General features: G+C 37.3%; 4 protein-coding genes, 1 long non-coding RNA gene and 1 other non-coding gene across 7 annotated transcripts; 3 read left to right on the top strand and 3 right to left on the bottom strand.

The window, feature by feature from the left end:
- Positions 1–77,925: 77,925 nt before the first annotated feature.
- Positions 77,926–82,207, top strand: LOC104227669 (autophagy-related protein 18a). The gene is made up of 4 exons (XM_009779969.2): positions 77,926–79,011; positions 79,971–80,178; positions 81,600–81,726; positions 81,872–82,207. Exons 1-4 carry the CDS (start codon positions 78,085–78,087, stop codon positions 81,960–81,962), a joined length of 1,353 nt encoding a protein of 450 aa, XP_009778271.1. The 5' UTR covers positions 77,926–78,084; the 3' UTR covers positions 81,963–82,207.
- A 1,940-nt stretch (positions 82,208–84,147) lies between these two features.
- LOC138886551 (uncharacterized) lies at positions 84,148–92,554 on the bottom strand. Its single transcript, XR_011405568.1, has 3 exons — positions 92,276–92,554; positions 85,489–86,070; positions 84,148–84,364 (listed from the first exon to the last, which is right to left on the bottom strand). It is a non-coding gene; the product is annotated as an uncharacterized lncRNA (long non-coding RNA).
- A 341-nt stretch (positions 92,555–92,895) lies between these two features.
- Positions 92,896–93,690, bottom strand: LOC104227668 (histone H2A.1). Its single transcript, XM_009779968.2, has 2 exons — positions 93,389–93,690; positions 92,896–93,289 (listed from the first exon to the last, which is right to left on the bottom strand). The coding sequence occupies exons 1-2, from the start codon at positions 93,596–93,598 to the stop codon at positions 93,053–93,055; spliced, it is 447 nt and encodes a 148-aa protein (XP_009778270.1). The 5' UTR covers positions 93,599–93,690; the 3' UTR covers positions 92,896–93,052.
- A 15,617-nt stretch (positions 93,691–109,307) lies between these two features.
- Positions 109,308–124,944, top strand: LOC104227667 (ATP-dependent DNA helicase Q-like SIM). 2 transcript variants are annotated; one of them, XM_009779965.2, is made up of 16 exons: positions 109,309–109,432; positions 109,984–110,571; positions 110,666–110,885; positions 110,969–111,079; positions 112,881–113,070; positions 113,623–113,971; positions 115,041–115,267; positions 115,700–115,756; positions 119,757–119,837; positions 120,104–120,167; positions 121,066–121,165; positions 121,243–121,326; positions 121,826–121,913; positions 122,009–122,101; positions 122,916–123,008; positions 124,527–124,944. In XM_009779965.2, the coding sequence occupies exons 2-16, from the start codon at positions 109,995–109,997 to the stop codon at positions 124,827–124,829; spliced, it is 2,637 nt and encodes an 878-aa protein (XP_009778267.1). In that variant the 5' UTR covers positions 109,309–109,432; positions 109,984–109,994; the 3' UTR covers positions 124,830–124,944. The 2 variants fall into 2 exon arrangements, 1 of the variants encoding a protein (XP_009778267.1); XR_711167.2 differs by lacking the exon at positions 124,527–124,944 and having other exon boundaries at positions 109,308–109,432; positions 121,826–121,917.
- A 1,322-nt stretch (positions 124,945–126,266) lies between these two features.
- Positions 126,267–126,337, top strand: TRNAG-CCC (transfer RNA glycine (anticodon CCC)). The gene has a single exon. It is a non-coding gene; the product is annotated as a tRNA-Gly (tRNA).
- Positions 126,338–140,101: 13,764 nt separating this feature from the next.
- Positions 140,102–140,864, bottom strand: LOC104227665 (rapid alkalinization factor). The gene has a single exon (XM_009779962.2). The coding sequence runs from the start codon at positions 140,708–140,710 to the stop codon at positions 140,363–140,365; it is 348 nt and encodes a 115-aa protein (XP_009778264.1). The 5' UTR covers positions 140,711–140,864; the 3' UTR covers positions 140,102–140,362.
- Positions 140,865–144,179: the final 3,315 nt, after the last annotated feature.

Genomic DNA, 144,179 nt, shown 5'->3' with positions numbered 1-144,179 from the left:
CTTCCACGGCCATTCTTATCCAATGGTACTTTCTACTTATATGTTTGGTCTTAGAATGAAAAGTAGAGTGCTTGGTGAGACAGATAGTACTTTGATTATCACAAAATAAGATGTACTTTGGCTGCTCAAAGCCAAGATCATTAATAAACTCCTTCATCCATAATAGTTCTTTGGAACCTTCTGTGATAGCAATATATTCGGCTTCTGTGGTAGATAGAGCTATGCACTTCTGTAGTCTAGATTGCCAAGAAACAGCTCCCCCTACAAAAGTGATCAAATAACCAGAAGTAGATCTTGAATTATCAAGATTGTCTCCTAAATCAGAGTATGTGTAACAAACAAGTTCAGGCTTGCCATTGCCAAAGCACAACTTCAAATCTGCAGTACCTTTCAAATACCTTAATATCCATTTTACTGCATCCCAATGTTCTTTTCCAGGATTAGAAAGGAATCTACTAACAGTACCAAGGGCATGTGCAATATCTGTTCTAGTGCAAACCATAACACACATCAAGCTACCAACGGTAGAAGAGTAAGGAATACAAGACATATCCTTTTTTTCCATCAGTAGATGGACTCTGACTAATACTTAATTTGAAGTGTTTAGCTAGAGGAGTACTAACCACTTTTGCATCTGTCATATTGAACCTCTTGAGTACCTTCTCAATGTATTGCTTTTGGGACAAAAGTAACTCCTTTCTATCTCTGTGTCAGTGGATTTGAATGCCCAATATTTTCTTTGTTGGCCCCAAGTCCTTCATCGCAAATGATTTGTTCAACTGCTTCTTAAGGACTGCAATTCTGGATTTATTCTTGCCAACAATAAGCATGTCATCCACATAAAGCAATAAAATAATAAAATCATCATCAGAGAACTTCTGGAAGAATACACAGTGGTCTGAAGAAGTTTTTTTGTACCCTTATTCTTGTATGACAGATTCAAACTTCAAATACCATTGCCTTGGAGATTGTTTCAATCCATATAGGCTCTTTTTTAATTTGCAGACATAATTTTCTTTTCCCTTAGTTAAAAAACTCTCAGGTTGCTCCATATAAACCTCCTCATCTAAATCACCATGAAGAAAAGCAGTCTTGACATCCATCTGCTCAACCTCTAAATCTAGACTTGCGGCTAAGCCTGGAACCACACGAATAGAAGACATCTTCACAATAGGGGAGAAAATTTCATCAAAGTCAACTCCCTTTTTCTGGCCAAAACCTTTAACAACTAACCTCGCCTTCTATCTAAGCACAGAGATATGGTTATCTTGCTTTATTCTGAATATCCATTTGTTAGATAAAGCTCTCTTAACTTTCGGCAATTTCACTAACTCATATGTGTCATTCTCATGGAGTGACTTCATCTCATCTTCCATGGCTTCGATCCACTGATCTTTGTGAGTATCTTGCATAGCTTCATCATAATTGTTAGATGTTTGTCCAGATTTTCTTACCATATTTGGTTTTCCTATCTCATGAAGGAAATGACAATATATATAACATAATTGGGATTTTCTTTTCCTAGAAGGAAAATATAATTCTTTCATATTTGGCTAGCCCTTTTCTTGTAGGAAAAGATTTGGAGTTCTATAAATTGAGGACTCTTCTTTCTCATTTAGTAGCATCCACAATGTAGCCATATGGGTTTGAGAGTCATGTTTAGTGGGGGAACTTTATGGGACAAGTGTTAGTGTGTCACTTGTGTTTGCCTCTTTGTGAGGTTGTTCTCTCGATATTTTGTACTCTCGTTTTATATAGTAGATTGCTCATCTCCGCCATGGACGTAGGTCAGTTGACCTAACCACGTTATATATTTGTGTCTCTTTTGGTATATTTCTCTTTTTTTGTCGGACTTATCGTCGTTCAACGTTTGCTTTGCTAGCTTCCGCATGACACCTTGTCATACCTCCTTTTTCTATCCCAAACGGGGTACAAGGGAGTTTTTTCCAATTTAAGTGACAATCGAAATGGGATAATTTATTTAAAATCAGAGTCGCCACTTGGGATAATTTATGGTGTCCCAAGTCACCGGTTTAATATCCTGAATCGAGTAAGTTGACTCTTATTTATGGTTTGCGAACACAGAAATCCGGGTAAGGAATTCTGTTAACCCAGGAGAATGTGTTAGGAATTTTCGGGTTTCGTGGTTTTAGCACGGTCGCTTTGATCATACTTGGATTAATCAAATTGTTTAACTACACATTTTTGGAACCTATGTGCTTTCACCTCTTTTAATTAAGAAATTATCTTAAAACGGGTCAGGCGTAATTGTACCCATTTGTTTGGTGCGTCAAAAATCATGTCACGCGTACGTGTCCATAAGTAATAATGCTTTATTATATTACGAAAATTTGGCCAAAGTTGCGCGAACGTATACTTCGATTTTATTTTTTAAATCGTAATTATGTCACGCGAACGTGTACACAATCACGATGGTAGATTAAAAATGCGCCTAAAGCATTGCTACGAATATTCATTTTAGAAATCGTGGCTATGTCATGCGAACGTGTACATAATCACGATAATAAATTCAAAACGTGCCTAAAGCAAGCTAAGTCAATTGCAGATGAAATGTAAAATTTAATAAGCAAGATCATGATACATCTAAGTTTTTGGAAGCATTTTACACATAAAGAAAATAAAAGAGTGATCCAATTTAAGAGAGAAATATCAAAAGAACCACTAACATCTTTAAACTCACGTTATTATACTCGTGCAAAACAAAAACAAAGCAAAATTAACAAAAAATTATTTATACAACTAAAAATGATTCCAAACAAGTCCTATTTTCCATCCAATTTCATGTATTGAAGGCAACGAATATTTATTACTCTAGACACTTTGTCTTCCCATACTCAATATGGATCTCTTACATTTACTTATAATGGACAGTGCAGTATCATTTTTTTCTATAAGACAGACTCAATTTACAGCAACAATCACATACAGCTAGTCATGCATATGTGTCATGCTTTTCATTTATAAATGAATTCAATAGTCATCACTAACATGCAGCACTACAAAGGCAGACATAGGAAATTAATTCAAAAAGCAATGACAAACTCATTAGAAATGCAGACTCATTCAACCAAAAGCACTAAACAGAGAACCGAAATATCATGCATTATTAAAGAAAGTGGTGATGAAATTGACCTCAATGGGTTTCCACCTAAAATAAAGTTTTGAATATGATTTTTTGAACCACGATCGAAAAATCTTGACTGAAATCACACAAGGCCGGAACCGTCGAGCCAAGAATGAAAGCCTCGTTGTAAAGCTGGAACGGCAATCTCGAATCTCGCCGGAGAAACTCAAACTAGATCAGGAAGACGAAACCAAAATGACTCCATGACAGGGATTGGTGATTCAGAGTTATTTTGGGTTGTCTCCCGTTGTTTTGAGGATGGATTTGAGCAGATTTTCAGCTGCTATTTCGGGTATTTTGGAGTTGTTTTAGCAGTATTTGCAGCTGATTTTTGCTGCCTTTCTTGGTGTTGTCGCGGCTATTTTTCTGGAGATTTTTGTTCTCCGTTATTTGCTCTGTTTTTGTGCCTATTTTGTTGCATTTTTCAGCTATAAATGGTGGGAGTCTTGGATAGTTTTGAGTTGGGATTTCATGGCTGGACTTTCATGGAGGAAAAAGGAAGTTTCAGATTTGGTTTTGCAGTATAAAAATGGTGATGAACTAATGAGGAAGAAGAGGAGTGAGCTCGTATTTTTGCTCTCCTTTTTTTCCTCGGTTTTCTCATTTTTTTTGCTTTCCTTCGTTTTCCCCAGGTTTTCGTTCCCCAAATCCCTTTCCAGTTTTTGTGCCCTCTCTCCCTCTCCTTATTCTGTTTTCTGTCAGCCCTCCCCCCCCCATGTGCTAAAAAACGTGAGTGGCAAATTAAAATAGGGTGCATGTGAGGTTTGTTATGGAGAGATAAGGTGGTAGGGTCCACATTTTTCACTTTTCACGTTCTTCTCTTCTTTGCCTCTTTTCCTTTTGTTTGTTTGCTTTTCATTTTTCATTTCATCATTTCATTCTTTTTATTTTATTTTATATTTTTTTATTATTTTTTTCTATTCTAAAGATGAACCTAAATACTAGTTTTATCTAAAATAATAGGGAATAATTAAATGAAAGACAAGATAATCATATTAAAGAAATTTAAATACTATTTAATATTTACTAAATATGTACAACTTAAAATCATACTAAGTCAAGTAAAATATTTTTTTAACTTCTCTTTTTATCCTTTGTAAATAAAATAAAATAAAACTAACTAAACAAAATATCAATAATCTAACATAAAGAAAAATATTTTTTGTAGTTTTTAGTTTTTGAAATAAAATAAACCGAAGAAGTTTAAAAATAGCGAAAATAGCGATATTAGACCTAAACTAAATATTTAAACGCTAAAATGTATAAAATTTCGAGGAGGATCAAAAATTACATGTCTACAACTGCCCCTCTTTGACTGAAAATACGAAGAATTTTCAGACAAAGAACAACGAGACGGGTTTTTTTTACCCGACCCTTTTTTGGGAGAGACTAAAAACTAAGAGAAAGGAGAATGTGACTGAGCCCTGGTATTTGAGCTGCATACATATCCTTGGCTATAAAGGAATCAGGCCACGTGTAGTTCAGAAGTGAATGAGGTGATGGAGTGTACCGAGGTGGAGAGCCGAGTGAGGTTCCATTCCGTCGAGGTTCCGGTCCGCTGTCCTATCATTACATCAAAAATCAAAATTGAAAAGACTAACTAAGCCTATCAGCTACGAGTTACAAGATTCCTATGTATGAGTCTTCTGAAGCTTGATCTTGAGTCTTGAATGGTTCTTCATGCAGACTTTAGATTTGAACCTTGGCGCTTGCTAGCTGCAAGTGCCAGTTCATTCTTCTTCAACTTTTGGATCAAGACCGGACATGTAGCGCTCATGACTTCAACCACGTCTTGATCAGTTCACATCTTTTTCATGCTTCTGCATTTTGGATTCACTTCTTTTTTCTCTTTTTTTGGATTGAGACTACTTCTGTTGGTCATCTCGGGTTATTGACTCGCATTCTTGTCGCGAGCTTCTGCTACTTCTAACTTGAGTTGAATCCTGAAATAACTTCCCTTGTTCTCCAGGTGGGAGCCTGCTAGTGAGTTGAAACTTCGCACGACTCTGAAATGAGTTCCCTTGTTCTCCAGGTGGGCGCCTGCTACTATAACAAAACAGACAAAACAAAAGAAACTTTTCTGCCCCAGTTTGCACTTGGAAGATTTGTAAGTTGTTAGCAAAACTATAAATCACCTACGTTGCTGATGAAGAATGTAATGATGAGAGTAAAATTAATGACTAGACTAGGATGTGCGTCTCCTAAAAGTGATTGAGCTTGCGAAAAACTATAAACTAAGTTTGACTAAAGTAAATACTGACCCTATTCTCCAGGCGGGACCCCTGATTTCAAGAAAACTAAACATTGATAACTTAAGAAAACTAAAAATTGGCCCCTTTTTTCAATTATCCTAGGAGAAAGTTCATCAGACTAGGTCTTCTATCTTAGGAGAAAGATTCATCAAACTAAATTTTGATCCTAGGAGAAAATTCATCAGACTAGGTCCCTTTTTTATTATCTTAGGAGAAAGATTCATCACACTAGGTTTCGATCCTAGGTAAAGTTCATCAGACTAGGTCTTCTATCTGAGAAAAAAAAATTCATCGACTAAGATTTTGATCCTAGAAGAAAATTCATCAGACTAGGTTTCCTATCTTAGGAGAAAATTCATCAGACTAGGTTTACTATCTTAGGAGAAAAATTCATCAGGCTAAGATTTCTATCCTAGGAGAAAGATTCATCAGACTATGTTTTCTTATCTTAGGAGAAAAATTCATCAGACTAAGATTTTTATTGGGAGGAAAATCTATCAGACTAGGACTTTTTATCCTAGGAGGAAAAATGTGAAGATCAATGGCAAGATTTTATGCACAATAGCAAAGAGTTGAGAAACTTCCCTTTGTTGGCTCTTCTCTTCTTTTCTTTTCTTTCTCTTTTTTGTTTTTTTTATTTTTTTTGAACCACATTCCTTGCACTGCTTTGTTCCTGTTTCACACAAAGAAAAATTTGTCAGTTTTGAAAATGGTGGTCGGTTTGTGGCCTTAAGTCTTGGGCAGCTTGGCTTCTGCTCAATCAGCTAGAGTCGGTCTCAAAAGACTTTTGTTCTGCACCAATTCTGATTGTTTCACACTCAGTACCATTTGTATTTGCGGTTCAATCAACCTTATCCCAAATCTTTGTTTAAGTTACCTTTTCCAATATCTTGAACGACTTTCTGTTTTTTAACAATTTGTCTGTCAGAGAGAATCACCAGTTATCTCTGCTTGCACCAAGTAGGTTGACAAGAGTCTTTTGGGGGAGCCTTTGCATGAATCCTCAAGGTATATTGACTGTAACAACTGAGTGTGCTGGCCAAATTTACTTTGTGCAACTGAAAAGCTGGTAGCAAATTTTGAAATCTTTTCTTGCTTGTTTTGACAAGGACTGACTTAGAGTGAAAGACACAATGATGCAAAGAAACAATATTAACAAGAAATGCCCCTGTCGGAAAGGATAAAAGGAAGGGTTTTTTTTCAATAACTAGTCTTAATGATCATGACATGCATTTTGGACTTAAGGGCCTGATCTATTAAACTGATCCAATCTTCCCTTTTACCATTCTTATGACATTTGAAGTCGGGCTTGTTCGTGCCAATCCTTTGCATCAGCTTCACAACTCACTTTCGACTAGTGGTACCCCGAGGGATTTTCACCAGCAAGTCTCTCTCATTTATTCATCTCTGTTTACCATCGCCTTACAGTGCCCGCGAGGGTTTGCACTAGTAAGACTCTCATTTTTCTTTTTCTTTTTTCTTTTTTCTTTCCCCTTCTTTTCTTTCTGTGAGCAACATGACAGTGTTCTATGTCGCGTGACAACCGTTGCTCATTGCATGCTTCTCTTGGCATTCTTGAAGGCATATCGGGAGGTCTTTTTTTTGAAGTATTTGGATAGGGTTGGAAAGAAAGGAAGGCATAAGGCTCAAAGTGGACTCAAACTAAGGGAGTTGTTGACTTACAACTTTTGGAATCGACTCTTTCAAACTTGAAATATAATCTTTGCCCCAGTTTCAGCTAATGGGGATTTTTTAGATTTTTTTTTTGAATTCTTATTTGGTTGGACCAAACTGTGAAGCTGCCTACGTATCCTTTTTTAAGGGTCGAACGTAGTTCAAACATCTGACTTAACTATTTTTCCATCTTTCTTTCTTTTTCTTTGTCTTTTTTTTCCTTTTGTCTTTTATTTTTCAAAACAAGTTGTCACATCTTCTATTTTTGGGGGGCATGGACCTTTGCTAGTTCTTTTCTTCTTCATTGTTTTTTTCACTTGAACTTTCTAAGAATTGCCCCGGTTTGTACTCTTGAAACATGGACTTTTCTTTTTCTTTTTTTAAGTTTTTTTTATTTTTGACTCTTGACTCTAAACTTGATTCCAAAAGAGGGTGGTCAAAGAAAATAACACAGACTCAAAAGGGGTAGCGAAGGATATAAAGTATTTGGATATCGGAAAAAGGGCCTCCCAGCCTCGAGAATGCCAAATATATTATCTTTTCGCGATCATAGCATTGACGAACATGTCTGTCTTCTTGGTGTGTCGTGGTCACAAGACACCATCCCTTAATGTCAAACTTTTCAACAAACTTCAATTGATTCTTCCTCAACCCGATCTTAATAGTGATTTTGAAGGTAAATATCCTTAACCTCCACGGGTATAACTATTCTAGCTCCACTTGAATTTTACTCGGGCTTAATTCCAAGGTATTTCAACTCTTTTTCATCCTCAAAAGTATCTTGTTCTCACTTATCCAATTCAAGCTTAAATCATTTCTAAGATCTGGCCAAAAATTCCGCATGCATGTCATGTCACTAAAACTAGTGTGAAAAGAACTATGCACAAAATGGAAACAAAATACTGACTGCTTTTTATTGAATAAAGGATAGCAGAGTCTGATAACACAAAAAGAAAAAGAAAAGACGACAAAATAAGCTACCATGACTAAAGGAGGAGTGACTTTCCAGTTACTAAGCGACATCTTAGCCACACATTCGCACATCAACATTACCACGACATTTGACCATTTTAATTGCTTTGGATTCAACACTAAAATTTTGACAATCATCCTGTGCAGCCCATGTCCTATTGCTCAAATCTAGTAAAGTCAACCCCACATTTGCCTCCATTTTTTTTATTTTTCACCGCCAACTTGTCTACTTACCTTTTCGTGACCTTGGATCAACAACAATGGTGCTTGTTCCATCGGTTGAGAAGATGCTTTTATTTCCGAGAAATCTTGGATGGTTTTTGTGACTCGCCATTGCAAACCAACAAACCGACCACCTTTGACTAGCTTTTATTTCAAAACAACAAACATGTTAGAATAAGCACTTTCTTTCTTTTTTTTTCCTTTTCTCTCTTTTTTCTTTCTTTCCTTTCTCTCTTTTTTTGTTTTTGTTTTTCTTTAACTCATTCGATTGAACCTGATGTGAGTTGCCTACGTATCATATGGGAACATGAATCAGATCTTGCGTAGTTCGGCAAGATTAGGAATAAAAGAAATAAACTAAATCTTTTTTTTTGGATTTTGATTTTTTTCTCTTTTTTAATTTTCAAAAGAAAGACTTATAAAGAAAAAAGAAAATATTTTTTGATTTCAATTTTTGTTTTTGGAATTTCGAAAGAAAATATCTTTGGATTTTTAGACTTTCATGTTAAAATTGTGAAAGAAAGACTTCTAAATAAAATATTTTTGAATATTGAATTTTTTTTTAATTTTCGAAAGAAAAACTTCTAAAGAAAAATGAAAATATTTTTGAATTTTTAGAAGAAATTAAAAAAATATTTTGGATTTTTTTTAAAATTGGGGTCTTAAAGAAAGACTATTCTAAAGAAGGAAGTAAAGGAAAATATTTTTAGATTTTTTAAAAATTGGGGTTCGAAACCGATGAGGTTTGCCTACGTATCTCACATAATTGGAAAAACATGATATTGACTCATTTTCATTTTATTTTTGAAATACATTTTCTTTTCTTCTTTTTTTTTTTCAAAAATTTTGGCAGAGTTTCGAGGCATTTTCAAATACCGGGTTTTCAGAACCTGGTGAATTCTCTATTCTACCTCACTCTTGGTTTTACTTTTTCTGTTGTTTTTCTTTCCTTAGCCGATCAACATACAAACCGAAGCAAATAAATGTACAAATAGCACGTATGATGCATTAGGATGATCTTTCATTTTGGATACACCTGTCCTAGATGGACCCAACCCCTATGTTAAGTCCCCAAAGTCAAATGCACGTGATACAAACAAATGTTCCTACTAGGGATCCGACATGAGGTTATATTTTCTAGGTTTGAAACCCTAGGGGTGTGCTCTAGACATGGTTTACCCAAACGGGCAGCTCGAGCCGAGGTGAGGGCAACGTACCTGGAGCACGAAAGTCTACCCGGCCTTGTTGTTGACCCAAGCCCCGTTCTATTTGGTACCACCTTTAACAGAAAAGCGGGCCACGCGAACGTGTGCACCATTTTTTAGAAAACGCATATGGGAGGCGTAAGAAGACAGTTTAATACAATTCAAATAATATCAAAGCAGTAAATAAGCGACAGTTAGCACATTATGTCCACAAATACAGTAATATCAACAAACAATAAAGCCAAGTAAAATCACATTAACAAGCTCGAATTCTTGAACCCTAAACTAAAAGTTCTGGGTTCTTATCCCCAGCAGAGTTGTCACACTTCCTTTTTCTACCCCGAAAGAGGTACAAGAGAGTTTTTTTCTAATTTAAGTGACAATCGAAACAAGATTATTATTTAAAAATCAGAGTCGCCACTTGGGATAATTTATGGTGTCCCAAGTCACCGGTTTAAAATCCCGAATCGAGGAAGTTGACTCTTATTTATGGTCTGCGAATACAGAAATTCGGGTAAGGAATTCTGTTAACCCGGGAGAAGGTGTTAGGCATTTCCAAGTTCCGTGGTTTTAGCACGGTCGCTTTGATCATACTTGACTTAATCAAATTGTTTAACTACTCATTTTTGGAACCTATGTGCTTTCACCTCTTTTAATTAAGAAATTATCTTAAAACAGGTCACGCGTACATGTACCCATTTGTTTGGTGCATCAAAAATCATGTCACGCGTACGTGTCCATAATTAATATTACGCGGCACCTTCCTAAGATTCCTTGGAAGGGCGAAGTAAGGCTAAGCAACTGATGTCAGTGCAGTTATTGTCCGCCAACTAAGGTCCCCTCCGTACGCTAGACTAGATTGTCAGTACCGTACGGGAAAACCAATGTCAAGAGCAATTGAGAGAACAGAAATGAGAATTGAGAATGAAAGAAAGCTTGATTGCATTAATTAAAGCTATTACAGAAAGGCAACGCGGTGTCGAGGGGGAGAGACACCAGTACAGAGAATTGTTTGCTTGCTAGAAAGTTTGATTGCTTGATCTTCCCAAATAATACTTAAAAAAAAATAAACCAAAGCTACAAGACTAGACTTGATTAATCTAGAGAAACATAATGGAAGTACATGGAATAAAACTACTCTATATTTACAATAAAAAGGACTTAGTTTTCTACAAGGCAGAAACAGGTTCGTTGTCAGCAGCATAGTCTTTGGCATTAGGGTCTGCGCGCACGGCACTGTCTACGCGCGCGGTGCTGTTGGCATCCGCCTGCGGTTGGGCGCAAGCGAGGGATATCGGTGGGGCGACAGAGGCACATGCGCACTTGTCACTTGGCGGCCAAGACCACGGGGCCGTCCGTGGCGCTAGGCATTGGGAGGCTTGCTAGGACGCCACGGGGCGCGCCCAAGGGGTCATGGGGCATTGCTGGAAAGCCGCCCATGACATTCTCTCCCACCTGAGTTGACGACGTCCTCGGCGCCTTACTTGCAAGATAATATTCAATTAGGCTCTTGTAGGATTTGAGGTTTGTTCCCCTCTCCCAAGTGTTCTCCTCTGCATCACAGCCCTGTCATTTCACCAAGAACTCTTGGTGATCTTTCCTTGAGGCATGAATCACTCTATCATCAAGGATAGCTTCAACACGCCTTTTTCCGGTTGAATTGGGCCCTCGAATACTGGGTATTGTGAGTTGGCTCCGTGAAGGATCCTCCGTGTCTTCCCGAAAAGGTTTCAGGAGACTGACATGGAAGACAGGATGAATTTTCCACCAAGCTAGGGTATCCACCCGGTATGCAACTTTCCCAATGTGCCTTTCAATGGACAAGGGTCCAATGTATTTTTGCAATAGGCGAGGGTCATGGACCCCTGCAAATACCGGTTTGGAATTTTGACCATCACTTTGTCTCATACTTGGTATTCAACAAAGTGACGATTCTGATCAGCATGCCTCTTCATCCGCTTTTGAGCCTTGACAAGATAGCTCCACACTATCTCCAAATTTTTCTTCCACTCTTTTGAGAAGCTAGCAACTCGAGGAGATTTAGACATATTTGGTGCATTGACTGTGTGTGGGAGTAGCGGTTGTTGTCCGATAACAATTTCAAAAGCATTTTTGTTTGTATTAGAGCTCTTTTGTGAATTAAAACACAGTTGAGCAACATCCAGAAGTTTCACCCAATTCTTCTGCGATCCGGTTACAAAGTGACAGAGATATTCCTCCAATATACCATTGAACCACTCCATCTGACCATCAGATTGCGGATGAAAACTTGAGCTGTGACTCAGCTTTGACCTAAGGCACTTACAGAGTTGGGTCCAAAAGTTACTAGTGAATCATGAGTTGCGATCACTAACAATGTCTTTGGGCAGGCCCCAATATTTGATGACATGAGAGAAGAAGAGTCGAGCTATATCTTCTGCTGATATATATTGTGGGGGCAACAATAAAGGTAGCATACTTGGAAAACCGATCTACCATAACCAAGATAGTTATGAGATCTCCGACCTTGGGCAATCCGGTGATGAAATCCAGGGAAACGCTTTCCCAAGGTCTTTTTGGGACACTAGTGGTTCCAAGAGTCCCGCTTGTGTTAAGTAGTCTGACTTGCCCTTCTGGCATACTAGACAAGTCTTCACATACTGAGCAACGTCATCGGCCATTTGAGGCCAATAATATGCACAGCGAAGTAACGCCATGGTGTGTTCCTCACCGGGATGGTCGGCCCATAGAGTATCATGACATTCAGCCAGAAGAGTCCTTCGCAGATCTCCTTCTTTAGGAACATAAAGTCGGTTCCTTTTCACTTTCAGGAAACCATCTTCCATGTAGAACTGGTGAGTCTTGCCCTGTCCTACCAAATCAACCAAATACTGTGCAGCAGGATCCTTGATGAGTAAATCCTGTATCTGGTACGCTCTGCATCTTTTAGTTTCCGACTCTCGTACGCTACAGAATGCCTTTCTTGTAGCAAGACTCCACCGAGGGCATAGTCAGATGCATCTGTTTGTACTTCGAATGGCTTGGCCAGATCAGGAAGGGCCAAGACGAGGCTACTAGACATAGCCACTTTCAATGCGTTGAAGGCCTCCGCTCGCTTGTGTCTCCATTCCCAAGGTGTGACCTTCTTGAGGAGTTCTGTCAATGGTATTGCAATGAGGGAGTAGTTTTTCACAAATCGCCGATAGAAATTGCATAGACCAAGGAACGCCCTCAAGGCGTGGATATCCTTAGGCGGTGGCCAATCTATGATTGCTTGAATCTTTTGTTGGTCCATCTTGATCCGCACTTCCTCGATGACATGTCCGAGGAAGTCAATTTGCTTTTGAGCAAAGGAGAACTTAGATAGCTTCGCATATAGTTCATGCTCCCGCAATCGATCTAGGACCTTCCGCAAGTGCATCAAGTGTTCCTCCAATGTTTGGATATATACCATAATGTCATCCAAGTAGACCACCATGAATTCATCAATGTACTCTCGGAAGACTTGGTTCATCAAAGTGCAAAACATAGATAGGGCGCTAGTCAAGCCGAATGGCATAACCAGGAAGTCATACGACCCATATCTTGTCACACAGGTTGTCTTATGTTCATCACCCTCTGCAATCCGAACTTGCCAATAACCTGTCTTCAGGTCTATTTTGGTGAACACCGTCACACCACCCAGTCTATTGAACAAGTCTGCCCTTAGCGGAATATGGTACTTGTTCTTCAAAGTAATTATGTATAGAGCCCGATAGTCCACACAGAGTCATAGGCTGCCATCATGTTTCTTTTGGAATAGCACAGGGGACCCGTATGGGGATTTGGAGGGCATGATGATCCCTGTGTCTAGCATTTCCATCAATTGTCTCTGAAGCTAGGTGAGTTCGGGTTGTGACATTCTGTAAGGCGCCCAGGCGGGTGGCTTCGCACCCGGCACCATCTCAATTTCATGGTCCACAGTGCGCCTAGGCGGTAGTCACTTTGGCATGTCTTGTGGCATGCCATCTTCAAACTCTAGTAGTAGCTCCTTCACGGGCTCAGGAATGGGACCCGAGGAGCGTTCTACATCTTCAATGTAGAGGGTTGCCAGGAACGTAGGTTCATGTCTTTTGACCCCCTTCTTCAACAGCAAGGCCGAGATGTTTTCAACGGCCATCTTCATGGGCATGCACGGGATAATGCAGGGCTTGGTCCTGTTGTAAGCACGTGATTTTTGCCCTACATGAGAATTACTCCCAGAAAATTCAAAATAAAATGATTTTTCTTGGTGTGCAATTTTGAGTACTTTTGTGATATTTTTGGATAATTATTTGTATTTGTCTGTGTTTGCTTATTTGTTAAATTAATAAAAAATACAAAAATATGTCGCATTTTGCATGTAGGATTTAATTCTACAATTGTTAGTAATTAAATTAGTGTTACAAAAATTAAAAATTACAAAAATAGGCATCTTTTGCATTTTTAGCATTTAATGCCCAAATGAACAATTTTATGCTTAATTATTACTTAATTGCGCGTTAATTGTTATTGGGAGTTAATTTGCGATTTTTATAACTTAATTTAGTTCTTAATAATAATTTAAGTATTCTTATAATTTAGTTTTAGAAAATGAAAGAAGAAAAGATAACAAAAATACAAATAAAAATCGGATTGGGCCACTTCTTCAACTTTCAACCCCAGGCCCAAACAATTGTCCACGACCCAGTCCACTTCACACGGGTCGACCCGGTCCGCCCCATTAACCCAACACCCCTCTTCATTCAAAAAAACAAAACAAAAGAAAAAACAAAAAGAACAAAAAACCCTAAAAACCTAAAACTAACTATCCGCCCCCCACACCCATTTTTGCTCCTTCTTCTCCAAAAGCTCAAAAGAACCCATCCATGGTTGATCCTTTTGTTTCCCCTTCACGTCACTACTTCCTCTGCTTCCCGTTCCACCTTCTTCTTCCTCGACCTCACCTTTTTCTTCTTCTCCGCCATTGTTGCATCGACCATTGTTGCTGCATCGACTGCCTCCCCGTCGTCGTCACCACTGTTACACCCGGTCGCTTCCATGGCCAAGCTCATCGTCGACCAGCTGCTCATGTTGTTGCGTCCTTCTCCTTCGACGCCCTTAAGCCGAACAGACCCATCGAGCTGCTGCTACTGCCCTCATCTTCTTCGCCGGCAAGTCGACGTTATTGTGTCACGCTGCTGCCCGCGTCCAGCTGCGACGAGCGTCCATGGCTACTCCAAGCAGTGCTGCTGCTTCTGTTTCCTTCCAGGATACAGCTTCTGCTCTTTCACGTCCATGGCATCCATAATTGTCCATGGTTGTCCGTGGCTGTCCGTGGCTGTCCGTCGTTGCTTCTACTCTCTCACATCCATGGTGTCCAAACAGTTGCTGCCTCACTTCGTCTTCTTCACTTCTGCCTCGCGCACATGGATGGGTTTTTGGAAAGAAAGCTGAATCCTCAGCGGACCAAACAAAAAGATTGAAACTTGCGTTTGGAAAGGCAAAGGTCCAGTGTCGCTCCCACCAATTTTGAAGGAATGAAAATCCTCCAGCAGTGTTATCCTCAACAGTGTTATCCCCAGCTTATAACACTTATCCCCCAGCAGGTAAGTAAACAATCCCCAGCAAGTGTTGAGGTAAGACATTTTCAAGTTTCAAGGATATTTTGGGTTCATCCGCCCTCGAATAGGATATTTTGGGTTCATCCGCCCTCGAATAGGATATTTCGGGTTCATCCTCCCTCGAATAGGATATTTCGGGTTCATCCGCCCTCGAATAGGATATTTTGGGTTCATCTGCCCTCGAATAGGATATTTTGGGTTCATCCGCACTCAAATAGGATATTATTTTCAAAATTATTAATGAAGACAGGCGCCCACCTGAATAACGAGAGGAATACATTTTCTGACTTTTCATTTCTGTTCTAGGTCACCCACCAGTATAATGCGGGCATATCATTTTTCATGTCTTTACCAGGCGCCCACCTGTATAACGAGAGGAATACATTTCAGTCTTTAAATTTCATACCAGGCGCCCACCTGAATAACGAGAGGAATACTTTTATGTCTTGGTTTAGACAGGCGCCCACCTGAATAACGAGAGGAATACTTTTGTCTGTGCATTTCATATTTTAGGCGCCCACCTGTATAACAAGGGAATACATTCCACGCCTTTACCAATAGGAGACGCATTTCCTAAGTCTAAGTTTTACCCATAGGAGACGCACATCCTAAGTTATTTCACCCATAGGAGAGGCATTTCCTCCTAAGTTTAGTTTTACCCATAGGAGATGCATTTCCTCCTAAGTTTGTTTTGTTTCACCCATAGGAGAGGCATTTCCTCCTAAGTTTAGTTTTACCCATAGGAGAGGCATTTCCTCCTAAGTTATTTCACCTATAGGAGAGGCATTTCCTCCTAAGTTTAGTTTTACCAATAGGAGACGCACTTCCTAAGTAAGTTTCACCAATACGAGACGCACTTCCTAAGATAAGATTCACCAAGAGGAGACGCACATCCTAAGTCAGTTTCACCAACAGGAGACGCACATCCTAAGAATAGTTTCACCAATAGGAGACGCACTTCCTAAGATAAGATTCGCCAAGAGGAGACGCACATCCTAAGTCAGTTTCACCAACAGGAGACGCACATCCTAAGATAAGTTTCACCAATAGGAGACGCACTTCCTAAGATAAGTTTCACCAATAGGAGACGCACTTCCTAAGATAAGTTTCACCAATAGGAGACGCACTTCCTAAGATTAAGTTTCACCAAGAGGAGACGCACATCCTAAGTTACTTTCACCAAGAGGAAACGCACATCCTAAGTTAGTTTCACCAATAGGAGACGCACATCCTAAGTCAGTTTCACCAACAGGAGACGCACATCCTAAGGAGACGCACTTCCTAAGATAATTTTCACCAATAGGAGACGCACTTCCTAAGAATAATTTCACCAATAGGAGACGCACTTCCTAAGGAGACGCACATCCTAAGAATAGTTTCACCAATAGGAGACGCACTTCCTAAGCAAGTTTTACCAGTAGGAGACGCACTTCCTAAGATAAGTTTCACCAATAGGAGACGCACATCCTAAGTTAGTTTCACCAAGAGGAGACGCACTTCCTAAGTAAGTTTCACCAATAGGAGACGCACATCCTAAGTCAGTTTCACCAACAGGAGACGCACATCCTAAGGAGACGCACTTCCTAAGATAAGTTTCACCAATAGGAGACGCACCTCCTAAGAATAATTTCACCAATAGGAGACGCACTTCCTAAGGAGACGCACATCCTAAGAATAGTTTCACCAATAGGAGACGCACTTCCTAAGCAAGTTTTACCAGTAGGAGACGCACTTCCTAAGATAAGTTTCACCAGTAGGAGACGCACTTCCTAAGTAAGTTTCACCAAGAGGAGACGCACTTCCTAAGATAAGTTTCACCTAGAGAAGACGCACTTCCTAAAAATAATTTCACCAATAGGAGACGCACTTCCTAAGGAGACGCACTTCCTAAGCAAGTTTCACCAATAGGAGATGCACTTCCTAAGCAAGTTTTACCAGTAGGAGATGCACTTCCTAAGATAAGTTTCACCAGTAGGAGACGCACTTCCTAAATAAGTTTTACCAGTAGGAGACGCACTTCCTAAGAATAGTTTCACCCAGTAGGAGACGCACTTCCTAAGAACAGTTTTCACCCAATAGGAGACGCACTTCCTAAGTTTATTGTACCCACAGGAGACGCACTTCCTAAATTAAGATTTCACGCATAGGAGACGCACTTCCTAAATTATTTTCATTCATAGGAGACACACTTCCTAGTTCAAAATCATTGAGGTTTCACCCATAGGAGACGCACTTCCTAAGACTATTTTACCCCTAGGAGACGCACTTCCTAAGTTTAATTTCGTGCACAGGAAACGCACTTCCTGAATTAAGTTTTCATTATTAGGAGATGCACTTCCTAGTCTGGCTCGCTCAGGTTATAATTTTGCTTTAGGAGACGCACTTCCTAGTTTGGCTTTTTCAGGTTATACTTTATTTCAGGAGACACTTCCGGAATGGAGATTTCACCCTTAGGAGATGCACTTCCTAGTTTGATTCATTTTAAGTTCGACCATAGGAGACACAATTCCTAGTCCAGTTCTTTGAAGTTTACCCGTAGGAGACGCACTTCCTAATCAAGGTCTTTCAAGTTTTTTTAGGAGACGCACTTCCTAAATCGAGATTTTATTCATAGGAGACGCACTTCCTAGTTCTAGTCACTGAAGTTTTCACCCTTAGGAGACGCACTTCCTAGTTTAGCTCATTCCGATTCAACCATAGAAGACGCACTTTCTAGTTTGAGTCATTGAGGTTTTTAGTTTAGCAGACACATTTGCTAGCAAGAGTTTTGGTTTTACTCGTAGGAGATGCACATCCTAGCCTAGTCTTTAGTTTACTCTCATCATTGCATCAGTAGGGTAAGTGAGTTACAATTTTGCTAACGACTCACAAATCTTCCCAGTGCAAACTGGGTTAGGAAATTCTCATTTGTTTTGTTTGTTTTGGTTGTAGGATCCCACCTGGAGAATAGAGGTTGTTAAATTCAAGATGATGAAGTCAGGCGCCCGCCTGCATAACGAGAGGAATACATTCAGTCTTTACATTTCAAGCGTTGAAGTTGGGAGCCCGCCCAGATAACAGAGGCATACATTTCAGCATTAATTTTCAAGTATTGAAGTTGGGAGCCCGCCCATACAACAGAGGCATACGTTTCAAGATCAAGTTAGAAGACAATAAAACAGAGGGTTACAACAAGAATCCCCAGCAGGAAATAAAATCCCCAGCACTGGGAAACAGAAGGTTGCAACAAGAGATCCCAGCACAAATTCAGGCACATGAGTCAAAAGGAAGAAAAGAGGCGTCTTGAAAGAAGCAGCTGGTGAACATTAAATCATGCCCAGCATAACAAGTCTGATGAAGAGAGTCGTACCCACCAGAGGAACCGCCAAAAAGCTTGATGAAGAAAGCCATGTCCCTAGCGGACCGAGCAAAATGATGAAAACTGGTATTCAGAAAAGCAAAAGGCCAGTATCATGCCCAAATTCAAGAAAGAAAAGCACCGGAGGAAACACAAGCCGACAAGAAAGCAAGGCAACAAGAACAAATTTTAGTCTAGCCTAGCTTCTTGTTTTCTTTTAAGCACGGTGTAACAAGGAGATCGGTAAGCAGTGATAACAGCATGCAACAGCAGTAACATTGCAGTCCCACGGTAGTCCCAGCTACCAAAACTTCCCGAACTACATTAACCTGATTCCCCTTTAGCCAGGGATATGTAGGAAACCTTTGAAGCAAAGGTTCGGTTAAATCTTTTTCAAAAAATGCTTCACACGGAGTACTCGGATGGGCAAAAATCGCTCGCTTTATCTTTGCGCGAAAACCCTTCGTGTCTTCGGGCAAAGAGGGGCAGCTGTAAGCACGTGATTTTTGCCCTACATGAGAATTACTCCCAGAAAATTCAAAATAAAATGATTTTTCTTGGTGTGCAATTTTGAGTACTTTTGTGATATTTTTGGATAATTATTTGTATTTGTCTGTGTTTGCTTATTTGTTAAATTAATAAAAAATACAAAAATATGTCGCATTTTGCATGTAGGATTTAATTCTACAATTGTTAGTAATTAAATTAGTGTTACAAAAATTAAAAATTACAAAAATAGGCATCTTTTGCATTTTTAGCATTTAATGCCCAAATGAACAATTTTATGCTTAATTATTACTTAATTGCGCGTTAATTGTTATTGGGAGTTAATTTGCGATTTTTATAACTTAATTTAGTTCTTAATAATAATTTAAGTATTCTTATAATTTAGTTTTAGAAAATGAAAGAAGAAAAGATAACAAAAATACAAATAAAAATCGGATTGGGCCACTTCTTCAACTTTCAACCCCAGGCCCAAACAATTGTCCACGACCCAGTCCACTTCACACGGGTCGACCCGGTCCGCCCCATTAACCCAACACCCCTCTTCATTCAAAAAAACAAAACAAAAGAAAAAACAAAAAGAACAAAAAACCCTAAAAACCTAAAACTAACTATCCGCCCCCCACACCCATTTTTGCTCCTTCTTCTCCAAAAGCTCAAAAGAACCCATCCATGGCTGATCCTTTTGTTTCCCCTTCACGTCACTACTTCCTCTGCTTCCCGTTCCACCTTCTTCTTCCTCGACCTCACCTTTTTCTTCTTCTCCGCCATTGTTGCGTCGACCATTGTTGCTGCGTCGACTGCCTCCCCGTCATCGTCACCACTGTTACACCCGGTCGCTTCCATGGCCAAGCTCATCGTCGACCAGCTGCTCATGTTGCTGCGTCCTTCTCCTTCGACGTCCTTAAGCCGAACAGACCCATCGAGCTGCTGCTACTGCCCTCATCTTCTTCGCCGGCAAGTCGACGCCATTGTGTCACGCTGCTGCCCGCGTCCAGCTGCGACGAGCGTCCATGGCTACTCCAAGCAGTGCTGCTGCTTCTGTTTCCTTCCAGGATACAGCTTCTGCTCTTTCACGTCCATGGCATCCATGGTTGTCCATGGTTGTCCGTGTCTGTCCAAGGCTGTCCGTCGTTGCTTCTGCTCTCTCACATCCATGGCGTCCAAACAATTGCTGCCTCACTTCGTCTTCTTCACTTCTGCCTCGCGCACATGGATGGGTTTTTGGACGAGGTCGTCGATCATTGTTCGAGTTCGTCGTTAGTTGTTCGTTGTTCGTCATTTCAATCCGGTTGGTAGATTTTGAATTTTATTTCGTCCGTATTTTGTTTTGATATTTTCGAATCTAAAATCGGCAAATGTTTGTTTTGTTCATGTCTATGTTTAGATATTTGATTTTTTGTTTTGTTCATGTTCATGTGTTTTTGTTGAATTAATTTTCAGATTTCAAATGGAAGTTAATTAGTTATTTTTCATGTTTATTTCATGTTTGTATTGTTGTTTAAGTGAATATTTGTTGGTTTAATGTTTGTTAGATTCAAATTGAAATTTAATTAATTATTTCTTCAATTTGTTTCATGTGTTATGTATTTTTCCAGAAAATATTAATGTTGTTTGAATCGTTAGAATCCGTCATGTTTGTTGCTAAAAATAGATTTAATCCATGTTCATCTTTGTTTGAAGTTCATGTGTAAATTCAGTGATTTAATGTGAGTTTATGTTTGTTTGTGATTCGCTTGATTTAATTTGAATCATGCATATTGTTGTTTGTATTGTTGTGTTCTTGCTCATACATTCATGGTCTAAATTAACCAGGATTGGTTCCCGATATGGTTAATTCATTCCATTAATTTTGAGTTGTGTTGTTCATCGTGTTCATATAATTGTTGTTGAAGATTGTTGAGAAATTGGTCATCTTGACTATATTTTGGTTGAGTTATGATTAATTGATTGTTTAGAGCAGAGGGGTAATTTGGTAAATTGCATTGCATTCGGGGGTAGATTTGTAAATTGCAATAAGGTCGGAAGGGTAGTTTGGTAATTGAACATTATTTTGATTCTTTATGTTAAGCATGGGGGACAAATATAATGGGGTGGGGTTTTTGATGTAGTTGTTTAATATAATGGGGGACAAAACAAAACATAATGGGGAGGAATCTTGTACTTGTTTAATATAGGCATGGGGAACATATTGTAATGGGTTGGGAATCTTGTATTTATTTAATGTAGGCATGAGGGACAAAATTTAAAATAAAGAAGACATTTAATAGTGGGCCAAAGCATGCCATTGGGGGAATAATTTTGGGGTTGAGAATTGAAGACTTGTCTTGCTATATATAGAGTCATTCTTGACTTGAAATAAGGGGATTTTTTGGAGAGAAAAAAAGATGAGAGTTTTTAGAACTTGAATATTATTAAGAGAGACTTGGAGAGTTGACATACTTGGATACTTGAGAGAGTTTGTGATAGTAAAAGAGAAAGACAATTTGAACTTTCACTCGAACAATTCTGTTTGTTTTTCTTCGAGTGTTATTCAAAAATCCGAAGCTACTGCATCTCGTATCTTTTCTCTTCTCTGCTTTGATTGTGATTGCACTTTGGCACTGCTGATTTTTCAATCCGTTGCTGGGTTATTCTACTGGTTGTTACTGGTTTTGCGGTGTTGCTGAACCTGCTGTTGCCGCGTTATTACTGTTGCTGACTCCTACTTCTTTTGTTCTTGTACTGCTGTTTCCAGGTACACATTTGTACACTCTTGGCTTGAAGCGAAAAATGAAATATTAATCAGGCTCCTGTTCCTGTTGAATTCTTTTGTTTGGATCTGTGTTTGAATATTAATTTTCCTCTCTTTGTATAAAAATGTAGTCGATTAATTAATGAGTAATGAGGCTGCATATGTATACTTTCTTCATCTAATAATGTTAGTTTAAATTAACCGAAGAATAGTTAATCTGTTTTGATATTATTGTGTATCTAATCTCATGTTCTAGCAAATAATAAAATGTAGAATGAAAGCAGTTTTTCCTTGTACAAAAGCGATCGCAATTTTCCGTTCACATTAGCCGTAACTTAATAACTAATAAGTTGCGTTTTTCAGCATGTAAATAATTAGGAGATTTTCTTTTATTTTAGAGACGAACTTAATAGAAAAATGTAGTCACTATAGGTTTATCCTTTAAAAAATAAAAATGAGACGAGCCTCGCCAAATAAATCACAAAATCGCCGGGGCCCTCAATAAAATACATAACCATTGACTAGACTTTGGATTTGGCCGTTTAATGAACCTTCACGGCCTCTTCCTAAAATAACAATACGTTAGACTCTTTAGGACGCGCCTTAATAAATCTTACCTTCTTAAACTCGGGTGCACATTTATGTGACCCAAATCCAATTCTCAACGGAGTCGAAATGTGTTTCTAATCACGGGTACATTGATTGTGACGTGGTTCGAGATGCGTGTCCATGATGTTGCAAATTCCCTTTTAAAAAAAATAAGAATGAGATGAGCCTCGCCAAATAAAAATACAAAATTGTGGGGCCCTCAGTAAATATTTGCTTTCAAATTGCTTAGATTTCAGGATGGACCGTTTAGCAAAATTCCACGGTCCTACCCAAAATAAATACGCTAGTCGCTTTAGGCGCGCCTTTAATAAGTTAATTTCCTTAAACTCGGGTGCACATTGATGTGACCCAAATCCAAATCTCAACGGAGTCAAAGTGTGTCGACGACCACGGGTACATTGATTGTAACGCGGTTCGAGATACATTTTCACAACGTTGCAATTCTTGATAAAAACAGTAAATGATAAAAGCGGTTAAAAGTTAAATTTTGCACATAAGTTCACACTTGTATAAAATCAGATAATCAAGCCGAATATAACAGTTGAGCGACCGTGCTAGAACCACGGAACTCGGGAATGCCTAACACCTTCTCCCGGGTTAACAGAATTCCTTATCCGGATTTCTGGTACGCAGACTGTAATATGGAGTCATTCTTTTCCTCGATTCGGGATTAAAATTGGTGACTTGGGACACCCTAAATCTCCCAAGTGGCGACTCTGAAATAAATAAACAAATCCCGTTTCGATTGTCCTTTAATTGGAAAAAACTCCCTTGTACCCTCTCGGGTGTGTAAAAAGGAGGTGTGACAGCTCTGGCGACTCTGCTGGGGATTAGACCCAGAACCACTGGTTCAGGGTTAAGAATTCGAGCTTAGAATAATTGTTATTATTTGGCTTTATTTATTATCTGATTTTATTACATGTTTTGAGCCTAATGTGCTAAATGCTGCTTTTACCGCTTTGATATTATTTGAACTGTACATATAAACTGTGCCGAAACCATTCACTTCTTACCTCCGGGGAGAAGCTCGCTGGCCGAGACTCCCTATTCTGTTAGTGTCAATACCTGAAAATAAGAAAGAGGTCGGACAAGTTACAAAGCCGGACGATCCCGCGGGTCCCCGGTACGTAGCCCCCTCCTCGACTCGAGTTGTCCGCTCGGGTACACAGTCTAGAACAAATACCCAGGTTATGAACCTAGAATAACTCAACTTCATGCCGGATCCCTAGTAGGAACGTTTGTTTGCATCACGTGCATTTGACTTTGGAGGCTCAACACAGGGGTTGGGTCTGTCTAGGACAGGTGTACCAAAAATGGAAATGACCATCCTGATGTATCTTACTTGCTACTACTTGCGCATTTATTTGATTTAGACTTGTGTGTTGACTGTCTTGTGAATATCAGGAATAATATTTTGAAATGCGAAAAAAAAGGAAATAGCGGTTAGAGAATTGATTGCTTATTTTTGAATAAAACCAAATGCCCGAATACTGTCAAAACTCTGCCGGAATTTTAAGAAAATGAGAAAAAAAATGTTTAGTTTGTTTTATTAAAAGGAAAAATATATAAAAAAAATATCATCATTGTTCTGTTTTGTTTTTCAAAAAGAAAATAGAAAAGAAATTGTTTTTTTTATTTGTTGAAAATGCAAAAATAAAAAATAATAAAAGAGTCTTTCTTTATTTGTCACAAATATATATGTATATATATAAATCCAAAAGTTTTTTTTAATTTCCAAAAAATATATATATGTCTTTATTTGTTGCAAAAATATTTGTCTTGCCAAAAAGTCTAGAAAAGTTTTTAGACCCCCAATTTTCAAAACAAAAAAAAATCCAAAAATATTTTCCCATTATGGACTTCTTTAGAAAGTCTTTCTAATTTTTTTTATTTTTTTTTTTTAAAAAATAATAATAATAAAAAATCCGAAAATATTTTGATTCTTCTTTCAAAATTGAAAAGAAAATTCAAAATTCAAAAAAAAAACATTTTTAGAAGCATTTCTTTTATTAAAAAGTAAAATTCCAAAAATATTTTCTTTTTCTTTAGAATAAGAAAAAAAAACGAAAATTCAGAAAAATATATCTTCCTTTCACTTTTGAAATTCTCAAAGTTTAAATCAAAAGAAAAGGAATTTTTACAAGTCTTTCTTTCAATAAGAAATCAATCAAAAAAAATACTTCCTTTCTTCTTTTAAAGTAGTTCTTTCGCAAATTAAAAAAAAAAGGTTAGTTCATCTACTTATTCTTGACTGCCCGAACTACGCGGGTTTGATTCTCACCGGATGTGAGATACGTAGGCAACCCTCATCGGGTCCAACCCCCATTTTGTTAGAATAGCCAAAAAATAAATAAATAATAATAATAATAATAATAATAATAAAATATATGTCAAAATTTTAATTCAGTCATGAATAAGTCAGGTGATGTTGTTTTGTCATAAATAGCCGAATGTTCCCGAAAGGGACGCCGGAAGGCTGACTTTGCATAAACAGCCACCTTTTGGGTCATGTTTAGGATTTTTGGTCCAGTTGACCCACACAGCCTCAAAAAATCTTCGTCCCCGAGGCGCTGAAGGGCCGTGTTTGCAACACTAGGTTTTTATTGTAATTTGAAAAAAAAACAAAGAGTCAACGGTCAGGTGAATACCGTTTGGATTTTTGGTCAAAATAATCCGAGCCAGTTTCGGCCGCGTTTTAAACTGTTCTTGCCGAAATAGCCTTAGAGTATCTTTCAGTTGTCGAAAGGCTATTTTCGTGAAAGAACGGACAAGTTTGTAAAGTTTCATAAAATAATCCTCCCCGGCCTCAAATTCACGTGAAATTTGGAGGGGGCCATGTTTGCAAAAATAGCCGTTTGGTTGCATTTGTCAAACGGGGAAAGGAAACTGGCCATTTGTTTTGGAGTTTGTAAATCTTTTAATTAGAATATGTGGGTTGTTTGATTTTCTGTTTGTAGGTCATCTTCAAACCTTTGAAACCCAGTTTGTTTTAATATGAAAAATTGAAAAAATGTTTAGTATTGCTTATCTTTTAGTGTTCCGAACTACGCAAGGTCTGATTCATGCGGGGTCATGATACGTAGGCAATCTCTATAAGATTCGACCACAACAAAAAAAATTGAAAAAAAAAAGAGAAAAGAAAAAAAAATGAAAAATCGAAAGAAAAAGAAAATATAAAATAGAATAAAATACAGGGGTTCCCAAAGTACTTCAAAGGGGCAAATAAGCAAGCCAGGATGACACATGTTGTTCGAAGCAAAGCATGTTAGAAACGGTTAACTGCCTAGGAGCATTGCATCCTCAATGTGTTGTTATCAAATCTGTTAAACTCTAAACGCTAACAAGTTTGTTGTTTTCCGAATCTCAAACAGTTAGTTGTTAAAGAATTCTGGCAACACACCCTTACCAAACTAGATCCAAAGGACCGATAACAACAAGCATGACTACTTTCAGAGAATAGTACCAAGGAAGAAAGGCCGGTGAGCCAGTTGTTAAAGGAAGCAATGGAAAAGATAGAAAGGATGGGACTAGAGATGAATGCAATGCAGCTAGCTCTAGCCAAAGCACAAAAGAGCCCTGAGCCACTGGGGCACATGCCGGAATACCCTCATTCCGGCCCTTCAACAAGCCTTCCGAATCCCCGTTATCATCAAGAAAGAAGCCCTCATGATTCCCAAGCTCCACCACCCCATCAACCTCTCCCAATACCCAATATTCCCACTTTTGTGGGACCCACATCAGTCACCTTGCAAAGAACGACCAGTGAGCCATTGTTTCAGGCTCACGATACGCAATACTATCCCCCTGAGCCTACATTCCATGCCCCCGAACCACAGGCCTACAATCCGCACTTGGAGGTACCGGCAGAGATTGAAAAGCCGGTTAAAGCCCCTGAACAGGATGAGGTATTGAGAAAGTTCAAAAGCCTGGAGCAGTCCTTCAGGAACCTGCACGGATTGGGCAATCAAGTCAGCGTAGCTTACAAAGATCTATGCCCTTTCCCGGACGTCCAACTCCCGGCTGGGTTCAAGATGCCTAAGTTTGATTTGTACGAAGGGCACGGTGATCCCATGGCACATCTGCGGGGATTTTGTAGCAAAATGAGTGGGGCAGGTGGCAAAGATGAGCTGCTGATAGCTTATTTAGGCCAAAGTCTGAGTGGATCTGCACTAGAATGGTATACCAGGCAGGATTCCAGTAGGTGGTATACTTGGGATGATCTGGCGCAGGCTTTCGCAGGTCATTTCCAGTACAATCTCGAGATAGTCCCTGACCGTCTCACATTGCTGAGGACTGGAAAGAAGCCTGGGGAAAGTTTTCGTGAGTTTGGTTTCCGCTGGAGAGAACAAGCGGCCAGAGTTGATCCTCCCATGAAAGAGGGAGAAATGGTGGACTACTTCTTGCAAACACTGGATCCAACTTACTTTGGTCACTTGGTGACAACGGTTGGGAAATCCTTCAATGAAGTGGTAAAGATAGGGGTCATGATAGAGGAGGGCCTAAGGTCTGACAAAATCCTAAATTACTCAGCGCTCAAGGCAACGACCCAGGCTATTCAGAGCGGCGCGGGAGGTGCGCTCGAGGTCGCATCAGTCGAAGCAGGTACTGTGTCCAAATTCAGAGGTCATTCCCCTCACTACCAGCCCAGGCCCAGTCATCCAAATTATCCACACACTCCATACAACCTTCCACAACCCTACTACCCACCATCAGAGCCACTCTTTTCAGACCATCATGCCCAAGCCTGCCCCCGAGCTCCATATAATCCGCCTCAGTATTATCCTCCGAACAAGGTCCGGTCGCGGGGTCAACCATCAGGTCACCCCCGCTGGCGAGAGCAAGCACCATGTAATGCATTCTTGCCTTCACAACGTTTTCAAGCACCCAAAGACCCTAGAAAACAGGGGCATGGGGAAAACAAAGGCAAGGAAACAATTTCACGCCAATTGGGGAGTCCTACGCAAGTTTGTTTGAAAAGCTAAAGCTTTCAGGACTGATTGAGCCGCTCCTTGGCTATACTCCAGACCCATATGCAAAAGGATTCGATCCTGCTGTACGATGCATGTATCACTCTAATGTCCAAGGACATAGCATTGAAGACTGTCGTTCTTTGAAAAAGGAAATAGAAAGAATGATTCAGGAAGGGGCAATTGTGATCGATGACAGTGACAGGGAGAACGCGAATCCTCTTGAGAACTTGTTGACCGATGTTGATGATATTGAAGCTGGTAATGGTCTTGACAGTATCGATGCAAAGCTCAGTGGCTAAGATGCCAGTCTTGATAAAGTGGAAGGACGCTCTGTTCCTTGGTTAACAAGAAAGAAGCATTTGGTGGCTTATTTTGTTGTCATTTCTGTTGTCCGGATTATTAAGGTTGTAATTTGGATTTTGTCCTGTGTCAAACCTTCTTATCTTTCCATTTTGTCATAGCAGTTTGTTTTAAATTTTGTCCAGTTTGTGTTAGGATTTTATTCTGGTTGTTTTGTTTGTTTTATTAATCAAACCATTTCGCTGGTAGTCTAATACAAAGCCGGTCTTTTGTTATTTCCAGTCGTCTTTTTGTTTAGTCCTTTTATCATTTCGTTCAATGCCGATTCTAGGGGGCATGACATGTGCACTCAGTTTGGGCCTAATCTTAAAAGTTAATCATAAAACCCTGGAAAGGTGATCAAAGCATTCAAAGGAAATAAGAACGGTTTGGAATTATTTGAAGCCCGAGTCATGTGGAACTGGGGCAAGTTAAACACAAAGAAAACCGTTAAAATCAAGATTCGCCAAATTGGAATGAGAGTCGTTCATGATAATGAGAGTGTCGCCCAACGGTGCTTTAGAAATGACAAAGGAAAAATAAAATGTTTAACATAATTGTCAAAATCCAGCACCATCGGAAGAGACTATAAATCTATGTTCAAATTGTGTTGTTTGCACTTGGCATGTTTTGAAGACTGGAATGACGAAGGCATTTTGTTCTGCTACCTAAACACTTTATCCTTCGTTAACCCCTTTTGAGCCTTATTGTTTTCTTTCGTACCCCTCGTTCGGAATCAGTAAAAACGACTAGAAAATGCAAGCATATGGCATGAAAAAAAAACAACAACAACAAAACGAAAAAAAGAAAAATGAAGAAAAAAAAAAAGAAAGAAAAATGATAACAAAAAAAAACAAAAAAACAAAAGAAAGTCGGAATGAAAAGAGGAATTGGGAACTATGTTTGACCTGATTCCTCAAAGAGGATACGTAGGCGCTTCACGGCTCGGTCATGGTTTTGAAAAATGAAAAAAATTCAATTAAGATATCCCCAAGCAAGAAACTAGGGCAGAGGTTGCGTTCGTTGTAAATAAATCTGGTTCCGAAAGTTGTAATTAATAACCCAGAATCGATGCACTTTTGAGCCTTTAATACCCTTTCTTTCTAGCCCTATCCAAAACCCACATTACGGTCCAAAGAAAGACCTTCTGATCAGTCTTCAAAAGATGCCAAGTCAGACAAATGAAGAGTCTTACCGGCGAACATAACATTCTGTTCCACAGCAGAAAGGACTCTAATCTCCAACAGAAAGAGTCATACCAGAAACACTCCAAAATCCCCAGCTGGAGAGAGATATAAAACGAGAGAGTCTTATTGGTGAAAACCTTCACAGGCACCATAAGGCGATGAAAGCTGAGAGAAAACCAAAATGAGAGAGACTTGATAGTGAAAACCCTTCGGGCACTACAAGTCGAATAAGATTGAGAATCAGAGGGGGAATCGCCAATGGAAGATCTTAAAAGATGATTGACGGCAGAGGATAGGCCACATACGCATGTCATGGCCATTAGAGTCGGTATCTGCGTTTGATAGGTTTTTATTTATAGTTTCTTTTGTTAAAGAGTCATCTTTTTCCTTTGTCTTTTATTCGGTTTCCCTTTTGTTTATCTTTCTCCTTTCATAGAAACATTCCCCAGTAGAGTCTGTTTGGTCAGAACCAGTGGAAAATGACTTCAAAATAGGCCATCAGCTTTCCAATTATGCAAGACGGGATCTGACTAGTACACCCAAGTGGTATAAGTCAGGAAGGAGCAGGCGCAAAACCTGTGTCAAGAAGAGTATCCCCATCAAGATGAGATTGATAAAAGGGATGGGCCAGTGTCAGCAATTAATATCATCCCTAGCAAGTTTTGATAGCATAATGGAACACAAGGCTGGGAAAGAAGAAAGAGGAAACCATCCCCAACAAGAGTGGCATGACCGCTTACCATGTTTTTAAACTAACAAAATTTTCTTTGATTTAGAAACAGGGAAAATGAACGTTATTGATGGCGGAAAGACAGGCCATAAAGAAAATCATCAAACCGGGGCAGAAAATTTTCTCATTGAAGGCAGGTACCCATTTGGGGAAAAAGAAAGATAACACCAGTCTCAAGGGAGCTGATCTTTGAACCAGTGTTATCCCCAAGTTTTAGAAAGAAAGCTGAATCCTCAGCGGACCAAACAAAAAGATTGAAACTTGCGTTTGGAAAGGCAAAGGGCCAGTGTCGCTCCCACCAATTTTGAAGGAATGAAAATCCTCCAGCAGTGTTATCCTCAACAGCGTTATCCCCAGCTCATAACACTTATCCCCCAGCAGGTAAGTAAACAATCCCCAGCAAGTGTTGAGGTAAGACATTTTCAAGTTTCAAGGATATTTTGGGTTCATCCGCCCTCGAATAGGATATTTTGGGTTCATCCGCCCTCGAATAGGATATTTTGGGTTCATCTGCCCTCGAATAGGATATTTTGGGTTCATCCGCCCTCGAATAGGATATTTCGGGTTCATCCGCCCTCGAATAGGATATTTCGGGTTCATCCGCCCTCGAATAGGATATTTTGGGTTCATCTACCCTCGAATAGGATATTTTGGGTTCATCCGCACTCAAATAGGATATTATTTTCAAAATTATTAATGAAGACAGGCGCCCACCTGAATAACGAGAGGAATACATTTTCTGACTTTTCATTTCTGTTCTAGGTCACCCACCAGTATAATGCGAGCATATCATTTTTCATGTCTTTACCAGGCGCCCACCTGTATAACGAGAGGAATACATTTCAGTCTTTAAATTTCATACCAGGCGCCCACCTGAATAACGAGAGGAATATTTTTATGTCTTGGTTTAGACAGATGCCCACCTGAATAACGAGAGGAATACTTTTGTCTGTGCATTTCATATTTTAGGCGCCCACCTGTATAACAAGGGAATACATTCCACGTCTTTACCAATAGGAGACGCATTTCCTAAGTCTAAGTTTTACCCATAGGAGACGCACATCCTAAGTTATTTCACCCATAGGAGAGGCATTTCCTCCTAAGTTTAGTTTTACCCATAGGAGAGGCATTTCCTCCTAAGTTTAGTTTTACCCATAGGAGAGGCATTTCCTCCTAAGTTATTTCACCCATAGGAGAGGCATTTCCTCCTAAGTTTAGTTTTACCAATAGGAGACGCACTTCCTAAGTAAGTTTCACCAATAGGAGACGCACTTCCTAAGATAAGATTCACCAAGAGGAGACGCACATCCTAAGTCAGTTTCACCAACAGGAGACGCACTTCCTAAGATAAGATTCGCCAAGAGGAGACGCACATCCTAAGTCAGTTTCACCAACAGGAGACGCACATCCTAAGATAAGTTTCACCAATAGGAGACGCACTTCCTAAGATAAGTTTCACCAATAGGAGACGCACTTCCTAAGATAAGTTTCACCAATAGGAGACGCACTTCCTAAGATTAAGTTTCACCAAGAGGAGACGCACATCCTAAGTTACTTTCACCAAGAGGAAACGCACATCCTAAGTTAGTTTCACCAATAGGAGACGCACATCCTAAGTCAGTTTCACCAACAGGAGACGCACATCCTAAGGAGACGCACTTCCTAAGATAAGTTTCACCAATAGGAGACGCACTTCCTAAGAATAATTTCACCAATAGGAGATGCACTTCCTAAGGAGACGCACATCCTAAGAATAGTTTCACCAATAGGAGACGCACTTCCTAAGCAAGTTTTACCAGTAGGAGACGCACTTCCTAAGATAAGTTTCACCAGTAGGAGACGCACTTCCTAAGTAAGTTTCACCAAGAGGAGACGCACTTCCTAAGATAAGTTTCACCCAGAGAAGACGCACTTCCTAAAAATAATTTCACCAATAGGAGACGCACTTCCTAAGGAGACGCACTTCCTAAGCAAGTTTCACCAATAGGAGATGCACTTCCTAAGCAAGTTTTACCAGTAGGAGACGCACTTCCTAAGATAAGTTTCACCAGTAGGAGACGCACTTCCTAAATAAGTTTTACCAGTAGGAGACGCACTTCTTAAGAATAGTTTCACCCAGTAGGAGACGCACTTCCTAAGAACAGTTTTCACCCAATAGGAGACGCACTTCCTAAGTTTATTGTACCCACAGGAGACGCACTTCCTAAATTAAGATTTTACGCATAGGAGACGCACTTCCTAAATTATTTTCATTCATAGGAGACACACTTCCTAGTTCAAAATCATTGAGGTTTCACCCATAGGAGACGCACTTCCTAAGACTATTTTACCCCTAGGAGACGCACTTCCTAAGTTTAATTTCGTGCACAGGAAATGCACTTCCTGAATTAAGTTTTCATTATTAGGAGATGCACTTCCTAGTCTGGCTCGCTCAGATTATAATTTTGCTTTAGGAGACGCACTTCCTAGTTTGGCTTTTTTAGGTTATACTTTATTTCAGGAGACACTTCCGGAATGGAGATTTCACCCTTAGGAGATGCACTTCCTAGTTTGATTCATTTTAAGTTCGACCATAGGAGACACAATTCCTAGTCCAGTTCTTTGAAGTTTACCCGTAGGAGACGCACTTCCTAATCAAGGTCTTTCAAGTTTTTTTAGGAGACGCACTTCCTAAATCGAGATTTTATTCATAGGAGACGCACTTCCTAGTTCTAGTCACTGAAGTTTTCACCCTTAGGAGACGCACTTCCTAGTTTAGCTCATTCCGATTCAACCATAGAAGACGCACTTTCTAGTTTGAGTCATTGAGGTTTTTAGTTTAGCAGACACATTTGCTAGCAAGAGTTTTGGTTTTACTCGTAGGAGATGCACATCCTAGCCTAGTCTTTAGTTTACTCTCATCATTGCATCAGTAGGGTAAGTGAGTTACAATTTTGCTAACGACTCACAAATCTTCCCAGTGCAAACTGGGTTAGGAAATTCTCATTTGTTTTGTTTGTTTTGGTTGTAGGATCCCACCTGGAGAATAGAGGTTGTTAAATTCAAGATGATGAAGTCAGGCGCCCGCCTGCATAACGAGAGGAATACATTCAGTCTTTACATTTCAAGCGTTGAAGTTGGGAGCCCGCCGAGATAACAGAGGCATACATTTCAGCATTAATTTTCAAGTATTGAAGTTGGGAGCCCGCCCATACAACAGAGGCATACGTTTCAAGATCAAGTCAGAAGACAATAAAACAGAGGGTTACAACAAGAATCCCCAGCAGGAAACAATAAAATCCCCAGCACCGGGAAACAGAAGGTTGCAACAAGAGATCCCAGCACAAATTCAGGCGCATGAGTCAAAAGGAAGAAAAGAGGCGTCTTGAAAGAAGCAGCTGGTGAACATTAAATCATGCCCAGCATAACAAGTCTGATGAAGAGAGCCGTACCCACCAGAGGAACCGCCAAAAAGCTTGATGAAGAAAGCCATGTCCCTAGCGGACCGAGCAAAATGATGAAAACTGGTATTCAGAAAAGCAAAAGGCCAGTATCATGCCCAAATTCAAGAAAGAAAAGCACCGGAGGAAACACAAGCCGACAAGAAAGCAAGGCAACAAGAATAAATTTTAGTCTAGCCTAGCTTCTTGTTTTCTTTTAAGCACGGTGTAACAAGGAGATCGGTAAGCAGTGATAACAGCATGCAACAGCAGTAACATTGCAGTCCCACGGTAGTCCCAGCTACCAAAACTTCCCGAACTACATTAACATGATTCCCCTTTAGCCAGGGATATGTAGGAAACCTTTGAAGCAAAGGTTCGGTTAAAATCTTTTTTCAAAAAATGCTTCACACGGAGTACTCGGACGGGCAAAAATCGCTCGCTTTATCTTTGCGCGAAAACCCTTCGTGTCTTCGGGCAAAGAGGGGCAGCTGTAAGCACGTGATTTTTGCCCCATGAGAATTACTCCCAGAAAATTCAAAATAAAATGATTTTTCTTGGTGTGCAATTTTGAGTACTTTTGTGATATTTTTGGATAATTATTTGTATTTGTCTGTGTTTGCTTATTTGTTAAATTAATAAAAAATACAAAAATATGTCGCATTTTGCATGTAGGATTTAATTCTACAATTGTTAGTAATTAAATTAGTGTTACAAAAATTAAAAATTACAAAAATAGGCATCTTTTGCATTTTTAGCATTTAATGCCCAAATGAACAATTTTATGCTTAATTATTACTTAATTGCGCGTTAATTGTTATTGGGAGTTAATTTGCGATTTTTATAACTTAATTTAGTTCTTAATAATAATTTAAGTATTCTTATAATTTAGTTTTAGAAAATGAAAGAAGAAAAGATAACAAAAATACAAATAAAAATCGGATTGGGCCACTTCTTCAACTTTCAACCCCAGGCCCAAACAATTGTCCACGACCCAGTCCACTTCACACGGGTCGACCCGGTCCGCCCCATTAACCCAACACCCCTCTTCATTCAAAAAAACAAAACAAAAGAAAAAACAAAAAGAACAAAAAACCCTAAAAACCTAAAACTAACTATCCGCCCCCCACACCCATTTTTGCTCCTTCTTCTCCAAAAGCTCAAAAGAACCCATCCATGGCTGATCCTTTTGTTTCCCCTTCACGTCACTACTTCCTCTGCTTCCCGTTCCACCTTCTTCTTCCTCGACCTCACCTTTTTCTTCTTCTCCGCCATTGTTGCGTCGACCATTGTTGCTGCGTCGACTGCCTCCCCGTCATCGTCACCACTGTTACACCCGGTCGCTTCCATGGCCAAGCTCATCGTCGACCAGCTGCTCATGTTGCTGCGTCCTTCTCCTTCGACGTCCTTAAGCCGAACAGACCCATCGAGCTGCTGCTACTGCCCTCATCTTCTTCGCCGGCAAGTCGACGCCATTGTGTCACGCTGCTGCCCGCGTCCAGCTGCGACGTGCGTCCATGGCTACTCCAAGCAGTGCTGCTGCTTCTGTTTCCTTCCAGGATACAGCTTCTGCTCTTTCACGTCCATGGCATCCATGGTTGTCCATGGTTGTCCGTGGCTGTCCATGGCTGTCCGTCGTTGCTTCTGCTCTCTCACATCCATGGCGTCCAAACAGTTGCTGCCTCACTTCGTCTTCTTCACTTCTGCCTCGCGCACATGGATGTGTTTTTGGACGAGGTCGTCGATCATTGTTCGAGTTCGTCGTTAGTTGTTCGTTGTTCGTCATTTCAATCCGGTTGGTAGATTTTGAATTTTATTTCGTCCGTATTTTGTTTTGATATTTTTGAATCTTAAATCGGCAAATGTTTGTTTTGTTCATGTCTATGTTTAGATATTTGATTTTTTGTTTTGTTCATGTTCATGTGTTTTTGTTGAATTAATTTTCAGATTTCAAATGGAAGTTAATTAGTTATTTTTCATGTTTATTTCATGTTTGTATTGTTGTTTAAGTGAATATTTGTTGGTTTAATGTTTGTTAGATTCAAATTGAAATTTAATTAATTATTTCTTCAATTTGTTTCATGTGTTATGTATTTTTCCAGAAAATATTAATGTTGTTTGAATCGTTAGAATCCGTCATGTTTGTTGCTAAAAATAGATTTAATCCATGTTCATCTTTGTTTGAAGTTCATGTGTAAATTCAGTGATTTAATGTGAGTTTATGTTTGTTTGTGATTCGCTTGATTTAATTTGAATCATGCATATTGTTGTTTGTATTGTTGTGTTCTTGCTCATACATTCATGGTCTAAATTAACCAGGATTGGTTCCCGATATGGTTAATTCATTCCATTAATTTTGAGTTGTGTTGTTCATCGTGTTCATATAATTGTTGTTGAAGATTGTTGAGAAATTGGTCATCTTGACTATATTTTGGTTGAGTTATGATTAATTGATTGTTTAGAGCAGAGGGGTAATTTGGTAAATTGCATTGCATTCGGGGGTAGATTTGTAATTGCAATAAGGTCGGAGGGGTAGTTTGGTAATTGAACATTATTTTGATTCTTTATGTTAAGCATGGGGGACAAATATAATGGGGTGGGGTTTTTGATGTACTTGTTTAATATAATGGGGGACAAGACAAAACATAATGGGGAGGAATCTTGTACTTGTTTAATGTAGGCATGGGGGACATATTGTAATGGGTTGAGAATCTTGTATTTATTTAATGTAGGCATGAGGGACAAAATTTAAAATAAAGAAGACATTTAATAGTGGGCCAAAACATGCCATTGGGGGAATAATTTTGGGGTTGAGAATTGAAGACTTGTCTTGCTATATATAGAGTCATTCTTGACTTGAAATAAGGGGATTTTTTGGAGAGAAACAAGATGAGAGTTTTTAGAACTTGAATATTATTAAGAGAGACTTGGAGAGTTGACATACTTGGATACTTGAGAGAGTTTGTGATAGTAAAAGAGAAAGACAATTTGAACTTTCACTCGAACAATTCTGTTTGTTTTTCTTCGAGTGTTATTCAAAAATCCGAAGCTACTGCATCTCGTATCTTTTCTCTTCTCTGCTTTGATTGTGATTGCACTTTGGCACTGCTGATTTTTCAATCTGTTACTGGGTTATTCTACTGGTTGTTACTGGTTTTGCGGTGTTGCTGAACCTGCTGTTGCCGCGTTATTACTGTTGCTGACTCCTACTTCTTTTGTTCTTGTACTGCTGTTTCCAGGTACACATTTGTACACTCTTGGCTTGAAGCGAAAAATGAAATATTAATCAGGCTCCTGTTCCTGTTGAATTCTTTTGTTTGGATCTGTGTTTGAATATTAATTTTCCTCTCTTTGTATAAAAATGTAGTCGATTAATTAATGAGTAATGAGGCTGCATATGTATACTTTCTTCATCTAATAATGTTAGTTTAAATTAACCGAAGAATAGTTAATCTGTTTTGATATTATTGTGTATCTAATCTCATGTTCTAGCAAATAATAAAATGTAGAATGAAAGCAGTTTTTTCTTGTACAAAAGCGATCGTAATTTTCCGTTCACATTAGCCGTAACTTAATAACTAATAAGTTGCGTTTTTCAGCATGTAAATAATTAGGAGATTTTCTTTTATTTTAGAGACGAACTTAATAGAAAAATGTAGTCACTATAGGTTTATCCTTTAAAAAATAAAAATGAGACGAGCCTCGCCAAATAAATCACAAAATCGCCGGGGCCCTCAATAAAATACATAACCATTGACTAGACTTTGGATTTGGCCGTTTAATGAACCTTCACGGCCTCTTCCTAAAATAACAATACGTTAGACTCTTTAGGACGCGCCTTAATAAATCTTACCTTCTTAAACTCGGGTGTGCATTTATGTGACTCAAATCCAAATCTCAACGGAGTCGAAATGTGTTTCTAATCACGGGTACATTGATTGTGACGTGGTTCGAGATGCGTGTCCATGACGTTGCAAATTCCCTTTTAAAAAAATAAGAATGAGATGAGCCTCGCCAAATAAAAATACAAAATAGCGGGGCCCTCAGTAAATATTTGCTTTCAAATTGTTTAGATTTCAGGATGGACCGTTTAGCAAAATTCCACGGTCCTACCCAAAATAAATACGCTAGTCGCTTTAGGCGCGCCTTTAATAAATTAATTTCCTTAAACTCGGGTGCACATTGATGTGACCCAAATCCAAATCTCAACGGAGTCAAAGTGTGTCGACGACCACGGGTACATTGATTGTAACGTGGTTCCAGATACATTTTCACAACGTTGCAATTCTTGACAAAAACAACAGTAAATGATAAAAGCGGTTAAAAGTTAAAATTCGCACATAGGTTCATATTCGTATAAAATCAGATAATCAAGCCAAATATAACAGTTGAGCGACCGTGCTAGAACCACGGAACTCGGGAATGCCTAACACCTTCTCCCGGGTTAACAGAATTCCTTATCCGGATTTCTGGTACGCAGACTGTAATATGGAGTCATTATTTTCCTCGATTCGGGATTAAAATTGGTGACTTGGGACACCCTAAATCTCCCAAGTGGCGACTCTGAAATAAATAAACAAATCCCGTTTCGATTGTCCTTTAATTGGAAAAAACTCCCTTGCACCCCCGCGGGTGCGTAAAAAGGAGGTGTGACACCTGTTTGTTCCCATCATCAGTAATATGTCAGCATACGGTACAGGCATGGTGTTGGTTTTCCTCAGGAATTCCAATCCAACTATCAACTCGAAGTCATCTATGATCACCACGCGCAGGTTGAATTTTCCTTCGTAAGGGCCAAGCTTCACTAGTACCTCTTTGGCTATCCCACCCACTGGCTGAGGAGGTAAGTTGATAGCCTTGACACTACCTCTGCCCTTTCCTACAACTAGACCAAGGCGCTCCACCTGAGTCGAGGCTAAATAGTTGTGGGTAGCACCTGTGTCTATCATCGCCCGAATAGGCTTGCCATTTACCTTCATCTTAAAGAACATTAAGGTCCTCTCTTGTTTAGGAGGATTCCTCTCATCCGCCTTCTTTTTTCCTTTCTTGGTGCTTGGGCAGGGGTCCTTCTTATTACGGATGCCAGCATTGGTTCCCGCTAAGGCCTCAGAAATGGAGCCAACAATTGCATTGAAGGCACCTACTGGCTCGGTCTGGTCTGCAACATCTGTGTCGTCATCTGTCCCATCGTCAAAGGCTTGATTGGTGTTCATCTGTGCATGTGGACACTCATTATTCCAATGTGGTCCACCGCAATGACGGCATCCCGAAGGATTCTTTCTCCCCTGGTCATTGTTGTTTGACGTAGCACTATTACTGCCTGAGGAGAGAGCCTTAGATTTGGTTGCACTAAGATCTCCCCCACTTCTGCTAGAGCCCCCATTGTTAGGTTGGCCCCCTTTGAATCCCGCTTAGACAGGCGGTTGAGGCCGATCCTTCCGAGCTTCCACTTGATAGTCCCCAAGGCATTCAGCTGCTTGGATCTCCTTGGGTAGGGTATCTACCCTTTGTCTTTGCAGTTCCATGCGAGCATAAGGTTTCAACCCTTCTAGGAATGTGAAGAGCTTGTCTTTGTCCCCCATGGCATGTATGTTTAGCATGAGCGCGGAGAATTCCCGCACGTAGTCCCGCACTGACTTGGTCTGGCGGAGCTCCCGTAGCTTTCTCCTTTCATTGTATTCAACATTTTCGGGGAAGAACTATACGCGTATGGCTGCCTTCAGTTCTACCCATGTCTCGAGAGCATCTTCACCGGCCTTGATGGCTTCATACTTCACTCACCACCAGAGTTTAGCATCACCCTGAAGATACATGGAAGTAATTGCTACCTTCTTAGCTTCTTCTAGGCCTCCAACAGCATCAAAGTACTGTTCGATGTCAAAGATGAAGTTTTCCACTTCCTTGGAATTCCTAGCTCCACTGTATGGCTTTGGATCAGGAATTTTTAGTTTTTCTGTCGCGGAAGCGGGGTTCGCAGTGCCCCTGATTTGGTTTCCACCACCTTGAAGCAGGCCTTGTAAAGCAGCATTGACAACATTGAGTTTGTCTGTCAAGTCGTCAATAGTTTGTTGCATGGCAGTCACCCTGTCAGCCTCTTGTGCCCTGTAAGCTAAATCCTCGGCACGCTCCTGTTGGAGTCCCTCGAATTTGCTAAAAATTCCGGATGCCTCTGTGGCTTCCGTTTTCCAGTCTCCCTCAGAGTCGCGGCTGATGTTTTCTATGTCAACTTTGGCCTGGAGTACCATGCGGTCCAGGTCATCCAACCTTTGCCCTAGGATGGTTCTTACTTCAGGCACCGTATCCACAATGGGCCGTAATCCGTCAACCGTCTGTTCAAGGGCCGTAATGTGGTTCCCATGATTCACCATGGTCAAAAATGGTGGTAATGGCAATGCGTTCCCTCATCCGATGTCGAGCCTAGGCTCTGATACCAACTGTTACGCAGCGCCTTCCTGAGATTCCTTGGAAGGGCGACGTAAAGCTAAGTAACTGATGTTAGTGCAGTTACTGTCCACCAACTGAGGTCCCCTCCATACGCTAGACTAGATTGTCAATGTCGTACGGGAAAATCAATGTCAAGAGCAATTGAGAGAACAAAAATGAGAATGAAAGAAAGCTTGATTGCATTAATAAAAGCTATTACAAAAAGGCAACGCGATTTCGAGGGGGAGAGACGCCAGTAGAGAAAATTGTTTGCTTGCTAGAAAGTTTGATTGCTTGATCCCCCCTAATAATACTTAAAAAAAATAAACCAAAGCTACAAGACTAGACTTGATTAAGCTAGAGAAACATAATGGAAGTAGATGGAATAAAACTACTCTATATTTACAATGAAAAGGACCTAGTTTTCTACAAGGCAGAAACAGGTCCGTTGTCAACAGCATAGTCTTTGGCATCAGGGTCTGCGCGCGCGGCGCTGTCTGCGCGTGCGGCGCTGTTGGCATCCGCCTGCGGTTAGACGCGGGCGAGGGATATTGGTGGGACGACAGAGGCACATGCGCGCTTATCACTTGGCGCGGCCAAGACCACGGGGTCGTCCATGGTGCTAGGCATTGGTAGGCTTGCTAGGACGCCACGGGGCACGCCCAAGGGGTCATGGGGCATGGCTGGAAAGCCGCCCATGACATTAATAACGCTTTATTATATTACGAAAATTTGGCCGAAGTTGCACGAACGCATACTTCGATTTTATTTTTTAAATCGTAATTATGTCACGTGAACGTGTATACAATCACGATGGTAGATTAAAAGCGTGCCTAAAGCATTGCTAAGAATATTCATTTCAGAAATCGTGGCTATGTCTCGCGAACGTGTACATAATCATGATAATAAATTCAAAACGCGCCTAAAGCAAGCTAAGTCAATTGCAGATGAAATGTAAAATTTAATTAGCAAGATCATGATACATCTAAGTTTTTGGAAGCATTTTACACATAAAGAAAATAAAAGAGCGATCCAATTTAAGAGAGAAATATCAAAAGAACCACTAACATCTTTAAACTCACGTTATTATACTCGTGCAAAACAAAAACAAAGCAAAATTAGCAAAAAACTATTTATACAGCTAAAAATGATTCCAAACAAGTCTTATTTTCCATCCAATTCCACATATTGAAGGCAACAAATATTTGTTACTCTGGACACTTTGTCTTCCCATACTCAATATAGATCTCTTATATTCACTTATAATAGACAGTACAGTATCATTTTCTTCTATAAGCCAATGACTCAATTTACAGCAACAATCACATACAACTAGTCATGCATATGTGTCATGCTTTCCATTTATAAATGAATTCAATAGCCATCACTAACATGCAGCACTACAAAGGCAGACATAGAAAATTAATTCAAAAGACAATGACAAACTCATTAGAAATGCAGATTCATTCAACCAAAAGCACTAAATAGAGAACCGAAATATCATGCATTATTAAAAAAAAGGTGATAAAATTGACCTCAATGGGTTTCCACCTAAAATAAAGTTTTGAATCTGATTTTTTGAACCATGATCGAAAAATCTTGACTGAAATCACACGGGACCTGAACTGTCGAGCAAAGAACGAAAATCTCGTTGTAAAGCTTGAACGGCAACCTCGAATCTCGCAGGAGAAACTTAAACTAGATCAGGAAGACGAAACCAAAACGACTCTATGATAGGGATTGGTGATTCGGAGTTATTTCGGGTTGTCTCCCATTGTTTTGAGGAAGGTTTTGAGCTGATTTTCAGCTGCTATTTCGGGTATTTTGGAGCTGTTTTAGCAGTATTTGCAGCTGATTTTCGCTGCCTTTCTTGGTGCTGTCGCGGCTGTTTTCTGAAGATTTTTGTTCTCCGTTCTTTGCTCTGTTTTTGTGCTTGTTCTGTTGCATTTTTTTAGCTATAAATGGTGGGAGTCTTGGATGGTTTTGAGTTGGAATTTCATGGAGGAAGAAGGAAGTTTCAGATTTGGTTTTGTGGTATAAGGATGGTGATGAACTAATGAGGAAGAAGAGGAGTGAGCTCGTGTTTTTGCTCTCGTTTTTTTCCTCTGTTTTCTCATTTTTTATTTTTTGCTTTCCTTCGTTTTCTCCAGGTTTTTGTTCCCCAGATCCCTTTCCTGTTTTTGTGTCATCTCTCCCTATTCTGTTTTCTGTCAGCCCCCCCCCCCTTCCCCCATGTGCTAAAAAATGTAAGTGGCAAATTAAAATAGGGTGCATGTGAGATTTGTTATAGAAAGATAAGGTGGTGGAGTCCACATTTTTCATTTGATTTTCCTTGCATTTTTTCCTTTTCAGTTCTTCTCTTTTTTGCCTCTTTTCTTTTTGCTTGTTTGCTTTTCATTTTTCATTTCATTCTTTTATTTTATTTTATATTTTTTTATTATTTTTTCTATTCTAAAGATAAATCTAAATACTAGTTTTATCTAAAATAATAAGGAATAATTAAATGAAAGATAAGATAATCATATTAAAGAAATCTAAATACTACTCAATATTTACTAAATATGTACAACTTAAAATTATACTAAGCCAAGTAAAATATTTTTTTAACTTCTTTTTTTATCTTTTGTAAAATAAAATAAAATAAAGCTAACTAAACAAAATATCAATAATCTAACATAAAGAAAAATATTTTTTGTAGTTTTTAGTTTTTGAAATAAAATAAACCGAAGAAGTTTAAAAATAGCCAAAATAGCGATATTAGACCTAAACTAAATATTTAAACGCTAAAATGTGTAAAATCTCGGGGAGGGTCAAAAATTAAATATCTACACACCTAACTTTTTCGGTCCTAACAAATGGTATCAGAGCGGGATTATTTTTCATTTGATTTTCCTTTGCATTTTTTGCTTTCCACGTTCTTCTCTTCTTTGCCTCTTTTCCTTTTGCTTGTTTGCTTTTCATTTGATCATTTCATTATTTCATTCTTTTTTTTTTATTTTATATTTTTTTTATTTTTTTCTATTCTAAAGATAAATCTAAATACTAGTTTTATCTAAAATAATAAGGAATAATTAAATGAAAAACAAGATAATCATATTAAGAAATCCAAATACTTCTCAATATTTACTAAATATATACAACTTAAAATCATACTAAGCCAAGTAAAATATTTTTTTAACTTCTCTTTTTATATTTTATAAAATAAAATAAAATAAAACTAACTAAACAAAATATCAATAATCTAACATAAAGAAAAATATTTTTGTATAGTTTTTAGTTTTTGAAATAAAATAAACCGGAGAAGTTTAAAAATAGCCAAAATAGCGATATTAGACCTAAACTAAATATTTAAACGTTAAAATGGGTAAAATCTCGGGGAGGGTCAAAAATTACATGTCTACACATCTAACTTTTTTGGTCCTAACAAGTGGTATCAGAGCGAGGTTTAAGACAGGTTCATCTTGACAGGTTCAGTTCTAGCTGCAACCTATTTGACGATAATCATGATTTTTATCTGAGAAATTTGACCGGTGTGCTATGTACGTTGAGACAAACTTTGTGGTGGAGATTTGTGAAACTACAAGGGGGTGAATTATTGCCTAGTAAAAATTAGTCGACTAATATAGGTATTGGTTGACTAACCACGAGACAGAAAAAGTAAAAGCAGTAAAGAGCAATAGTAAGATACACATGATATATACTGGCTCGGTAACATTGTGGTACTTACATCTAGTTCCCTTGGGTCACAAGGGTTCCCTTAAGATCTTTGAATAAAGTTACAAGATTGATGGTTTTTGTGTTTACCACCAACGTATAGAATCAGCAATTGAGTTCTAATCAATTGACACAACTTTCTTTTGTACTCTAGAACTCTCTATGTTTTAAGACACTGATAACTCAAAATTACAGTGTTTGAACTAAGAAGTAGATAGATTTGAAATACACTTTTTGTAGTTGTGTGATCTTCTTCTTGAGAGAGCAGCCTTTTTATACAAGAAAAAAGAGCAGTTAAGTCCTTTTTGAACTTGAGACACAAGATCTTTAATTAAGGGATTTGACCCAAGAGGTGCCTCTTTGAATCTTGCTCTTTGTCTGGCCCAGATTCGAATGTAATCTTCCTTGTCACAGCTGAATTCAAGGAGAGATTAGTTCGTAAACGTGTTCTTCGAAACTGGAGTGACCATGATTGGTAATCTAAGCTCCCTTGATTGAGTCAATCTGCTTCTTGATTGATCATTAATGCTGTAACTGAATCTTCATTCTTTCCTTGATTGAGGACGAATCAATTTGCTTCTTAATTGATCATTAATGCAGTAATTAATTCTTCCTTCTTCCTTTATTTTGAAACCAGTAGCAATCTTTCTAATCATCTTCATTATTTCCTTTTTGTTTGTCCTGAAAATATAACATAAGATAATATTGTCATCATTGAAACTTAAACTTTAAAACCTATCAATCTCCCCCTTTTTTGATGATGACAATCAAGAAGGAGTAAACAAGTTTAAAGAAAATTAAGATACTTCCCTTTTCAGCTTTTTCAGGAGTTGCTCCCCCTGAGCTAGTGCTTCCCTTGAATTGAATTGTTCCTATGTGTGGAAAGTTGTGCTCATGTCTCCCCCTGAGTGTTTACTCATTTTTTTCTCCCCCTTTGACATCAATCAAAAAGGAAAGAATAATATAATATACAGACACAGAGCAATATAATGAACATACTATAAGGGGTTAGAGCAGTAGAGCCTTCAGCAGAGACTTAAGTTAGTATACACCAAAAAATAATTGTCTAAAGACCACCAACAAAAAAAACATAAGTTGTTTGTCACAAAACAGCTAGAGATAATTAATGACGTCCCATAAAGTATTGGAGGGTGTTGATCACTTTGGTGCAGAAGGAATCATAGGAGTTACCAACATCTTTGACGAGCTTGTCCATTTTTTCAGTCATGGAATTGAAGGCCCTGGTTACATGTCTCCTTGTAGCCCCTATGTCTATCCATAGCTTTGCTGCATCTGAACCTGTCTCCTTAGTGACTTCTCTTATTTTATCTATCTGTTCTTTCATTTCCACCCGTAGCAGCTTGACTTCATCAAGGTGTTGTTGAATGTGTGGAAGACTCTGGGAGGTAGTCGACTGAGGAACTGGTTGATCAACTTGAACATCTATTGGAGCTGGAGCACTTTCAACCTTGGCCTTTTTAACCCATTCATTTTCACCCAATGAGTAACCCATCATAGAGAAAGTAGTTTTATCATAGGTACCGGAGATGTGCTTAGGTCTAAAGGGTGCTAAATCAACCTTCATAACTTCTAGAATATGAGAGATAAGAACATCATAGGGCAGATAAGCAGTAGAAAAGGAAATATCCCTGATACTCTCAAGCATATATTGACGAACCCATATAAACCAATTAAGACGCTTGTTTTTGACCAGACAATAGAGGACAAAGATATCTCTAGTGGACAACGAACTTAGGGACTCAGACCTGGGAAGTAGAGTAGTGGCACATGTGGGCCAAAATCCGGTGTTCAAATTTCAGATTTTTGGGGCCAATGTCAGGGGGATTATCAGACAAGAAAATTTTTGCTTCTTCAAGAGACACACCAAAGTCTTTGGGCCAAGAATTTTGGACAAACACATCATACCCACTAAATTTGGCAGAAAAAATCTTTTCAAATTGGTAGGAGTCCAACACAATTCTAGTACCTAAGACCGTAGATTCTAAGTCATCATTATCATTCACAAACAGATTTGCATAAAACATTCTCACGGGTTCTTCATACACAGAATTTCCAAGAGTGTCAAACACAGGGGAAAGGTGCTGAAAATCAAAAATTACAATCATATCACAATGATGACTTTGCATAAGAGAGAGACTTACACAGCGTCCACAAGCCATGGATTTTAACTTATAGGACTCAAACCTTGCCTTTTCACTAGGGCCATAGATGTCACGACCCAAACCCTGCTCCGGTCGTGATGGCGCCTCTTGTGAAGACAAGGCCATCCAACAAACCCATATCGCCTTTTCAAAAATAGTTAAACATTAATAAACAGTTTAAATATGATTTAATGATATAATTAATGGAAGCACAACCCGACACAGCCTTAACCGAGGTGTCATAAGTCACGAGCATCTACTAGGGTATAAATACAACTGAAAGCCTGGAGTGTACAAATACAGACTAATGAAATGAGGAGAGAGAAAAGCAGTGTTGCGAATGCCGGCAGCTACCTTGATAAACCCTGATGACTCTGCCTCCGATCAGCCAAAACATACCTCAATCTGCACACAAGGTGCATGGAGTAATGTGAGTATTCCGACTCAGTGGGTAATAATAATAAATAAAGACTGAAGGCAAGAAATCACGCAAAAATACAAGGTATTCCATACTGAAGCAGTAAAATCACTTTAAACAGTAAAGCAGTGAGAAATCAAGTGAAAATCCTTTTTTCCAACAAGTAAAGCAAGTAGTTTACAAGTGAGTAACAAAAATGATAGAAATGTAAATAGCCCCTCGGGCAAAATATGTACAACAAACCGCCCCTCGGGCATAATATCAACAGAACCAGCCCCTCGGGCTCAATATCAGAACAGTGCAAGCCCCTCGAGCTCAATATCAGAACAGTAAAAGCCCCTCGGGCTCAATATCAGAACAATAACAGCCACTCGGGCTCAATATCAGATCAGTAATAGCCCCTCGAGCTCACTCTCTAAATAGTATCAGCCCCTTGGGCTACCTCACAATCACCCATATCAGCCCCTCGGGCATAGTATCAATCACTCAGAACAATGGGTACCCGCGCTCACTGTGGGTGTGCAGACTCCGGAGGGGCCCCTTACGGCCCAAGCGCTATATCAAGCCACCTCGTGGCATCATCACTCAGCATATCCTCACATCACTCAAGCCACCACGTGGCATATAAAGTATCTCAGGCCCTCGGCCTCATATCACTCGGCCTCACATCACTCAAGCAACCGCGTGGCATATAAAGTATCTCAGGCCCTCGGCCTCATATCACTCGGCGTATCCTCACATATGGCCCTCGGCCTCACTCAGTCCGGAAATCATCATAAGCCCCTCGGGCATTTGCAAAAAGTAGTTCTCAGCCCAAAAAACCATTTAGAAATATCATTTGAGTTTTCAAATCTGCATAAAAGCGGCTGAGCTTGTAAAACAATAATTATAAACAGGACTGAGTTTAAATATAAGTCAAAATAGACAGGAAATAGTGATAAAAATTCCCGAAGGATTCAAATAATTGGCACGAAGCCCAAGTATGGCAATCAGCCCAAATCATGATGATAACAAATAAGTTTCAATCAAATATACGTAAAATCATCAATCGGGATGGACCAAGTCACAATCCCCGGTAGTAAAAGACCCCGCGCTCATCATCCAGTGCGTGTCTCACCTCAATATAGCACTACGATGTGCAAATTCGGGGTTTCAAACCCTCAGGACATCATTTACAATCATTACTCACCTCGTACCGGCTAATCCTCTAGCTCGTGATGCCTTTGTCTCTCAAATCGACCTCCGAATGCCTCGAATCTAGCCACAATAATTCGATTCAGTTAATAAAAATTATATGAATTAATTCCATATGAAATTCTACATTTTCCATTAAAATCCGAAATTGCACTCAAAATTCGCCTGTGGGGCCCACATCTCGGAATATGACAAAAGTCAAGGAATATGAACCTCCATCCAACCACGAGTCCAACCAAACAAATTTTACCAAAATCCGACATCGGATTGGCTTTCAAATCTTAAAAATTCATCTTTATGGAATTTTAGAAAATTCCTCCATTTCTCTTCAAATATCAATAATCTAACGCCAAAAATGAGGATTTATTCATGAAATATAATCACAAGGGATTCAAGAACACTTACCCCAATAATTCCCATGATTTCTCGCTCAAAATTGCCCAAAACCCGAGCTTGGCAGTCAAAAAAATGACCAAAAACCAGACTGTTGGACTTAAAACTGTCCAGAATTTCGGGGGTACTGTTCATATGTTTTACTGTTCACGTGTACTGTTCACGTATTATTCACGTGTACTGTAAATGGGTACTGTTCACGCAGGTGTGGTCACTGTTCACACGTTCGAAAAATGCAGAAACTGCCCAGAAAATTGCAGCAGCTTTTCTTTTCACTAAAAAGGCTCTAACTCCATCATACAAACTCGGAATTCGATGATTTTTGTTCCTATGAGTCAAAAATAATAATACGAACATAACCCTTTAGTCAAAACTCAATTTGGAGCTCATTTGCTCAGTTCAATACCCATTTGCTCGTTAAACAACTAACTCATGTTTCGTGTCAAAAACCCAATCGCGACTAGATGAAATTAGACCAAACTTTCTAGATCAGTCCTATAATTCATTATCAAAATTCCGGAAGTCTCGAAATCAAATTTTGATCTCTAGAACTAAAAATGGACCTTTGGATCATTACATGCTTATGCTCAAAACGGCAAAATCTTCCAAAAACTCCTCCAAAACATATTCGAGCCTCATGGGACCCCGACCAAACATGCCAACACACCCCATAACATAATTCAAACTTGTTTCAACCTTCGGAACGCTCAAAACAACATCAAAACATCAAATCACCCTCAGATTCAAGCCTAAGAATTCCAAAACTTCCGAAATTCGAATTCGATCAAAAAGTTGACCAAACGACGTCCAAATGACCTGAAATTTTGCACACACATCACAAATGACATAACAAAGCTACACCAACTCTCGGAATTCCATTCCGACCCTCGGATCAAAATCTCACCTATCAACCGGAATTTGCCAAAATATTAACTTTGCCAATTCAAGCCAAATCCTTCCACGGACTTCCAAAATGCATTCCGATCGCGCTCCTAAGTCATAAATCACCCAACGAAGATATCCAAATCATAAAATTTCTGATCCGAGCTCATATACAAATAAGTCAACTCTTAGTCAAACCTTGTAAATTCAAAGCTTTCAACTGAGACTGTTCCTTCAAATTCATTTTGATTTTTCCTGAAAACCAAAATCAACGATATACATCAGTCATAATACATTACACGGGGCAAGTCATGCCCGGGAACTGGCGATCAAAGTGCAAAAGTTCAAAACGACCGATTGGGTCGTTACAATAGAAGATCAACTTTTCTTATGGACCAAAATCCAAGCGTTCTACCTTGCCCTTTTTGCATGAAGACTTTTTGGGGGTTTGCTCCATGGGTCATTTTTTGGCCTTTTTCTGGCTAATGGGTTGATTTTCAGATGAGGCACTCCTATCATTGTCATGAGAAGGTCTGAATCAATAGATGATCCTACATCCACCGTTTCTTCTGTATTGAGAGGTTTTTGAAACCCACGGCTTCATCTGGTTTTAGAGGAAGGGTTTCTTTTGGCCATGGAGAAATCAGAGATTTGGTAGAGAATGAGGAAAGTATTTGGAAGAGGGAGGTTTTTTATCAAGGATTTGAGATAAGTGAAGGGGCGTCTTGGTTATCGGAAGGGTCAAATACAGACGGAGGTGATGGTTCTGAATGACTGCAAGTAATAATTACACCTTCACAATAAAATTGGTTAGTACACGGATAATTAAGGAAATAAAATATACTAAAAATGTATAAAATAATTTAACCACTTAAATAAGTAACTGGTTTACAAATTTGGCAGAATGCTAATATTTTTTCGAAGGATACAAAATCTCTCTTCTAAAAGAGGTTTAGTGAAAATATCAGCAAGATCACGAATAAAATGATGTTTAATTTCTATATGTTTTGATCTAGAATGATGCACATGATTTTTAGATAGACAGATAGCACTGGTGTTGTCGCAAAAAATAGGAGTAGCAGTAAGACATAAATTATAGTCAAGGAGTTGATGCATGATTCATAAAACTTGTGTACAACAACTTCCAACAGCTAGGTATTCTGCTTCAGTTGTTGAAAAAGCAACACAATTTTATTTCTTGTTATGCCAAGATACTAAGGCATTCCCAGTAATTGACGTGTTCCACTGGTACTTTTCCTATCAGTTTTGTCTCCTGCAAAATCAGCATCTGAAAAGCCTCTTAAGAAAAAATTGTTAGAATGATCATACCATCGGCCGAATTCAGTAGTACCAATTAAATATCTAATAATGCGTTTAACAGTAGTCAAATGAGATTCCTTAGGAGCTGACGGAAATCTAGCACATTTACATACACTAAACATAATATCTGGTCGACTAGCAGTTTAATAAAGTAGAGATCCAATCATTCCTCTATACATGGTTTCATCAACCATTTTTCCATTGTTGTCATCATCTAGCACAGTAGTTGGATTCATAGGAGTGCCAATAACCTTAGCATTTTCCATTCCAAACTTTTTGATAAGCTCCTTGGTGTACTTAGTTTGGCTGATAAAAATTCCTTTAGGAGACTGCTTGATTTGAAGTCCAAGGAAGAAGGTTAGTTCTCCCATCATGCTCATCTCAAGTTCACCTTTCATGGAAAGAGCAAATTCTTCACAAAGAGTAGTGTTAGGGCTACCAAAGATAATATCATCAGCGTAAATTTGAATAATGAGATTACCAGAATTTGATTGCTTAATAAAAAGAGTTGTATCATTGTTACCTCGTTTGAAACCTTGATTCAAAAGAAAAGAACTTAACCTTTCATACCATGCTTGCGGAGCTTGTTTGATATTGTACAAGACTTTAGTTAGCTTGTATACATGGTTTGAATGGCATTTTCAAACCCATGAGGTTGCTTCACATATACATCTTCAGTTATATAACCATTTAGGAATGCACTTTTGACATCCATCTGATACAGTTTGAATCCTTTGTGAGCGGCAAAGGCAAGTAAAATTCTGATGGATTCAAGTCTTGCCACAAGTGCAAAGGTTTCATCATAGTCTATTCCTTCTTGTTGAGAGTAACCTTGAGCCACAAGTCTTGCTTTATTTCGAACGACTTGGCCTGATTCACCCTATTTGTTTCTGAAAACCCATTTAGTCCCAACAATAGAGGATTTTTGGGGTTTTGGAACTAATTCCCGGACTTTGTTTTTCTCAAACTGATCTAATTCTTCTTTCATAGCATTGATCCAATGAGAATCTTTTAGTGCTTCATCAATCTTCTTGGGCTCAATTTGAGAAATGAGAGCTACATGAGATTTGTTCTTTTGTGATCTCCTTGTAGTTATTCCTTCCTGTGGATCTCCAATAATGAATTTGTGAGGATATCCTAGTTCGTTCCTCCATTCATTTGGACTGAAGAGATCTTTTCCATGTTAGTCGACTGATCTGGTTGAGATAAGTCATGATCTTCTGAAGGAGCTTCAACTGGTTGAGTCTGTTGATTAGTTGACTCACTTTGATGATCGTTTCCTACAATAACAGATTTTGGAGCACACAAAATTTCTTCATCTTTAGGAACATGTTCATTCTTTGAGCAAGGGTTAGTATCAATAAAAACAACATGAATAGATTCTTCAATGCATAAGGTTCTCTTATTGTAAACTCTATAAGCTCTATTTGAGGAAGAGTAACCAAGAAATATACCTTCATCAGCTCTTTGGATCAAACTTACCCAGATTATCCTTACCATTGTTGTGAACAAAGCATTTGCATCCGAAAGGGTGGAAGTAGCTGATGTTTGGTTTCTTACCATTCCATGGTTCATAGGGAGTCTTTTTTAGAATAGGACGAATGAGACATCTGTTAATAATATGGCACGTTGTACTTACAGCTTCTGCCCAGAAATGGTGAGATAAAGAGTTTTCCACTATCATCGTTCTTGCCATATCCTGCAAGATTCTATTTTTCCGCTCTACTACACCATTCTGCTGAGGAGATCTAGGTGAAAAGAAATTATGGGAGATTCCTTGATCATTGCAGAAATTTTCAAACGCTCTGCTTTCAAACTCTCCTCCATGATCACTCCTGATTGTAGAGATGGAATAACCCTTCTCACGTTACATCTTCTTACAAAAGATTTCAAAATTCTTTAAGGCATCATCTTTATGACTAAGAAATATAACCCATGTAAATCTAGAGAAATCATGTACAATAACAAAAGCATATTTCTTACCTCCAATACTAGCAATTCTAGTGGGGCCAAATAAACCCAAATGCAGCAGTTGAAAAGGTTTAGAGGTTGAAACAATATTTTAACTTTGAAAGAGAGTCTGCTTTCCTAATTGACATGCATCACAATATGCTCTTTTGAAAAATCCAGTTTTGGAAGACCAATGACAAGTCATGTTTTGAAAGTTTTTGAATGGTGTGTATGCTTGCATGCCCAAGTTTCCTATGCCAAACCAAGGGATCTTCAATTATAGAAGAAAGACAAATTTGATCCCCAAAGTTTTCTAGGTTTTTGATAGTATAGACATTTCTGTCCCTATTACCAGATAGAATGATATTACATGTTTCGTCTTCTATGAACCAGCCATGTTTCTTAAAACGAACCTCATAATCATTGTCACATAGTTCACTGATGCTGAGAAGATTGTACTCGAGTTCATCTACTAAGTAATTTCATCCACATCACATGTAGAGCTTAAAGGAACCTTTCCAACACCAATAACATTTCCTTTGTATTTGTCACCAAAATTAATTGTTCATCCATCTAGCTTGGTGACTGATTTGAATAATTGTTTGTCACCCATCATATGTCTGGAACACGCGCTGTCGAGATACCATTTTCCTTTTCGATTCTTCTTGCAGTGTTCCTACAAAATAAAATTACTTATTTTAGGTACTCAAGCCTGTTTGTGTCCTAACTGGTTAGATTTTTGAGAGTTAGTTTGATTTGAAGATTTTGGTCTCCAAATCCACCTCCTGTTGTTTTTGAATCTGCAATTATTTGAGGCGTGACCTCTTTTACCACAGTAGGTGCAAGGTGAGTTGTTAAAGTTTTTAGAATTATTCTCAGCTCTAATTATGTTCCTGCAATTGTTAGTGCTATGACCATTTTTACAACAAAAGGAGCACGCTATTTTATTTCTAACAGGAACATTCTGAACTGAACTAGAACTTAAAGATTTTTGTAGACTATTCAATTGAAGCCTGAGTTCGTTTACTTCTTCTTGAAGTATATCACGTTCAATTTCGCATACTTCTAGTTTTAGGGCCCAATCCTTCTTTTCTCTTTCTCTTTCTCTTTCTCTTTCTCTCTTGACTTTTCTGAGTTCATTTACTACTCTTTTAATGTCTGCAAGAGCAATATCAACAAATTCTTGAAGTTCATAACAAGATGGACATAAAGGAGTACGTATCTCACTAGTTCCTTCATCCAACGGTGAACGGGGTCTTCTTGAATCATCTTCTTCATCGTTGTTGTCTGCCATTAGTCTAAGTTTATCTGATTCATGAGCCATAAAACACATGTTGGCAATTTCCTCATGATTAGATTCCTCCTCATCATTCCATGCTCTAAAAGCATTCTTCTTTTGCACGTTTCTGCTAAGCTTTCTTTTTAATTCAGGACAGTCAGCTTAAAGGTGTCCGAGCTTTCCACATTCGTAACATCTTCCATCATTTTTATCTGTTTCATTGCTCGCCCCTGCTTTTCTGAAATTAAACTTACCTCTTCTGTAGTTTTTGTTTCTTCTCATCATGTTGGTCATAACTTGCGAGAGCATTGCAATGTTTTCATCTTGTTCTCCTCCTTCTACTTCATCTTCATTTTCAGGTTCAGCCAAAGTTTCCTTGAAAGCAACGGTTTTCTTTTTCTCTTGAATTTGTCTATCAAGATGAATTTTCTCAAAAGCAATCAAGTCACCTCTGAGTTCATCATAGGAGATTTTGTCCAGGTCTTGACATTCTAAATCGATAACTTTTGGTTGCCAGATTGTAGGTAGACTTTTGAGGATCTTTCTAACCTGTTCGCCATTTTTAATAGGTCTTCCAAATGATTTGAGGTCTCCAAGGATTTTGCTGAATCTGAAATACATTTCTTCAACAGATTCTCCATCCTTCATTTGAAATAATTCATATTCTCTAACCATGAGATTTATTCTAGTCTTTTTCACTTTGTTTTTTCCTTCATAATTAACTTTCAGTTTATCTCACATTTCTTTTGCAGTCTCACAACTAGTTATTTTTTCATATTCTTCTCCACTGATAGCATTGTACAGTAAATTTTTTGCTTTTGCATTTACAGTGATAACAGCAGCTTGTTCATCAGTGTAATCGTCCAAATCCAGAGGATCAGTTGATGTGATGATTTTACTATTTGCATTTTTCGTTTGAGGAATTGGAAGATTTTTCTTTTTTATCACACGCCATACTTTGATGTCATATGACATGGTATATGTTTCCATGTGAACTTTCCAATGAGAAAAATGTTGACCATTGAAGTAAGGAGGTCGAACCTGAGAGGTTCCTTCTTGAGAGAGCACCGGCAACAGTGTTGGATCCCATTGATCTTTTTCTCACTAGCGGTAAAGCACAAATTGTGAGCCTTACTCTGATACCAATTGAAAGTACAAGAGGGGGTGTGAATTGTTGCCTAGTTAAAAAGTAGTCGACTAATGTAGGTATTGGTTGACTAACCACGAGACAGAAAGAGTAAAAGCAGTAAAAAGCAATAGTAAGGCACACACAATTTATACCGGTTCGGTACCGTTGTGGTACTTGCTTTGAGCACATTATTTTTGCCATATATGAATTACTCCCATAGATTTAACAAAATAAATTTCTCCCATTATTTGCAATTTTGTAGATTTTTATAGTATTTTTGCCGACTGTTTGCATTTGCCTGTGCACGTTTATTTTATTTAATTCATGAAAAAGTACAAAAATATGTTGCATTTAGGATTTAATTTTACATTTTTATAATTAATTAGCAAATTAGTTGTTTTATAAAAATGGAAAAATCACAAAATAACTTATTTTTGCATTTCTTTTAATTTTAGTTTTGATTTTCGGTAGTTTTTTCTTTAATTTGGTTTTTAATAATTTGTGGTAATTATTAGTTAGAGTTAATAAGTTCAATGTGGTAGGATTAATTTGGGTTGGGAATTAAATTAGGTTTTACTTTGTTTTTGTTTTTGTTTTAAAAAGAAAAAAAAAAGAAAAAGGGATTAAAAAGATTTTTAAAAAGGGAAAAGAAAAGAAGCTGATTTTTTGGGTCGTTTTATGTTAGTTCTCTCAAGCCCAGTGCAATTATCCCTTAAACCCGTCCAGTCTATGATCTGACCCAATACCCAGTCCAATCCCCACATAACCCAAACGACCCCGTTTTACTTCGATTGAATTCAACCGTTGATTTTCATTCAATCCGACGGATGGGAACTAGGGTCCCTTTAATATAAGACAGTCCGAACATCTTCCCCCCCACCTCCCTCACTCGTCTCTCTCACCCCCTCACTTCAGAGACCAAACAAAACCCTAGATCGCCGCCCCCATTCCCACCTCCCAGTAGCCCGGCGGCGCCACCTCCAATCTCTACCAAAATCACACCCTATAACCACCTCGTTCCCTCATCTCAAATCCACATTCAGTTTCTCTCAAATACCCCCAAAATCGTTCGAATCTTATATCTAGGGTTTCGAGTTCTGGAAGCCAAGTCGATTTATTCATGTCAGGACCTTCCTCCAGCGATTTTAATATTCAGAGGCGATTTGGTCTCAAAATGACGTTGCTCATTTGTTCTTGACAAAGAACAAGCGTTTAACGTTATTTGGAGATGAAATCAGTGGGTCGAGTCCCGGGTTCGAGCTTTTGGTAGGCAGGTGTTTCTTTCCGGTTTTGTTCGTATTGGTGTCACTTTAATTGTCATTCTTTCTCACCTATCTTTCTATTTTTCCTTTCTTTTTCTCTGGTCAATTCAAGTAAAGTATGACCAACACTTCTGGTTGAAAGTTAATTTGTGTGGCTTTATTCCTTGTTGGCTTTATTTTCCAAGTTTGTTCACTAATTTCTTTAGTTTGTTAAGTATGGCTAAGTTGTTGATTGTTATCCGGTTTAACCTCTTAGTTCAATTTGATTAGTTTGTTTTGACAACTTAATTAATTCCCTGCATGTTTGTATGAATTAATCAGTAGATTAGTTAGTTTGTTGATTAGGGAAGTTGTTTCAGTATTTGTGTCATGCTGTTTTCCAAAGGCATACAGAATTTTGCTGGGTCAATTATTGGTTTGTGCTTTGGGTCTATGACCCATTTTAAAAGGGAAGGGCAGCATGTTCATTCAGCCAAGCCATTAGGTCACTTTGACCTATGATCTAAAGGGTAAATAACCTAGGTTTAAAAGGGTGGTTTAGGTAATTGGAGAAGGCAATCTGTTAGTAACAGACTTAGGAAGCTTCCTGGAAGCTGAAAAGTAGGCTTACTTGGCAAACAAGCCAAAAATTCAGGGATTAAGTAGCAAAACTGAAAATTGGAGAACGGTAAAAGAGCAAAAGTTGAAACTTATATCGGCTGCCCTAGCACCTTGTATAAAAGGATCACTTTGCTGAAAATAAAATTAAAAATCTAGAAAAAAGGCAGACGGCTAAAAGTTTTCACTGTTCCATTGAAATTTCTCCTTTTTCTTTGATTTCTGAAGTTTTCCAAGTGCTGAAACATTTTCTGATTCATCTGAGGCTTAGAATGAGTTGAAGTTGGTTGTTTTTCTGCAAACCAATTCTGGATTGAGTTTTGTGTTTGGAGTCCTAATCAAATTTGGAGTTTCAAATTGATTCAAATGACATTTGATACCTCATCTTTGCTATTTCTGGGTTGATTGTATTGTTGTTGTTGATTAACTCCTTGATCTCTTATTTCTTTCTTCAATTCCAGATATGTAATGACTCCTAAATCATGAATGAAATGTAGAGCTGAAGGTTATGCAACCAAGTTGAAGTGGCTACATGTTTCTTTGATCAAATGCTTATTGGATTTCCCTATAGTCTCTCCACATGTTCTCTGATGTAGTTATCATGAGTAGTTGTCTATATGGTCAATGTTATATTTCATTTTAAGACTTGGAGTTTGAATTTGCTTGAATGTAATGACTTAGGACCGTTTGGACTTTTAAATGTGTTGATGTGATTAAGAAATAAGGATTTTAGTTTATTAGTTGAAGTTATTTGGCTTGGCCATGATTCAAATCCATTAATTCAAATTTTGGGGCTGACACAGTCAATTCATGTTCTGCTTTCCCATTTTAGTTGTCAAAACTTGCCTTCTGATGGTTTGGAGTATTCATTAGCTTAAGTTTGATGTGGCCTTTAGTCTAAGTTTAATTGATGGTTCAATTTTTAATAATGGGTACTGTGATTCTCCGACTGTTAAGTGCCAATTTTCCAGAATTTGTTGATGTTTCCTTCCAACATAGTTCTGAAGATTAATTTGAAGAGTTAAAGATTTAAAGTTGCATGTTAGTTAGTTGTCAAAGCGGAATCTTGTTTTGTGTTTAAAGCCTCAGGGATTCGATCCTGAGACTTCACTTCTCAGTTGCAGGGCTCCGAATTTGTGTTCAATTATGAGGCCCAATTCTGAAAGTTCCTTTGAACGAGATCTGGGCCGTTTCTTTTGTTGGACTATCAGTCCTCTTGTATTAGTTCAAGCCCTTTTATGTAATGGATTAGTTTTCCTTCGTATAAGCCATCTTAGTTAGTTTAAATGGAACCTTTAGCTACATTTAGTGTTAATTAATTAGACTATTAACTAGTTGAGGCGAGCCATATTCAATAACATAAATAATTTATGGCTCTCAAATATTTAGCTTGAATTTTCTTTTTTTTAGAATTGAGGTGCGCCGTACCAAACAAAAATGACAATTGCATGGCCATCATTTTAATTAATCTTGTTTATCCTTAGAGATCGAGGCGTGCCATTTAACGAATTTTCATGGCCCTCGCAAAGTTGCAAATGCGTAGTTGCTTTAGGCGCGTTGTTTTAATAATTTACCTCCCTAAACTCGGGTACGCATTTATGTGACCCAAATCCAAATCTCAACGTTAGATAAAATGTGTTGCGGACTACGGGTGCATTTATGTGACGTGGTTTGAAACATATTTTAAATGACGTTGCAATCTTCCTTTAACTAATTAAATAAAAGTAGTTAAAAGTTAAAAATTGCACATAAGATTAAACATGTTTTTAAAATCAGATAATTAGGCCAATATAACAGTTGAGCGACCGTGCTAGAACCACGGAACTCGGGAATGCCTAACACCTTCTCCCAAGTTAACAGAATTCCTTGCCGGGATTTCTGGTTCGCGGACTATAATACAGAGTCAATCTTTCCTCGATTCGGGATTTGAACCAGTGACTTGGGACATCATAAAGTATCTCAAGTGGCGACTTTGAATCTTTAATAAATAATCCCGTTTAGGTTGTCCTTAAATTGGAAAAACTCTCTTATACCCTTCCAGGGGTGTAGGTAAAAAGGAGGTGTGACAACTCTGGCGACTCTGCTGGGGATCGAACCCAGAGTCTCTAGTTTCGCAGGGTTCAAGAATTCGAGCTTAGAATAATTGTTATATTTGCCTTTATTTATTATCTGATTTTATTACATGATTGGGTCTAATGTGCTAAATGTTGCCTTTACCGCTTTGATATTATCTGAACTGTACATAAACTGCTATGAAACCCCTCTGTTCTCTCTCCCGAGGAGTGCACGATGGTCGTGATTTCTTTCTGTTAATGTCATATACCAAATATAACGGGGTTCGGACAAGTTGCAAAGCCGGATGATCTTTTGGTTACCGGTACGCAGCCTCCCCTCGGCTCGAGTTGTCCGCTCGGGTAAGCCATGTCTAGAATAATGCACCCAGGTTTTAAACATAGAATAACTCAGCCTCATGCCGGATCCCTAGTAGGAACGCTTATCTGCATTATGTGCATTTGACTTTGGAGACTCAACACAGGGGTTGGGTCTGTCTAGGACAGGTGTACCCGAAATGAAAAAGACTGTCCTGATGCATCCTACTTGCTAATTGTGCATTCATTTACTTCGGATTTATATGTTGACCGACTTATAAGAGAAAGGTTGAGAGAAGGAAAGTCAATGTGAGGGCTAAGAGAGATAATTGTTTGTTTTTTGGAAAAACCAATGTCCAAATGGTACTGAAACTCTGTCGAAATTTTGAGAAAAAAAATTGTTTTATTTTTAACAAAAAGAAAAAGAAGAAAAAAAAGTTGGTTTTTGTTTTAAATTGCCCTAACTACGCCAGTTTGATTCTCACCGGATGTGGGATACTTAGGCAACCCCCATCGGGTCCAACTTCCTTTTTTACAAAAATAGCCCAAAAGGCATCAAAATTTTCTTACTTTGTTGGAAATAAGTAAGGTGAAGCCATTCTTGTCGAAAATAGCCGAATGTCCCCAAAAGGACGCCAGAAGGTTGTTTTTGCAAGAACAGACACCTTTGGCCTCTTTTTTGATATTTTGGCCGGTTAGCAAGCATAGCCTTAAAATCTTCTCCCCAGAAGTGCTAAAAGGTCGTATTTGCAAAGCCGGGTTTTATTTTGAAATGAAAATTTGAAAAGAAAAGAGAGAAAAACAGTGTTAACTTTGTTTTTGAGTCAAATGAGTCTTGATTTTGCTTAATCACCCTAATAAATGTGTAGAATGAGCACGAGTCAAAGTTTGCCAATAACAGTCATGAACAAGATACCTTTGGAGTTACATATGTGGTGGGAGGATCTGGGTAAATCAGAGCAAGATAAGGTCAATCTACATTTGGGAGGCCTCGGGTTGTTGAAGATAAGGCCTAGAGGAGACATCATAAAGGCGTTGGTTATGTTTTGGGACGCAGCTCACAACGTCTTGAATTTCTCAGATTTTGAACTCACGTCCACCTTGGAAGAGATAGCAGGTTATATGGGAAGTACTGAAGGTTTGAGGCATAAGTATCTGATCGCTCCAAGAGCCATTAACTCTCACAAATTCATGGATTTGCTAAAAATAAGCAAGGGAGTCCCATACTCCGAGTTGGAGGATGGTTTTTCCACTCTACGTTTTATATACCAGAGGTACGGGCATGTAGGAGGATTCAACAACCTGGAAAGCGGGGTTTGTAGCAAAGGGAACCGAGCAAAATGGGATGAGCATAGGCATTTCACTTTCATGGTACCTTTCTTAGGCCTCGTGGTGTTTCCCCGGAAAGATGGGAATATCGATCTACGGGTGACTGGATTCGTCAAAGTCTTGATTACCAACGCCAAGAGCACCATTGCCCCTATAATAGTATCTGAGATATACCGAGCTCTCACAGCTTATAAAGCTAGGGCAAATTTCTTCGAGGGATGCAATTTGCTACTACAAATGTGGATGATCGAACACCTATGTCACCGCCCTCAGTATATGAGTTGTGGGACCGCAGAGAAAAGTTGCGTTGAAGAGTTCGACACAAGAATTTCAGGGTTAAAGTTCCTAGAGGGTTTTGGAGATTGGGTATCCCGCCTTCGCTCCATCACTTCGGGACAAATAGAATGGACACTAGGTTGGCTTCCTGTTGAAGAAATTGTGTATATGCCCGCCACTGGTCCTTACTTCCTCCTAATGGGTCTTCGAGGCATTCAACCTTACGCTCCGTATCGGGTGATGAGACCGATGGGAAGGTGTTAGGTAATGCATCCAGATGAAGATCTTAGTGTTTATGCGGTCAAGATTAGCTCTGACGGCCAATTTCATGAAGAAACAGTTCGTTCTATTTGGAACGAGTTCTAGTATTTGACAACGAACACTCGAGTGCATGACCTATCTAGAGGCGAGGTCTCACCCGCCTATCTTGCCTGTTATAGAAAGAGGAATGCCACAAGGGCTGAACCTGAAAGACCAGCCAAAAAGCCTCACATTCAGGAATTCGTTGAGGCGTCGCAAGAACAGTGGGCTTGGTTGGCCAAGGAGAATGAGTACAGGGCCACAATAGGAAAACTGGAAAAGCAAGTCAGGGATCTCCAATTCGAGAATGGTTTGCAAGTCGCAGCGGATGAAGGTGAAAAGAAAAGGCTAGCTAAAGAAAATGAGGCCCTTCGAGCCCAGATTCGAGAAATGAAAACAGCAGCTGAAAATCCCGCCAGGAGTACAATGGATGAAAAGCTTATAAAAAACCTTAGGCAGAAGGTGGATGAGTATGGTTTTGATTTGAACAAAGCAGAGGGTGAACTAGCCAGGGCTCGAACAAAATTGGCTAAGAATGCAGAAGAATGAGCGCGCTTGGTTAAACAGTTAAAAGAGAAATATGACAATGAGATTGTGGGGTTGAAGAAAAGGGTTGCCATCTTTGAGAATAAAATGATCAAACAGGCAAAAGACTTTAAGGTAGAAAAGGAACACTGTTACGCAGCGATGGCACAGTTAGAAAGAGATTTGCAACAACTTCAAGAACAGAATCATGTAGCCGAACAAACTTTGGAAACCAGGGCCCAGCAGATTGGGCCTTTGTTGCAATAAAAGGGTGTCATAAGAGAGAGAGTCAGAAGGATCGCCGACTACATCGCGATGAAATATAGTAGTTGTGAGGATATGACTTGATCCATGTTCTTTGCCACTGCGATGACCTTTGTTCGCCAGATAATGGAAGATCTCTACCACCTCTAAGGGGATTTAGCGCGTAGGCCCGTGGCGAGACCGAATGATGTCCCGCGGGCCCTAGGAGCAGTTGAGGCGTTGATGTATTCGTGATTTTCATTGAATCCTATTAGTCTATTTTCGAGTCTGTATTTTTATTTTTCTGTTTGAGTCTGTATTTTCATCTTTTCATCAAAGTCTATTAGTGTCTTTTTGAGTCTGTTAGTTTTGAGTCGTTGTAATCAAAGCATTTGCTTTTTATGAAAATTTGAAAATCCCAAAATATTTTACTTTTACACTTATCCCTAGAACTACGCTCGGTCTGATTCATGCGGGGTCATGATACGTAGGCAATCTTCATAGGATTCGACCATAACCGAAAGAAAGAAAAAAGAAGAAAGAAAAAGAGGGGAAAAACAAGAGAGAGAAAGAAAAGTAAAGAGAAAGAAAATAAGAAATCGTGAGAAGGAAACAATAGCAAAATAAGAGAGAAAAATGAGAGAATAAAAACAAAGTGAAATCAAGCAAGGCATGAATGAAAAAAAAAGTTGCAAATAGAAATAGGAAAAAGCCGGGATGACGCAAGCAACCAATCAAATGCATAATAGAAACGGTTAACTGCTTAGGTGCATTCATTCCCCAAATGTGCGATTGTTTATCTATTAAGCTCTAATCACTAACAAGTTTGTTGTTGATAGTCCAATACAGAAAGGTGGTTGGTTTGTGGTTCCTGAAGTAGTAACTCCTCTCCTCAACATAAATTCAAAAGGCAATGGCGGACAACAACAAAATTGGGTTGGTTGATACCGGTGCCCGAAAGCAGTTGGTTGAACGGGACACTGGTTTGGCTGATGAGGTAAGGATGTTAAGACAACACATGACGGACATGTATCAGGCCTGGATGACTGGGAAGGCACTACCCCGCTAGATCCACCCGTTTATCACAGCTTTCCCAACCACCCTAGTAGCTCCATCACTCTTCCTCCAATTACCTCTTCTCAAAATTGCCCTCCTGTCATATCCACTATCCCTAACAATGAATATCCACTCAAAGCTCATGATAACCAATACTACCCTGTAGAGGTTGCCCGTAAGGTTCCTGACTCATACAAGAAGAGCCCTCGGGATGAGCTTCATGTTGAACATGAGAAAGTCACAGGAAGAGAAGGGCGAGATGGGATACCCAGGAGGCTGAAAGGCCTAGAACAGTCCATAAGGAACAAATAAGGAATGGGAGACCAGGGTAGCATGGCTTGCAAAGAGCTGTCTGTGTCCCCTGACGTTCGCCTGGCCGCGGGATTTAAAATGCCACGATTTGACTTGTATGATGGGTGTGGAGATCCGATAGCCCATTTGAGGGATTATTGCAGTGAAATGAGAAGTGTTGGAGAGAAAGATGTTTTGTTGATGGCGTATTTCAGTGAAAGCTTGACTGGGGCAGCTTTGGAATGGCATAATCTTCAAGATGTCGGTAAATGGCCTACTCTGGGTGACGTGGCTCAAGATTTTGTTCGATACTTTCAATACAAATCAGGCATTACCCCAGACCGCTCCTCCCTATCTAAAATGGAAAAGATGCCGGAGAAAAGCTTTAGGGAGTTTGGGCTCAGATGGAGGGAGCAAGCTACTCGAGTCAATACCACGATTGGTGAAGAAGAAATGATTGAGCTTTTCCTACAAGCCCAGGGGCCCACCTACTTCAGTCATTTGATCCCGGCCTTGGGAAAGCCTTTCAATGATGTGTTAAAAATGGGGGAGCTAGTAGAAGAGGGAATCAAGTCAGGAAAAATCATGAGTTGTTCGAAAGTCATTCAGAACATCCCAGTAAACTTGGGTGGAAGAAAGAGAAATAGAAAAGATGATCCGATGGGCCTTCTTGCTCAACATTTATAGTCCCGACATCATCCCCGTGGATATCCTTGTACACCAGATGACCCTCCCCAATGCTACTTCTCCCCACAGAATTCCCAAAGTCGTACATCATTTTCCCAGTACCCAGCTCCACAAAATGCCTATCTACCCCCACGAGCCTACCGAAAACCCCTTGGATCAGGTTTCCGGCCCAATCAAGCATTTAAGAATGAGAGGTTACGGAAGAAGAAAACCTTCACTCCATTAGGAGAGTCATATGCTAGTCTGTTCCAGAGGCTAAGGAAATTGGACATGTTGAAGCCGATCCAGATAAAAATGCCAAGCCCTCTTCCAAAGAAGTTTGATTCTTCTCAAAGGTGCGCATATTGCTCAGATGCCCCGGGGCATGACATAGAGAAGTGTTGGAATCTGAAGAACGTGATTCAGAAGCTTATTGATGCAGGCGACATTGTCGTGCAAAATCCAGATGCAGCAGACACTAGCCAAAGTCTATCACCTGTGCATAATGAGACGCATATGGTGGGTATGATTTATTTTGAAAAGGAATGTAAGAATTCTTCTAGGATCCTCGGAGGTTCATGTGCTGCGAAGCTTTCAGCGCTATCAGAGGTTGATCCTAAGAAAGAGCAGGCAAAGGGAACCCAAAGGCAATCTGTTAAGAACAATGTGATGGAGACTTGTGAAGGTCCTAGTATGATTGATGCAGAAGTCAGTGGCTAAGATGTTGAGTTTGATGATTGGAAAGACGCTCTTTTCTTGGTTAGCCAGGGAGGAGTTTTCGTGGTTTATTTTGTTGTCATTTCTGTTGTCCGGGTTATTTTAGGGTTGTAATCCGGATATTGTCTTGTGACTCAAACCCTTCTATCCTTTTATTTTGCCTAGTTTGTTTAGTCATAGTAGCCCGTTTAGGGTTGTCTAGGTTTGTTCTAGGTTTGTAACCCCGGTTTAGTTAGTTTGTTTCGTTGTTCAAACCCTTCCACTATCTGTCTAATGCAATTTTCTGTTTTCTATTATTTTTAGTCATTTTTGTTTAGTTCCTTTTTCTTTTATAGTTCTTTTCCTGTTGACTCTAGTAACATGACATGCACACGTAATTTTCAGCCTGGTTTTAAAAAGTCAGTTTAATTACGAAGCAATGAAACAATGTTGAAGATATAGGGACATTTGAGGGAAATAAGTAAAGGCATTTTGAGATCACTTCAAGCCCGAATTGTGTGAAACTGGGGCAGATAGAACATAAAGAAACCCTATTGAAATGCATCACGTTGCATCGGTTTGAAGCTAAAGGCAAGTTTGCCCAAATTGACAGGGGTCGTTCGTGGTAATGAGAGTGAGAGTGTTGTCCAATGGTGCTTTGTATTTAACAAATGTAGAAGGCAAATGAGTGGATATGGTTATCAAGTCTGGTACAATCAAAAGATATTACGAATGTTTTCCTTGGTTTGTTTAATTGTGGTTTGTACTTGGCATGTTTTGAAGATTGGAATGACGAAGGCATTTTGTTCTGCTATCTAAACACTTTATCCTTCTTTACCCCTTTGAGCCTTATTTATTTCCTTTCGTACCCCTCTTTTGGAATCAGTAGCAAAGATCAGAAACGCAAGCGCGAAAGATAAGTAAAGGAAAAGAGAGAAAAGAAAAGATGAAAAAAAAAGAAGAAGAAAACAAAAGACGAAAAAAGAGGAAAAAGAAGAAAGAAAAAACAACAAAACAACAAAAAGAGATCAAAAAGGAAGAAAGAAAAGAAAAGAAAAGAGAAAGAGAAAAGAAAAATCACAACAACAGAGCAATTCATATGATATGAACTACGTTCGACCTGATTCCTTTTAAGGATACGTAGGCAGTCTCACGGTTCGGTCCCATTAAAATAAAAATCCAAGTCCCCAAGCAAGAAACTGGGGCAGAAGTTGTGGTTGTTGTAAGAAATCTGATTCCGAAAGTTGTAATTTTGAACCCATGTGAATTGTTTTGAGCCTTTTATATCCTTTCTTTTTAACTCTATCCAAAAGCCCACGTTACGGTCCAAAGAAAGACCTTCCGATCAGTCTTCGAGAGATGTCAAGTCAAGCAAAGAGAGGTAATTCATATCAGGGGCAACACTCTGGTCCAAGCAGAAAAATAATGAAAATGAGAGAGTCTTATTGGTGAAAACCCTCACGGGCACTGTAAGGCGACGGGAACTGAGAAAAATCAAAAATAAGAGAATTTTATTGGCGAAAACCCTCGTGGGCACCGTAAGGCAACGGTAAGTTGAGAGAAAGAACAAAATGAGAGAGGATTGATGGTGAAAACCCTTCGGGCACTACAAGTCGAATAAGGATTGTGAATCAAATTGGATAATCGGAGCATTGAAGCCCAGTTTCACGGTTTAGGGGTATGACAGGAGTTGAACATCAGACTTGCTCAATAGAATAGGCCACAGGTGCATGTCATGGTCATTAGAGTTGGTATCCACATCTGATAGGTTTCTACTTTGTAGTTTTCTTGTTAGGAATCGTCTCTTTCCTTTGTCCTTTACTTTGTTCCTTTTGTCTTGTTTACTTCCTCTTCCTGAGTCTGTTTGGTCAAAATAAGTGAGAAATGACTTCAAAATTTGCCACCAGCTTTCCAATTGCACAAAACGGGATCTGGCTAGCACATCAAAGTGGCATAAGTCAGTAAAGAACAGCAAACGCACTGAGTTGGTAACAATCAACATGCTTTGGGATTTGTGTGAAATACAAAGGCTTGGTATATATCAATTCATGAACAATGCAACAAATGGAGGGTTAGGTTGAATGGATCAAAGGTATTTTCTGTGATAAGATTGACAAAAGGAGTGACAAGCAAGATCTTCCAAGCAGAAATCAAAGTTATCATGGCAAGTGATGGAGCAATAGACCTCAAGTCCAAGGCCAGTGATTTAAGTCAAGAAAGAACAGCATGCGCACTGGATGGATGGCAATTGACGTGCTTTGGGATTCATGAGAAACACAAAGGTTTAGTACATGTCCATGCAAGAGCACAATGTAACAGATGAATGGTATTGGGTTTGAACGGATCAAAGGTATTCTCTGTGATAAGGGTGATAGAGAAAGTGGTTAATCAATAAACAAGCAAGGTCGTCGAGTGGAAATCAGTTATCATGGGAAGTGAAGGTGCAATCGCCCTCAAAGTCAAGGCCACAAACCAACCACCGCATTTTAAACTGACAAGATTTTTCTTTAATTGAAACATGGGCAGAAAATTTTATTTGCTTCGGAGAAACCCTCCGTAAGGAAAGCCAGGCACCAAACAGGTTTGACCGTAAATTTTCAGGACCCTCCTGGAAAATGGGACCTAGTTTAAAAATCAAACAATCATAAGTAGCAAAATCTAGCATAAATGTACCCCAAGGAATATAAGTTGGTTTCAAAGTGTGCATGTTTAAGATAGGATTCAATTAGGAGTTTTCAGGACCCTCCTGAATAATGGGACTTAGCTTTAAGACTTCCATTAGATAACAAGATTTGGCGTAAGCTCTGTTGTAGGGTAGTGCAATTCAGCCATAAAAATTGTCACTTTTAAGATAATACTTGATTTTTGATTTTCAGGACCCTCCTAGATAATGGGGAGTAGTTTAAGACCCTCTTAGATAACAGGATATAGCGAAAGTAATACCTTTAGAAAATATAATTTAGATTTAAAACTGTCGTTTAACTAGGAGCTGTCAGGACCCTCCTGGATAACGGGATCTAGCTTTCAAACTCTTGGTAATATTTGGTAATATGATTCAGTTTAACACTCACATATGCGCCCAGCTACCAAACTGGGGCAGAAAATTTTCTTTGTTTTGTCTATTTTTGTTGAAATCAGGTACCCACTTGGAAAACAAGGGAAAGCAGTTCAAGTTCAGCAATCAGGCGCCCACCTGGAGAGCACAGGAATATAGTTCAAGTTTAGTAGTCAGGCGCCCACCTGGAAAGGACAAAAATACAGTTCAAGTTTAGCAGTCAGGCTCCCACCTGGAGAGCACGGGAATACAGTTCAAGTTCAACAGTCAGGCGCCCACCTGGAGAGCACGGGAATACAGTTCAAGTTCAGCAGTCAAGCGCCCACCTGGAGAGCACGGTAATACAATTCAAGTTCAGCAGTCAGGCGCCCGCCTGGAGAGCACGGGAATACAATTTAAATTCAGCAATCAGGAGCCCACCTGGAGAGCATGGGAATACAATTCAAGTTCAGCAGTCAGGAGCCCACCTGGAGAGCACGGGAATACAATTCAAGTTCAGCAGTCAAGAGCCCACCTGGAGAGCACGGGAATATAGTTCAAAGTTCAGCAATCAGGCATCCACCTAGAGAAAAGGGAAAGCATCTCAGATTACAATTCAAATTCGACAACAAAGGGACTTCACCAGGAGAATACAAGTCAACAAGGCAACAAGAACCACAAGAGCAAGTTTGAAGATATAGATAGAATTTTTGTAATGCATAGATCATAGACTAGTCTAGCTTCTTTTTATTTTGACATGGTGTAATAAGGGGTTCAGTAAGCAATAGCAGCAGCAGTAGTAACAATGAAATCACAGCTTCATGGTAGTCCCAGCTACCAAACATTCTTGAACTACACTGACCTGATTCCTTTATAGCCAAGGATATGTAGGCAACTTCGGAAGCAGGGTGCAGTCAAATCTTTTAAAAATGCTTACCGCGGAGTATTCAAGCAGGCAAAAATCGCTCGTATCCGCTCACTTTATCTTTGCACGAAAACTCTTCGTGTTTTCGAGTAAAGAAGGGCAACTGTAAGCACGTGATTTTTGCCCTATATGAATTACTCCCATAGATTCAACAAAATAAATTTCTCCCATTATTTGCAATTTTGTAGATTTTTATAGCTTTTTTGCCGACTGTTTGCATTTGCGTGTGCACGTTTATTTTATTTAATTCATGAAAAAGTACAAAATATGTTGCATTTGCATTTAGGATTTAATTTTATATTTTTTAGAATTAATTAGTAAATTATTTGTTTTATAAAAATGGAAAAATCACAAAATAACTTTTTTTGCATTTCTTTTAATTTTAGTTTTGATTTTCGGTAGTTTTTCCTTTAATTTGGTTTTTAACAAATTGTGGTAATTATTAGTTAGAGTTAATAAGTTCAATGTGGTAGGATTAATTTGGGTTGGGAATTAAATTAGGTTTTACTTTATTTTTGTTTTTGTTTTAAAAAAAAAGAAAGAAAAAGAAAAAGGGATTAAAAAGATTTTTAAAAGGGGAAAAGAAAAGAAGCTGATTTTTTGGGCCGTTTTATGTTAGTTCTCTCAAGCCCAGTGCAATTATCCCTTAAACTCGTCCAGTCTATGATCCGACCCAATACCCAGTCCAATCCCCACATAACCCAAACGACCCGTTTTACTTCGGTTGAATTTCAACCGTTGATTTCCATTCAATCTGACGGATGGGAACTAGGGTCCCTTTAATATAAGATTGTCCGAACATCTTTCCCACCTCTCTCACGTGTCTCTCTCACCCCCTCACTTCAGAGACCAAACAAAACCCTAGATCGTCGCCCCCATTCCCACCTCTTAGTAGCCCGGCGGCGCCATCTCCAATCTCTACCAAAATCACACCCTATAACCACCTCGTTCCCCTCATCTCAAATCCACATTCAGTTTCTCTCAAATAACCCTAAAACCGTTTGAATCTTAAATCTAGGGTTTCGAGTTCTAGAAGCCAAGTCGATTTATTCATGATAGGACCTTCCTCCAGCGATTTATTAATATTCAGAGGCGATTTGGTCTCAAAATAACGTTGCTCGTTTGTTCTTGACAAATAACAAGCAATTAACGTTATTTGGAGATGAAATCAGTGGGTCGAGTCCCGGGTTCGAGCTTTTGGTCGGTAGGTGTTTCTTTCCGGTTTTGTTCATATTGGTGTCACTTTAATTGTCATTCTTCCTCGCCTATCTTTCTGTTTTTCCTTTCTTTTTCTCTGGTCAATTCAAGTAAAGTTTGACCAACACTTCTGGTTGAAAGTTAATTTGTGTTGCTCTATTCCTTGTTTGCTTTATTTTCCAAGTTTGTTTCACTAATTTCTTTAGTTTGTTAAGTATGGCTAAGTTGTTGATTGTTATCCGGTTTAACCTCTTAGTTCAATTTGATTAGTTTGTTTTGACAACTTAATTAATTCCCTACATGTTTGTATGAATTAATCAGTAGATTAGTTAGTTTGTTGATTAGGGAAGTCGTTTCAGTATTTGTATCATGTTGTTTTCCAAAGGCATACAGAATTTTGCTGGGTCAATCATTGGTTTGGGCTTTAGGTCTCTGACCCATTTTAAAAGGGAAGGGCAGCATGTTCATTCAGCCAAGCCATTGGGTCACTTTGACCCATGAGCTAAAGGGTAAATAACCTAGGTTTAAAAGGGTAGTTTGGGTAATTGGAGAAGGGAATCTGTTAGTAACAGACTTAGGAAGCTTCCTGGAAGCTGAAAAGCAGGCTTACTTGGCAAACAAGCCAAAAATTCAGGGATTAAGTAGCAAAACTGAAAATTGGAGAAGGGTAAAAGAGCAAAAGTTGAAAATTATATCGGCTGCCCTAGCACCTTGTATAAAAGGATCACTTTGCTGAAAATAAAATTAAAAAAATCCAGAAAAAAGGCAGACGGCTAAAATTTTTTATTGTTCCATTGAAATTTTCTCCTTTTTCCTTGATTTCTGAAGTTTTCCAAGTGCTGAAATATTTTCTGATTCATCTGAGGCTTAGAATGAGTTGAAGTTGGTTGTTTTTCTGCAAACCAATTCTGGATTGAGTTTTGTGTTTGGAGTCCTAATCAAATTTGGAGTTTCAAATTGATTCAAATGACATTTGATACCTCATCTTTGCTATTTCTGGGTTGATTGTATTGTTGTTGTTGATTAACTCCTTGATCTCTTATTTCTTTCTTCAATTCCAGGTATGTAATGACTCATGAATCATGAATGAAATGTAGAGCTGAAGGTTATGCAACCAAGTTGAAGTGGCTACATGTTTCTTTGATCAAATGCTTATTGGATTTCCCTATAGTCTCTCCACATGTTCTCTGATGTAGTTATCATGAGTAGTTGTCTATATGGTCAATGTTATATTTCATTTTAAGACTTGGAGTTTGAATTTGCTTGAATGTAATGACTTAGGACCGTTTGGACTTTTAAATGTGTTGATGTGATTAAGAAATAAGGATTTTAGTTTATTAGTTGAAGTTATTTGGCTTGGCCATGATTCAAATCCATTAATTCAAATTTTGGGGCTGACACAGTCAATTCACGTTCTGCTTTCCCATTTTAGTTGTCAAAACTTGCCTTCTGATGGTTTGGAGTATTCATTAGCTTAAGTTTGAAGTGGCCTTTAGTCTAAGTTTAATTGATGGTTCAATATTTAATAATGGGTATTGTGATTCTCCGGCTGTTAAGTGCCAATTTTCCAGAATTCGTTGATGTTTCCTTCCAACATAGTTCTGAAGATTAATTTGAAGAGTTAAAGATTTAAAGTTGCATGTTAGTTAGTTGTCAAAGCGGAATCTTGTTTTGTGTTTAAAGCTTCAGGGATTCGATCTTGAAACTTCACTTCTCAGTTGCAGGGCTCCGAATTTGTGTTCAATTATGAGGCCCAATTCTGAAAGTTCCTTTGAACGAGATCTGGTCCGTTTCTTTTGTTGGACTATAAGTCCTCTTGTATTAGCTCAAGCCTTTTTATGTAATGGATTAGTTTTCCCTCGTATAAGTCATCTTAGTTAGTTTAAATGGAACCTTTAGCTACATTTAGTGTTAATTAATTAGACTATTAACTAGTTGAGGCGAGCCATATTCAATAACATAAATAATTTATGGCCCCCAAACATTTAGCTTGAATTTTCTTTTTTTTAGAATTGAGGTGCGTCGTGCCAAACAAAAATGACAATTGCATGGCCATCATTTTAATTAATCTTGTTTATCCTTAGAGATCGAGGCATGCCATTTAGCGAATTTTCATGGCCCTCGCAAAGTTGCAAACGCGTAGTTGCTTTAGGCGCATTGTTTTAATAATTTACCTCCTTAAACTCGGGTGCGCATTTATGTGACCCAAATCCAAATCTCAACGTTAGATAAAATGTGTTGCGGACTACGGGTGCATTTATGTGACGTGGTTTGAAACATATTTTAAATGACGTTGCAATCTTCCTTTAACTAATTAAATAAAAGCGATTAAAAGTTAAAAATTGCACATAGGATTAAACATGTTTTTAAAATCAGATAATTAGGTCAATATAACAGTTGAGCGACCGTGCTAGAACTACGGAACTCGGGAATGCCTAACACCTTCTCCCGGGTTAATAGAATTTATTGCCCGGATTTCTGGTTCGCGGACTGTAATACATAGTCAATCTTTCCTCGATTCGGGATTTGAACCGGTGACTTGGGATACCATAAACTATCCCAAGTGGTGACTCTGAATCTTTAATAAACAATCCCGTTTCGGTTGTCCTTAAATTGGAAAAACTCCCTTATACCATTCCGGGGGTGTAGGTAAAAAGGAGGTGTGACACTTACATCCAGTTCCCTTGGGTCACAAGGGTTCCCTTAAGATCTTTGAATAAAGTTACAAGATTGATGGTTTTTGTGTTTACCACCAACGTATAGAATCAGCAATTGAGTTCTAATCAATTGACACAACTTTCTTTTGTACTCTAGATCTCTCTATCTTTTGAGATACTGATAACTTAAAATTATAGTGTTTGAACTAAGAAGTAGACAGATTTGGAATACACTTTTTGTAGTTGCGTGATCTTCTCCTTGAGAGAGCAGCCTTTTTATACAAGAGAAAAGAGTCGTTAAGTCCTTTTTGAAACTGGAGGCATAAGATCTTTAATTAAGGGATTTGACCCAAAAGGTGCCTCTTTGAATCTTTCTCTTTGACGGGCCCAAATTCAAATGTGACCTTCCTTGTTACAACTAAATTTAAGGAGAGATTAGTTCGTAAGCGTGTTCTTCGAAACTGGAGTGAACATGATTGGTAATCTGAGTTCCCTTGATTGAGTCAATCTGTTTCTTGATTGATCATTAATGTTGTAACTGAATCTTCATTCTTTTCTTGATTGAGAATGAGTCAATCTGCTTTTTAATTGACCATTAATGTAGTAACTAATTCTTCCTTCTTCCTTTATTTTGAAACCAGTAGCAATCTTGCTAATGATCTTTATTCTTTCCTTTTTGTTTGTCCTGAAAATATAACATAAGATAATATTATCATCATTTAAACTTAAACTTAAAACCTATCAATTTGGAAATGTGACCTGTTGAAAGCTATGCTAAGAAGGTGGATCAAGTTTATTTTGTTAGAAAATTCAGGCCAAGGGGGAGAATTATTAGATGTTTGTCCAGATTTTCTTACCATATTTAGTTTTCCTATCTCATAAGGAAAGGACAACATATTTACCATAATTGGATTTTTCTTTTCCTGGAAAGAAAATATAATTTTTCCATATTTGGCTAGTCCTTTTCTTGTAGGAAAAGGTTTGGAGTTCTATAAATTGAGGATCATTCCTTCTCATTCAGTAGCATCCACAATGTAGTCATATGGGTTTGAGAGTCGTGTTTAGTTGGGGAACTTTACGGGACAAGTGTTAGTGTGTCACTTGTGTTTGCCTTTTCGTGAGGTTGTTCTCTTGATATTTTGTACTCTCATTTTATATAGTAGATTGCTCATCTCCGTCGTAGACGTAGTTCATTGACCGAACCACGTTAAATGTTTGTGTCTCTTTTGGTACATTTCTCTTTTGTTGTCAGACTTATCGTCGTTCAACGTTTGCTTTGCTAACTTCCGCGTGAACCTGATTATTTCAATCCTAACAGTAGAAGATAATAATCTAATTAATATACTTAATAAAAAATACTTGATTCTTTTCCAAATGCTTGTAAAATAATGTTAACGATTCCTACAACAGTTGCCTCATCGGAAAGAAGTTTTTCAAAATTAAAATTGATATAATCTTCTTTAAGATCAATAATTTGTTAAAAAAGATTAATTAAGTTGGCTATACAATTGAACAGGAATTATTATAAAAAATTGATTATAAAAAATTTATTAACAACTCTACATCTCAAAAAACTAGAAAAATAGACTTCAAATAAAAAATAGATATTATAACTTTTTTCTAAAAATTGAGGCCTCACGTTAAATTTTGGCTCTAGGCCAAATATGTGCTTGAGCTGCCCTTGATTGTACTAATCATGGTTCATAAATGAACCTTTTCTTAACTTTGCGTCATAAGAGGAAGTTCTGCAAATCTCTTCATATAGTTCCACTGTTAATTTGTGAATCTACAAAAACACTACGGAATAAAGTAATCGAATTTCAAATATTCATAATATATATATATATATATATATATATATAAAATGTGGACTCTATATAAAGGGTAGCCCGTTGGCTCACAGCTTCAGAAGATAACCAAATGGCCCAGCCCATAGCAGCGAGCGAAGATCCGAAGATGCTAGATGCTCAACGTTTGTAGATTCTTCTTTAAAATTTAAATGATAGATTATATATGTCGATGCCTTATAATCTTTATTATCAGTGTTTGACTTGCATATTATCATAATATAATTGAACTTAAAAAAATTAAATAATAACAACAACAACAAACCCAGTTTGATCCCAGCAGGTGGGGTCTGAGAATGGTAATTTGTACGCAGACCTTATCCCTACCTAATACAGATAGAGAGGTTGTTTCCAATAGACCCCGGCTCAGGAAGGGCAAGAAGAAGAAGAGGAAAGCAAGGAAGGAAGAAAGATGGAAGATAAAAGAAAAAGGGAGAGATAAAGGATAAGTGATACCAAATAATAGCAACAGGGAATACAATACTATCTAAGAATATAAAGGGACATGCATGCTATTAAGACTATGAGTGAACAACTATAAACTACCTACTAACCTTCTACCTTAATCATCGACCTCTACACCCTCCTATCAAGGGTCATGTCCTCAGTCAGCGTCATGTCCTGCCTAATCACCTTTCCACAATACTTCTTAGACCTACCCTAGACCTCTTCTCAAACTCTCTATGGCCAACCTCTCACGTCACCTAATGTTAAAAAAGCAGTAAAATGTTAATGCTAATAATTATTCATATTAAAATAACAGTATATCAGAAAAGGTAAATAAAATAGATGTATAATGCTATGAAATATGGTTGATGTATATTGGATTATATTTTATTCAATTTAAACATTAATATGGTTCATAATCATAATTCCAATCACACAAACAATAAATCCGTCAATTTTTAAATACTGATAAAGAGAAGTAGAAAACCTAAAATCTCTCTCTCTATATATATATATATATATATATTATATTAAAAGCACGAAGGCTCTTAGCGAAATATCGTTCGCCTTTTTTACCATCTAAAGATATAGTTCATACTGGACAAAAAAGTCATTTAATTATTTCCCTAATATTTTGGACTTTGAAAGCCTTTTTTATCCTCTAAAGATATAGTTCATACTAGACAAAATAGTCATTTAATTATTTCCTTAATATTTTGGACTTTAAAATCAATTAAAAATTTGTTTATCAAATACTTCCTTATTTTAACTATATACAAAATCCTAAATATGAGGACTCTTCTTAAATCCTTCTAGGTTTCCAAGTTTATTTTTTAACCATGCTAGGAACCGTAGGCAATTTTCTTTCCAAGGCTTTACCCTTTTTATTTTGATAGAAATAATTTGATTATTCTTGGTCTCAAACTTAGATAGTTAATTATAATAAAAAATTCTATATTTTTCCAAATCCCCATCACGCATATTTATTTTTCAAGTCTTTAACCTTTTTGTTTCGTTATAAATAATTTAAATTATGCTTGAACTTAAATAGTTAAATATAATAAAATTAAATCTTTGGTCAAATCCAAATTATACATAATTTTTATATCTTTTTAGTCTATTTTCGTTAGAGTTATCATTTGGTAACCAAAAGCGAAAAACAGGCAAAATAAATTTTTTAACAAATTATTATTTTGAATTTTAGTTTCTTTCTCCGTTTATTGAAATGGTACGTTAATATTTTGATAAATTTAACTAGAACCGTCCCAAAATATTGGGGCAACTGTACATCTCATCATTAGGCAATAAAATCTATATCTATCTATCTATCTATACTATATTAAAAGCATAAAGGCACTTAGTGAAATATTATTCCCTTATTTTAACCTTTAATTTTTTTTATATTAGACAAAATAGTTATTTAATTATTTTCTAATTTAATAATTTTAAGATCATCTAAAATTTTATTATTATATTTTTCGTAATTAAACTAGGTAGGAAGGGACTTTAAAATCGAATAACACTTTTATCTTATATAGATTTCCTTATTTAAAGACCATTAATATTAGAGTTATATTGAATTATTCCTATGAGATTATTTACTATGCAAAACGTGAGTTAGCAATTATGAATTCTCAAATAAAGATTCAAAACATGTGATTTTTCTTACTATTTGAAAATCGAAGTCTTATTGGAAAAAAAATATAATTATTGTCAAATATTTAAAATTAGAATAAGATAATATTTAGAATTTAAATTAATAAAAACTAAGTTATTTCTTTTAATGTTTAGAACAAATAATTAATTATTGTATTAACTTATTAGCAAATACAATTCAATTAATTTACAAATTTATCATATAAGAAAATTTATTTGTTAACTTGACAAAACACTTAATTTATTTTTATAAGAAGTGTATCGATGGTGAAAGAAATCATAAATATAGAAAAATCAATTATAGTATAAAATTAAGATTCAAATCGAAAAAAGTACAAATTAGCAATAAGATAAAATTGTAGAAGACAACCAGTTATAAATGAGCTGTTAATTGTTTCTTTGTTATTTTGAATTTTGGTTGCTTTTTCCGTTTATTGAAATGGTACGTTAACATTTTGATAGATTTAACTAGAACCGTCCCAAAATATTGGGGCAACTGTACATCTTATCATTAGAGCAATTAAATCTATATCTATATTTATCTATTTATCTATACTATATTAAAAGCATAAAGGCACTTAGTGAAATGTTATTCCCTTATTTTACCCTTTAATTTTTTTTTATATTAGACGAAATAGTTATTTAATTATTTTCTAATTTAAGAATTTTAAGATCACCTAAAATTTTATTATTATATTTTTCGTTATTAAACTAGGTAGGAAGGGACTTTAAAATCGAATAACACTTTTACCTTATATAGATTTCCTTATTTAAAGACCATTAATATTAGAGTTATATTGAATTATTCCTATGAGATTCTTTACTATGCAAAACGTGAGTTAGCAATTACGAATTCTCAAATAAAGATTCAAAACATGTGATTTTTCTTATATTTGAAAATCGAAGTCTTATTGGAAAAAAATATATAATTATTGTCAAATATTTAAAAATTAGAATAAGCTAATATTTAGAATTTAAATTAATAAAAACTAAGTTATTTCTTTTAATGTTTAGAACAAATAATTAATTATGGAATTAACTTATTAGCAAATCCAATTCAATTAATTTACAAATTTATCATATAAGAAACTTTATTTGTTAAATTGACAAAAGACTTAATTTATTTTTATAAGAAGAGTATCAATGGTGAAAGAAATCATAAATATAGCAAAATCAATTATAGTATAAAATTAAGATTCAAATCGAAAAAAGTACAAATTAGCAATAAGATAAAATTGTAGAAGACAACCAGTTATAAATGAGTTGTTATTTATTTTTTTCTTGCATTCAGTCCAACAATGAAAACTTCTCGCTAAATATTTATACTAAGTTTTTTCTTATAAAATATTAGTTCAATATTAGTCATTCTTTAAACGTTAAAATTTGTCACTATCAAATTTTAGGAGATATTACGCCAACTTTTTTTAATTTATTTTTAATTTGTATTATTTGTCAAATCTGTAAAGAATTGTGATAAAAAATATTTTTATATTTTATTTTCAATATTAAGAGGGTGTTTGGATTGGCTTAAAAGCTGGTCAAACCAGCTTAAAAGCAAGTTTGGGCTTATTTGAGTATTTGGATAAATCATAAAAGTATTTTTAAGCCAAATACTTTTAAGCTAAAATACTCAAAACAAGCCTAAAGCAATAGACCCAACTTATTATTTTTTGGCTTACAAGCTCCTTATGTTTGACCAATTAATTTACCCTATTATCCCTTTTACTTTTTCTAAACCCCAAAACTACCCTTCCCTTTACTAATTAAATCTATGTGCCATCTAATCGTTGTTTTCAATCTTTCTGCTGTCATTTTCAAAAATTGTCAATTTCGTTGATGTTTTAACCGTAAAGCTAACATTAGCTTTATAAATAAAATGTTTGACAAATTCTAATATTTTGTAAACATTGTTCTTTTAGTTTTTTTTTCCTGGTTTCATGACATTTAAAAAAGAATTGTTGTTGAATCCCTCCTTTTTTTAATTGGTGAAACTATATTTTAAATCAAAGTCTATCAATGAGTTTACATGTTACCCTAGAATTTAAAGTTATGAGCGAAAAATTATTTTTTTTGGTTAATTAATTGTTGTGTATTATTTAAATAAATAATTTATATTTAGGTACTCAGTTTAAATTAAAATTGAACTAAATTATAAATTATTTGTATATGCATCAATTTAGAATTAAATATTGTAATAATCATCTTTTTTATAGTGTTAACAGCTTTTAGGATATTTCAGTCATTTTAACATAAGTAAGGGCTTACCAGCACTTGTTTGCCAAACACTTCAACAACTTTTTTTCAGCTTCAGCATTTTTATCCAAACACGTAACTGCTTATTTATAAACAAGCTCCAGCACTTAAAAAGTACTTTTAAGCATCAATGCTTTAAAGCCACTTTTTTTAAGTCAATCCAAACGGGCTCTAAGTCACATAAAAACAACAATTTTTATTTCGACATAAATCCGGATAAATCACAATAAAGCTCTAAATATAATTCCTTCATTTGTTAAGCTAACTAATGGGAATAATATTTATTATTTAAAACAAATCTTAAATTTTATTTTATAAAATAAATTATTTAATAATATGTATGTAATTTTTAAAATTTATGTATTCATTTATATAGGTACACGCGCAAAGCGCATAACCGAATACTAATATAATTAAAGTTAAAAACATGTATATATATGAAAATACAGTCCTAAATTGAAAGTGAAAAGAAACCTTACTAATGTAGAAGAAGTAAAACAAAACAGAAGAGCAGCACTAGAATGTCTCTAACTCCCAAGTTAAAGCAAAAGGAACCTTCTGTAACTTCGCTTCTACCTTACACTTGCAATCATTCATTCTCATCCTCTTCTCTCTCTCTCTCTCTCTCTCTCTCTCTCTCTCCACCGTAGCACGCAATTCTTCCGCCATCTACAACCGTTCTCCGCCCTTTCCCCATGACCTCTGCCCTCCCTTCCTCCTCCCCTTGGCCCGATTCCAACCCTTTCGTTTCCCCTCACATGTCGGAAAATTCACCTCAGGCTCTAGAATCCGGTGATCGTTCCTTTCTATCTGACCTCTCCGATATCTCCTCCGCCATCACTGCCGCCACAGCTGATGATGATGAACACCGCGCTGAAACCTCCGTTACCTCCCCTGCTGCCGCCGCTACTACTACTACCGTACAAAATATTAACCCTAATCCTACTTCAATTTCTCTTCCCGTTGATTCTTCTACACCGAATATCCTTTACCTCTCCTTCAACCAGGATCACGGTTGCTTTGCGGCGGGCACCGATCGCGGGTTCCGGATCTACAATTGCGACCCGCTTCGCGAGATTTTCCGCCGCGATTTTGCCGGTAATGCTAATGGCGGAGGTGGAATTTGTGTTGTTCAGATGCTTTTTCGATGCAATATTCTGGCGTTGGTTGGAGGTGGCCCGGAACCTCAATATCCTTTAAACAAGGTGATGATATGGGATGATCATCAATCCAGGTGCATCGGCGAGCTGTCGTTTCGATCCGAGGTGAAATCCGTGAGGCTAAGAAGGGATAGAATTGTGGTTGTTTTAGCTCAGAAGATATTTGTTTACAACTTTGCGGATTTGAAGCTGTTACATCAGATTGAGACGGTGGCAAATCCTAAGGGTTTGTGTGAGGTGTCACAGGTATCGGGATCGATGGTTCTGGTTTGTCCGGGGCTGCAGAAGGGTCAGGTGAGAGTGGAGCATTACGCGTCGAAGAGGACCAAGTTTATAATGGCACATGACTCGAGGATTGTGTGTTTTGCGCTCACAAATGATGGGAGGTTACTGGCTACTGCTAGCAGTAAGGGTACTCTTGTCAGAGTGTTCAATACTTTAGATGGATCTTTGGTCCAAGAGGTATACACTTACTCTGAATTAATTGTCATACTTTATTAAATTGTTTTATTATTTACATGGTTAATATGGTGACGCCAAATTCCCCATTGAGCAAGAAGTAATTCAGGGTGTGTTGGGTATAGAGAAAAGTGTTTTTCATGGAAAATGTCTTCTTTAAGAAAATGTTTTATCTGGATAATTTTTGGTAGGGTATAGAAGTGATAAGATAGAGATGAAGTGGATTTAACTTGATATTATTTCAAGAAGTTAGTTTCTAAGTATCGTGATAATTTGAACATGGATTTAATGCGTGAATAAAATTGCAACGCCAATGTATCTTCTAGTTTTCTAGAGAACCAGTTTTGCTTTCATTTCTTGTGGTGCAAAGATTTAGCTTTATGCTCTCGATAATTTGTATATCGCATTAATATATAGTAGAATTGCAAAGAAATGCATTTTCTAGTTTTCTAGAGAATCAGTTTGCCTCAGTAGCTGCTTGTTTTTGGCAAAACCAAATGATTTGCTTGACAATGTAAGGCTTTCCGGTAATTGATGTTTCCGTCTTCATATATGTCAACGAAAGTTGCCTCCATGTACTTGAGAAAAATTGGGGGTAACTTCATAACCAGTCTCCCTAAAAAGTATGAAAGAGATGAAACGTTGGTTGATGTCCTAGTTGGGGCTTGTTACAGTATTCATACATGAAACACGATCAAAATATTAGTCTGTCCTGTCAATGCTTATTGTCTCTTCCTCTTTTGAAGGACTGGCAACTATGTCAAATAATTGAGACTCTGCATCAGACATAATCTGTACATGAATTGCTTATGCCTTTTTGTGATACCACTTCACTGAAGATTTGAATGCCATTTGATTTCCAATGAACATGTCTGGTGTGTTATTGCTAACAACTGCCACTTCGGAAATGGAATGTGAACTTTTGTCTTTGATCTTAATCATGTTCTTTTCGTTTAATACAGGTCAGGAGAGGCGCAGATAGAGCAGAAATCTATAGCCTTGCCTTTTCTTCAACTGCACAATGGCTAGCTGTTTCCAGTGATAAAGGAACTGTCCATGTGTTCAATCTAAAGGTTGATTCAGCAGCTTTAGGAGTTGATAGACCAAGAGGGGCATCTGAGTCAAATGCTACATCTCCATCAGCTGTGTCTCATCTCTCCTTCATTAGAGGTAATGAGCCTGTGATATTCTTCTCTTTAATTACTTGATTTTAAATGCAAATCTTCCTGAGGAAGTGCATGCTATTTGTAGCATTAAATGTGAGCTTAGTTATTCAGAGAACTCCATGACGTGGAAGCCTCTTTTTGTATAATCGACTGCATGCAGTTAAACTCTTTCAGAAAGGAGCATCAAATCCTTCTATGGAGGCCTTTCTGATGCTTCAATGTGTGTGTGTAGCTCTGATAAGATATGCCAACTTTTCTAAATTTTGACATGGAGAAAGAGAGGGTAACATTTGCTCCCTAGAGTAAGGACTGCACCAGTGATATCAGTTAACATCTTGATCATAAATCAAGAGAATATAATTTTGCTGAATATAATTTTGCATTGAAGTATGAGAGGAAGACTCTACTCTGCATTAAACTAAAAGTATTTGTTATCGACCTACATAAATGAAACTGTCCCCTTTCAAACATCTTAAGCTTTTTACATGACGTGGTTCACACAATTCAAGGTCGTATTAGAGTAAGCCGAGAGTAAGTCGAGGTGGGTTTGAGTCTTACTGGCACTCATTTAACAAGAATTTTTCCATGTAATTGCCACAAAGAAGGAATTCAGGTTGCATGTGAGGGGGCGTATTGCAGACCTATATAAATAATTAAAACTGTTCCCTCTCAAAAAGTTTTGAGTTTTTAGTGGAAGTGTCTTACTTCATCCCAAAAAAAGAAGTTTTAAGTTTTTAAGTTAGTGGATCACATAAATTAACAGTATGGAAAGGATAAAAGTGAGCAATCTGCGTGTGTAGTGATATTTCCTGGAATTTCTTCAGAAACAATGTGGGGAATCACTCTTCCAGCTCAGGTTACTGATTATCTTTCTGATTTGCATCTCATGGCATATATTCCTGTAAAATTGGAGAAATAGATTGCTTCAGAGTGTAGTTAAAGCTAAATAAAAGAAATATGAATGATATGGATGGAAACATTTTTCAGGTCTTGGATTTAAGTTCCCTTTTGGTATCGGAAGCTTCTCTATCTTTGGAAAATGTCCTACAACCCCATAGTGATCAGCCAGCTAGTTGCCCACTAGAGCCTAGGAAATGAAGTTCCTCGATAGTTATCTTTTAAAATCAATGGGTTATACCTTGTGTAGGGTTTAACAATTCACTAGAATACACATCTTTCTTTTCTTTTGAGAATAAAACCAAAAAAACAGATGTATACTCTACGGTTGCGAATAGAGTACACATCTTTCTTAGTTCAAACAGTCTGTATAGGTCTTTCGGTTTTTGTAATTTTGTTGCTAATAGACTCGGGAGTCAGGACGGACAATTTTTTGGAGACAGTGCAGAAGAATTAGTTGGAAAGTTTGTCAATAACTCAATATTCGAAGCTTATTAACAGTTACCTTTGTGGTGTTTTGCCACACAGGTGTGCTACCAAAGTATTTCAGCTCTGAGTGGTCTGTGGCGCAGTTCCGATTGCCAGAAGGTCTGCAGCACATTGTGGCCTTTGGCCACCAAAAGAATACTGTTGTGATTCTTGGCATGGATGGCAGGTAAGGTTATTAGTAAGTACTTCCAGGAAGAATCCTGGTGGGACCGTGTCGCTATTTCTTTTTCAACTTTGTCCCAACTTTTGCGACTAGTGGATCGCTTCTTTGGAAGTTCAACTATTTATGCTTTGATAAATTGGAAATGCAGTTTCTACCGATGCCAGTTTGATGCAGCAGCTGGTGGGGAGATGACCCTGTTGGAACATCACAGTTTCTTAAAGCCAGAGGAGAACTTCTAACTTGGGAAAGCTAGTTGAGTCCATGCTACAGTTCTGTTTGCTACCCTTCTTGTGTCGCTTTTGTTGTTACTGTTATCTGTTTATAAATTCAGAGGGGGGCACTGTAGTGACTGTGAATGTGCATACATATATCCAAAAAATGTAAATATATAAGAGGATAAGAATGGGTCGGCTTTCGTAACAACCTTCTGGCTGTACATAAGATGCTGTGCATAGTGCCAGATAACAATATTGTTATGGGCAAATCTGTCATCTCGTTACTGAAGTATCTACTTAGCTATTCATCCGGCGCCCAACAGGGCCACGTTTACTCGTCTCTATAGAAGCTCTGACCAGAGCTTGAACGAGTGACTAGGGGTTGTTTGACACATTGGAAACGAAAATGATCCCGGGACAAAGTTTCGAATTAACTTTATCTCATGCTTGGCTTGGGGTGTTAGCTAATCCCGGGATAACTTTTACACTAAAATCGTGGGATTAGCTATCCCATATAGGAGGTGGGATAACTAATTCTATGGGATATCCTCAATATTCTACCATTGTGTCAAACGACTCCTAAAATTTCTCAGTATGATCTTTGGTATTGTCCTATCATATATATTTAAAGGGTTCAACTAACTCTGTTTTTCGGCTGATAGTACGCATATAAATTCACTCTTCTAATACATACAGTTGTTCAGTACCAAATTTAACATACAAGTAATATGGTAGCTAATATTGAGAAACCACAAATGGCAACTAAAAGTGCCAATAACACGGCTAAGCAAGCAACCATCAGGAAATTAAACAGGTCGCTGCTTAAAACCCGTCCATTACTCCATTTATATACTGACTGCAAGTCCAACTAGTTTTCGTTTTAGTTGAGCATCTCAATCATGGCTAACCTTAAAATTTTCCAGTCCAATCTCTAGGAGAAAGCCGATACTTACACTTAGTGAATTTTATTAACTTCGTCAATAGCATAGAGCAATCTTTGCATTAAAAAAACACCCAAATGGCGTCCCTTGAATTGTGCATTTTGAACCAACGGACACTGTACTATTGTATTGCGTAGAGAGCTCCAGTAGAAGCTGTAACTAAGCTAGTAGTTCGTGGAATACTTCAAAGTCAGCTCTAATGGAGGAAGGAAAGAGATGAGGGAAGAAAAAGAAGAGAATAGCAATAGCAAGACTTGAAGAGACTCCAAACAATTGGAGTTGATCATAAAGAGGAGATTAATAGCTCAAATGGCACTCTCCTATCACAAGCTATATCCAAATATCCCACACAATATATTTGCTTCCTTACTCCTCATAACATATGCAAAGGATGGAATATCTCCATAAGTAAGCTAGTATACAACTTTCTAATTTCCCTCTTCACTGATCAATATTCTAAACAGGAAGATCACAATATTTGGTTTACACAGATAACTAATGCAATAATCCAGGCAAATACAACACCCATTTGGCTCTAGCAAGAATCGTCATGTCTCTAATTTGGAGTGTTTCCATGCCTCTGATTTCAGTCTAAAGTATCATAAAATTGTTGGCATTTACATCATACTCAATTTCCACAGAGTGCAACAAGAGATGGATCTTCCAAGGCCTCAACCTTATACATTTCTAAGAAAACTTACAAGATCTTCTAAAGCCTCAAGTTGAAGTGTTTCACTTACATTTCCATGAAAAGTGCCTCCAGATACATGTCTTCAAGAGTTTCAAATTCAGTGTTCCTTCGATTGGAGTGGTATACCTACCTGCCATTATCAAACACTTTATGAGCCGCGTTCCTCTTCATGCATTTTGATTGCTCATTAAAGTGTTGAGGAATAGGTGAGTTAGTGTTATTGTTTGTTGATGAAGAAAATAAATTGAAGACGTGGGAGAACAAGTCTGACATGTTGGAACATCCGTTCATTGTCTTCAACGTTGACGATGTCAATGGATCAATTTTTTTTTATCTAAAATTGTAACCGAAGAGGCAGTAGTGCTTGAAATGATTACTTCAATTTTTGTTGAATGGCAATGTTCGCCATTGTCACTTCCTGAAATTTCTTCAATGTTAGACAGCTTTGACTCTTCAACTACAGCCTTGACACGAACAAAAATTTGCTTGGAAATGCAAACCAGCAGTTGCCTTGTGAATAGGATGGAGCGGAACTGTTGACAATTTCTCATAACACTCATTGGACAGCTGCACCTCTCCAGCAAATTCCTTCAAAATCCTCTCCATTCCATTATACATGGCATTGATATGAGAGACCTTCTCAAGCACTGTATGCAAGAAATCTTTTCTCTTTCATTGGTTAATCATAGGAACAAGATTACTCCACAGTCTGAGAGAAATAGCTCCGCTGCCAATTGCTACTTAATACAAGAACTCTAGAGAGCTCGAGTAGAGTCTATAACTAAGTTAGGAGTCTGCAAAAGAACTCAAAGTTTAGCTCTAATGCGGGAAGGAAAGAGATGGTGAAAAAGAAGAACAAGAATAAAAATAAGAGAGAAAAATACTTCATTCATGTTCAATATTGTATTGCATGGCACTATTTATAGCATTTGTTTTACTTTAACTAACTACCGGTTAATAGATTTATTACTACTAAATAGTAGTAACTAACTAGATGATTAAGTGTAGGCCAACTAATTCAACTTGATCCGTTACAAGATTGGTATTTAGATGCATCATGAACATAGTAAAACAAGTGCCTGTCTGCAAGCAAACATATATACTTTGTATATATACAGAACATGCACATTACTACAGTTCTCTAGGAGATTTCTCCTTTGATGTCTTAAAACAGTTTGGCAATTAACGTCATTTTGGTTGGGATTGCAAACCTGTTTCTTTGGAAAGTAAATCCCACAGCCAATTACTACAGTGAAAGAATACATAATGGTCATATCAGGATTAGCCTCCTCTGGAATCACAGTCAAGGTGCAGTGTGATAATTGGCTCTTATTAGGTATCATCAAAAGTCGTAATGGCTTTTCAATATTGTCACCCATTATAACAATGATTTGCAGCAGAATCAAGAGATAAAAAACGGCACTACTTAGTATCAATCGCTTAGACATGCAGGAAATAGCATTACTGAATCAATAGCACTAAGTCGTTTGCAGCTGGAGTTACATCAGTTACTCATGCAATCTTGAAAGAGAAGTGTGGCTCATGTAGTTGCTCATAGGCATTAGACCAGACTCATAAGTTAGTTTCAATTATATACATACAGTTGAAGCTATTATAACTGTGGAACATAATTGCTCCTGAGGACGCAGTGGAGCTTCAAATTCTGACTACCAGCATCCAATTTAGGACTGTCTTCTGCCAATAAGACAAAAGAATTCCAAGCAGAAAACCATGTACAGATATTCCCATCCACAAAAATCTGCAGCAGAATCTCCGGATTCACAAAGAAGAAGGATAAAATCAACAACACAGGGCACTAAGATTCTACAGGGTTTAGGCAAACAACAAAATGGTTGCATCTAGCTATATTATCCGTTTGATGGACTTAAGTATGCACTTATTGACCATCAAAACTTACCAGTCTGTAATCCGATTTTCTGACTGAAAAGGACCACATAGAAGATAGCAGTCTCAGGATGCAAATTGGATTAGGAGGTTGCTAGTTATGATGGGATGAGTAAGGCAATTTTGTAACGAGCATTCCTGCAATGAAAGGGAAGGAAGAAAAGTCAAGGAGCATATATATCACACACTAATGTTTATTGTCAAGGAACAATGTGTGCTCTCGGTAGCTTTATTGTGGTCTCATAAGAAATAGCTGGGATGTGCTTGGACTAAAGAAAAAACAGCAGTCTCCTCCTTGACATTTAGCTCAGCCTAAATTACACCTTACTGCTGGTAAATTTCCATCCATCTGGTACTCCCCTAAGTAGTAAAGACTTCAAAACTCTGCCATTCCTTGTGCAATCCATGAAACACCAAGAAACGACTTGCCACAATTTCAATAACCACACAAAATAACACTAACAAACAGGAAAAGAAAAACCAGAAATAGCTGTGAAGGAAAAAAAAAATACTGAATAATGTACTTTACAGCATCTCTCTACTCTGTCTCGGCATGCCTCCAAGACCAAGATCACTACTTTTATGTTCGACATAGCTGCATGGATTTGGGAAAAAGAAATAGTGAGAAAGGATAATAGAGATTTATCTTTGCAGATGCAAACACTTAATCAAACTGGAGATATAGGTCTCAGAGCAGTCCATGTTCCTCCAGTTCATTTTATTATCAAGGTCATAGACATATGATCTATGACACAGAATTTATGCAGATAGTTATGAACCAGAATCCCAGAAGGCAATGCTGGCTGTAAAACTATTTTGAGGGGATAACGGCCAACCTATACTGACCAGTCATTCCCAGGATGAAGCTTTGCTTCAAGTGCAATGTTTTGCAGCTGGTTATAAACCAGTATTGACCACTGCCTCCTCAAGTAAATGGCCATTTTTCATGGTAACATTAATCTTACATAAATGTATTTTGCCCATTTATACGTGGAAGACCATGGATAGTGACAAGCATGTGAACTGAGTGCAGATGAGTAGAGAGATTATTATGGACAAGCTGCCTTAATATAATGACTCATGCCCACGGCTCCAGACCAAAAAAAGATGAACATTCTTCAAATTTCAATGTTCAAGACAGAACATCAGATACTAATCACTAAAAAAACAATCAGCATACAAACAATTCATATCCCCTATCATACCTACGCTTACTTCTTGAAAGCTGGAAGTGAATGAGAAACAACTAGGTCTGGATGGCAAGTACCTCAGACTATTTCTATCTCAAGCAGTAAGCAATCTTAAACATCAGACCAGATGCAGACTATTCCGCTAGAGTTACACTTCAAAACTGTTGGGAATAAACCCCGTAAAAATAATATTCACGGTATTAGTGATAAACGCGGAACACTAAATTATGTTAAATCAGTAAGAGTAAAAGTGCAGCAATACACCAAGATTTTACGTGGAAACTCTTCTGAATAAGGGAAAAAACCACGGCCAAGAAGAACAACTGATATCACTATAGCGAGGATTTTACATTGTGTAGTAACGAGTACAAATACTCCTAAGACTACTACACCCTCAAAAGAAAGAACACTCTTTTGTTTTTTTCACCTCACTACAATATCCCTCACACTCAATTTTTCTTCACATGCTATTTTCTTATAATCTATGGAATACCTTGCTCTCTATCTTTCACTCAGATGTGTTGTCTGAGATTTTTGGTGTGTCAGAAATGAGAGCCGAAGCTCTCCTTTTATAGGAAGAACCTCACCTACTACACTTGACATTATTCTTCTGCAGCCTACCCTTTTTGACAAAGCAGAAGAAAAAGTTGTTGTCAACTTTGAAAAAACCAACAAAGGAAGAAAAGTCTTCCTTAATTTATGGGATGAACCTCACAAATCTACCCCTCCAGTCTCATTCACCTGAAGGAGGTAACACCGGAGATTCTAGCTTGAGCGCATGCCGACAAGTTCATTGCAAAACTCAAACTTGTCTCTTCGTACTGCCTTGGTCAACATATCTACTGGATTTTCACTCGCGTGAATCTTTTTGACTTGAAGTGATTCGTTCTCCACTTGCTCACGAATCCAATGATATCTGACGTCGATGTGTTTTGTTCTCGCATGGTACATGGAGTTTTTGCTCAGGTCTACTCCACTCTAACTGTCGCAATAGACAACATACTCCATTTGTCACAATCCAAGCTCTTGAAGGAACCGTTTCAACCATATCATCTCCTTGCCAGCATTGGTAGCGGCAATATACTCCGCTTCAGTTGTAGACAGTGCGACACACTTCTGCAAACTCGACTGTCATGATATAGCTCCCCCTGAAAAAGTAAACAAATATCCAGTAGTGGATTTTCTGTTATCAAGGTCACCTGCCATATCGGAATCTGCATAGCCCTTCAGAATTGGATTTGATCCTCCAAAACATAAGTATTCATGTGAGCTTCGTGTTAGATACCTGAGTATCCACTTTACAGCTTCCCAATGCTCTTTTCCTAGATTTTCGAGAAATCTGCTAACAACACCGACTGCATGAGCAATATCTGGTCGAGTGCATACCATTGCATACATCAAACTTCCGACGGCAGAGGAATAAGGAATCTTGGCCATTCTCTCTTTTTCCTTCGTTGTTGTAGGACACATCTTCTTGCTCAAACTTCAGATGACCAGGAAGGGGTGTGCGAACCAACTTAGCACTTTTCATATTGAAGCGCTCTAGTACACGTTCTATGTACTTCTCCTGTGACAAGTAAAGCTTTCTTTCGTTTCTCAAACGAGTAATTCTCATGCCCGAAATCTGCTTAGCATGACCCAAGTCTTTCATTGCAAAAGACTTATTCAATTGTTTCTTCAACTCGTCAATCTTGGAAGCATTCCTGCCCACAATCAAAGTATCATCCACATATAGCAAGAGGATGATAAAATCATCATTAGAAAATCTTTGTACAAACACACAGTGATCTGAAGAAGTCTTCTTATAGCCTTGCTCCCCCATAACAGACTCAAACTTCTTGTACCATTGTCTGGGAGCTTGCTTTAATCCATATAGACTCTTCTTAAGTTTGCATACAAGATTTTCTTTAGCTTTTGCCTTGGAGCCTTCAGGTTGTTCCATATAAATCTCCTCATCTAAGTCACCGTGAAGAAAAGCAGTCTTCAGCTCAATCTCCAAATCAAGACTGGCAGTCAAACCAAGAACTGTCCGAATGGAGGACATTTTCACGACAGGAGAAAATATTTCGTCAAAGTCAATACCTTTCCTTTGATCAAATCCCTTGACAACCAATCTAGCTTTGTATCTGGGCTTCAAACTATGTTCTTCAGCTTTAACTTTGAACACTCACTTGTTCTTCAAAGCTCTCATACCCTTAGGTAATTTCACCAACTCATAAGTATGGTTCTCATGCAAAGATTTCATCTCATCTTGCATGGCTTCAATCCATTGATCCTTGTGCTCATCTTCTATGGCCTCCGCATAACATTCAGGTTCTCCCCCATCAATGAGTAATACATACTCATTGGGTGAATAACGGGAGAAAGGAGTACAAGGTCTAGAAGACCTCCTGAGTGGAATATATAACTCGTCCACAGTTTCGTGAGTAGGAGCATTTACCTCATCAGCATTAGCATTGTTATCACCATCACCATCAATATGCTGATCTGGAATATGGTTCTGGGCATCACCATCATCATCGAGCCCACCAACGTCATCCGTATTTGTACAAGGATTTTGATCAAGATTAAATAAACCTTCAGAACTTGGAGATTTCTCAATTGGATCATATAACCTGTAATTTTGACCTCTCATTTTTAGGTACATGTACAAAAGTTTTGCAACCAAATACTTTCAAGTGATCATAGGAAACATACTTGCCATACCAAACTCTGTTTGGAACATCACTTTGCAAAGCAACTGCAGGGGGTAGATTAATAACATGTGCGGCGAAAACAAAACCTCACCCCAAAAGAAATTCGGCAACTTTGCTTCAAAAGACAAACATCTGACTCTTTCCATCAAGGTCTTGTTCATCCTTTCTGCTAAACCATTAAGCTGAGGAGTCTTAGGAGAAGTCTTCTGGTGTCTGATACCCTGTTGCTTGCAGTATTCGTCAAACGGTCCACAATATTGACCACCGTTATCAGTACGAATACACTTCAGCTTCTTTCCAGTTTCTCTTTCAACTGAAGCCTGAAACTGCTTAAAGACACTCAACACTTGGTTTTTAGTCTTCAAGATGTAGACCCAAAGTTTCCTTGAGCAATCATCAATAAAGATAGCAAAATAAAGTGCACCACCCAAAGTCCTTGTCTTCATTGGACCACATAAATCTGAATGCACCAACTCAAGCAACTCTGTCTTTCTTGAAGGAGGATGAGACTAGAACAAAACTCTTTTTTGTTTTCTAGCCAAGCAGTGTTCATATTTTTCTGATTTTGCATTTTCAAAATTTGACAACAATTTCTTCTTGGCTAGAACATTTAGTCCTTTCTCGCTAATATGGCTAAGCCTCTTATGCCATAACGTTGAAGAGCTATTGCTTTCAACGGCATTCACCATATCAACACAGGTAGAAGTCGTAGTCCAGTATAGACCACGACGGTTTCTCCACGCGCCACAATCATGGAACCCTTAGTGAGCTTCCACTTTCCAGCAACATTGCTACTGACATATCCCTCATCATCCAAAACACCAACAGAGATCAAGTGCAAACGAACATCAGGTGCATGCTTTACATTGTTTAAAACTAATTTAGTTGTAATACTAGTTTTCAAACAAATCGTTCCAACACCAGCCACCCTAGATACAGTCTCATTACCCATACTCAAAGTTCCAAAGTCACCCTGAGTATAAGATGAGAAAAATTCCTTCCTTGATGTCACATAAGATGCGGCACCACTATCCACAACCCAGCTTGACTCATCACAAGCAATATTTATCAGATCTGCATCAAGGACAATAACAAAATATTCTATAGTGACGGTGGCCACACGATTGCCATCATCTTTCTGTTCTTCCTTGTCTCTATTCTCCTTTTTCAAAATCCGGCAGAACTTCTTTGTGTGTCCTTTCTTCCCACAATGATAGCACTCAATATCTTTAAGTCTGCTTCTGGATTTGCTTCTATTATGTTCTCTATTTTGAGAACTCCGATTCTTGCTTCTCCTCCTAGAGTCAGTCACCAAGACATCTGATGAGGAGGAACCCTGAGATTTTCTTCTCATCACTTCATTTAAAAGGCTGCTCCTGGCAAGATCCATAGAGATCACACCATCCTGAGCAAAATTTGACAATGAAGTTCTAAGAACTTCCCAAGAATCTGGTAGGGAATCAAGTAGAAACAGGCCTTGAATTTCTTCATCAAATTTAATGCCCATAGCAAATAACTGGTTCATGATCCCTTGAAAATTATTCAGATGATTTGTCAACGCGGAACCATCATGGTATTTTAAACCTAACATCTGCTTTATTAGAAACATCTTGTTGTTTCCAGTTTTTCGAGCATAAAGACTTTCAAGGTGCTCCCATAGGGTCCGAGCATGTGTCTCCCCATCAATATGGTTCAAAACATTATCATCGACCCACTGTGCAAAATTGCATGTGTAACAAATTCCACTCTTCATCTGATTTATTATCAGGCTTTATAGTGGTGAAGGCAGGTTGATGAAAATTCTTGGCATAGAGCAAATCTTCCATTTTGCCCTTCCAAATGGCATAATTTGTGTCATTCAAAGTAATCATTCCACTAGTGTTGGCTTTCATCGTTAATCATAAATACAAATACTATTTATTAGGAGACCAAAGTAATTCTTTTCTGATGTGGAAGTTCAGACTGTGCTGCAACCACACAGCATACTAAGACAGAACCTTAGTTCTGATACCACTTGTTGAGAATAAACCCCGTAAAAATAATATTCACGGTATTAGTGATAAACGCGGAACACTGAGTTATGGTTAAATCAATAAGAGTAAAAGTGCAGCAATAATGACAGCAAGATTTTACGTGGAAACCCTTCTGAATAAGGGAAAAAATCACAGCTAAGAAGAGCAGCTGATATCACTATAGCGAGGAATTTTACATTGTGTAGTAACGAGTACAAATACTCCTAAGACTACTACACCCTCAAAAGAAAGAACACTCTGTTTTTTTCACCTCACTACAATATCACTCACACTCAATTTTTCTTCACATGCTATTTTCTTATAATCTATGGACTACTTTGCTCTCTATCTTTCACTCAGATGTGTTGTCTGAGATTTTTGGTGTGTCAGAAACGAGAGCCGAAGCTCTCCTTTTATAGACAGAACCTCACCTACTACACTTGACATTTTTCTTCTGCAGTCTACCCTTTTTGACAAAGCGGAAGATAAAGTTGCTGCCAACTTTGAAAAAACCAACAAAGGAAGAAAAGTATTCCTTAATTTATGGGATGGATCCCACAAAAACTATTCCACGAATATACAAAATAAAAGGGCAAATCCACATGGAAAAGGAAGTGAACGCAATTATTAAAACAGCCTATTTGTAACATAAGCTAAATAGGACAAAAAATCAGCTTTGTGTAACAAATGACAAAAGATGAAACTTTGTGCCAGCAGATGATCCAATTAACACTTCGCTACCAGTGACCTTCCCTTTGGATGAACGTTTTCAACATTGAAAATCAACTACACGAGCACAATCATTTCCTCATGAAAGCAATATATTAACTAGCAGGAGTGCAAGACAAACAACAGCTGCTGCATTAGCAATATTAAACACTTACAGCGTTTAGATTTCTTACCATCTCCAGAATCCAAAGGCATTAGACAAAAACCTATTGGTAGCAGTTGTAAACAGCTATGGGTCCAAGGAAGAAATACAACAGAGGAGTTGAACTTTCATTGTCCATTGCTATGCCACATAGTGGCTGGAACAGAAACATACGGTCCTGAAATTAGCCGATACTTTGGATAACCTGAAAATTTATGAAAGTTGAACCAATCAACAAATTTTGCTATTTCTATAATTTGCAAAGTATTAGTGGATTCGCACTAATAAAAGATGTTAATCCAGCTGTAGCCTTGCGAATAACACGAATTGAGGATTTTCCTACCGTAACTTGATGATTTCCTCCAACAATTTAACCACTTAGGTTCATGAATCATCGATTTGAATTCTTGTTTCTGGGCCTAGTGTTCCAGCCCAAATTTCTGGCCCGCACAAAATGTCCATAGAATCTTTGGTGATGGCATCATACAAGCTCTTTTTGCATTTTTCTATATTTCCGTCTGAACAATGGTAACAGGTTACAACCGTTGTGTGTACTATTATATCAATGCACATTATAGATCCGGAAAAAGAAAAAGAAAAAAAGAAATAGAACAAATAGAAAAACTTTCGGAAAAGTAGCAAAAAATTAGATAGGAAAAACAGTTACTTTCTATTATATTTTCAAGCACCATTACACCGAAATTAGCAAACTAAAAATCTACGCCCTACTACAAGAAGTAGTACCAATAAACTAGACAAAAGACTGGTCGACCATATTTAACCAAAAGAACAATTCAAATAGATAGTCCTAGGCCTTCTTTGGCGACTTGGTGGCCTTGGGTGTAGATGCCTTCTCCTCAGCTGCAGCAGATTTCTTTGGCAACAAGACTGGGTTAATGTTGGGAAGAACACCTCCGCTTGCGATGGTAACTCCACTAAGCAATTTCCCCAACTCTTCATCATTCCTCACTGCCAAAAGCACATGCCTGGGAATAATCCTACTCTTCTTGTTATCTCTCGCTGCATTTCCAGCCAACTCCAACACCTGTAGCCACACAAAAGGATTCAAAAAGTCAATACAACATCACTAGCCGTGTAGTAGTCAATAGAAAATTACGGATCTAAGAAGAAACTTATTGGGTACCTCAGCAGCAAGGTATTCAAGAACAGCAGCGAGGTAAATTGGAGCACCACTTCCAACACGCTGAGCATAACGACCCTTCTTCAAGAAACGAGCAATACGACCAACTGGGAACTGAAGGCCAGCTTTGACTGATTTGGTTACAGACTTCTTTCTTGGGCCTCCTCCTTTCCTTCCTCCGGCACCTTTGGTTGTCTTGGTTGCTGCTTCCATTGCTGTGAATGAACTGTTAACAAAGCTTGAATACAGAGAAGAAATAGGAAAAATATAAGCTTTTGGATTGCGATTTGAGTGTTGAGTGAGAAAGGAAATGGGGAGTTTAATTATTTATAGGGATAGGGATGAGATGAGATTGCCACGCTGGCGATCCGCGTGAGGAGTGTTGTATTTGACGAAGCAGATTGTTCTTTACAATGTGATCTCACGGTTAAGAAAAAGGGGACAGGACAGTGATCCTTGGCTAATGCGAATAGCCAATGATGTAATGCCACGTATTTGTACTTGGTGTATTTGCTTAATGAGAGCAAAAACCGCGAGCGGGAAACTTGAATTTTGCTAAATTTTGTTTGCGGGAGCCTTTCGTTTTCCGGGTTCGCGCTAACTCTTTTAGCAAAAGAGAAAATCTAGAGTAAATAAAGGGATAATTATTCCTAATTCTTGTTTATCCAACCACTTTCGTACTTAACCTAAATACTTAGCTCCTGATTATTAGTAAAAACCTATCTCCAGTAGTACTTTTTTTTTTAAAACATAGCATATATATTAGAATATCCCAATAGTTTATTATCTTAAATTAGCATTTTGTTATGTATAAATAAAGGTGTGAATTAGATAGGTAAAGATTAAGTAAATCCTAAACTGAAGAAAAAACACAAAATATCCATTTGTCATCAATAATCACAATCCATCTCGTGAGAAAAAGATTTGCATCAATATGGATTGATCTAATATAATGCCTCTAAAATAACTTATTAACCACTTTAGTTTATACCTACAATGCGAATAGTGGTGGAGAATGAACTTATTATTTTACATTATTTTAGTTCACTCAGGTATCGACTTGGGTAGGCTCATAATTAGTAACCTTTCCAACCAATCAACATTGGTAAGTGAACATATTGCATATGAAATCATTTTTCCTTAAATGTATTTAAGAAAAAAGGAAAAATATTAAATAAATAATGATGAAGAAAACATTAGTAACTAAAATAAGAAAAATGTGAAATGATTCTACTCACTTTCAGGAGTATATTTGTAACGACCCAACTGGTCGTTTTGAGCAATTTCGTTTGGTTCGGCAGTTTGAGGTTTCGAGCAGTTTCATAATATGTGTATTGACTTGCGTACATGGTTGAATTCAGTTAACAGATGACTCAGAGTCAAATTGGAAGAAGGAAACTAGTTTTGGAAGTTTAAACTGTGAGAATTTGACCGGAATTGGACTTTTGGGTAAACGGCCCCGGAATGGGTCGTGGATGATCTCAACAACTTCGTATGGTGATTTTGGACTTAAGCGCGCTTCCGGATTCGGATTTGAAGGTCTGTAGGGTAATTTGAGGCGTTTCGGCGAAAGTTGGAAAAGTTGAAGTTTGGGAAAATGGAAAGTTTGACTCATAGTTGACCTTTGTGATATCGGGGTCGGAATGTGATTCTAAGAGTTAGAACAAATCCGTTATGTCATTTTGGACTTGTATGCAAAATTTGGCGTCATTCCGGGTTGGTTTGATAGGTTTCGGCACGAGTTTTGGAAGTTAGAAGGTTTGAAAGTTCTTAAGTTCGATTCTTGGTGTGATTCGATGTTTCGGCGATGTTTGATGTGATTTGAGACCTCGAGCGAGTCCGTGTTAGGTTATATGACTTGTTTGTGTGTTTGGACGAGGTCCCGGGGGCCTCGGGTGTGTTCCGGATGGGCTACGAGTCATTTTCTATTGTTTTTTAACTGCTATTTTCTGCTTCTGGTATCCTCTTTCGCGATCGCGAACAACCTTTTACGTTCGTGAAGCTTTGCTGCTGACCACCCGAAAATTCTTCTTCGCGTCCGCGTAACACTCCTCGCGTTCGCGTCCCCCTCACGCGTTCGCGTAGCTATGCAATTCCACTCTTCGCGTTTGCATACTAGTTCATGCGTTCGCGAAGAGCAATCTCGGGCCATAATATATTTTTTCTTCGCGTTCGTGAAGCACAATTGGGCAGACTTCATTTTTCTTCTTCGTGAACGCGATACTTCCTCCACGTTCGCGATTCTTTAATATCTGGGCAGAATATAAGTTTTTCAAATCGAGGGTTAGGCAATTTTTAACATTTTTGGAGTTCTAGAGCTCGGTTTTGGGCAAGTCTTTGTGGGTTTTTCAAGCAAAGCGATTGGGTAATTATTCTTCACCTAGAATTGATTATATTCCATGAATTCGTCTTTATTTTTATCATTTAATTTGTGATTTGGGTTAAGTAAAATGTTGGTTTCTGAAGAAAACTCCTAAAATGAAAAATCGTGAATTGAGGGGCCAAATGGTGTCGGAATTTAATAAATTTTGTATGGTTGAAATCATATTGGATTGGCCATTCGAATTTTTGTAAAATTTGTCGGGTTCCGAGGCGCGGGCCTGGGGGTCAATTTTTGGACCAATTTTTTTGATTTTGTTAAAGATTGAGACTTCATGATCCAAAATAGTTTCTTATGTGATTATTTGTGCTTTGAAGTTAATTTGGTTAGATTTGAGCCGTCCGGAGGTCTTTTCACCCGATAAGTGCATTTAGAGTAACGGTTTGTCGTCCTTGAGGTAAGTATCTTGCCTAACCTTGTGGGGGGGACTTCCCCTTAGGAATTGAGTCTTCTATGCTAATTGTAGTCCATGCATGCGAGGTGACGAGTGTGTGCTCAGACTTATTTGTGGAAAATTTGTCTCTAGGGTTCTTAGGTCCTTATGTGGAAGTATCTCGTTATGACTGGGTTTCCTAATTGCTTAAATTGCCTTTATATGCTCCATATGACGTTGTTAGCTCACCTTTAATTTTTTTTACATAGACCCTTAATTGCCTTAATTCAAGTGATTGCCTTCCTTATTGTTTTTATACTTCTTGATTGTGAGTTCCTCTATGACTTCGTGCAAATATGTTACATATTCAATTGTTGTGGTTACCGGTGTGTAATTATCACGAGCTTATTATGTCTTGTTGTTTGTTGAGGTTATCGTGCTTCTTGGTTTTTCCGTGACTCTTATTATGTACATATTGTTTTCCTTGCCGGGATATTGTTGTTATACTATTGTTCCCTTGCCGGGATGTTATTGTTTACGATAATGTCTCCCTTGCCGGGATGTTATTGTTATACTCTTGTTCCCATGCCGGGATTCTCTTTATGATTGATGATGACTTGTAAATGGGAGAGGGTTGCACGCCTACAACAAGATATATGAAATGGGATCGGTTTGCACACCTACAACGAGATATATGAATGGAATCGGATTGCATGCCTGCAACGAGATATCTCGAATGGGATCGGGTTGTACTCATGCAACGAGATATATGAAATGGGATCGGGTTGCATGTCTGTAACGAGATATCTGAAATGGAATCGGATTGTACGCCTACAACGAGATATATGAAATGGGAACAGGTTGCATGACTGCAACGAGATATATGAAATGGGAGTGGGTTGCACACCTACAACAAGAATGTGAATGGGATCGGGTTGTACGCTTGCAACAAGATATGAAATGAAATTGAAATTCTGTATTTGTTTTCCTTATCCTTGTTAGTAATTGGATTTTGGTGTCGTGCACCTTCGGTTTGTTATGTTTAGTATTGCTACCAATTCAAGTGTTCTAACTGCTCAGATTCCTTTACCGTTGTGATCCTTTGTGAAGGAACCCCATCATATTTTTCAATACTTTGCCGTATTTATTTACATATTCTTTTTCAATACTTCAAATTTCAATAATTGTTTCATCTTCAATTCATTTAGTTACTCAATTAAATTTTCTTAAACCGTCTGAGGTTGTATTTTTTTAAAAAAGGAATTTCTACTAAGTTTTAAGTTATTAACTCCCCTATTAAAGGCAATAATTCTTCCAATGTTGTATTTTAAATTAAAAGGGGTACTTTCCTACTCGAATGTTTTCAAAAAAACAACTTCATCTTTTCTCGCCGATTTTTTGTTAGATTTATTTAGAAATTGTAATTTAATTTGTATTATGTAAATAGGACTTCATGAACATCTAGTGCATTTGTAAGGACATTTTGTATTGTCTATCATGTGAATTTTACTGTAAGAGTGAGATGAAAAATATGCGGGCACAAGGTGTCATATGTGCTGAAAGTTCGAAAGTTGAGATTATGATATGAGAAATCGAGGATTTAAATGATCGGGATGGTGTAATAAACATGATGTGATTGATTGAGTTGACATTGTTTTCTTTAATTGGATATATTCTTACTTGCCTCCGTCTCTGATATGTCAGTGTTGAATTGCTTGGGTTATCTGATTTACTTGGTTTCCGTTCGTTACTATCTGCGTTCTCCCTTTATTGTTTATACTGTTTGTACTTGGATTTCTCTCCGCAACTGATATTACTTCGTTATCTTTATCTTGATGTTTCATTATCATATCCTGTTAATCTTATTTGACCAGTAGGTATCCTGACTGTTCCTCGTCATTACCCCCACCGAGGTTAGTCTTGATACTTACTGGGCACCGCCGTGGTGTGCTCATACTACACTTCTGTACATTTTTGTGTACAGATCCAGGTGGATTGATAGTAGTTGTGCGGGTCGTCGCGGTGGAGACTCAAGGTAAACCTACTATAGCGTTCGCAGGTCTCGGAGTCACCTTCATTTGTATTTATTTCCATTTGATCCTTTGTTTCGGGGCAGTGATGTATTATTTTGTGTAATTACTCTTAGATAGGCTTGTGACGTGTACCACCGGTTTTAGGAAGTTTGAATTATTCAGAGTTGGTTAATTTAAAGTTAGTAAGCATCAATGTTACTTCAGTTTATGTTAGGCTTACCTAGTTTAGAGACTAGGTGCCATCACAACTCATTCGGAGGGATTTTTGGGTCGTGACAATATTGTACGGTCAGACCTCTCTATAATAGCATATCTATATAACAATATTTCACTATAAAAGTCAAGCTTTTTCGGAACCAATTTTCATGTTATGTTATAATATATGTTCTCTATAACAATACTTCAATATAATTTCTAAAAATATTCGAAACAAACGAGACTGTTATAGAGAAGTTTGACTGTATTAATAGAGAAACAATGTACAAGTATTTTTCTTGAGCTTTGTAAATAGTGAATCACGCAGTTTGAACATTACTTAAATGGTACAATATTGTTGCCCCGTCTACTTGAACTTCAACTTACAACTGCATTTCTCATTTAAAGAAGTGAACAAACAAATAAAAACATTATAATGATATCCTACTAAAAACACAATTCAAGTATATTAATTACTACAACTATGCTCAACGAGTTTTTATTTTTTTTAAACATATTTATCATAGCTTCATTAGAAACATTATTAAATACTTCTTTTTTTTTATATATGGCAAAAAACAACTGTAACGATCCGATCGGTCATTTTGTTTTATAGAATCCTGTTTTCCTAAATAAGACTTTACTTGCTTTTACTGATTTACGACTTGCGGGGATGGTTAGTTCAGGATTTGGAAGAGTTTGGGTTGAATTCGGAATACTTGGTTCCTTCAGGTTGGCTTAAAAGGCCAAGTTTGACTTCGGTCAACATTTTGAGTAAGCGACCTCAGAATTGGAATTTGATAGTTCCAATAGATTCGTATAATTATTTCAAACTTGGGCGTAAGTTTGGATCGGGTTTTAGATGACTCGAGAGCGTTTTGGCCCCTAATAGTGAAAGTTGGTTCTTAAAGGTTTTGAAAGTTCTTTAAATTTAGTTTGGAGCGGGTTTTGGTGATATCGAGGTTCAAACGGAATTTTGGGATCGGAAATAGTTCTGTAATATCATTTAAGACTTACACGCAAAATTTGGTGTCATTCCGAGTAATATAAGTATGTTTCGGCGCATTGGAAGTAAATTAAAGAACTTGAAGTTCTTAAGTTTGATTCAATTGGTTTTATGGTGTAATTCTTAGTTTTAATGTTGTTCCGGGCGTTCCAAGAGTTCGAGCAAGTCCGTTTTATGATTCCGAACTTGTTGATACATTCGAGCGGGCCCCCCGGGCCCCGAGCGTCAATCGGAAGATGCTCAGACCAAGTTAGAAGTTTGGAGCAAGAACTGAAGCTCCGGCTACTGTCATAACCGCACCTAAGGTTGGTTAGCCGTAGGTGCGAGCTCGCAGGTGCGGACAATGCCCCGCAGATGCGGCCCAAGCAGATGAGCCCAGGTTTCGCAGATGCTGCTCCTTTTCCACAGAAGCGAGACCGCAGGAGCGAGAGCCCGTCCGCAGAAGTGACCCCAGCCGGCCCAGCCAATTCTGCAGAAGCGAACACCTGGTCCGCAGAAGCGGATATGCAGGTGCGGCATATGCACCGTAGGTGCAACAATTGCTGGGGCAGTGCACTTTATTTAATATGGGGTTAGGCATTTTTCTCCCATTCTTTACACATTTGGGCGATTGAGGAGCTTTCAAAGAAGGGATTTCGACTTAGCACTTTGAGGTAAGTAAATTCTACACAATGTGAGTTAAATACATAGTTTATGGGTAGATTATAACTTGTAAATTAGTAAAAATTATGGGTTTAGGTGAAAACCTAGGGTTTTGATAAAAATGACATTTAACCACGAAATTTGTTATGGAACTTAGTAGAAATCACATATTTATGTTCCTAATGTTATGGGTAACAATTTCTTTAAAAATTTCTGAAATCCGAGCATGTAGGTCCGGGGGTGAATTTTAAGAATCTTGCCATTTAGGTTGGGTAATCACTTAAATGGTGGAATTATGAACTTTTGAGCATAGATTGATTAGTTTAGGCAAACACTTACCCGCACCGGGCGTTTACACCCAACCAATAGATACATGGCATATGTCTTGCATATGGATTTTAATCATTTAACCATGGTAAATTATATTCATTCTCATCTGATTAAATTAATTAACCATAGTAAGTTAATATAGTTTGGTGTAAACACTTGGTGTGGGTAAGTATTTACCGATTAGTTTATGTTATGTTTGACTAGTTTCGAGTCGTTTGGCATCACATTTAGAGGTTTGAGCACGTTCTTAAATTGGGAAGTAGGTTTTGAAACGAGGTAAGTCTCATTTCTAACCCTGTAAGAGGGAATTAACCACATATGTGAATTAAATAAGTGTTTGTACCTATCTGTGGGGGCTACGTACGTACGTGGTGACGAGAGTCCACAGGTAGCTACTATTATGTTATTGTCTGGGTAGTTTAGGATCCGTATCATGCTGTATTTGAAATGCTTACGTCCTTACTTGCCATTATAATCACTTAAGTCATGCTGAAAATTGATAAAATAATTATAGAAGGTTATACTCATTTACTTGAGGATTTGTATGAAATACTTGGCTGTAAATGGGAAATATGTGTTTTCTTGAAAATAAATTATTATTTGTGGATCGGGTCGAGCACCTCGGTAGTAAATAGATATATCTATGGTTCACGCCGTTCGACCCTCCGGCAGTGCACATTTTAATATGATGTTGGACCGGACTGTACGACCTTGGTATAATTGCGCATGTTAATTATTTGAAATTCTCTGTGATTTATATTGCTTAAATGCCTTGAAATGTAAGTGGTTAAATTATATCACTGAAATTTGAAATTATATTTATGAAAGAAGAACTTATCACTTCCTGTTATTAAACTGTCAGTATTATTCATGATATTCATGCTTAGCATAACACTTTAATTATATTATTGTTTGCCCTAGTAAGTGTCAAGTCGACCCCTCGTCACTATTTCTTCGAAATTAGACTGGATACTTACTAGGTACATATTGTTTATGTACTCATACTACGCTCTTGTACTTAATTGTACAGGATCTGAGGCAGGTACATCTAGTTACCCCCCGACGCGCATACTTGATCTTGAACTGAGACTTAACGATGAGTTGCCCCCTTTCGAGCCATTTAGTAACATGCCGGAGTTTCTCTTTTGTTTGTATCTGTCTATTTTATTTCAGACAATAAGATAGTTTTCTTTTGTATATTCTTGCCCACGCACTTATGACACTAGATCTTGTCACATATTAGTATACTTGATTTTTGGGTTGTATTTCTATAGTTATGATTTCTTCTAGTTGTTTTAGTTTTGCTTGCCTTAAAAAAATCGTTATTTATCAAATGCTTTAAATTTAAGTAAAGTTAGATGATGGGATTGTTTAATAAAAATGGAAAATCACTAAGTTATTCAATGATGCCTTGTCTAGCAACGGTGTTGGACTCCATCACATGACATGGAGTTGGGTGGTCGTGAGAACAATCACTCAACAGCTCATCATTAAATCGATTTCATAAGTTAATCTAATCAATTTCATCGCCGAGAAAGCTCTTTCAATTGCAGCAATAGCTATGGGTATCAATGAATATTCGAAAACCGACTAAACCGACCGAACCGTACTGCACCGAACCGATTTTTAGGTTTTTTTTAAGAAACCATAGGTTTTTATATAAATATATAACCGCATCGATAATTAGGGTAGTTTTTTATTTTATAAAAACAGACTGAAAAAATACCAAACCGTACCGAATAAATTTTACATGTAGAAAATATATTTAGTAAGTTTAAAAATAATAATGCATTAAATTTTCTTTTGAGCCTTGGAATTATGAAAACTGTTACAAGCCAACAAGTAATTAAACTCAAAATACTAATTCCTAAAACCTATTATGCTACTTCTACTTAAACTAAGTTATTTCAAGTATCTTTATTAGCAAGACACAAAGTATTTTAGCGATTATGAGTAACAAACTACAATGTATTGAATATGTTTGCTTTCATATAATTTAGATTTATCTTTTTGAATATTTAATCTTCTATAGACTTTATTCTTGAACCCCGCTTTGTATATCTTTCAACTCGTGTGATTAATATTTTTTTTGGCTTTGTTTGATTTCGTTTATGCTGTTGTAGAATAGTTGATGGATCTATACTCTAGCCATATTTCTTTTCTTTTTTTAATTCATCACCATTTAAACAGTAAAAACGTCTAGAGAGTTTTGCTAAGTCCTATAAAAGAACGTATGTTATTGCAATTCTACTTCTACTGGTGAATTTTACATGATATTAAGAAAAATACCGGAAATTAACCGAACCGTACCGATACCGAAGAGAAACCGACATAATTGGGACGATTTCGAAAAGTCTAATTTTGGTTATACATGATAAAATAACCGAAAAATTGGTATGGTACAAATTTTATAAAATAACCGGCCGAACCGAACTATTGACACCCCTAGCAATAGCAACTGGCAAAGATAGAGCAAATTTTACTAGTCGAAAAAAAAAGAATAAGTTCCATTTTTTTTGTCTCTACTAACTTCTTAGAAGATCAACAAGTCTATTAAGATCTAAAAAACTTTTATCATCATCCAGAATATCAACCATAGAGTATTTATCAAAATAAAAATAAAAATTAGCTAGTGTCAATATCTTTTCTATGTTAAAGCTTGAAAAGAATTAACTGGGTTCAAGTCAGTTACTCCAAAAAGCAAATTTGTCGTCACATCATTAAAACGATTGTTGAGTTCTTAAAGTTGTCAATCAATAATTTTAAGTAACACTTCAAAACATTAGTAATGTAAAACAGTGTAATCAGCAATTTTATAATGAGATCTTCCAATAATAACATAAAGCTCATTAAATTTAGATATCAAAATATCATATTTAATCAAAAATTAGATACCTCACCAATAAGTGAATCCAAGTCCTTTTCTCTTATTGGTTGCAACTGTTCCGTTGTTGCTCCAATCGGTAACATGATATTTACATTGTCTTGCTCCTTTCTTTTGAAAGGCTATATTTGAGCTCATTAGTGATTGTCAAAATATTGTGCAAAAAATGTAATATGAAAACTACCTCAAAAGTTAAACATACTTTAAAATATCCATTTGCCTATACTTTTCTTTAAAATGTGCATTAACAACAATAGCATCAAGTGTACTAGTGATGTGGCCTCATCGAGTATCACCAGCTCTAGCAAATGCCTAATTTTTAATTTAATCCTCTATCTGCATAATGTTTCTTCAATTTCTTATGCTAAGAACTCACGAAGTTTTATCTCTACGCTTGAAAAAAGCTCTCATTATTTTTAATATATCAAAAATCAAATAAGAGTTCTTACGCTTCATCACATCTTTTAGAAACAACAACAAGAGTTGATTGGAGTCGACAAGCAAAACAATAAATAGAATGAGCATCTTTTACTTTCTCGGTGCATCAATATTTTATGTTCATTTATATCTCCTTGCATATTACTTGCTACATCATAACACTGTCCACATATATAAATTATTTAAGGAATATTGAGCATGTAAACCAATAATTTTATTTTTTAGAGACAAAGCAACAGTATTACAAACACGAATAATACTAATAAACCTCTGCATCACACTTTCCCTTCTATTAACATAACACAAAACAATAGTCATTTGCTCTTTGCATAACACATTATGAGATTCATCAACTAATAAGGAAAAGTAATCACCATTTAGATCCTCAATGATTCATTTTATTTTTTTCATCTTGCATGTAGTGATAATATCCTTTTGAATATATGAAATAGTCATTTGATTATTTTTTGGAGCTATTTTAAGTGTATCACCGACATCTTTACATCGTTTAGCATAACATTTAAGAAGTTCAATGAAATAATAACCTCTATTAAATAAACTATTCATCTTTATGATGTTCCCAAAATAATAATCTTTTGATTCAAAAGATATCTTATCATACCAATTGCAGTTTCTAAACGAGTCCGATATTCTAAATCTTGTTGATCGGATTGTTTAGCAAGTGCACTTTGAATTGATTGTTTTGGTCTCAACAAATCACTAGCATTTTTTCTTGATTGATTATGAAGACTACTTGATTCACCAATATGAATATCAAATATGTCCTTATTCTAACTCGTAAATCATGTACTTAAAAATACATCTCATCCCATTTGATTGATACATTCATCTTGAAACAAATAACATTATAAGCAAAAAGTCGCATCTTTTGTTATACTATACTCCAATCAATCTCAAAGATCAGTCACTTCCAATTCAAGTTACGATAGCCCCACAATTTAATCTTAAAAATTAATCAAGCACACCCAAAAAATGAATAATAAATAACGAAAATCATCACAATTATGGTCATGAAAAAAATAAAAGAAATAAAACCTCAAACTGTTAGTTGTTAAATACTTTTTTCTCCCAAAAAGAATATATTCGAGCTGTGAATTTTAATTAGAAGTACTAATCTCATGATAATAGTCTTATTTAGTGATTATCGAGTAAATTTCAATGAAGTTGATTTTTACAGTATATTAATCAAACTGAAGTAATGTGACGTACAACCAAGCTATTAACAATCTTGAATCAAATAAATGGTTAGACACTTTGAACGAGTAAAGTTCATGCATAACAACGATGATTTAGGCATTGTTAAGATACCAAACGAAGCAAACCAATTAGCTTGTAAATGATTCACATGACAATCAAAGACATTGACCATATAACGTTTGTTTGATGACAATCACCCTTACTTAGAGTCCGTTTGGTCAAGCTGCAAAAAATTACTTATTTTAAAAAGTATTTTTGTTCAAAAGTGCTTTTCAAAAAAATACATTTTAGATATTAACAGTTTGTGTTTCGCCACTTCGTTCGAGGAGTACTTTTGCGAAATTTAATAAACGAATTGTGTTTGGCCAATCTTTCAAAAAATTACTGTCGAGTGTCAAATTACAACGAAGGGAAATAAAGATTAGTTTAGATTAACATTATTTAAAAAATAGAAATCTTAAATATTAATTATAAAATAATTTGATTAATTTTTTATTTTTATGTAATTATATTAAGTTATAAAAAATAAACTAATATATCTCAAGATTTTAATTAATATAAAATATAAATATATAAATGCAATAATATTAGTAGGAACATACGTGCTTACAAGCTACATATATAAAAAAATACTATCCATTATTGAGAAAAACAAATTAGGTTGTATTGCATTATCTCAACTATATTATACGTATCCACGCCCAGATAATATATAAATAAAACTACAAAGTGAAGATCATATAATATTGGTATACTATAAGAGAGAAAAGAATCATACCTTATGAAGAAAGTGCTTGAATCTGGTGATTAGTCTTGTTATTTCAAAGAGTATTAGGAGATGAGGAAAATAATAAATATCGAAAGAGAAAAGAAGATATCTATATATCTATTTATAATAGAGAGATTACTCCAAATAAGAATAAGAGAAGAAAAATAAAAATACGGTAAATATAAAAAAGAGAAGAAAGGGATGGTAGAAAGAAAAAAGTAAAGGTTAAATTAATAAGGGGCAGTTTAGGAAATATAGACAAGTGATCCTCCTACATACAAACCCCATTTAACCCTTATAACCTCTTGCAACTCATGCAGTGTGATGTTTGGAGTTTAGATGATTTTATCTTGGAGATTTCTTGCAATGTACTTGGTTGTGCAAAGTTTGTTCTTATTCTTTGTTGGGCATTTATGGACATGTATATAAGTCTTCATATTAAAATTCCTTAAATCCTTATCCTTACTAACAAATATGTGTCACTTACACTTAATTTTTACTCTATCTTTCTCATTAGGCATAAGCTTTAAAGACCCTTTATATTGAATAGTATAGTCAACAATAGCTTTCCTAAAATCTTATGCATTGTCAAAGATCATGTCCAACTCAAATAGAGGAATTTTAGCATCAAAGTCATACCTGATCTTTTGACTTCTTCTTCTAAAAGGAAGATCAGCACCATGTTCAACAAATGGGTCTAACCCTTCAACACTATCTACACTCCCAACATCTGAGCTGTCCAAATACTCTTCATCCTCACCTAGTTTTCCAACATATTTATTCTTCTTATTTATCCCTATGTCTTCAAACCCCTTGCCAATTCCATCGCACCAAGAATTATCTCTTATGTAAATATAGGTTTTCTCCTCTATTTTCTCTTACTTTGTAATCCATCATTATTCACATTCTTCTTGAGCCTGTTTTTCTTTACTTCCATGTTAGCATTCCTCGCATATCTTAACTCATCATTTATTTCGATGTCATCTTCTTCTAGAATATCTTCAAGACCATCTTCACCAAAAATTTCATTTTCAGACAATTTGTATCTATTTCATTACTGTTGTCATGCTCTGCAGCTGCACCCTCTTCAACATTTATATCCTCATATGAAAATGTAGCCATATTTTGTTCTGCGTTTACACAACTAGCCTTAACAGTATTTACTTCTATATCTTCATCAACATTTACTCCAATACCCTCATCAATAGTTACATTAATACCCTCATCAGTATTTACTTGAATACTCTCATCACCATTTACACAAATGCCCTCATCAATATTTACACCAATGCCATCACCAACATGTACGTTAACCTCTGGACCATCCTTAGTTTTTGTATTATTGTAGCTTGGTCACTATCACCAACCTGTGAGGAAGGTAAATATCCCACAGGAACATCCTCCTCTACAATCTCTAAATTATATATAACATGACTCACATAGACATCAAAAGTATCCCCATCATTCGGGTCTTTAATCAAATTTAGTAGTTGATAGTTATTTTCAATTAGAAAGAATTTCTGAGTTTTAGGGCATTGAACAAAGAACCCACCAACTGATTCATGGGTTTCTTTTGTGTAAGACAAAAGCTCGGTCAAAGAGAAATGGTCTTTGTCCACCACATGCCCTATTTTTTCACCATCCCCCACATACTTTCCATCAATAAAGTGACCCCCCATGATGAAAGACAACACCAATATATTCGTCCATGTGACTCGGTGCTGAAAATGGCAAAAAAAAAAACAATCAATATTCCTTGACCTTTTCAATTTTCTAGAAGCAAAAAAAAAAAACCTAATCTAATAGCACCATAACAATAAAATACAAAAATACATAATTTAAACATACCTTTATGCAATAATCGAAGCCACTTTACAACTGACTCCCTTTTTACAAAAGCTTCACTGTCAAAATTTTAGGACGAACTTCCTTCAGGTGATAAATCTTGATCCAATAATCAATTCAAACAAACCACAATTAACCCTACTTAGTATGTGAAAGAAATGTTGAATTTTGCAACGGAAATGCAGATTAAACCAAGCTTAATAGAAGAGATGAAAACGGGTGGCATTCAGTGAGAGAGAAAGAGAGAGTTCAGGTGTTAAAACAATGTTAGACAGAATGTTCGATGTTATCTAATCTTATGTTTTAAATTTTTTAAATAAAAGCCATTTAGTTGTTTATTTCATATTGTTTATCCACGTGTCGGCTTCTTATTCGTTCTTATAATATACACCGGAGGTGTAACATACGCGACAGGGGCCGATGAGGTCAGGCATTTATTGAGTTTACTTTTAGTCACGTGAAACATTTAAACGAAAAAGACCTTAATTGAGGTGTTCAAATGATTGTTGGGAGCAACTTAAAATGACACTTTATGTATTTCGCCTTTATGTGACTCAAATCATCCACTTAACGGATAAAGGTAAACAGGCTTCGCTAACTAATCAATACTCATAACCCGTTTGGCCAAGCTTCTAAAATCAGCTTATTCTGAGAAGTGCTTTTCTCAAAAGCACTTTTTAAAAAAGTGCTTTTGGTGAGAAGTAGTTTGTGTTTGACTAATTAATTTGAAAAACACTTTTGAGCAGTAATTAGTGTTTGTCCAAACTTTTGAAAACTGCTTTTAAGTATATTTTTCTCAAAAGTGCTTCTCAGAAAAGTGCTTTTGGAGAGAAGCTACTTTTTTCTGCTACTCCAAAACTGCTTCCGCTTCTCATCAAAAACACTTTTTTTTCCTTTCAAAATCTTGACCAAACACCTCATTTTTTGGCCAAACAAGCTATTAGTCCACTTGGCCAAGCTGCAAAAATCAACTTATTTTGAGAAGTATTTTTTTTTTCAAAAGTGTTTTTCTCAAAAGTACTTTTTGTGAGAAGCAGTTTGTGTTTGACTAATTAGTTTGAAAAACACTTTTGAGCAGCAATTAGTGTTTGGCCAAGCTTTTAAAAACTGTTTCTAAGTGTATTTTTCTCAGAGTGGTTCTCAAAAAGTGCTTTCGGAGAGAAGTTACTTTTTTCTGCTTCTCCTCAAAAACATTTTTTTTCCTTCCAGAAGCTAGCTGGCCAAACACCTCAAATTGAGGCCAAAAGTGCTTTTGGCCAAAAAAACACTTTTGGCCAAAAATAAGTTTGGCTAACCAGGCTATTAGCCTGTTTGGCCAAGCTGCAACAATCACCTTATTTTGAGAAGTGTTTTTTTTCAAAAGTACTTTTAAAAAAAGTGTTTTGGGTGAGAAGTAGTTTGTGTTTGGCTAATTAGTTAGAAAACCACTTTTGAACAGTAATTAGTGTTTGGCCAAGTTTTTGAAAACTGTTTCTAAGTGTATTTTTCTCAAAATTATTTCTCAAAAAAGTATTTTTTGGAGAGAAACTATTTTTTTTTCTTCTCCAAAACTGCTTCTGCTTCTTCTCAAAAATACTTTTTTTCCTTTCAAAAGTTTGGTCAAACACCTCAATTTTTGGCTAAAAGTATTTTTGTAAAAAAAAAAATACTTTTGATCAAAAAGAAGCTTGACGACTTTCTTATTTTGGTTACAATTTTTACAATTAAAAAAAGAAGAGAAAGACAACCTTTCCAAATTGACGGGATGAGCTAATGCTCAATGCAGTAATACGACGACGTATACATATTTCCTTCAAACCATCGATAACCTTTAATTTAGGCGGGCCAATTGGCGCGGCAGAGGAGAGCACCTCACTGGGATCCAATCTTGGTTTTCTTCAACAGTAGGGTTCCCACTGTTCTCGTCTCCCCGAGGCCCGAACAACGGTAGAAAGGTAATCAACATCTCACTTCCACTCTCATAGTCGCGACAGACGCACACCAATTAGATAGATGATATTAAGAACCAATGTTATTGGGAAATTCCATTTTGGCCGAGAAAAAAAATAAAATAAACGATTAGCGGATGTGGAAATTTGAACCATAACATCACTTGGCAATAATAGGTCAATTATGAAAATATAAGGTTTATTATGAGAATTTTTTGTTAATTCAAATTCTTGATTGAAGTTTGTGAATTATTATATTATCAGTATTGTTTTGAAGTGATTGCAGCATTGGATCAGAAAAACTAAATATTGAGATGCATTATTCGACATTAAAAGTAGTATAGTGTTTTTTCACTCCTGTAAAACAGTCAATATAGCTGCAAAAGTTTTACTGTAAGTGGTTTTGGTTCAATGAGTTTTGTTTTCCTATGTTTGGCTGTTTTCGATTTCTTTGATTGTAGTTCAATCTGGATTCTCTGACCTTTTCATTACTTTCATGCTAATGACAATGTATTCTGTTTTTTCTATACTAAGGACTTATGTGTGTGTACTGTCAGAGTGAAAGTAAATGGAGCCAGACCAAGTTGTTGCTGAGTTAGTTGGAATGGGATTTGAGTTATCTGATGTTACAAATGCTATAGAAGCTGTGGGTCTGTCGATTGATGGTGCAATTGATTTTCTACTTGATGATTCTCGAAGAAACACTGCGAGTGCATCAACTAGTAACACATGCATTACCAGTTGTGCTGGCACACTGGGAAAAAGAGCCTCCTCTTCGTCGCGTTCTGCAAGTAAAATGCGGCAACCCAGCATAAACGAATTCATTCAGTCAGCAGGTAGACCTAAAAGAAGCAAGACCATGAATAAGTTGGATATGTCTCAATTAGAAGTCTTGCAAAGAGATGCCGGAGGTTGTAATATGCATCCTCCCCCAGAGGATACTGATCTGCACATTGCAGTTGAAAAAGCCGAGTTGCCATATAATCACAAAGACGAAGAGAGCATTGGACCAGATTGGGAAAAGCAGGTTAAGAATTTGTTGCACAAGCACTTTGGATACTCATCCTTAAAGAATTTTCAGAGAGAAGCTCTTGAAACTTGGTTAGCTCACCAGGACTGTCTTGTTCTTGCAGCAACAGGATCTGGTATTGGCCCCTCACGCTGTTTTCTTCTTTGCTATTGTCCCTTTTTTTGTATCTTAATGTGATATTCTGTGTTCTGACAGTTACTTTTATGTAGGGAAGTCTTTGTGTTTTCAAATTCCGGCATTGCTGACTGGGAAGGTTGTCATTGTTATATCACCATTGATTAGCTTGATGCACGACCAGTGCTTGAAGTTAGCAAAACATGGAGTTTCTGCTTGCTTCCTTGGATCTGGTCAAATTGATCGAAGTGTTGAACAAAAAGCAATGGCAGGCATGTATAGCATCATTTATGTATGCCCCGAGACAATTCTAAGGTATAGAGCATGTTACTCGAATTGTATTTCAAGGATAGTATTGACTGTTGTTCGACAGATGAGTTGCTTGTCTTTTCTTTCAGACTCATAAAACCCCTCCAAAGCCTAGCAGAAAGCCGTGGAATTGCTCTATTTGCAATCGATGAAGTTCATTGTGTTTCTAAGTGGGGTCATGATTTTCGACCAGATTACAGGTTTATATTCTTTTGTTTGTTTGATAAATCAGACATACTATTATCTGGAATTGGTCAAAATTTTCAGTAACTGATTTAGTCATTGGATATAGATAAGTACTATAGCCTCTTGTCCTAGAGTGCACAAAGTAAGGAGGATATTCTTTTCTTTCAGTACAGCACTTACATACCATATCATGCCAATTATAGTACTTGCAAGAATTCACATTTGTGTGTGTGTGTGGGGGGGGGGGATTGGCACAGGGTGGGGGGAGGTCACCTTCCGCATTCTGGTTCTATGTTTGTTTATGCACTTGATCATCCAACTGAAGAGTGGATGTTGCACACAGACGTCACAAATATCCTATGATTCTTGAAAGAGGAAAATGCAAAAGAAGGTGTTAGTTCCATGGTTTTTATACAAAGAATAAAATACCAACAAATGCCATTTTTCTACTTATTCTGAGGTCGCCAACAGTAACTCCTTTTTTTACCATTCGGTGCAACTTCCAAATGAAATGAGAAACTTTATTCTGGACACATTACAAGAGTGCTGAACAGTCTTTCTTGAGTTCACCACTGTCATCAGCCAAAGAATAGGATAACTCTGACCTTCCATTTGGTGTTCTTCTTCTTTGATTTCATCACATGAGTTCCTTGAAAATTCAACAGAAATAATTATAGTTCTTAGTTTGATGCTGAAACTCATCTGGAGGGTGATGTTCCGCTTTTTTCTATTAAGCCAGATGATATTGTCTTCTCTCCATCAACTCTTTCCAAGAAAGAGCTCCTTATCATCAGAAGCCAGTGAAGTAAGTATGAATAAAGTTAGTAGAAAGGTTAGAGAGGGTGGATTATCAACACGAGTTTACCCCCTTCATCAGTGTCACTTATTTCATCCTGAAAACTACTTCAAAGATTTATCTACAATTAGCTGCAAAAAGCACTGGTTTAAACCTAGTCTGTGAAATAAGGTGGCAAAGATGATATATTTCATAAATAAGCGGTAAATGGTTAGCGTTATTCAATCGCGAATGCTACGTTCACATTTCCTCATTAATCCCCATTTTTAGCCTAAGAAAGATGCAGATGGCCCAAGCATTTTGATGAAGCCACATTGCATCTTAAAATATGCGAGGGCTGAAATTTTGAGCCTCAACAACATGCATAAGCATTCACTCGAAACTGCCTGATATTCTTTATTATTCTTCATGCAACAATGTTGAAGACATAATTAAGTAAACAAAAGTATGCTCTTTCTAAAAGCTTAAGTTTTTAGATGAGATGGTCACGCATTTCGACATGGTATTAGAGCAGGCGAAGGTCCTGAACTCGAGTCTCATCGCCACCCGATATCAAAAAAGATTTTCACGTGCTTGGCTCATCAAAAATTAATCAAGCCCCCCGGGTGTGTGTGTGTGTGGCGTGTTGAAGACATAATTAAGTAAATAAAAGTGTGCTCTCTCTAAAGCTTAAGCTTTTAGATGAGATGGTCACACATTCAACAAACAAGAATGGTTCTTGCACTTGAAGCTCAAAGACCTCTGTGTTTCTGCTATTATTAACATGCAAACGTCAATCTTTTTCTCCTTATTAATATTGTATCATACCACGATGGATTTCTTAAGTTCCTTGAGTTTGTTTATCAACTTATTGCGAAGTCTACTACTTTAGCAGAGATATGATACATCGTGCTTATAACTTATAAGATAAACGTTATGCTTATGACTAGTCAAATTCTGATCTTTTTCTTCTCCAACTTCCATTCTAGCCAAGCAAAAGCTACAAGAAAATATTGACACAAATCTTCCATGTACTGTAGGCGATTGTCTGTTTTGAGAGAGAACTTTAGAATGGATACCATGAAGTTTCTGAAATTTGACATACCGATCATGGCATTGACTGCTACTGCAACTACTCGTGTTCGAGAAGACATTCTGCAGTCATTGCACATGTCAAAGGCGACACAAATTGTTCTCACTTCATTTTTCAGGCCAAATCTCAGATTTTCAGTAAGTTAATCTACAATGTGTTTGGTACTCTTTTGGTTTGGTATTCCCTGTATGTTCTGCATTTGCCTTGCTGCACAATTTCATTTTTTGCTTTCTTGTGTATGAAGGGTGCTTTTTTTCTTCTTCATTTTTTTTTGTGTGTGTGTGTGTGTTGGGGGGGGGGGTTGCAAATTGTTTGACGATTAACTTATTTATATAATATTGCAAATAATATTTCCATGAAGCTAAAGTCTTCAGCAAACTCATATGTAAGTTGTGATATTATGTTGCCCTATCAATTAAATCCTGTATTCACACTCAAGAACTAAATTACTATTTTCTTTGACCATAGTTATTGTATTTTAAACTAGATCGTCAATCTTTGTGTCACTTTTGTTTCCTGCATAATATGATGAAAGGGAAATACTGCATACTAATAAAGTTTCCTTTGAGTGTTTTTAATTATATTTTTGCTAAAATACTAGTGTTTGGTCTTCTAAAAATAAAGTCTTCACTTTCAGTACATATGCTGATAGACATAATAGCAATTCACTTCATTTCTGCTGCTTGCAGGTGAAACACTCTAGGACATCATCTATAGAGTCCTACAAGAAGGATTTTCATGAACTGATAAGCATTTATTCCAGAAAAGGGAAGACTGGCAGGAAAAGTAAGTTAATGCCCACAAATCCGGAGGAGAACTCTGACAGCTCTGATAATGCTTCCAATGGTTGCATGGATGAATATAATGGAATCTATGAGGTTAATGTAGACGACGTTGTGGGGGATGCCGTTTCTGAGAGTGAAGACGAAGTACGTTCTCCTGGGCGATGTGGTTTGGCTCCTCTGAAGGATAGACAATTGTCTGTTGAGTATCTGGAAGATGAGTGTGATCTTGTGCAAGATGTTGATGATTTGGATGGTAAGACTCTTCTTTGGTGAAATATTCATTTAGACAGTACAGATCAAATTTAAGAGAGAATTTAATTGTACCTGTCTTCCATGGCACTAAAGATTACACGACGAATAACTCATCTGTTACCAAAGCCAGTGCAGAGACCTCAGAATTTTTCTTGTGCAAATATAGAAAAGATTTTGTAAATTTTAATAGTGGTTACCTTAGTGTGGATTGAAATAAATCCTTTTGTTTTGTCTTATCTGCAGCAGTACTTTTATCTACATTCTAAAGAGTTTAAGTTTCAATTCACACCCTTGTACCAGTGGTTTTTATGACTAACGGTTGTTTTCTTTCATTGTTGATCACCTTACTGTCTTGTTGTTTTTATTCTGCTTTTATATGGCTTTTAGGTACTGTCCTTTCTTGTCTATATTTTCATTAATATGGTGCTTATGCTTTCCTGAGCCGAGGGTCTATTGGAAACAACCTCTCCATCCTCACAAGGTAGGGGTAAGGTCTGTGTACACACTATCCTCCCCACCCCAGACCCCACGGTGTGGGATAATATTGGGTATGTTGTTGTTGTTGTTGTACCCTTGTAGCAGCCACTGACAACCTTCAGCACACCGGTGCAAGATTGTTTAGTATGAGATTTCAAGAGGGTAAAATAACCTTAGCTTGAGAAAGAGATGACTATCCTTGATAGTTTGTTAGAAGAAAAGCCTCACACTCTTACCTAATACGACTCTCCCATTACGTGATCAAAAGAATACATATATTGACTGTATCTCATCCTTCTTGTTCCTGCATTCTCAAACTTAACCTTTTTGTTTCCTAGATAGTCTCTTCATTTGTTAAAACCGAACAAATGAAATGCCTTTTGTGGGTTGTCGTCAGCCTCTAACTGGCTATGTAGCAGTGTAAGTAAAGACTTTATCTTCTTGAGAGCAAGGTCTAGGGTAGCTTTTAGGAGTTTCCTTGATTTCTAATTGGCTACTTAGGATATAAATTTGTAATTTGAAATTGTAAGCTTGGTCATTTAAATTTACTTTATGAACTCAAATAAATTGTACTGATGTTGAAATTGCTGCAGTTTCTTGTGGTGAATTTAGCGGAAAACTACCAACAAAAGGTTTTAGTGGTTTTCTACTGCCCAAAGCACCTGATCTGCCCAGTAAGCCAGAGGAAAGAGCAAAGTTTCAGCATGAACCGTTGGAAGATGGACCGACAATAATCTATGTCCCAACTAGGAAAGAAACATTAAGTATATCAAAATTTCTTTCTAGATCTGGGATCAAAGCTGCTGCTTACAATGCTAAGGTAATATATATATATATATATATATATATATATATATATATCCAATCATTTAAAGTAATTTATCTTGCTCTCCGTCTGATTTTTTGAAGTTGAGTTTATTTCGCCACCAAATTTTAATTGTTCGAGCGATGGACTAAAGATTTTGCATAGTCTCATATCATCTAATAAATGCTTAGCTAGGGGCATGTCTTTACAATGCAAAACTCTATAGTATGAAAGTGGATTAAAGGTGATCATACTCGTGCTGTAGCCTGTTCAATTGATTTGCTTCAATGTAATTAAGTATATCTTGTCACTAGTGATATTATGTGTTACATGCCTTTGCTTGATTAAAGTCGATATCTAACAATGATGCTACTCAACAATGAAGTTGATTGATATACTCCTCTTTTCCTATTGAGAAGTAATGTTTTCTTTTGCTTCTCTTTTCAGTTGCCAAAATCACATCTAAGGCAGGTGCATAAGGAATTTCACGAGAACACGCTGCAGGTAAAATTTAGGTGACGTGTTAGATGAAGTAACGATAATAAATATTCTTTTTCTTATTTAACAGGTTGTTGCATATAAGAAGGCCTTTGATTGTTGCATTCGATATTTAACATTTTAAAGTGACCTTTGCATATTTCTTTCATGAAGAGCATAAAGAAATGGACCTTTGCCTAATTCAACTCAAAAACTAGCTTATTAGTTGAGGATTGCCCGAGACTATATAAGGAGATCAAAGACCCAATCCACAATTGATGTGGACTATAACACTCCCCTCATGCTGAAGACTGGACATCTAGAGCGTGGACAGTATAATATGGGGGCAACACCAGTAAACCTAGAATTGGGATGGGATTGGTTCTGATACCATGTAATGAAATGGACCCTAGGTCTAATTCAACCCCAAAAAGTTAGCTCATGAGATGAGGATTGTTCAAGACCATATAATGAGACCTAAGACCCCATCCACAACCGACGTGGGACTCTAAGAAAGAGGAAATTCATTGATGGCCCTGTTATCCTCGTTGCGAGAGTCAAGTTGGATAGATCTCTGTGTTCTCATCTCATATTCTTTGTAGTTATTTATCTTAACTTGGTCCAGATATATATAAGAGTCATATGTCGTCCCTACTAGTTTGGGATTGAGGCATAGTAGTAGTAGTAGTAGTAGTTGTTATTGTCGTTGGTCGAATTAGTTGTTGTGTTGTCCATATTGTCTGATACAATATACTAATAGAGTTCTAGTATAAGATGGTTTCTTGATTTAGAATATATTTGTGGTATCTAGATCTAGTTTTTGACTAGAATTATTTAATTCCTGCTTCATTGCTTATGCAAAGAGGAAAAAATGTAATAATAGTTCGTTAGTGAACTTCTCATAAAGATGAAATACTTTTATGAACTGTCCTTTTACAATATCAACAAACCCAGTATAATCCCACAAAATAGGGGTCTGGGGAGGGTAGTGCACACGCAGACCTTACCCCTACCTATAGAGCTGTCCTTTTACATCGTCATTAAATGTTATTGATAAGATGCTGCAAATAAGTTTGCAATATTGACTATTCATGAGTCTACAAGAAGTGCAAAAGGATAAGAAATCTTTTTTATCTTTCTATAGAGAATGATCCTTGTAGCCCTGTTTCTCACAATGTCCAGTGGCATGATTAGAATGCCATCCCAATAACGTTTCTCTAGAATTTATGAGCAGAAACTTGGGATAAATAATACAAGATACTTTTGGACAAAACTATATTGAAGTTGGGGTTTAACATTGGCTGGCAGATCCTGGGCTGTCTCCGAAACACCTATCAATTATTTCATTGTGAGAATTATTTCATTTGATTTCATTCTATCGACTTGGCATAGGGTCATAGTAATGGACTTGGTGATCGTGAGAGGAAGGAAGAAGAGAGCGGTGAGCGACCTTAATCTTAGGTGAGGAGCCTTGACTAAGGACAAATCTCAAGAGTTGAGGTAGAAGCTGTTAGCTATGGAGGCCTGGAGTAGTAGTGAGAATGTGAGTAGTATGTGGGCCACGGCAGCGAACTACATTAGGGAGGCTGCTAGAGAGGTGTTAGGGGTCACAAACGGTTACTCGGGAGGCCACAAAAGGGATTGGTGGTGGAATGGGGAGGTCCAAGGAAAAGTGGAGGTGAAGAAAGCGGCGTACATGAAGCTAGTGGAGAGCACAGACGAAGAAGAGAAGAGGACGAATGGGGAATGTTATAAGGAGGCAAGGAGAGAGGCGAAATTAAAGAGGACAACATTTAGACGGCTGTATGAATAACTTGAGGACAAATGAGGCGATAAAAAGCTGTACAAGTTAGCCAAGGTTAGAGAGAGGAAGGCTTCAGATTTGGACCAAGTGAGGTGTATTAAAGATGATGATGGCAAGGTGTTGGTGGATGAGACATGTATTAGGCGTAGATGACAGACATACTTCCATAAACTCTTGAACAAGGAGGGGGACAATAACATCATGCTTGGTGAGTTGGAGAACTCGAAGAGGCTGAAAGATTTTGGGTTTTGTTGGCATATTAAGATTGATGAGGTTGAGCAGGGTAAGGAACTGGGCATGACGAGATCCCGATGGAATTTTGGAAGGACGTGGGTCGGGCAGGCTAGGAGTGGCGTACTGGTTTGTTCAATGTTATTTTCAGGACGAAGAAGATGCCCGTCGATAGGTGGTGGAGTTTGATGATTCCGTTGTACAAAAACAAAGGTGATATTTAAAACTGCAACAACTATAGGGGTATCAAGCTGTTGAGCCACACTATGAAAGTTTGGTAGAGGTTGGTGGAGAGAAGGATAGGGAGGTGCGTGTCTATTTCAGAGAACCAGTTTGGATTTAAGCCGGGTCGGTTGACTACAAAAGCCATTCACCTTGTGAGGAGATTGGTGGAGCAGTACAGGGAGAGGAAAAATGACTTGCATATGGTGTTCATTGACCTAGAGAAAACCTATGATAAGTTCCGAGGGAGGTTCTATAGAGATGTTTGGAAGTTAGCGGTGTTCCGGTAGCGTACATTAGGGCGATTACGGACATGTACGATGGTTCTAAGACTAGGGTGAGGACTGCAGGAGGAGACTCAGATCACTCCCTAATGAGATGGGATTGGATCAGGGATCAATCCTTAGCTCTTTTTTGTTTGCCCTGGCGATGGATGTGCTGACGCGACATATACAAGAGGAGGTGCCATATTGTATGCTATTTGCAGATGATATAGTACTGATTGACGAGACTCGATGTAGGGTTAACGCTAGGTTGGAGGTTTGGAGACATACACTGGAGTTTAAAGGTTTCAAATTGAGTAGGTCAGAAATAAAATACTTTGGAGTGTAAGTTCAGTGATGGGACGCACAAAGCAGAAGTACTAGTGAAGATTGATACACAAGTTATCCCCAAGATATATAGTTTCAAATACCTTGGATCTATTATACAAGGCAACAGATCGATTGATGAGGATGTTACTCACTGTATTGGCGCGGGGTTGATGAAATGGAGGCTTGCAACATGGGTTTTGTGTGAAAAAAAAGTGCCACCAAGACTTAAAAGGCAAGTTCTACAGAGTGATGGTTAGATCGACTATGTTGTATATGGCTGAGTCTTGGTGCGTCAAGTCGTCCCATGTCCAGAAGATGAAAATAGCTGAAATAAGGATGTTGAGATGGATGTGTGGACATACCAGGAAAGACAAGATTAGAAACAAAGTTATTAGGGACATGGTGGGAGTGGCTCCTGTGGAGGACAAGTTGTGAGAATTGAGGCTGAGATGGTTAGGCATGTGACGAAGCAAGATATAGCTATCCCGGTTAGGAGGTGTGAGAGGTTGACCATGGCGGGTCTAAGGAAGGGTAGGGGTAGACCTAAGAAGTACTGGGGTGAGTTGATTAGACAGGACATGTCATTGCTTCAGCTTATCGAGGACATGACCCTCGATAGGAAGGCATGGAGGACGAGTGTTAGGGTTGAGGGTTGACAGATAGTCACGAGTCTATCCTAGGCTTGTCAGTAAACCTAGTCCTATTGTTGTATTTGCTTATTCTTGGTACTTTATCTTTACATGTTGTGTTATTCGCTTCCAATACCCTATTACCTTGTGTTGCTATTGTTTGTTGATTTCGTTCACTATTCCTTGAGCTGGGGGTCTATCGGAAACATCCTCTCTATCTTCATAAGGTAGATGTAAGGTCTGCGTACACACTACCTTCCTCAGACTCCACTTGTGGAATTACACTAGGTTTGTTGTTGTTGTTGTTGGTTATCCTGTTAATATACTGTTGCATGTTTCTTTTCAAAACAGGCTATCATTTTTTACTATTATTGACAGTTAATATAATAGGATGAATCCACTTTAACTCTTAGATAAAATAGTATCTTCAAGATATCCTGAGAGCAGATAGGCGATTAGCGTGAGCTTAAAGTTGTTTTGTTTATGTTTATATTGCACAGTTATGCATTTATTAACTGAGGCTACACATTGTACTTTCTGATATTCAGGTCATTGTCGCAACAATTGCCTTTGGTATGGGTATTGACAAGTTGAATGTGCGAAGGATCATTCACTACGGCTGGCCCCAGGTGCAATTACTCAGCTAGATTGCCTTAATGTATTTTGCGTAACTACATATATTTATTCTTGTAAATAAACTACATGAAAATCTAGACCATGTTCCCACATCGTCTTTCTTCTTTAGCAATGTAATCGTACATATTCTCATAAGTATACTTAAGAAGCATTATGTTTCAAATGCAGACCTTGTTCGAACTATTTTCTTTTCTTTGCTTTTGGTACATGGCTTAGATTTCAGTTATGCTTCTTGGTCAAGATATTGTAACCTTTACAGAGTCTGGAGGCTTATTATCAAGAGGCTGGTCGAGCTGGTCGGGATGGAAAAGTAGCGGAGTGTGGTTAGTTAATCTGATTCTTTTTATATGTGGTATATTTGTCATAATCTTGAGATCGAATCTTTACACTTCAAAGAGAACAAAATTGTATCCAATGGACTGATAGTAATGTTTGGGAGGGTGAAATGAAGCAATTTTCCAACCCATGCATGAGACTCAGCTTCTTGGAGGAAAAAAAACAAGAATTAGCCTTAAACCAGTGAAAATCGAAAGTTCTATGGTTGAATTCAAAAGCTTAGGACATAATTTCTTTGATTGCTTAAATATTGTGAATTTGTAGTTATGGAAAAAAGTCGTGAAACCTCTACTTCTAGTCAAACATGGGTCCGAAATTGATTCCACAGAGAAATATTGGCAGAATTACATGTCATTGTTCCACCGTTTCTAGTCGGCTTGACATTCTTATGAAGTGATTGACTTTTAAAACTTAGGAACTAATCCTAGAAGCATATCAAAATATGTTAAACATCATAGGGTCAAAATGGTTCTCATTAGGAAATGTTAAATGAGTGAACGACAAAGTGTCTTCGTGAAAACACCTAGATTAAAAAGAAAAGTAAGACAAAAGATATAATTATGACGCAGGAACAATTAGGGAAGAAGTTGAAAAGATTTAGTGCATAAACTAGGAAATAGATATAGTGAAAGGAAATCTGACATTGTCAAAGTACTGGAATATGAATAGCTCATTATTGGTGAAAAGGAACTTCGTGCCTTCCCCTTGGTTTAGCAGACGTTATCCTGTAGTGCATTAAGGTGTGATTTTGATAAATTTACACCAAATGGTTTCTTATTCAACTTTTATTATCCAGAAGAGCTACACTTATCTGGTAGAGCTGGGACATCGGCTCCAGAGAGGCACTACATATATACTTAAGCTGTTTGATTCCTTCTGAAACAGTTCTATATGCAAACCTGTCAAGAACACCGACGCTTCTACCAAGTCAAAGAAGTGAAGAGCAGACAAAACAAGCATATAAGATGTTGTCGGATTGCTTCAGGTGTAAGATAACTTGCCAATTGAACTGATTAGGGATTACTTTGGTTTTCCATCTTATGTGTTGATTATGTTCAACAGATATGGAATGAACACTTCTTGCTGTAGAGCTAAAACACTTGTGGAGTACTTCGGCGAGCGCTTTCTTTTGGAGAAATGTCTTGTGTATGTCAAGACACACTGGCTATTGTGCTTTATCTTTTGTTCCTTACAAGCTGCTTCACGTCAAGGATGTATGCTTGTGCTTTTCTTTTAATTTTCTTTCACTTTCCCTTCTGGGGTGGGTGCGGAGCATGAAGAATGTCCACAGCACTGTTAATGAGCTATTAGTGTGTTTGTAATATTTGACTCCTCTTAAGTTAGTCTATATATTGAGGTTTCAGGTAGTTTTTTTAATCATAGGACATGCGACATAAAAGAGATTTTCTTTTCTAGCACTTTGAAGTGAAAAATGACTTCCTATGCATATAATGGTTCCAAATGCATCCGATTGCTGATATCCTTTTCAATTTTCATGCTTACTGATGTTTGCCTTGTTTTTTGTCTTCTGATTAAAAAGTTAATTTCTGCTCAAGAAAGTACATATTTGTCTGTAGGTTTTCCATACTCGCAATGAGTTCTCACTTTCTCAATTTATGTCTTTTACCTGGTACGTAATGCACAGGTGTGATATATGCATCAAAGGACCACCTGAAAGGCAGAATTTAAAGGCTGAGGCCATTATTTTCTTGCAAGTTGTTGCTACTCATTGTGTGAGTACGTCTGCCATCTCATATTGCTTGTGCTCCTTTGTACTTTGTCATCTCATTTTGACATTGCTGGTCATTGTTCATCCTTTCTGGCGCAGAGAAATTTTGCAGACATCTCCTATGGTGGCGATGAGGGGAGACTTGGTGAGAAGCTAAACATAAAGGCTTTGGTCAGCAGAATAAGAGAACAGGTACTTGTTCTGCTCAATGTCCTCTCTTCCTCTATCTCCCTCTCTCCCTCTTTCTCCCTCTTATACATGTGCATGTCCCATGGAAAATTCTCACAGAAGATCCTTAGAAAGCATGTCTACCAGGGGTATGACAAGGAGACCTACAATTCCTTCAGTTTGAATGATCTTCTTGTCACTAATTTCTGGAATCTCTCTTGCACTGCCAATAGAGTTGCCTGGAGATATATTGTGTTTGTAATTCGGATTGCTCTTGAAGAGCCCTCTTCAAAATGTTGTTTGACATCAATCATATGTTCCCACACTGATAATAATCTGTAATTCTTTCTTTCTTTTTGGTGTAAAACTACTTTGTCATACTGAAAATAGCTTTAACTTGTCGAGCAGATGTCCTCCAGCTGCATGTTACTCCTGCTCTAATGAGGTTGTATTTAATTTTTCTCATATCCGAAGTGCTGCCTATTTTCCTTTACAGAGAACTTTTCCATTAGTTCTGGTATAGTATATTACTTTAAAGTTACTCATTTTTTTGAGAAAGTACTTTAAAGTTACTCGTGCAATCTATTCTTGTAAATCCTCATACTTATCAAGAATGATCCATCCCTACTTTCGTATCCAGTCTTTCAACTAGCATATAATGTCGGCTCCACTCTTCTATTTCGTGTTCAATTAGTGTAAGAGAATCACAAGATATTTCTTTTATTGGAATAGATCTTTCTTTGTAGTTTTACAACATTGTTGCTAATACTCTTTTTTATTTACCTTTTCCTATTGCAACTCTAATCTTGTCATTTGTCTTCCTTATATTGTGTTGTAGTATCAACAATTTAGTGCAAGTGATCTCTTGTGGTGGAGAGGTCTTGCTCGACTGTTGGAAGTTAAAGGATTCATTAGGGAGGGAGATGACATGGTAAGCTTTCTGCTTAGTAACCATAGTTATTTCATATAAGGTACTAAGTTTTGGCACTATGCTTCTCAAATCCATCCAATCTTCATTTACTTTTACGGCCTATTTGATATATGCTTCTCATTTTATCCTTTACTGTCCTATGAGTTCGGTTAGTCATGCTGTTTTCAATGCTGAAAACTAGGATCTTAGAAACATGTACTACGTGGCAAGGAGTGGAAACAAATACTTGGAAGCCCTTTCTAGTTTGCTATTATTGGTCTAGTTAATGTTCAGTTAGTTTGTTCTTTTTTTGATAGTCAAAAAGTTTCAGTAATAAACATCAATTTGATGTCAAAAAATAGTACAAGATGTGTGCGTGACTCTGCTGGAGTCATGCATTGTCTTTCAGATGTTTGACCATCTATCCATACAACATGGTGCTTTCCTCGTACCAAAAATTAAAAGTGGTAGAAAAATCTTATAATACTTTCTACGTCATTCTCACTATTATGAGACATTCTCCTGTTCTTCATTCCATATACTCCAAAGAGACAAGATGGTCTTGTAAACATGTTGCCTTCCTTTCATTATTGACCCTCTCCGATCTGGCGATCTCCAACTCGTATTTGTTTCCTCCACTGACCATGATAACACCCAAGGGATGTAAATAATGAGAATGCAATATTCCATAGTCGTAAAGCCAACCTGCGATGCAACAAGAGATGCTTAGTATCTTCTCCAGATACTTTGCACTTGCAACACCAACTCACAAATATCCTCTCTGTCCGCTGTTATAATTACATCTCGCACTAACCCAACAAAGAAAGTTACTTTCTCCGGAAATTTGGTGTTCCAAAACTTTTCACGCATCTTCTTATTATCTCCCCTTTCTAACAACTCAGATAATAGGTTTCAACGGTATTTGGCACCCTTCCCCCTCCATATCGTTTATCCCCTCCCTCATCCTCGGTTGGATAATTATATATTTTCTGAAAGTGTAGTAGTATTGTTGTAATAATTTGACATGTCCTAGATATGAAACTTTTATTTAAGAAAAGAGGTTAACGATTTAGGACAAAGCAAAGAGAAAGTAGATGATTTTAATGGGACAGACAGTATTATGATAAGATTGTCTCTCATGAAAGTTACATTAGTTTGAATCTGTATACTAAGAAAGATATTTAAACCCCTTTTGCTTTGTTCATTCTATGTTTGAGATTTGCTTGTTTTATTCATCTGGTTCCTCCTGCTTGATGGAGAATGTGGAAAGATAGAACTTGTCAAACGTGTGAAACTTAGATTGTAAAAACAGTTGTTGTTTCATTGGAAAATGCCTGTTAGAAATAATTATTACTACTATATTTCCCAGTATTTCTAGCGGTAAATTTTCTTCTGGAAGGAGGAAAAAGGTTTTCATTTGGTGCTTTATTCCCAGTTTCTTTATATTATGTTGCATTTGAAATCAATCTTGACATGGAAGTATGTTTGTATGTGGTTATTTTCAATCATACGGCTGATCATTTCTGGCGAATGTTACAGACCCGGGTGCAGATAAAATATCCAGAAGTAACAAATCGGGGAAGGCAGTTCATGAGTTGTGAAACAGAGCAGCCATTTCATGTTTATCCTGAAGCAGATATGCTGCTATCCATGAGAAGCCCTAAGTCTTATTCCAGTTTTACTGAATGGGGGAAAGGTTGGGCAGATCCAGAGATCCGTCGCCAACGCTTGCAGAGAAAGCGAACATGGAAATCTCCAAAAAAACGAAAATCACGTAAACGTCAGCCTGGTAGTAATACAGTTCGTGGAAGACTGACTGCCAAGTTATCGAAAAAGAAGTGACAAATGTGAACTATGAAGTGGTCTAAAAAATGTGGGTAACAAATTAACGATTGGATTTTGCACGATCCCATTCTTTATTTGTTCGTCTATTTTATGTTCTGATTTTTGATTGGTAGATCCTTGTCGGTTGTCACTCAGACACACTTGTTTTCTTGTGTCTTTATTTTTTTTATAGTCTAAACCTAGCTCCAAGCTTGCTAACGTAAGCGAAAATAAGATTTAAGTGAAAGTCAAAGTACACGGAGAGGCGACTTATGTATTGTTTTCCCCATGAGTGAAGAGATACATTCTCTCTTGAAATGTACGAGGGCCTGAAACAAAATGGACCCTAATTGCTGTCGGATAAACGAGGGGAAAATAGAACAAAAAATGTTTGTATGTATTATGAGCAAATATATGCTTTAAATCGTATAATGTGTTGTTCTAAAATGTTTGTATGATAGAGAATACATTATGATCATCCAGTTATTGGTATCTCTTGTGAAGACATCATTAGGTCAATTTACAGGACTATATATATGGACGGTGGAGTAGTAATTAAGGAGTAGCAAATAAGAGATGTTCTTATGATGGCATGTGTCATGATTTTATGAAGAGCTATTGAAAGTAGGAGCACAATTGTCACGGGGAGACTAAGGTGGAAGGATACGTGTCCAAAAAGCTTTTATCCCTGCCACGTGTCGTTAACCTTTACAAGTAGCCAATAATATTGCAAAAAATCTTTTGAAAATTTTCATTAAAATCTTATATTCCCAACAATAGCAACTGTTCAACAAGCAAACGTGAATAGAGGAGAATCATAAGCGTCTTTGCTGCATTACATTTATGAGGTAGAGTATTTTCAGCGCATTTTAGCCTATGCTTTCCTTGTTCTAGCAAGCAAACTGACTAGTATCTTACAATCTTCTCTCTTTTTTTGAATGACATTGATCATTCGCCTTTACGCAACGATTCTTCTTATACGACTGAGAGAGTGAGTGATAATTAGAGAGTCTTTCAGTCATTGATTTCCTATCTATTAATAGCTATAGGAGAAGTTGACGTTAAAAGCTTGATCTTTCCTTATGCGTTTTTTACTAATGAAAATAAAGATTGAGCTAGGATTTGAAGTTTTTGGGATCGAAATTTAATCTTTGTAAGTTACTCAATTTTAATTTGGGAATTTAAACATATTCTATAAATTTTTTAATGAATATTCTTAATACAAATACATATTTGGACCAAAATTAGTGGGTTGAGCTGAAATCGTCAAGGTCTCCTATAACTAATAGATAGATAGGAAATCAATGACTGCAAGATATCAGTATAAATCCTTTTTCCTTTTTGGCATTTGATATGCCTTAAAATACATTATCCCCACATTGATATTTTTCTGTAGCTCCTAAGCATAAAGTGCATAATAGTCTTATAATAAAATTAGGACGCTAACAGCAACAAGCGCATCTGGTGTAGTGGTATCATAGTACCCTCCCACGGTACTGACCGGGGTTCGATTCCCCGGATGCGCACATAAATTTACTTTTGCCTTTATTTCTTTTCCATTTCGTTCCAAATTCCCGATCCCAAAATCTTTCTTTTTATTTTAATTAACTTTTTCGGTCCACTTCCAGAAAAGCAATATTAATCCCAAATTCTACCTTAATAAACAGATTGGAATGAAGCAGAAAAGCTAAGCAGAGAAGGAATATAGATATGAAGTCATGCCATTTTCAAGTTCCCCCTTCAGACACAGCAAAGAATCAATACCCTCCCTTCTATTATTTTAATTCAAAAACTATTGTACTTTTGGTGAATTCTGAGGAGAGCCTCAATGTATTTTAGCAACATCACATTTGCAATTATAGGCTTCTCAACATCATTCTTGCTATACTTGCCAAACTTGAGGAAAAAGCAGAAGAAGCAAATTGCAGCCGAGAAATTCCGAATAATTTCAGAAGCATTAGAACAAGCAGAGGACAGAGTATTAAGGTATGAAGAAAGACACGACAAAATACTAAGCCAAATATGTTCTCACTACATAGTAAGTCAAGAAATATTAGATGCACTTGAAGCTGCTCGAGAGGCCATGAATGAAGCTCTTGAATTTGCTATTACTCTCAGAAATTTACAGCTAGATGTTATTAGATTGTACCCTGATGATGGCTGTTCTAGGCCTGTTTGGTTACTTGGAAAATCAAGAAGACAAAGGAACAATTAAAAGAGTACTACTTTATTTCTTCTTTTCTTTTAGATAGCTAAGACAATTAATAACATCTTCATTTCTAAGCAAATGATCTGCAATAACCCTTTTGATTTCTTTACATCATGAACAAGAAATTGTCGCGACTATTTTCTCATAGGTATATAGAATAGGACTAATATTTAATTTTTGATGTTGGTTCAGTTTCAGTATTTAGAATCCGACAGAATATTATAAAATAGGTACTAGAATGAATGCCACGGGGTTTGAAATGAACCCTTCATTGACCACCTACAAGCTTCATAAAGAAAATTAAATATAGATCTTGGTTTAATTAATTAAATTTATACAAATGATGATTAATCTTAGTTAATAATAATATTCTAAAAAATTTTCCATAAATAATGCGTAGATCTGTTCTAACAGCTGTGACGGTATGCCACAGACAATAGTCAAAGAATCAAAATAGAGGTAATATGGCATAAAATAGTGATAAACAACAATAAATGATATTTATGTATATAAATGCAAAGGAGTCACCGAGAAAGGATGGAAGTAATGAATATTCTTTCTGACAATCAAGATTGACGAATAAACCTTTGGGTGCCGAGAAATTCTCGGATCTAGTGAAAAAATGTAAGCAAGAATCTTAGTGAAAAGGTTGTTTTTGTATGCTTATGATGAGGGCCGATTTTCTCTCTCTAAAGTCAAAGTATCTTTTACAAATGAATATTTCATGTTCTCTATTATTGTATCTCTTTTTCTTCACAGGAAACATATTTTTATAATCCCTAATAGTACAAGTGCAGGAAATATCCATTAGGATTTGCTCTTTTATGTCCTATCTTAGAAACTAGCTGTTCTAACTCTGTCAAAGGCATTCAACCTCGTCATCGATCATTGACGACTCCTCAACTTCGACCTTTGTTGACTCTTCGACCACGGCCTTCATCGTTGATTAGATCGCTTCGACACGCGGCGTGATGAGGTCCATCTCATTGAAGAAGTATTAGACATGTGCCTAATAAAAGTTTTCTTTGGTTTGGTAGCCAACCTTGTTGACTTGGTTTGGTTGGTAGCCAACCTTGTTGAATTAGTTTGGTTTGGTAGCCAACTTTGTTGAATTTCTTTGGTTTGGTAGCCAACTTTGTTGAATTGTGAAAAGTGTGTGTAAATTGTCAAATATGGTAGGCTTTAGAGAGTGAAGCTTTGGCTATAAAAGGAGAGCTTCAACTCTCATTTCTACACACCAACAAAGAGAGAAAGAAAGAGTGAGGTTTCACAGACAAGGTATAAGAAAATAGTCTGTGAGGAAAATAGAGAGTGAGCGATATTGTAGTGAGGTGAGAATATCAAAAGAGGGTTATTTCTTTTGAGTGTTGTAGTGGTCTTTGGAGTATTTATCTCCGACCTACAAAGTGTAAAATTCCTTACTATAGTGATATCAGTTGCTCCTCTCGGGGTCGTGGTTTTTTCCCTTATTCAGAAGGGTTTTCCACGTAAAAATCTTGGTGTCATTGTTACTCTTTTATTCTTGTTAATTACCGTATCTCGGTGCTACATTATTATTCCGCTTTATTACCGTGAATATTATTTTGGTAAGGGGTTTATTCCCAACAACTGGTATCAGAGCACAGGTTCTGCTCGTTCACTGAAATACTATTCACTGTCGGTAGTACTATACTTGGTGAAAAATAAAAATGTCCGGAGTAAAGTACGAGGTAGCAAAATTCAACGGAGATAACGGTTTCTCAACATGGCAAAGAAGGATGAGAGATCTGCTCATCCAACAAGGATTACACAAGGTTCTAGATGTTGATTCCAAAAAGCCTGATACCATGAAAGCTGAGGATTGGGCTGACTTGGATGAAAGAGCTGCTAGTGCAATCAGGTTGCACTTATCAGATGATGTGGTAAATAACATCATTGATGAAGACACTGCACGTGGAATTTGGACAAGGTTGGAAAGCCTATACATGTCCAAAACGCTGACAAATAAATTGTACCTGAAGAAGCAGTTATACGCCCTACACATGAGTGAAGGTACGAATTTTTTGTCACATTTAAATGTGTTTAACGGACTAATCACACAGCTTGCCAACCTCGGAGTGAAAATCGAGGAAGAAGATAAAGCCATCTTGCTATTGAACTCGTTGCCATCTTCGTACGATAACTTGGCAACAACCATCCTGCACGGTAAGACTACTATTGAGTTGAAAGATGTCACATCGGCTCTTCTACTCAATGAGAAGATGAGAAAGAAGCCTGAAAATCAAGGACATGCTCTCATCACACAAGGTAGAGGCAGGAGTTATCAAAGGAGTTCGAACAACTATGGTAGATCCGGAGCTCGTGGGAAGTCAAAGAACCGATCCAAATCAAGAGCCAGAAATTGCTACAACTGTAATCAACCAGGTCACTTCAAAAGAGATTGCCCAAATCCAAGGAAGGGCAAAGGTGAAACCAGTGGCCAGAAGAATGACGACAACACAGCCGCCATGGTGCAAAATAATGATAATGTTGTCCTCTTTATAAATGAGGAAGAGGAATGCATGCACCTGTCAGGTCCAGAGTCGGAATGGGTGGTTGACACAGCGGCATCTCACCATGCCACACCGGTAAGAGATCTTTTTTGCAGATATGTAGCAGGTGATTTCGGCACAGTGAAAATGGGTAACACAAGTTACTCAAAGATTGCGGGGATTGGTGACATTTGTATCAAGACAAATGTCGGATGCACATTGGTTCTAAAGGATGTGCGGCATGTACCTGATTTGCGGATGAACTTGATCTCGGGAATTGCTTTAGACCGAGATGGATACGAGAGTTATTTTGCAAATCAAAAGTGGAGACTCACTAAGGGATCATTGGTGATTGCAAAGGGAGTTGCTCGTGGCACGTTGTACAGGACAAATGCAGAAATATGCCAAGGTGAATTGAACGCGGCACAAGATGAGATTTCTGTAGATTTATGGCACAAAAGAATGGGTCATATGAGCGAGAAGGGATTGCAGATTCTTGCCAAGAAATCACTCATTTCTTATGCCAAAGGTACAACTGTAAAACCTTGTGACTACTGTTTATTTGGTAAGCAGCATAGAGTCTCATTTCAGACATCGTCTGAAAGAAAATTGAATATACTTGATTTAGTATATTCTGATGTTTGCGGCCCAATGGAAATTGAATCAATGGGCGGTAACAAATATTTTGTTACTTTTATTGATGATGCTTCACGAAAATTATGGGTTTATATTTTGAAAACCAAAGATCAGGTGTTTCAAGTTTTCCAGAAATTTCATGCTCTAGTAGAAAGGGAGACGGGTCGAAAGCTAAAGCGCCTCCGAAGTGACAATGGAGGTGAGTACACTTCAAGGGAATTTGAAGAGTATTGTTCAAGTCATGGGATCAGACATGAAAAGACAGTTCCTGGAACCCCACAGCACAATGGCGTAGCCGAGAGGATGAACCGCACCATTGTGGAGAAGGTGAGAAGCATGCTCAGAATGGCTAAACTGCCTAAGTCATTCTGGGGTGAAGCAGTTCAGACAGCCTGTTACCTGATCAATAGGAGTCCATCAGTTCCGTTGGCGTTTGAAATCCCAGAGAGAGTTTGGACCAACAAGGAGGTGTCCTACTCGCATCTGAAGGTGTTCGGTTGCAGAGCTTTTGCACATGTACCAAAAGAGCAGAGAACAAAGCTGGATGATAAATCTGTTCCCTGCATATTTATCGGATATGGAGATGAAGAGTTCGGGTACAGACTGTGGGATCCTGTAAAGAAGAAGGTCATCAGAAGCAGAGATGTAGTCTTCCGAGAAAGTGAAGTTGGAACTGCTGCTGATATGTCAGAAAAGGCGAAGAATGGTATAATTCCTAACTTTGTTACTATTCCTTCTACTTCTAACAATCCCACAAGTGCAGAAAGTACGACCGACGAGGTTGCCGAGCAGGGGGAGCAACCTGGTGAGGTTATTGAGCAGGGGGAGCAACTTGATGAAGGTGTCGAGGAAGTGGAGCACCCCACTCAGGGAGAAGAACAACCTCAACCTCTGAGGAGATCAGAGAGGCCAAGGGTAGAGTCATGCAGGTACCCTTCCACAGAGTATGTCCTCATCAGTGATGAGGGGGAGCCAGAAAGTCTTAAGGAGGTGTTGTCCCATCCAGAAAAGAACCAGTGGATGAAAGCTATGCAAGAAGAGATGGAATCTCTACAGAAAAATGGCACATACAAGCTGGTTGAACTTCCAAAGGGTAAAAGACCACTCAAATGCAAATGGGTCTTTAAACTCAAGAAAGATGGAGATGGCAAGCTGGTCAGATACAAAGCTCGATTGGTGGTTAAAGGCTTCGAACAGAAGAAAGGTATTGATTTTGACGAAATTTTCTCCCCCGTTGTTAAAATGACTTCTATTCGAACAATTTTGAGCTTAGCAGCTAGCCTAGATCTTGAAGTGGAGCAGTTGGATGTGAAAACTGCATTTCTTCATGGAGATTTGGAAGAGGAGATTTATATGGAGCAACCAGAAGGATTTGAAGTAGCTGGAAAGAAACACATGGTGTGCAAATTGAATAAGAGTCTTTATGGATTGAAGCAGGCACCAAGGCAGTGGTACATGAAGTTTGATTCATTCATGAAAAGTCAAACATACCTAAAGACCTATTCTGATCCATGTGTATACTTCAAAAGATTTTCTGAGAATAACTTTATTATATTGTTGTTGTATGTGGATGACATGTTAATTGTAGGAAAAGACAAGGGGTTGATAGCAAAGTTGAAAGGAGATCTGTCCAAGTCATTTGATATGAAGGACTTGGGCCCAGCACAACAAATTCTAGGGATGAAGATAGTTCGAGAGAGAACAAGTAGAAAGTTGTGGCTATCTCAGGAGAAGTACATTGAACGTGTACTAGAACGCTTCAACATGAAGAATGCTAAGCCAGTCAGCACACCTCTTGCTGGTCATCTAAAGTTGAGTAAGAAGATGTGTCCTACAACAGTGGAGGAGAAAGGGAACATGGCTAAAGTTCCTTATTCTTCAGCAGTCGGAAGCTTGATGTATGCAATGGTATGTACTAGACCTGATATTGCTCACGCAGTTGGTGTTGTCAGCAGGTTTCTTGAAAATCCTGGAAAGGAACATTGGGAAGCAGTCAAGTGGATACTCAGGTACCTGAGAGGTACCACGGGAGATTGTTTGTGCTTTGGAGGATCTGATCCAATCTTGAAGGGCTATACAGATGCTGATATGGCAGGTGACATTGACAACAGAAAATCTACTACTGGATATTTATTTACATTTTCAGGGGGAGCTATATCATGGCAGTCTAAGTTGCAGAAGTGCGTTGCACTTTCAACAACTGAAGCAGAGTACATTGCCGCTACAGAAACTGGCAAGGAGATGATATGGCTCAAGCGATTCCTTCAAGAGCTTGGATTGCATCAGAAGGAGTATGTCGTCTATTGTGACAGTCAAAGTGCAATAGACCTTAGCAAGAACTCTATGTACCATGCAAGGACCAAACACATTGATGTGAGATATCATTGGATTCGAGAAATGGTAGATGATGAATCTCTAAAAGTCTTGAAGATTTCTACAAGTGAGAATCCCGCAGATATGCTGACCAAGGTGGTACCAAGGAACAAGTTCGAGCTATGCAAAGAACTTGTCGGCATGCACTCAAACTAGAAGACAGTGCTACCTCCTCTAGATGAATGAGACTGGAGGGGGAGATTGATGATGTCCATCTCATTGAAGAAGTATTAGGCATGTGCCTAATAAGAGTTTTCTTTGGTTTGGTAGCCAACCTTGTTGACTTGGTTTGGTTGGTAGCCAACCTTGTTGAATTAGTTTGGTTTGGTAGCCAACTTTGTTGAATTTCTTTGGTTTGGTAGCCAACTTTGTTGAATTGTGAAAAGTGTGTGTAAATTGTCAAATATGGTAGGCTTTAGAGAGTGAAGCTTTGGCTATAAAAGGAGAGCTTCAACTCTCATTTCTACACACCAACAAAGAGAGAAAGAAAGAGTGAGATTTCACAGACAAGGTATAAGAAAATAGTCTGTGAGGAAAATAGAGAGTGAGCGATATTGTAGTGAGGTGGGAATATCAAAAGAGGGTTATTTCTTTTGAGTGTTGTAGTGGTCTTTGGAGTATTTATCTCCGACCTACAAAGTGTAAAATTCCTTACTATAGTGATATCAGTTGCTCCTCTCGGGGTCGTGGTTTTTTCCCTTATTCAGAAGGGTTTTCCACGTAAAAATCTTGGTGTCATTGTTACTCTTTTATTCTTGTTAATTACCGTATCTCGGTGCTACATTATTATTCCGCTTTATTACCGTGAATATTATTTTGGTAAGGGGTTTATTCCCAACAACTGGTATCAGAGCACAGGTTCTGCTCGTTCACTGAAATACTATTCACTGTCGGTAGTACTATACTTGGTGAAAAATAAAAATGTCCGGAGTAAAGTACGAGGTAGCAAAATTCAATGGAGATAACGGTTTCTCAACATGGCAAAGAAGGATGAGAGATCTGCTCATCCAACAAGGATTACACAAGGTTCTAGATGTTGATTCCAAAAAGCCTGATACCATGAAAGCTGAGGATTGGGCTGACTTGGATGAAAGAGCTGCTAGTGCAATCAGGTTGCACTTATCAGATGATGTGGTAAATAACATCATTGATGAAGACACTGCACGTGGAATTTGGACAAGGTTGGAAAGCCTATACATGTCCAAAACGCTGACAAATAAATTGTACCTGAAGAGGTTTTTGTGGGGATAAAAATTCTTTTGAGTCCAGTTCTGAAGTTCATAGATGGAAACTAAGGTATTATGTACCTCATTGACCGTTTTGATGCTCGGTTGAAAATATCACCGGAAGTTAATCATGTTTTATTTGAATTTAAAAGATGAAGGGATAATTTTTTTTTTCCAACCATTAAATGTCAAGGGGGTTTAGTAAATTTTATCAAATGTATATCGACTAATGAAAAGCCTATTTGTAACTCTAATAGATTGAATGGTTTGGGTTTTATTAATCTAAGTTGTAAGACAAAAAAAAGTTCTTATGGGAAAATCATTTAATAAAAATAAGCAAGAAATCTGAAGAAAAACAACGTGGAGAAAAATATAAAGAAAGAAAAGAGGAGAAACATGCACCATGGATACTTTTCTAAGTTTGCGAGATGGAAAAAAACTTGGAGGTTATATTTAATTTAAAAGTTGTCCTATGTCACAAATAACACTTAATTATACACTGTTCCAACTTTAAGCAAACGAGGTCCGCTGTAGCACTGGCAATTCCCCATTATTAAGGAATCCGTATTCGCGAAGAACGTTTTGATTGTATAGTTTTTACTTTTCATTAGAGTCGTCAATATGGGCTTGATCCGTTGGGCCAACCCAGCCTAGCCCGTGATTTAGCAGGGTTGGACTCGAATTTTTGAAGCCCGTTTAAAAAATAAGACTTTTAAGCCCGACCCGAGTAAACCTGTGGCCCGTGAGGCTTGACTAATGCTGGCCCGGCCCGGCCCGTGGGCCTAATAAATATTTATTTAATATATAAAAAATAAAAAGTATACTGCCTTTATAGATGGAAAGTCAGAATTGGATCTTTACTAAGAGGAACCAAAACTTGATCTTGAGAAGTTTCAAGAGATGATGTTGTCATGTATTGGAAGGACTATTCTAGAAAATATCCCGATCTTTCAATAATGGTGCGTGATGTACTTAGCATTCTTATTACCATTGTACCATCGGAATCACCATTTAACATTGGTGGCGTGTTCTTACAAAGTACAGAAGTTGCATATATTATGAAAATGTCCAAACACTTGTTACTACTTGAAATTGGCTGCATAGGTTTTTCCGAACTCAAATTGGTAATATTTTTTTTATGTGAATTTAAATATTATTAATTTTTAAAATTTAACTAATTAATATTGCATATGAATGGTAGATGAAAGTGAAGATGTTAAGACAACCTTGTCACAAGCGGATTCAAATGTGTTTGATGAAGATGGTGTGTTGGATATCTCATAAGCATCATGAACGTTCTTTTGAATAGTTTGTTTTAAGTTTTGACTTTTAGTGAATGAAATATAGTCTTGTCTTTTATTTTTTTAGTATTTATTGTGATATATTGGAACAATATAAAAAGTTATTTAGTTTTGCGAATTTTTTCCAATAAGATATTTTTTAACTTTTAAATAATTATCTTTTTTTAGGTCATAACTTAAAGAAAAAATATAAAATTATATTTTTAAAAATGATGGGCCGGCCCGTGATCCACATAGACTGGGATGGGCTGACCATTATAAGACCCGTCAAAATGATGGACTAACCCAGCCCAGCCCGTCAATTACTAAAGCTCATGTGGGCCGGACTGGGCTAGCCTGACCCACGTTGACAGCTCTGCTTTTCATTTGTACAATCTTATCATGGTAAAAATGCGAAATGAGTGGAAGAAAATTAGCCGACATAATTTAACCTAACGTTATCCTATGCCATGCCGATTGATGAGTAAAAGGCGTAATCGCGACTGCGATTTATAAGATGCAATCGGAGAATGAGATTTATAATACGCAGTCCATAAATGCGAGCAATTCTGTTCCAACAACACAAAGATTCCGCTGTAGCACTGGCAATTCTCCATCATTTAGGGAATCCGGGTTCGAACAGTAATTACCTTTTGATTGTATGGTTTTTTCTTCTCATTTGTACAATTTTATCATTTTAATTTTCGTAAACTATCATGGGAAAATAGGTAATGAGCGAAAGTAGATGAAAAGACAAAAATCCAATTACAAAATATCAAAGATTAATTTGCTAAAAGCAATGTCATGGACATAAATAGGTAAAAACTTACCCGCACCGGGTGTTTATACCAAACCAATAGATACATGACATGCGTCTGCATACGGACTTCAATCATTTAACCATGATAAATTATATGTATTCTTATCTAATTAAATTAATTAACCATAGGGAGGTAATATAGTTTGGTGTAAACACCCGGTGCAAGTGAGTATTTACCAAATAAATATGTTGTATCGAAAGCCTCAAAACCAGGCAAACCACATGAAGCTATAAGTTCATTCAAAGGGCAAAATAAGAGCAAGAATAATAATCTTCTGACTTTGGATAGTCATAGTACGACAATACACAAAGAAAGTAATAAAATGTTATAATCAAGACAATATTGAACGAAATATTATTCAGCATCCACCTAAACGCAAAAACTACAAAACTACAAAATTCTCATAGTTGTTGTTGTGAAAGTCTTATTTAAAATAAAAAAAGATACGTATAATCAGTTGAATTTAATTTTGCGTCTTGATAATTTTTTTTATTTATAAAACAGGTAATTTCTCTTTAATGTGTTTCAAGCAGGAGCTTCGAGGAAGAAGACAGAATTCATTCGTTTGTTTTCTTCCCGTTAGTCACAGACGGATCCAGGATTCGAGCATGACGGGACACCACTGTATATGCTAATCGCCAGCGATAAAATTCGGCCTGCAACTCTTTGAAACTTAATGATTATGATGACTTATCATCCAAGTATTAACAAAAAGAAGTTCTAAAGAAAAAGAAAGCACTAAACGGGGAGAGAGAATTCTTCGCAATTACTAAAGAAATTACGATTAAGAGTATGTTATTACTAAAAGAATTGAAGAAGAGTCTCAAACTCTTAGTTTCCATTGCCAATTCAAAGTGATTGTTAAAGAAGATTGTGAGAGAAGATTTGTATTTTTCTATTTGTGGATTCTAAGGAAGGAATTTACAAAAAAGAATAAAATTAATTAAGTTGACTATATTTTGTATTAGTACTAAACTATAATTGAATATTAAGAAAAGAAGAAGATTAAAGTAAAAATAAAGTAATTTGCTATTAAATAAAAATTACATTGTATTCAAAGTACTAAAATAAAAAAAGGAGACAGACTAAGGAAAGCTTTGGGTAGTTTCGAACCCGCGTCACCATAGTATAGGAGAGAATTTAAGTTCCCAAAGCAACTACTTCTTCCATCCATCACTTTGTGTTTGGGGGCACCATTAAAATATTTAAGGGGTCCCGTATATAAGTACACACATATATAATATGTATATACAGAATTTTTGCCGAGGCTAACGGATTCACGTGACCCCTCAACTACCAACCTAGGTCCGCCCCTGGTCACGGCCTAATTGATAGTTTTAACTTTTAACCTTTGTTTTGGTTTTAACTTTAATCTAATAATATATTTAACTAAAAATGCTCACTTTTAACATCGATAAAGAATAATTTATTTACATTGGTACATATGAAGGATTGAAATAATTAAGTCTATCCCTCTACTTACGGGACTATATAGTATTTGCAAATAATAAAATTAAGTGTATACAAATAATGAAGTTCTCCTCATAATTATGCAGAAAGGGGAGAGGAAACCTTTTGTTTACTTGTTATAGTATGTAAAGATGACTAAGACAAGTCAGAAAGTGGATTAAGTAATTAGCACTAGACAAATGTTAACCACTAATTTAAAAAGGTGAAAAAGCTTTTCAATAGTAACATCTTTGGTTAACATTTAACAACACATAAAGAGGGTTTATGTATAAAGAGTTTTCTTATGAAATGTTTAACATAATATTCTCAAGAATGTGAAATATTTTACAATATTTTCGGTTACTCAAATTTAATGAACCCTTGACGTATTGTAAATCTAGACATAACATAAATATATACAACTCCGTATTGTAGATGCAGTTTAAATAAATAGAGGTAGATGCATGGGTCCTTTAGTGAAAATAAAAGCAATCTAAGTGGGAAAAGATATTTGTTCAAAATAATTAGAATGAATAAAACGGGGGTTGAAATGGACCCATCATTAACCACCAACAAGCTTCAAATAATGGAAAGACAAATCAAATCTATATTTATATGATATACTTTTGCTGTATGTTTTTGAGTAAAATCATTGAGTCCATGGTCAGCATGTGAAGACTTTAAACATAAAATCAAAAAAGAAGAGGCAAAGCCACCAAAACCCACTCACCATTTGGTGTTTATTTTTTCATTTTTAAAAAAAAAAGCTTCTTTATCTTGAAATGGCAATATCAGACCTACTCACACCTTATGTGGAAGATTTTAAAGATCACTTTAAGTACAATAATAATGTTACACTTTGATACCCTCCCCCACCAAAACTTAGTGAAAAGATTGGTAAATGTAGCAGGAAAAGCCAAAGGACAAATCACAAATTTGAGCTGAAAAAAATCGAAAGAGTAAGGTACAGTGGTTATGTTTGCACTTTACTAATTTGACTATTTTTAAGAGAAATTTATCTTGAACTTGTAAACAATAGTAATTCTAATACTTTCATTATGTTTCTGCCTAATTGTTCCGCTATACTTAATTAAACATTGTTGACGGTGGAGATTTTCTGAAATGTCGAAATTTTTTCTTAGAAAAATGAAAATAGAAGCTTTATCTACTCTATTTTAAAATAAATTGCTAGTGTTTTCATAAAACCTACAACTGGGAATACAGATTTTCCAAGTAAAGTGAATCGATTTGTGAGCCCTGGACTCAATTTTGCTCGTCATGTTTCCGTTTTCCATTTCCCATATGTTGGTCTCTTCAACATCAAACTCATTTCCTACAAGCTTTGCTATGATAACTTCAATAATGCGGCAAATACACTCCCAACTATGTTCAATACAACTCCTTTTAACATCATTTCTTCTTTCCCATATAAGTTTTTGGGTTAAGACACTCTAATACTTTGTTTGACCAAAAGTGCTTTTTTTTATGACATAAGTACTTTTGACAAAAAATTGAGGTGTTTCGCCAAGCTTCTGGAAGGAAAAAAATGCTTTTGAAGAGAAGCAAAAGCAATTTTGGAGAAGCAGAAAAAAATAGCTTCTAAAAACACTTTTGAGAAAAATACACTTAAAAACAGTTTTTTAAAGCTTCGCCAAACACTAATTGCTGCTCAGAAGTGCTCTTCAAATTAATAAGTAAACACTTCTCAAAATAAGCTGATTTTTGCAACTTTGTTACTTTTCTTCTCAAACTATCGCTAGTCCAAATTACCCATACACCTGGATATGTGAATTTAATCATCCACCCTCAACCCCCCCAACCAACCAAACCCCCGCATTAGTTAAAACCCCTTATCTAAGGTGTATGAGAAATTGGGAGTAGCGAGAAATTAATAACCCATGCCAAGTTTAGGGTATTTTGCCTAAGTTTTTCTATTTCAATATTTTGAAAAGTTCTGCTCTTAGATGAAAACTGAAAATATACAAAATGGATTTTCATGTCGATCTTGGTTTTAATGGATAATGCAATTAATGTCAACGCTCATGTTGAGGAAAATACCCTTAGCCCATCTATTTTATCAAGCCAAAAAAACTAGAGGAAAATTCCAACTGAACAACTCTGGGTTCTCGAATATGTAAGGGATTAGATAGTGGAGCTGCTAGGAAGCTTGACAATTAATTAAGTTAACATGTATATTACAATAATTCTTAGTTCTAAGTAATTAAAATTTATCTCATCTTTAACCATAAATAAAAAAAAATTAACAGAAACGAATTTAACAATTTAAAATGGACGGAATCTTTTTCTTATTTTTATTCCTTAATTCCTTTTGGAGCCAGCTAAGTTCAAAATTGCAAGTTTGCTACACTTTCTGCAAAGAATCTATTCAAATCTTCATCAAACTTTTCCCCTTGTTTGTGTCATTTCCTTATTCTTTATTCTCTCAAGTTCAGCATTTCAAGTACTCTCCATTTTCACACAAAGAGACAGATCCAAAGACAGCTTTCCTTTGTTCACACAAAAACCCTTTTACTATCACAAATTATAACCAAATCAAACAACAGTCTGTATCGACCAGTCCCTCCAATTATTGAAATATTCAAATCCAGATCTTGAAACATGACAAATCTCGAAAATTACCATACCCGTCCAAACAAACCTCACAAATTTCCAATAATTCATCATTCAATATCAACATCAAGAAGTTTACACCCTTTTGGGTGCGTAGGTGGGTTTTAGGGGGGGGGGGGGTTGAATTTGCAAACAGAGACAAAAGGCACAAAAACTTGTAATACTAGGAGTATGTTGAATTGAATTATTGACAGACAAATTCAGTTACTATAAGTTGTATATAAAAACATCATCCGAAAAAAAATTAAAAAAATAAAAAAGTTTATGACAACAATCAATTCCCATCAACATCTTCTCTCCTCATTCGTATACCAAGCAACCCCATCTCAAAAAAAAAAAAGGAAAAAGAAAAATTCAATTTACCAGGAAAAATACATTTTTTTGGATTTTGTGGAAGAAGAAGAGAAATACAGAACTTAACTCCTGCAACGAGTGATAGCACTGCAACCACGAGAGTAAGGATTAGCCTGAGCACCAGGTTTGCAGTTGTAATACGAGGCTCCACGGCGAGAACAAGGTACACTGTTCTTCTGCAGCGCACCATAGCTGATGTACTTTTTGGTGGCTAAAATGCGCCTGTTTGACTCACTGTCCAGCTCAAACTCCTCTTCTTCAGCCATGCAATCTCCAATACTCCCGTTGCATCCCCCACCAGATCTCGCCGGCATCACCCAATCGTAGGCCCCACTATCTCCGGCAGCCGCCATTGTAATGAAAAAAGCTCCGATCAGAACACAAAGAACTAAACCTGAAGGAACTCCCATTTTTACCTTGTACTGAAAAAATGATGAGAAATTAAAAACACCCTTTAGCTATTTTTGCCTGTTTATGCTTTGGACGGCTGGTTTTTGGTATCTTCTCACTATGTTTTCGCTGTTGAGACTTGGCAAAAACAAAATCTTGAACTAAGACAACAGCTAATGGGCAAGGCCAGTTGTATTATAAGTAGAGGTGGCTTTCTATTTAGCCTTGATACTCGACTTTATTACCAAATTGCCAGGAAGGATTAGGAGAGTTTGATTTATTGGGTGTCCACTAACTTTTTATTTCAACGCGGAAAATTTAAAGGGAGATTTATTTTAATGTTTTAAAAGCCGGCATTATACATATTGGACATAATTAAATGGTGAGGTAGCTATCAAATATTGAGAAAATTCCAATCACGGTTTTAGTTTGACAATTGTCAATAAATTACTACAACTTAGCATAAAATAGTTGAAATAATGTGAGGTTTATCTTATGAACCAAAATGACTAGAATGCAATATGGTCTTTTGCTTATGTGCATACCACTCCTTAGTCTTAATAGTGGTGTAACTTAATTTAATTGTAGACGCTCAATGTGTAAATACTTATTTATTAGAATTTGCTAATTCTGAAATTGTCTTAGTCAACCATTTAAAATCATGTTGAAAATTTCTAATGGTAGAAAATTTATTTTTATTTTATTTTTTCCTCTCTTCAAAAATTAGAAAAAGTTCTTTTCTTATTACCTTGGATTATACATGATTGTGGGGCAGGTAAACCTGATAGAATAACGTTAGAATAAGTTAATAGACAATGTAAATAGTCAAACTTATTACTAAAGTTTTTGAATACTTATCATTTTAGAGTATAAATCTTTAATCGATTAAAAGTTATGAAAAATAACCATTTTCTTAGAAGATGACTAAAAGCAAGGTATCGATCATTCCTTAACTAGAACATAAAATTGATTGGAAGCAATACAAGACAATATCCCAAGGAAAAAGAAAGGGAAAGGTGTGAAATTTGATAAGGTTAGGTAGGGGCAAGAATCGTAATAAGTAGGAAATATGATGTCCAAATTAGAGAATAAAAGAGATATTCGGTTGACTGAGTTGTCCCGTTGGTCACGTAGTAGGAAGAGAAAAAGAATAGTGGGAGAGCTGTAGTATTTATTGGAGTATTAAATAAAAATAGGATTATAGAGAAAAGAAAAAGACGGCAGAGCTAGTTAGGGCTTTCTATAATTTGGGCAAGTCCGTCCAATAATCTTGTCAACCGAAACACGTTTTCGCTCTACCTGCCTTTTTTCTGTCCAGCTCATATCCGTCACCGTTACAGATTCTCCGTTATCAATGATTAAATTTTCATAAATCACTTCACTAGTAATCAACCATCTATAAATACTATTTGCTATATTACGAATTATAAATACCTTTTTGAGGTTATAAAATATATTTGATATATTTAAGTTATTGTATTCATGAGTACATTAGCAAAATAGACGTGAATCAGGGAAGTCCAGCTAATCAATTATTGTATTCGACTGTATTCATCGCGTGAAACATGAGATTACAGCGGGACATATTACTGTATTTAACTGTATTCACGATGTGAAACAGGGGATTACACTGTTTTAAACGGAAAGTGTATCAATTAACATAATATACTCCTAATATAACTCAACAAACTCAATTATAACATACAAAATTTGTATTTTCGGTTATAAAAAAGATTCTCAACTGAAAAATACCCCAAAAGCATAGCAATCTTTAGAGAAATTATATAATGCATCTGAATACATAAATTATATTAATTAAAAAAAAATATGAATAGATTCATGGCATATAGCGAGACAGTGAAAACAATGAAATACATAGAATACAACGGGATACATTGAAAAACAATGAAAAAAAGACAGTGAATACAATGAAATACACGGAATACAGCGAGATACATTGAATTATAATGGAAAAAAGACAATGGATACAATGAAATACATGAAAAAACAGCGTGATACGTTGAAAAAATATTCAAATATATTAACAGAAAATCAAGTTGCTCAGCCCCAAACTTCGTCATCTTTGCTCAAGAACAAACCCTAATTTCCGTCTTGTAGCCAAATAGAGCTTCTTCCGATAGTCGGCGAGTGCCGAAGGCGTCGGACGGCTTCTTCTTCGGTAGACATATCGGAATTTGCTCAAAGATCTGTGGAAACTGCTTTCTGATATCGATAATGAACAATCTCTCAACTTGCAAACGAGCTGTGTCTTCCTTAACCAACTAGTATGGACAATCCTGAACCTTCTTCTTCCACAAACCCAACTTCAAACTATAAACCATTGTAACAGTAACTAAGGAACTACCAGAGAAGTGATAAAATTGGGCTATTTTAACGACCTTATAATCATTAGCAGAAGTATCATACCCAAAACCACCATAAATTTGGCTCAACCCTGCAACCTCTCTCAGTCCATGATTCTGTGGAGGGTTAACGAGACAAACCGGCAGTTTCCGGAACATTTTAGTGGATGGATTCCACACACCGTTGTCACTCAAGTTGTTGGATTTTTTCAGTTGAGAAGATGCCGTTAGAAGGAGGAGGAGAGCGGAAATTTTAATGGGATGGGGAAGAGAATGTGATGTATCAAAATAGAGAGAGAAAGAAAATAGTATAACTGAATAGCGTATTTAGTGGCTTAGGGCTAGGAGGTAACCAAAATTAAATATTTTGCTATAAACCTTAAAAGGTATCTATAGAATATAATTTTTTTAAATGGTATTTATTTAAAATAAATAATGTGTTAACCTTTGCTATAAGAGGTAAAAATTCCTTAAATATAAAACAATAGAGAAATAAAAGGGATGAAAGTAATTACGCCGTTCCACTAATTCGAATAATTTGGTTAACCACAACAACTACATATCCTTTCTAATGCGAGTTTATTGTCCATGCTTGTTTAGATAAAGGTGTTTACCCGTAAAATGGTATAGTTGAATTTATACGTAGTTTCTAGACAAGTGAATTAATTTGATTCTTAAATAATAAAATAATTGAAGAAAAATACAATACTTAGCCTTGGGATGAAGATAAGATAACAGAAATAACTATTTCGGGAACAAGACTTCCATGTACAACAATGACCGAATCAAGTAATAAGAATATAAAAATATATAGAGCTTTGGATTGATTATAGTATGAGTTTTTCAAAAAATTCGTGTACCTTACAATGATGGTGGAGCTCACTACTTATACATGTACCTAGGGAACAAGGTCCTAGGATCAAGCTTTTCTTAAATGACAATTATGAGGACCATTGAAGAATGTATAACGGAAGACAGTGAATGCCATATTCTCTGTAACGGATCGTGCACTTAATGCTACAGAATATTCTTCATTGAATGCTATCGAGTGACAGACATTGATTTCGCCTTTATGAATATTGTTCTCTCCGGTAACAAATGAGATCGTTGCCTACGGTTCTGACTA

This window comes from Nicotiana sylvestris, chromosome 1 (assembly GCF_000393655.2).
Source record: "Nicotiana sylvestris chromosome 1, ASM39365v2, whole genome shotgun sequence".
In the NCBI taxonomy this organism is placed as follows: domain Eukaryota; kingdom Viridiplantae; phylum Streptophyta; class Magnoliopsida; order Solanales; family Solanaceae; genus Nicotiana; species Nicotiana sylvestris.
This window is presented reverse-complemented; position numbering and strand designations above follow the sequence as displayed.

Bases quoted from the DNA above. Each gene is read 5' to 3' on its own strand.
- LOC104227668 (XM_009779968.2), bottom strand. From the start codon at position 93,598: ATGGAAGCAGCAACCAAGACAACCAAAGGTGCCGGAGGAAGGAAAGGA. The intron at 93,290-93,388 runs GTACCCAATAAG...GTGTGGCTACAG, and splicing joins TTGAATACCTTGCTGCTGAG to GTGTTGGAGTTGGCTGGAAA.
- LOC104227669 (XM_009779969.2), top strand. From the start codon at position 78,085: ATGACCTCTGCCCTCCCTTCCTCCTCCCCTTGGCCCGATTCCAACCCT. The intron at 80,179-81,599 runs GTAATGAGCCTG...TTTGCCACACAG, and splicing joins TCATCTCTCCTTCATTAGAG to GTGTGCTACCAAAGTATTTC. The intron at 81,727-81,871 runs GTAAGGTTATTA...TTGGAAATGCAG, and splicing joins ATTCTTGGCATGGATGGCAG to TTTCTACCGATGCCAGTTTG.
- LOC104227665 (XM_009779962.2), bottom strand. From the start codon at position 140,710: ATGGGAGTTCCTTCAGGTTTAGTTCTTTGTGTTCTGATCGGAGCTTTT.
- LOC104227667 (XM_009779965.2), top strand. From the start codon at position 109,995: ATGGAGCCAGACCAAGTTGTTGCTGAGTTAGTTGGAATGGGATTTGAG. The intron at 113,071-113,622 runs GTAAGTTAATCT...TGCTGCTTGCAG, and splicing joins GGCCAAATCTCAGATTTTCA to GTGAAACACTCTAGGACATC. The intron at 121,166-121,242 runs GTGTAAGATAAC...TATGTTCAACAG, and splicing joins ATGTTGTCGGATTGCTTCAG to ATATGGAATGAACACTTCTT.